General features: G+C 38.7%; 10 protein-coding genes and 1 long non-coding RNA gene across 11 annotated transcripts; 4 read left to right on the top strand and 7 right to left on the bottom strand.

The window, feature by feature from the left end:
- Nucleotides 1-673: 673 nt before the first annotated feature.
- ngdn (neuroguidin, EIF4E binding protein) lies at nucleotides 674-5674 on the bottom strand. The gene is made up of 10 exons (XM_084710391.1): nucleotides 5654-5674; nucleotides 5284-5343; nucleotides 4973-5044; nucleotides 3938-4075; nucleotides 3760-3844; nucleotides 3555-3607; nucleotides 3250-3361; nucleotides 2847-3021; nucleotides 2568-2721; nucleotides 674-849 (listed from the first exon to the last, which is right to left on the bottom strand). The coding sequence occupies exons 1-10, from the start codon at nucleotides 5672-5674 to the stop codon at nucleotides 739-741; spliced, it is 981 nt and encodes a 326-aa protein (XP_084566517.1). The 3' UTR covers nucleotides 674-738.
- A 434-nt stretch (nucleotides 5675-6108) lies between these two features.
- On the top strand, nucleotides 6109-9014 carry cebp1 (CCAAT/enhancer binding protein (C/EBP) 1). The gene is made up of 3 exons (XM_084747272.1): nucleotides 6109-6221; nucleotides 8009-8302; nucleotides 8406-9014. The coding sequence occupies exons 1-3, from the start codon at nucleotides 6219-6221 to the stop codon at nucleotides 8709-8711; spliced, it is 603 nt and encodes a 200-aa protein (XP_084603398.1). The 5' UTR covers nucleotides 6109-6218; the 3' UTR covers nucleotides 8712-9014.
- An 8910-nt stretch (nucleotides 9015-17924) lies between these two features.
- Nucleotides 17925-40727, top strand: slc22a17 (solute carrier family 22 member 17). Its single transcript, XM_084747600.1, has 10 exons — nucleotides 17925-18441; nucleotides 22035-22593; nucleotides 29206-29309; nucleotides 30818-30972; nucleotides 31607-31772; nucleotides 32462-32586; nucleotides 34990-35095; nucleotides 35294-35517; nucleotides 36209-36320; nucleotides 37785-40727. Exons 2-10 carry the CDS (start codon nucleotides 22117-22119, stop codon nucleotides 38059-38061), a joined length of 1746 nt encoding a protein of 581 aa, XP_084603726.1. The 5' UTR covers nucleotides 17925-18441; nucleotides 22035-22116; the 3' UTR covers nucleotides 38062-40727.
- Nucleotides 40728-45868: 5141 nt separating this feature from the next.
- LOC146307359 (myosin-7-like) lies at nucleotides 45869-57136 on the top strand. The gene is made up of 37 exons (XM_084747428.1): nucleotides 45869-46080; nucleotides 46204-46347; nucleotides 46437-46593; nucleotides 46699-46726; nucleotides 47373-47478; nucleotides 47579-47671; nucleotides 47751-47814; nucleotides 48238-48336; nucleotides 48418-48521; nucleotides 48629-48767; nucleotides 48861-48979; nucleotides 49075-49224; nucleotides 49304-49474; nucleotides 49562-49871; nucleotides 49984-50063; nucleotides 50177-50382; nucleotides 50481-50604; nucleotides 50685-50821; nucleotides 51606-51861; nucleotides 51946-52188; nucleotides 52267-52443; nucleotides 52538-52683; nucleotides 53179-53269; nucleotides 53370-53759; nucleotides 53890-54016; nucleotides 54095-54213; nucleotides 54303-54499; nucleotides 54585-54768; nucleotides 54849-55014; nucleotides 55132-55256; nucleotides 55343-55651; nucleotides 55740-55943; nucleotides 56030-56326; nucleotides 56400-56504; nucleotides 56605-56700; nucleotides 56792-56926; nucleotides 57022-57136. Exons 1-37 carry the CDS (start codon nucleotides 45877-45879, stop codon nucleotides 57043-57045), a joined length of 5826 nt encoding a protein of 1941 aa, XP_084603554.1. The 5' UTR covers nucleotides 45869-45876; the 3' UTR covers nucleotides 57046-57136.
- A 1904-nt stretch (nucleotides 57137-59040) lies between these two features.
- On the bottom strand, nucleotides 59041-61558 carry LOC146307358 (myelin-associated glycoprotein-like). Its single transcript, XM_084710390.1, has 7 exons — nucleotides 61486-61558; nucleotides 60853-61236; nucleotides 60246-60557; nucleotides 59862-60131; nucleotides 59597-59684; nucleotides 59431-59470; nucleotides 59041-59289 (listed from the first exon to the last, which is right to left on the bottom strand). Exons 1-7 carry the CDS (start codon nucleotides 61556-61558, stop codon nucleotides 59041-59043), a joined length of 1416 nt encoding a protein of 471 aa, XP_084566516.1.
- A 4104-nt stretch (nucleotides 61559-65662) lies between these two features.
- LOC146307357 (B-cell receptor CD22-like) lies at nucleotides 65663-69208 on the bottom strand. The gene is made up of 7 exons (XM_084710389.1): nucleotides 68793-69208; nucleotides 68177-68560; nucleotides 67752-68063; nucleotides 67368-67637; nucleotides 66449-66536; nucleotides 66294-66330; nucleotides 65663-65716 (listed from the first exon to the last, which is right to left on the bottom strand). The coding sequence occupies exons 1-7, from the start codon at nucleotides 68866-68868 to the stop codon at nucleotides 65663-65665; spliced, it is 1221 nt and encodes a 406-aa protein (XP_084566515.1). The 5' UTR covers nucleotides 68869-69208.
- Nucleotides 69209-71565: 2357 nt separating this feature from the next.
- LOC146307356 (uncharacterized) lies at nucleotides 71566-72490 on the bottom strand. The gene is made up of 3 exons (XR_014772704.1): nucleotides 72298-72490; nucleotides 72076-72115; nucleotides 71566-71780 (listed from the first exon to the last, which is right to left on the bottom strand). It is a non-coding gene; the product is annotated as an uncharacterized LOC146307356 (long non-coding RNA).
- A 1-nt stretch (nucleotide 72491) lies between these two features.
- On the bottom strand, nucleotides 72492-74648 carry LOC146307355 (sialic acid-binding Ig-like lectin 10; the record flags this gene model as incomplete). The annotated part of the gene is made up of 4 exons (XM_084710388.1): nucleotides 74258-74648; nucleotides 73648-74031; nucleotides 73001-73312; nucleotides 72492-72886 (listed from the first exon to the last, which is right to left on the bottom strand). Coding segments are annotated over exons 1-4 (1167 nt in total), but the record flags the coding sequence as incomplete, so codon positions are not given.
- A 6497-nt stretch (nucleotides 74649-81145) lies between these two features.
- On the bottom strand, nucleotides 81146-85672 carry LOC146307354 (sialic acid-binding Ig-like lectin 14). The gene is made up of 8 exons (XM_084710387.1): nucleotides 85413-85672; nucleotides 84470-84545; nucleotides 83863-84243; nucleotides 83231-83542; nucleotides 82847-83116; nucleotides 82527-82602; nucleotides 81830-81869; nucleotides 81146-81388 (listed from the first exon to the last, which is right to left on the bottom strand). Exons 1-8 carry the CDS (start codon nucleotides 85488-85490, stop codon nucleotides 81146-81148), a joined length of 1476 nt encoding a protein of 491 aa, XP_084566513.1. The 5' UTR covers nucleotides 85491-85672.
- A 2546-nt stretch (nucleotides 85673-88218) lies between these two features.
- LOC146307353 (sialic acid-binding Ig-like lectin 12) lies at nucleotides 88219-91134 on the bottom strand. The gene is made up of 7 exons (XM_084710386.1): nucleotides 91059-91134; nucleotides 90426-90806; nucleotides 89797-90108; nucleotides 89422-89682; nucleotides 89133-89208; nucleotides 88841-88880; nucleotides 88219-88404 (listed from the first exon to the last, which is right to left on the bottom strand). The coding sequence occupies exons 1-7, from the start codon at nucleotides 91132-91134 to the stop codon at nucleotides 88219-88221; spliced, it is 1332 nt and encodes a 443-aa protein (XP_084566512.1).
- An 8283-nt stretch (nucleotides 91135-99417) lies between these two features.
- LOC146307352 (myosin-7-like) lies at nucleotides 99418-112309 on the top strand. The gene is made up of 38 exons (XM_084747429.1): nucleotides 99418-99567; nucleotides 100379-100590; nucleotides 100714-100857; nucleotides 100949-101105; nucleotides 101221-101248; nucleotides 101348-101453; nucleotides 101541-101633; nucleotides 101717-101780; nucleotides 101874-101972; nucleotides 102067-102170; nucleotides 102243-102381; nucleotides 102475-102593; nucleotides 102693-102842; nucleotides 102922-103092; nucleotides 103185-103494; nucleotides 103581-103660; nucleotides 103740-103945; nucleotides 104351-104474; nucleotides 104572-104708; nucleotides 104799-105054; nucleotides 105145-105387; nucleotides 105713-105889; nucleotides 105975-106120; nucleotides 106210-106300; nucleotides 106402-106791; nucleotides 107533-107659; nucleotides 107849-107967; nucleotides 108057-108253; nucleotides 108339-108522; nucleotides 108796-108961; nucleotides 109060-109184; nucleotides 109300-109608; nucleotides 109700-109903; nucleotides 109990-110286; nucleotides 111552-111656; nucleotides 111748-111843; nucleotides 111961-112095; nucleotides 112192-112309. The coding sequence occupies exons 2-38, from the start codon at nucleotides 100387-100389 to the stop codon at nucleotides 112204-112206; spliced, it is 5817 nt and encodes a 1938-aa protein (XP_084603555.1). The 5' UTR covers nucleotides 99418-99567; nucleotides 100379-100386; the 3' UTR covers nucleotides 112207-112309.
- Nucleotides 112310-113744: the final 1435 nt, after the last annotated feature.

The raw sequence follows: 113744 nt of genomic DNA, 5'->3' as shown, positions 1-113744 counted from the left end.
TAAATGGGTCCTCCATTACTCATAAATAACCACATCCTAAAATGTCTGCATCTGCATTATCATGGCTAGCAGCAGTTTAATTAGATGGTACAAGAAAAAGGGAAAGCAATCTTGAAATTCACTCAAAATTCCAGTTTTTTTCCTAATTGACAGTCAGGAGGAGGCAGTGTGACTGCCCTCTCATGGTGAATAATCAAACACTACATACAAATACAGTCAACAGTAAATGTTTATTCTAGAAAATGAATGAAAAAGTCATACACCATGCAGAGGTGGTGGTGAAATTATCAAATTATTACTGCAGTACAACCTACATATCGGTAATAAAATCCCCTAAACTAAACAATTAATTAAGTATAGACTAAAATGATGATGGCTGTTGATAAGAAATCCTCTTCATCCTCATCATTTGGTCTTCTGGACATCACATTTCAGGTCTATCTGTGCTTCTTAAAAGCTGCAGAGAAGGACATGAAACAGTATTAAAGTGCAGATAAAAGTACTAACCCTTGATTTGTGCTTTTCCATTTCCCAGTAGTTGTGGAGAGGTGGTCAACTGGATAGAAATTTAAGGCAATATGCGACAAAATCACACTGAACACAAGAATATTTATATACACTGGATTTCAAAATAAGTTTTCTTTTACAAAAGTACATCAGTTTAAGTCCAGGTGATATGCACAGAAAGACTCAATTTGAATTGCATAGAGTTAAAAATATAAGACTTAAAGTTATTTGTTATTTGTAAATGGCAATTAAACTGTGGTGTATCTGAATGTCCTCACCTCTTCTTTTGGTTTTCTTCTTCATGAGTTTCTTCTTTTTCTTAGGCCGGTTGTTATCGCCATCCTGCATCAATAAACACAAAGTGTTAGAACCACATTAGCGGCTACATTAAGGATGTGATCTAAATATAAAAAGGACACAATGCTCCTATTCAGACTCGACGGAGATGAGCCTGTTAGCAACATCCTTTTGTGGCTTGTGCAGAATCTAAACATAGCACAAGGGGTTTCCAAGTCCTCTTAAACACATTCAGCTGAATGAGTTTTCCACATCTGCAGGCAGTGGAACACACAATCAGCATGAGGCTGGCCAGTCATTATTCTCGCTCATTAGTACTTTTTTTATGACAGCAGACGGTGGACTGAGACAGGAAACTGTACAGAGGGGCCGCATGCCAAACCTGTGTAGGCACAAAATGGAGCCGCTGCCAACGGCTCTGCCAGCACAGCACCAGACAACTGAGTCACCAAACAAATGTACGACTTCTTCAAAACACACAACAGACGGGTCCAGCCCAACATTAATTATATGCTACTGGCAGCCCAAGTTGCATTATAGCCAAAATAAATAATCCGTCATGTCCAGACTCAAATCAAACTGTCTACTGCTGATCAGAGCCTCAAATTCTGCTCTACCTGAAACTAATTTACAGTAAATCCCTCTCCACACTCTCGCTGACAGGAGATTTCAGTGGATATTTTGGTACCATTTAACTTTAAGACTACCCTTGATTTATACATGGTTTATAATTAAGTCAATAATTAGGTTGGAAAAACTAAAAAGCACATCAGATAAAAGAGACCTGTGGCTTTCCAAACAGTGAGCTCACATTTCAAGACTCAGCAATGAGGATTACCCACTTGCCCCAGGGCAACTAGAATGCCATGTCAGGCTGGTAAATCTGGCAACTCCCTTGGCAAACCAGGCAAGCGGTAAAAAATATTTTAAATGCAAAAATGTCAGGAAATGCTGTTTTCAGCCTCTCAAATTTGGATATTTTCCATTTTTCTCAGTTTATTGTGATATGAATCTGAATATCTTTAGGTTTAAGTCAAAGACAAAATTAGACATTTAAAGAGATCACCTTGGACTTGGAAAACTGTGATGGACATTTTTCACTATTTTATGACATTTTATGGATGTTACAGCCTTTAATTCAACATGACAATCAACTTCAGTCCTTTGATAACTGCTAATAAATAAAACAACTGTACTGGGAAAGTAAAAAAATGTCTTTGGGAAAGTAGACAACTGACATGACAACTTGCCTGACCAAGCAAATGAAAAAATATAATGATCATAACAAAATTACCAGATTCATACACTAAGGCTTTGACACCATTTTACCTTGATATTTTCAGCATGCCATCGGCAGCCCTCCTCTTTATTATCATCACAGGTGTTGATGTAACATAAAATAATAAAAAAGGTATTTTTTTTTATTTCCACTTTACAGTAAGGCCCCTTTCATCTGTTATAAATGCTACTAACTTAATTAGGCAGTAACGGGATCTTGCCAAATAGTGAAACCACATCTATGTATGAAAACTGTCATAAGTTGTTTATTATTGCTTATTAATGCAATAATTTATAAAGTCTTTACATCCTAATTAATAACCCTATTATAAAGCATTTAAAAATCATTTATAAGTGCAGTCTTATAGTAAAGTGGAACTATTTTTATATGCCTCACTCAAATATTCTGATTTTTACTAACAGTGAGTTCATGAGTGAAATATGATCATGGTCCTGACAGGTTGGTGATGTCACTACAAACTCACCTGCCCGCCCTCGGCGCCTGTCAGTGCCGAGATATCACTGAAATGTGTGATGCCGCTCAGCTGGCTGGACATGGACATCATGCCTCTCTTCTTGGTGTTCTTCTGACGACTGGGCACGTTGAGACGCACCATCATCGACTCCTCATAATTTTTCCTGCGACAGAAAAGCAAAAGAGATATTGTAATACCCACTGTCTTGCACTGCACCTGATCCCGGCTTTCTTTACTGCTTCATGCTTCGTATGTCTTCCTGCTGAAATAAAATAAACAAGTAAACACCTGTGCAGCTCGTCACGGCTCTCCCGCTCGCTCTGGAAGTCTCGTCTGTCCCTGATCTCCTCCGGAGCGTCACTGTACTGCTGCCTCAGCTCCTGGATCACTGAGCTTCTGAGGGCTGCCCGCCGCTGACGCTCCACCTGAGCCTTCTTCCTGTCTGCTTCTGTCATGTCACCGTCTGGGGGAAACAGGTTGAGATGAGAATTTGTTTGCCTTGCTATTTTCCCTTGGTACTCATGTGGCATCAAATACAAGATTAATATTTTCTAAATTTACTTTACCAAAAGAAGCATAGCAGTTGCTAAGTGTCAACTTTCACACAAATCTAACTTCTTTAATCAAACAACTAAAGGCAGAATTTAAAAGAAATAAACAAAAACCTGTTCATAAGGACAAGTGACATTACCATAATGCACTGCAGCAATCCTTGGCGGTACATATTTCCTGCCACTAGAGTGAGCTGCTTTCTTATCCGTCTTAGTCTCAGCTTCACCTTCAGACTCCTCAGATTCACTCAACTGGTCGAGGAAGAAAATATGGACGTTAGAGAGTTAGAATACTGTATCCTCAGAATTTAAAATGTTTTTGATCCTTGATTAAATACATTGATAATATACAAGAAACAATTTGTTTTTCAATAGATATATTCAATTAATAAATTCATTTATGATATATTGTACCACCTAAATGACTACAACATTTGTCACTTACTTTGCTCATGAGATTCTCAGGATTTGGACGCAGCTGCAGCGGGTCATTTTCAGCTGAAATCAACAAAAGCATAACATTGTTGTGTACCGAAACATGGAAGGTCAGAAATATTGCAGCTCCTCAACTCTATTTCATGTTAAAGTAAGGTTAAAAATCAGATCACTGGTGGCTGCATTCATGACAACAAACATAAAATCAGTCGTACCCAAACTGCCAGTGACAGCTGTGCGCACCAGTTTATCAATCTGGTACTTGAGTTTGTGGTCTAGTGGTCTCATCTTCTCCAGAACCTTAAAAAAATGGATGGAAAAACAATGAGATGCTGTGTCAGCTGGACAGATAAGAAGAAAATATTTTATTATTAGACTGTACGGTAATCTCACCGTCCTGATTGTAACCACTCTGTTCAAGGCTTCACTGTCTTTTATTTTGCCTCCTTCTGTTTTGATGCTGATCAGATGGGTGAGATCTTGAAGGTAGAAGAGCAACAGGTGATACCGAAGGTCCAAGAAAGACAAACCCTGCAGAGACAGAAGATGGACATAGAGTCAGAAGAGGCTGACTGTCTCAACCAGACCCAAGTCAGATGGTATTAGAAAACAATTACCTTGTTTATCTCAACACAGAGAAGAAGCTCCTTTCAGACACACATGGCTTCATGAAATTTATTTTCAAGTAGCCTGTTTTCCTGTAATAGTCAAACAACCCTAACCCCTGCACAAACCAAAACATAAAAGATCTTCCGATTTAGATACCTAGTCAGGGTCGAGCGGTGTTTTTTTAAAATCAGGGCTGATACAGATTGCTAGTGCTTAAGTAAACTGATAACCATCATTTGAACTGAATATACATCTGGAATAAAAATTTAAATATTGGGATCAAAATTTTGAATAACTCCAACACATAACTTTGCTTCTCTGTGTTCCTCTGTGCCTGACAGCCTGTCTGTGGCACAGCGGCCTCCAGTGTTGATGTCACTCCTGACATGTATCCAATCAGATAGCACTGTTGGCACTGGTGACTACAGACAGAGAGGCAACTACAACAGAGCCAAAGCACATTTTACATACATTTTAAGTTGATTTATCTTATCTGTAACCTGATTAAGAAATGTCAACAAGTGCTGAACATCACACCCTACAATCAGCCAGGTCAAAAAACTGGTCAACCCAGAATCTGGACAGATAGAGGCAAGAGCACAACTAGCAAACACACTGTAATGTAGCCTTATGTTATGACATAGATGGGCATTTTAGGGTTCAGCTTAACTTTAAGTTGATGTCAATGAATCATTAGCAGGTAAATTAAGTAATAGTGCAGACCTGTGGTGAACATGAGGCTTTAGGTCTGATAATCCAGTCTTGCTGCTCAGGGTTTTTAATAATAGTTCTGTTATTAAAAGTTCTGTCCCTGCTCACCTTTGATGTCTTAAATGCTCCATCCTGGACTTGTCTGAGCAGCTCGCGGACATGACCCGTAACTGAGGCCACCTGAAGAGAAAATTATTTCAGCTGTGAAGACTCGTATCTACACAAGTGACCGTGATCAAATCACCACGGTGAAAGGGACACACCATCACTTGATTATCAATCGACACAAATATATAACATCATAACAGGATTACATGAGGAGCGTTATTCTGTGGCTATCATGAGATCTAAGTCAAACGGACTCACCATATCTCTGTCAATAAACGTTATCATTACAAAACATTACACCTCGTTCTTACCTGTTCTGTGAGACTCTTCAGCAGCTGTACAGCTTTGGGCAAATCACTTTCAATCAAATCCTGTCAGAAAGTAAAATAACATGACAAAAACACCGTATCATGACAAAAACATACTATCACCATTTATCCACAATAAAATATGGGCAATTGAGTAGGAAGGCCATTAAGTAGTAAGTTAGCTAATGGCTACCAGGTTATCTTAAGTCTTTACAAATAAAACAACTATTATCCTTCAATTTTATCGTTCTCACGCATCAAAGACAGTCTCAAAATACGCGATAAATCGTTAGAATGGTCTAAAATGTTAACATGCACTAAAGAAAGATAAAATACAAGTTAGTTAAGAAGCCGCTAGCTAAATTCAACTCACGTTGTCAACAGGGGCAGCCATTTTGTTTTAAGGGTCTACGGAAGCCGCAGAGGGACTTTAATCATACAGCACTTGGTTTGTACTCTTAACTTTAGTGTTGCAGTGTTCAAATATTACAGTGAGAGCTTAACTTTATCTGTTCGTGTTACAATTAAACAACTGAGAGGCAACAAAGAGCGGAAAACAACGGAAAGCGCATAAATAAATAATTGAATTATTATGAATAATTACTGCTAAAAGCTACTGAATTTATTTATCCTAGAGCTAGTTTTAAATTAGAGGGAGAGATATATTTCTTATTTCTTCTTCTATTTATCTTCTTCTATTTGTCTGTACTTTTTGGTTGTTTTTAAAAACTATTTCACATTTACTTTGGCAATGAATGTGTCTGAACCCATGCCTATACATGTATTTGGGGGGAAAAAGACAGAAAGAGAGAGAGAGAGGAAGTGATGGTGAGATAATCACACCTGTCTGTGTGTCTGTCGCCTTATTTCAGACCATTTTCTGTCAGACTGTCAGAGGAACCCGAGGAGTTTTCAGAGAGGTTGTGGAGAACTAAGACATGGTAAGTCCCAGAATCACAATTTAAAGCTTGTGTGACATTTTGTAATGCAGCCAGTCACTAAGTTTTCATCTCAGTGTTTCAGTGTTCTGTGTCAAATGATACGGGGTGCATCTAACCATTATTTTCATACTATAAAGAAAGATTTCAGAATGGACATCACAGCCAAAGTTTATTTATCTAAATTGCTTATTTTGTTGAACCAACAGTCCCAACTAAGATACAAATTTCCAATCAGATAAGAGTAAGAAAATGAGAAATTATACACATTTGTGAAGCAGGAACCAGTGAATTTTTGCCAGTGAAATTACTTAAATTATGAACTGATTATCAGAATTGTTTATTTTTGTAGGGCTGCAACGAACTTGATTATTTTCTCAATTAGTCAATGAGTTATTTGGTCTATAAAATGTCAGAGAAATTATGAAAAATGTTAAATGTTTTTCAAAGCCCAAGGTGATGTTGTTTTGTTCACAATGCAAAGATATTCAGTTAACGATATAGGACTAAAGAAACCAGAAAACATTCACATTTAAGAAACTGGAAACAGAGAATTTTGATTTTTTTCTGTAAAATTACTAAAACCAATTAATTAATTCTAAAAATAGTTGGCACTTAATTTAATAGATATTGTTGCTCCTCTAATTTCTTGTCAATCAAATAAGCAGTTGATTGACTAACTGTCTCAGCTTTAATACTGTTAATACTCTTACTTGAGTTATTCTCCCCAGTGTTGCTCCTGTCATGTAATGTTTAATTTTGTAGTGTTTTTTTTTATTACACATAAAAAAAATCTAACACTAAAAAAATGTTAATATTAACGTTAATTTTTGGCCTGAAGCCAAAACTGCTCTGCCATATCCTGTGCATTAACTTACTTATTTAATTAAATCATATTCATTGATTTTCATCCTCATCCTCCAGCTAGACATCAGACTTAAATACTTTCATCTTAAAAAGATAAGATACTTATTCATGGACAGTCGTAGAGGAAGTATTAAGATCTGTTACTTAAGTTAAAGTAGATATCACACGGTAAAAGTACTCCATTATGAGTGAAAGTGCTGCATTCTTACCTGAGTAGAAATACAGAGGTATTAGCAGCAAAATGCTCTAAACATGTAAAAAGTTAAGGTATAAAATATACAGCAGAATGAAACCTTTGAAGGAAGTGAATTATAATATAGAATTTTTTAATCTTTCTTATCTAAAACTTGAAAAGACAACTTGATCTATTTAATTTCAGTCTTCAGTCGCACTGACAAACATTACAATCAAGTTTTATTTCCCTTTAAATTTTCTCATGATATCTAATATGCTGATTATGTTTGTTTTGAAAACTTAATTTAATGAGTTGATTGACCTCTGTACAGTATCATTCAACTCATCCTATCAAGTAAAAAAACTTAAAGTTAGAGGAACTAATTTTTATAACATCTGAAGTGCTCTACAAGGACATAATGAAAATGTTAAGTTTAATTAGATTGATTAAATAAAACCTGTACATTTAAGATTAGTTAATTCAGATAAATTCCTGTAGATTTTTTTTTACAGTGGGGACAATAACCTGTTTACTGTGGTTGATTGAACTGGAGCTAATTAAACTACATTATATGTTGTTATCTATTACAGTGCATTGTGTTTACATGTAAAATCTTAGTGTGCAATCTGAAAGTACTTTCAGAGTAGAATAAAAAGAGTAAAAAGTTTTCACATGTAGCGATGCAGAAAAGTCAAATTGAACTTTAGAAAATAAAAACCTAACCATTTTCTGCTTCTGGACCCTCCAGATGTCTGATTCCAGGGTGTCCTCTGTTATCCAGGAGTGGGCATATGCGGGTCAGGCCCACCCCCAGACCCTGAACCCCACCACTTCCAGCCATGCTGGATCGTCCAATCAGCTGCCTCAGATGGACATGATACCGTACAGCCAGTCTCAGGGACTCTTGAGGGGGGGCAGTGAGGACAGAGTGGCTGAGCAGATGATGGGACTGTCTTACCTGCCATACACCTCCTCTTGTCTGAGCAACACGTCAAGCGCAGGGAGCACCAACCACCACCAGAGCCACGCTAACAGTCAGCAGGTGTGTGAAATAGATTGTTGATCTGTCTGTAATGCATAAAAAGTCACTCTTACTCGTTTTCTGAGTGTGAAAACTCGAACATGTTTGTGTTTCTGACCTCCAGGACTTCTCCTCCTTCCTCCTGCCGACTCTGCGGGCCCCGGTAAACAAGAGGAGCATCAGCAAGGACAGTGCAGAGTACCGGCTGCGGCGCGAGAGGAACAACATTGCCGTGAGGAAGAGCCGGGACAAAGCCCGCAGGAGGATCCTGCTGACCCAGCAGAGGGCCCAGCAGCTGCAGGAGGAGAACCAGAAGCTGCAGATGAGGATAGGGCAGCTGACACAGGAGCTGGACACTCTCAAACACATCCTGTCGCAGAGACACCTGCACGGAGCTGAGGAGGGGGCGGCAGGGGAGTCTAATATCTAGAACACATTTATACCTGGTATTAATGTCTAACTGTAGGTATCAGATCTATTATTAGTGTCGTGGCAGGCTTCAGAGGCTCAAAGTCAAATGTTTCCTTGTTGAAGTTTCAGCCAAAGTCAACCATTTGTGAAAGAGTCACATATGGAAGAAGTAGATTTGAAGATGAAGCATTTTATGGGGAAATGAAGGTACAAAAAGGCTGATTATTGTTTGTAAAATAGTGAAGATAGAAAGCGGAACACACTGGCAGGACTATAGCTACCTTTGAGGATGCTGAGGACATGTCCACGGTCTTTTCTGGAAGTAGGAGAAGTCTTTCAATCAATCAGTCCAACTTCATCAGTGTAGCACTTTCCATAGAAACAAAATGTAACACAAAGCGCTTCACAAAGTTAAACAGCACCACCCCACACACACCCGTGTTAGCACTCCACCATTTTAGTGCTTTATCAATTATTTAAATTAATAAAGCAGTAAAATAAAAGCATCGATCTTTAAAACAGGAACTGGGGAAATGCTGTCGTAAGTGAGGAAACACCAGAGGCAGGATGGAAAATTACGGTAAATAAATTAACATAAATCAGTCAATAAATAAGAACTCCAAACAGTAGGTAAAACAGATAATGAAAGGTTAAGAGCACAAGATAAAATAATTCAGTAGTGGCAGATTCAACACTCAAAATGTGACGTAAGTCCTCTGACAACAGACCTTTTTTCACAGCAGCCATTTTGATATGAAATAGTCTGGTAAAATCAGGTGTTACCAGTGATACTAATGAAGTGTCTCTTCCACTCAAACAGTCAAACAGAGTCATTATGCTGCTGTTGTGCACGCCTCTGCTACACTAAATGGAACAGGACATTAATTAGTATCATTGATAAAACCTGTGTTCATCCTACTATTTCATATCAATATCGCTGCTGTGTTTATGATTTTGTAAAGGCTAATAAAAAAGACACCATCTTCTAAACTCTTAATATATGTATGTACTGTATCACTGTTGCCTCACACACCTCCAACATGTGGTGGGGCTTGACAGGTCGGCCATGTGTACTTATGGTTGCTAAACTATGATGAACAATTGCTGTTTGGCAAATAGTCTATTAAATTTCTGGCACTGTAGATTAGGCTTTGAAACAGCATTTTGTGGCGAGAAATCAAATATATAGACAATATACATGTATTAGCAGTTAACTGAAAAAATAAAATGTGTCAGAGTTTTCCAGGGGGCTACGTCAGTTTATCTGAAATTGTGGCTACGGCCCTGCACACTTTAGCTTTGAATAGATGAATTAATCAGCTGAACTTTTTGGAAAAGGGACCAAGAATTCTCAGTATAAAGTAGGAAGACGTGTGAATGTTTGAATGTAGATGCTCGTAAGTCTCGTAAGTATATTCTAAGCTATGAGTGAGGAGACTGCAGAGTGCACAGAAACCTTAAGTGAGTTTTTAAAGCAGCTACGTTAGATGGAGAAAAGGATTTTAAGGAGAAGTTGATGCACAGTACTGTATAAGTAAAAACCCCAAATTCTGCATGAACGGTTCCAGAAACAAAAAATCCGGAGGTCTAAACCTGCATGTAGGACGCTTACAGAACGTTTACCAAACTCCTAATGGAGTTCCTGACCCCAGCATCTTTACAAAAGAAGACCCCCGTATGCATCAGACAGATTTGTTATTTGATCTGATTTAACAGACATTGCCTAATCATTTACCTGGCACTTCTTGTCACTGTCAGAGATGATTGTAAATGTTGTTGCCCAACAAGGTTACACCACAGCCTGTGGTTTGTTGGCGATTGTAGGGGAAATCTAAGTGTCTCTCTCTGTATAATACTCTTATAATCTTTTGTCACTAAATGAGTGTGGGATTACTTGAAATCATGTTGATAAGATATCATCTTCAATGTTGTTGAATGTGTTTTATAGTTTTATAGGAATACATTGTTAAAGCAAAACTTTTTTGTTAATAAACAAATACTTGCTTGTGCTTGGATGAAACGGTTGTCTTTTTTATCTGCCAATTTAAGTTTTCTGTAAACTAATGCTAATTTAACTAATTTAAATACACACACATATGCATATATATATATATATATAAATATATATATGCACACACACACATATATATATACATATATATAAAATGAATGAAATGATATGATATAACCCCACCGTCATTATTCTCCTTCATTCTCCACTGCATCCTTCATTGGGGAACATGGTGTGCACCTGCCACATTATTTACCATAAGTTGTCTACCCACAGAAACGGACGTCATGCCGTGGACGGTTGTACACCAGCGGTTTCCCTTTGTGGGATGGGCAAGATTTCGACACAGCGGAGGACAGAGATGAGGAGCGCAGAGATACTATCAGTGTTTCGGGCTGCCAGGGCCTTCCTGTGGCTGTGATGGTAGTGAAGGGACACAGAGATAGGAGACAGACAGGAGGGGGGTGGGGGGCAAGAAGCCAGACATTTTTTTTTTTTAATCTTTGCCCAAAACAATAGTTACAACATTTGGTAACTATAAATATTTTCAGCACTATTAGATAACCAACAGTATGGGATTCATTGCATCTGGCTGCCGAGATCAAGGATCATATGATTTATCACTTATCAAACTCACTCGATACACTTTCATTCATTTACTTTCTTTGTTGACTATAATGTTGAAAATATTACATGAAAATACTTTTAAAAGTTTTTAAGGAGCTAATTTTAACTTTATTTCATTGCAGGTGGGGCAACAAAGACCAAAGACCTAAAATGTTTTTTCCCCCTGATAGCATGTCTCCATTCAGTCAGTTGATAATTAAAAATATCCGACAGTGTTTTTTTAGTTTAGCTTAGACCCCACCTTGGTAAGGTCTCACTTCTAAGAGTTTAATCTCAATGTGACTTCCTAGTTAAGTAAAGGTTATGTATAAATATCAATATTAACTTCTCTTTTATACAAATGTTGTAATGTTTTGCACAAGGAAAACATTTGTCATCATTATTATTGACCAAAACTCAGCACTTTCTGGTTTTATTAGAAACATAAAAACAAAATATTAGATTTTACAACTCACTAAAGTAAACTGATGATAATTGCAGCACTACTTTAATCAGCACCCACACTGTTCACTGTGCAGTTTGATTAACCCAATAGGAACTAAAACTAATCACATCTAGTCACTGGGTTTCATTAGTTTTTATTACAGAGTGCAGATCTGTACAGATGAGTATAGTATCAGTATCTGTAATATTACAAAACATAACATTTTACTTGTACAAAGAGACTGAAAGGTTTGGCTCAAATGCCATATTAGGGGACCCCAGATCTGCTGCATCAAACTGCATTTATACCAGTATTATGATGGGAAGACACATGATAGTGATGTTGGACAGTGTGGAGTGATTGAGGTACTATATAAAACTGCTGCCGTGCAAAGAACTGGTTAAGCCCCTATTTGATCCATTTAGGTTCTTTTAGGTTTCTTTTCTCCACTTTTTTGCCCCCAAGGCCCCGCTATGTCTAATTAAATATCCCACATGCCTGCTTGTCATCACTGCAGCTCCATACGACACACTCCAGTGCAATTAATCAATCTATATAGATTTCAAATTATAGATATTTAAAGGGCAAAAAATATTATTTACTTCTATAACTCTTTCATAGCAAACACATGAGAGTAGATGTGACATCTACAGAAAGTTCATGAGCACTGAATGACAGACGGGATCGAACTATATAGTTAATAATCAGATTATAGCAGAAAATAGATATTGTATAAATACATGTCCAGGATGTGGCAATGCCTTGACTTTGACTACTTCTACATTAACAACATAAATAACTGGAATACAAGAATAACTGAAAAACACAACACAGAATGTGAATTAATAATTTATGGCAGCGTTAACAAAACTTAGGGTCTAGACCCAAAATAGGTCACGGTCCTGTTTTTACCAGGTCGCCAATGAATATTGCATTTTCTAAAATATAGTGAAAGGCAGTGCAAAATAAGAGACAGAATGCTTCTCCTGGCGTTTTCATCTTGAGAGTGACATTCAGAACGTCACAAGAAATGTGACAGCCACCTCACTGATGGTTAAAACTATAAACCACCAGGTATAATCCAGGCCTTACTTAGTGCATTATGCTACAATACATATACAGTATAATATGATTTATACTGTACAAGATCAACACTTCCTGTATCTGTTTCAAATTTAAAGCTCTTTAGCATTAGTTTGTCGTGTGGTGGTGAAAACCTTAACATTACACAAAATTATTGCTATATGTACTTTTATAATGAAATAAAAGTATTTCATACACATTCTAAATTCGCTGTGTACCTTATAGGTAGTTTATAAACATTATGGCCGTTCATGATGCGTTTGTGTACGTTTAGGTCCCAGGGAGAGACCAAATGTCTCTTTTGATTCTTGAGCTCAAAAACCTGAGAAACCCTGATGTATGAATTAAACATATGAGCCGTACAAATGTCTTTTTCTTGTTTTTCTTCTCTGTAAGTCATTGAGATATGAATGATATGCATATATAAAGTGTGTGCATGTATAAGCTTTTTTTAATTTATTGTTCTTGTATAGAGCAAAAACAATAAAACAGTAGTCATAAATGATACAATTAAAGGTAAAAAAACCAACAACAACAAAATCTTAGGTTCCTGTATCCAGTTTTTGTGATTGAACACTGACTTCACCCTCCATATTTATTTAAACTCTGTGTCATTTTAGTGACAAACTCTTCATCTATAAAAGGAGAGTGAAAGTGCCTCACAGGCTACGTCCAGCCTGTCATGTATTGAGCAGCACATAATGACTTCTTGTGTGAGCGTGTCTGTCGAAATGTCCCGCAGCGTTGTGTGGGGCAATCTGTGGTCCCAGGACTGCAACATCTGTGCCGAGTGAAGAAAGACTGTATTTCACCTAATCGCTACCAAATTACTCAACAGCAGCGGAACATATGAACCCCACCACAACTTCACTTAAGCAGCTCCAATCTTATGACTCCTATCGATTAATTTTATTTTTTACAGCAATCGATATTGAGCAACTAGTCGACTCCAGAATATAACGATTGATTATTTCGAAATACAAACAGAGCAGGATTTAGTCCAAACTTTGGGAACATAAACTTTTTGCCTCTATTTCGGCACCTCCGCCCTTACAGCTTCCCATTGCCCTCAGCACTTAGAATGGGTCAAATGCAGAGAGCACATTTCAACATACAGGGTGTACTGTGTTTGACTGTGTGGGTGATAAATAAAGTTAATTGACCTGACCTGACGCACACTTTTAAAAATAAACCATTTATTTTAAAGTCAAAGTTAGTTTTTTAGGTTGCTTTAAAATTGAAAGTTGACTGAATTTGAGGTAATTTTGTAATGATTTGAAACAAATTAACTTTTCTAGTCTCAGGAGAGTTTTAACTCTCAAACAAAATGCATGCTGGGAAGTCTGCTAATATGCTTTTCATGTATCTTCGGAAACTTAATTTAATGGGTTGATTGAACTTGGTTGAAAGAACTTGTGTTTGTAAGTTCTGAAGCGTTCTGAAAATAAAGACTCAAAATTTTAAATTCAGCCAACTTCAATAAATACAACTTGTATGTTTAGATGAAGAGGAAAGATTTAGTTGATTCCACTAAATTTCTATATGATTTTTACAGAGTACCTCCAATTATGAGTTTGTGGTGAAATGCTTGGCTTTCTTTGCTTCAGGTTCCCATCACACCTTTGCAGCGAGGGCAGCAAGATAATCAATCAAGAGTCCTGGCATGATCGTAACAGAATTTTAAACATCACAGACCTGCAATGATTAGTCAGTTAATCAGCTGGCTGTTTGATAGAAGATTAGTTGTGAGCTCCTAAACGTGAGGATTTGCTGCTTTTCTTTGACATGATAGTAAATGGTGAGTCTTTGGGCTCTGAATTGTTGGTTGGACAAAATTAGGAATTTGAAGATGTCACTGAGGATCTGGGAATTGTGATGAGCATTTTTCAAAATTTGCAGACATTTTATGGACTGATCATGAAAATTGATTGATGAAAATGTGTCATTTTCATCCAGACAATACAATACTGGTATAAAAAATGATATGTAATACCTCAAATTTCATGCAGGACAATAAAGACTTAATGTAATGGAGAGTCTTAAATCAGCACATAATTTGTTTAAAATGCTGTGACACCTTTGATACTAGATTTAACAGATAATATATTGTTTTAAAAACATGATGTCAAAACAGTATTGATAATTTGATACTGATGACAACCTTAATAGAGAGTCTGCACAGTGTGATGTGCTTTTCATTGCAGTTTTGATTATTTGTGGGTGATTCATTGGCTTAAAAGTGTGCCGTTTCATTTTTTTTTTTTGCCAGGTGTAATTACAACAAACCAGCATTTTGATAGAAGCAGACAATTTACCACAAATGGTCAGTTTCTCTTACATATAGATGTTATCTTGGTATTTAGAGAAGTGGCAGCCATCATGGTCATGCTGTGTGGGTGAGACAAACGCACTGTCAGCATGACAGAAGAAAAATAACATGAAATACAAAATCTGAAAATCTGAACTGAATACCATTATCACCGCTGTCATCAGAATGAGAGAGAACAGTCATCCTGTATGACTGGACACCGAGTGTTAGATCGATGACTAACAACATTCATATTTTACACAGCAGTGTCTGTGTTGTCCAGCGGAGACAAAGCCTCACTACTGGCTGCTGCAACACCAGAGGAACAAACTGTGTTAGTGCCATCAAGTGTAGCTCGGCAGTTATTACCAGATGTTCAGCTGGAGCCGATGGTCTTTGTCCATGACACAACTGGGTGTATTTTTAATTTGATAACAGATTAAATACGAGCAATTTTAAAACCAGTGTCTTGTCTTTCTTTTCTGTTTTTTTTTTTTTTAATAATGAACAAAAAATACAGATCACAACTAAAAAAGATGGTGTATATTACTCCTTTAGGTTTGATTTCAACCCTTAAACAGGATGCGTTTACAGAACATTCAGGTCTGTGAAATCTTTCAATATTCTCCACCTAAAAACAAAATGGAAAATATTGCAGAATTAGCAGTGACGGGTATGGCTAGCCTTATGAATGCACAAACTCAGCCTCTTGTCCATGATGAATGGACTAAATGAAAAAGAAAGTGACATGGCATCTAAAGTGCTGCTTGATTTAGAGTGATAAGCCTGACTGGAGATAAATAAGGGACCAATGGCGGTTTGAAGCAGACAATCTGTAACACTAACAATGTAATAATAACAACATGTTGAGCAGTTCACATTCATGAGAAAGAACAGTCCACCTCAGTCTGGACCATGGTGACACAGTGCATTAAACCTGTGTCTGGTCTGGTGGTGCTGGTCTGTGATTTATGGCTCCACCATGCGGCAGAGAGATGCATGTAGGTCCTCTGCAGAGATAGTAGACAAAGAGCAGATATCTCACTCTGGTGCTGATTCTGTGTACTTCTTCTGCTGCCCAAATACCATCACTGTATTTGCTATATTATTGGATAAGTGCTATATTTCAGTCTGTAACTGTAAAATATGTAGGTGAACAAAACTATGGCTTCTAATAGTTCCTCTCTCTGAGCACATTTTACTTTCCTCAACACTGGTTCTGCATTTCAAGTGAATTATTCAGTTGTAAAACTGGCAATAGACCAAACGAGTTGTTCAGAAAAACATTTAAGTTTCCTTTAGTTGTGCAATAGCCATACTTCTTTCTAAAACTCTTCCCTGCCACAATGACTTTTGAATACAGGAACTGAAATGCTTATGGCCTCTGATTCTGATTCACGTGGTTTCTTAGGTCTGAAGAGGAAGAAGAAGAAGAAGAAAAAAAATGGTTTCAAAGACTTCCTGAAATATAACCTCCACCAACACAAAAAACGTGTCAGTTGTAATTCTAAAACGAATCACAAATTAACACACCAATAAGCCATGATCAGTAGCTCATAGTGTTACAATAAGAAACTTCCTGCACAAAATGAACCCGGTGCCGTCCTGCTCTTATTGACTAAATGTTATTTAAATAAATTAGATTTAATCATTTATAATAGGTTTGTGTTACTAATCAAATAATAATCTGTATATGAAACATTTCCTGAATTCACCAGTGGACAATAATACAATAATATGCATCAGGGCCAAAACTTGGAACATCTTCAATGATATATAAAATAATATTATAGTTTAAAAAAAAATCCTTGTATTAATGGAAATGGAAGGAGGAAGAATAGGTGAATGTGCACACTATTTTGGTCAAAAAAAGACTGTTACTACATAACTAAATCTACATGTCACAACTTTTACTTAAGTCACTTTTTTGTGTGTGTTTTTATAATTTAGGGAGCCTAAAAGTCACATTACCTTATATTAAAACTTTAACATTTAATCTTTAAGCATTTTACAGTCAATGTCAATCTCATAATAATCTGTTCTAAATGAACAGCTGAGCCAGACAACTCTTAAAGAAATATTCTATATCTGACAAAATAATTGTATGCGTAGGCATTCATTAAATAATTGACAGATAGCCTCAGTTTAATTATTGCAAAATACACTTTCCATCAGTGTCTTTTCTGAATTTTGTAGGTTTGCCTGATAAATAAAGTGGATAATCTTAAATGAAACTGGATTTGTTGGTAACATAATATTTCTTACTAAAATTCCAAACTGACTTTAATTTAATATTTTTCCTATTTGGAATTCCAAATTAGCTTGGCATTTCTTTTTTTGTCTTTATTTCAAAATGTCAACACAGACAAAGTGAAAAAACAGTTATATGCAGTAATTAGATTAATTAGAAAAAAGTCATTACCATCTTTTTCATGATAGTCAAGGAGCAAAATCTGTGAAAACGTTGTCAACTAAGTTACAAACATCTTTCAGTAAATTTACAAGACCAGAATAAATGAGTGCAGGATGTAAACCACATGATGAGCAACTTATATCTACGTCTCTGTTTAACTTTTGCAAGAAACGCTTCACTGGATAAAATCTATGGATAATTTTCAGAGACACTTCTTTGACGTTATCTGTTGGCACCCACTTTTGTGGTAAGGACCAAACGGCAGGAAATTCGACAATAACCCTGACTCTGATTCTTGAGCGATATATCTTCTCACCATAGACGATCTTTGACAGCGGTGAGACGAGGGGACGTCGCTTTGTCGATCTTTGCCGACTGTTGCCGAAGTGTGTCGCCGCCGGCGGAGCAGCTCGCCCCTATAAACAGGCTTCTCCCAATGCAGTTTTCCAGCCGCTCTTTGTCCGCCACCGGCTGACTGACGACGCGTTTCCCTTTAAGATGATGTCGGACACACACAAGCATTATTTAATTATTTTGTGTAATGTCGGCAGGCAGAAACTTGGACTAAACAATAACGTTGAGGAGCAGCGACGGTAGGACAGAGACAGAGAGGAGTGGAGCATCTCCCGGCGGGCATCATCTCAGCTCAGGAGGGCTGGACACCAGTCCGGTGTCCTTGCTGGTGTCAAAGGCAAGCGGCGGTGTTTATGAGAGGCTGTAACACTTGTCCGGGACAGACATGTCTTTTCATTTAAGAGACAAAGCAGACTGGCATCGAGGCGCAGAGGAGATACGGTGAATGCCCCTTCACAGCCCGCAATGTTTGGATGTTTGACAACGGACAAGGAGGATTTTGGCTCACGTTTAACAACATTTTAAAGGGGTAAGTGGCAGTTTTAAATGTGTTTTTGAAGCCAGGCAGCCGTGTGTGTGTGTGTGAGACCAGTCTGCCGGGGCAGGTGTGAGTGTTATCAGCCCGGCCCAGCTACATTTTCATTTTCCTCCCCTCACAGCGCCTGCTACTCTCTGTATTTATTTCAGTGTTAGCTCCTCCACTTACAGAGGCCAGCCAGCCCCTGTGTGTTACATTCCCTACACGTCCTTTCCACCCCCCTCCTGTACAGGCTCTTATGTAACCCTGTGGGATTCCTTTTTAGCAAGACTTCCTGGCCCTGTGCAAGGGAAAACACAGCAGCACTGGCTGCTAGAGGAGCACCATGTGCACCGACAGACACAGAGAGACAGAGGAGGCTGCTGAGGAGAGGAAAGCACAGGCTGTTCACATTCCTGCCCTCAACTGGGAACACAGCCTGTAACACAGAGAGGGAAGGAAGGGCTCCCTCTGCTCTGAAGACCTGCATTTTACTGCTTCATGCCAGGGTGTTTTTTTTTCCCTTCATCTCTTTGGGTTTGTAGCCTTAGGGTGCATAGTGGGCCTATTTAAAAACTTCAGCTGTTATTTTATACATTTTTTTTTTATCTCTCTGCATGTACCCATATAGGCTACTGACACCTATACACTACATAGAAATCCTCACTGAGGGGTGTAACAACCTGACAAAGCCTATAAAGCTTAGTTATTGGTTTATAATCATAAGAGTTATATAAAAAAAATAATAAAAAAAAAATAGAGCCTGGCTGATCCTGGACTTTTGAAGCTTATGCAGATATTTATACAGATACAATATATAAGATATAGAATATGTAGACCTATGTAAACATTTTCTGCAGCGATCCTTCAAAAGTGACACAGATATCTAACAGAGACAGGACTATGAACAAAGATAAACTTGATAGTCCTGAATGATATCAAGGCATTGAAACTATTAAAAGTAATAATTATAAATAACTCTAACCAAAGAAACTACTCAAGACAAATATATGTAGATGTTAAACCTGAATTAAGACAAAAGAAACAAACATATATAAGATGCTATGTATGACCGTAATGCATCATTTCATATTGGATAACATATATCCCAATACAATTATAGACATGGGGATTGGCCAATATTGTGCAGATAATATTGGTCAGCTGACATATTGGTCAGGCTTCAATAAAAAACTAAATCATTGAGTCTGAATTAGGGCTACAACTAACAGTAATCTTTATCTTTTTTTTTGTCTGTAAAATGTCAGAAAATAGTGGAAAATGCCAGTCACAGTTTCCTGAAGCCAGAGGTGATGTCATCCTGTTTGGTTCAACCGAACAGCAGACCAAAACTCAAGGATGTTCAGTTCATCCTCATGTAAGGCGGAGAAAGGCACTATATCCTCTCATTTCAGAGGCTGAAACCAGGGACTGTGTGGTGTTTTTGCTTTAAAAAAACCCCCCCAAACATCTGTCAGTTGACTACCTGTTACATGACTGTATCATTTCAGCTCTCTCTCTTTTCTCTGGTCTGAGTTCAAACACATTTTCCAGTGGATTTATACTGAATTGCACAGGTCACATAATCCTTGAAGTAAATTTACTGTCAGAGTTGCTGTACTACAACAGAACTCTTCTGTTCCAGTTTGGTGTGGTTAGACAGAATTAGATTATGTAAATAAGCTGTTCCCATATGGGACAGCATTCTTTAGTTCGGGTGGGATTTTTGCACAGATTTTTTTGGCTCAGCGTTTAAAATAGTGTAGTCTCACTGTGAAGTGACCCAGTGTGTCCCATCGTCTACTCTGGAACTGTGAGACACATACAACATTACTGTGAACTTTCACATTAGAGCCACTCTTCAAACTACGTGCAACATGTGGTCCAGCAGGCAATAACCACATGGCTGCACAATTAATCCCAATATTATCAAAATCCAGTATGGCCAAGTGCAATATCCAAATTGTAGAAGCTGGAAATTTTTTGTTAAAGGATAAATGTGTGACCAAACAGCATTATAATGAAGCACTGTAGTGCTGCAGGGATTCCCTGACACATATTTTCGTTTGTTTGGTAAAGAACCCAACAAATGTCACATCATAATGATTTTAATTGTTTTTGTAAGTGAAGATGAAAATTCTGATGCAAACATGATCATTCCCACTTTTATTTTATCATATTTTCTAAGGGTACATGTGGTAAACAGGCATGACCACATACAGCTCCAAAGATTTGATGTAAAAAAAAAAAAACTTAAGTTATGTCATAATGTAGTGAGAAATTATATTCGCAGGCTTACAGATAAAGAAAAAGCAAACTACAGCATTTTTTTAAATGAGACACAATAATAAAAATACTGAAGACCATAATAACAAGTACCCACATATAACTACTGTAAATTAGAGATGTTTTGATGCCATTTTTTCCTTCTCAATACCTTTTCCCATATCTGAACCTACTGGCCGATATCTAGTACTGATCCCATAGAGCTCTTAAAAAATATATCTTATTATTTTGAACAGGTGTATACTACTAACCTTTTTACTGTACGATTGATCGTTTCATGACGTGGCACCTGTTAAACCTTTTGTAAAACGTGAACAAATACATACAGAGAATTAATGCCATAGAACATGACTTTGCCATCCTGGGGAAAAAAATGTCTAAGCTTCCATTTCAGCATCAATAAATTATGTGGTATTGGGTCAGTGCATAGATGCATGTACTCGCAGATGCCAGCATTTTAGGTAGTATCAGAGTACACCGACACTGGTATTGGTATCGGAACAACCCTAATCTAAATAGTCAGTGAAAACATTTGATGTACAGATCAATACTAGTAGTATCAGTACAAACAGTATATACAGTGAGTGAGATAATAAAATGAAATACAAATGAAAAATTATCAAGAAAGTACCTCATTAATGATCATATATTCAGGTATTATGTAGTAAATAAAGTAAATGAATAAATAAATTACAAAAATAATACTGTGCCATTAGGTATTTATTTAATTAGTCTTTTTAAAAACAGTTTTGTCTGATGGCAAACATTCCTCTGTACATAACAGTAAATGTACTTGGCATTAATGCTTGATTCATGCCTGATATTAAAATTATGACCATAACTACCATATGAAAATTGATGCTACAGGACATTTGGGATTTTAGACAATAAAATAATTCTTATAAAACAGAGCAAAGAAATAAGCGTCCTGTCCTTCACCAACGACCAACCTGAGGTTATGTTCCTTCTGATGATGTCAGCTCCTGTGTTACAGTTCAGAGCGAGTCGTGCGGCTCTGTTTTGGGCTAACTGTAGTTTTTCCAAGTCTTTTTTTTGACGCACTTGACCACACTACAGGACAGTAATCCCGATGAGTTAGAACTGATGTTTGAATAATATGCAGTCATCAGTTGTAGTATACTTTGCACTGAAGCAGGTAAATGGAATTCAGCCATCATCCATTGTATTTTTTGTATGTGTATTTTCCTGTGATGTGTCAAAATGTCTTCAGTGTAAAATTTTATTCATGGACCATTCGTCAGTCCTGTTTTGAGTGTTTAAACTATAAAATAACACTGTGTAATTCTTCTCCTCCACAGAGCTGTCCCTCGTCTCGTCCCCTCCACCTGGGGACCAATCATCACGACAACCTCGCCACATTTACACCTTTAACCCGCCTCAATGATGACATCCCCAGACTCTCCCCCGCTGGTCTCCCCTTCCCCGTGCCCTGCTCCCCCTCCATCCCTCCCCTCCTCGCCGGTGCCCTCGTCCCCGGCTCCTTCCTCCTCCTCGCTCCCCGCCCCGCCTTCGCTGCCTCCCACGGGGGAGGTGATGGTGCTGGCTCTGGGCAGGAAGAAACAGAGGGTGCTGATCGCTCTCTCCATCCTGCCCAACCTCTTCCTCGCCTTCCTGCTCTCCTCGGACCCCCTCATCACGCTCTCCCCGCCCCACCACTGCCACCTGCCTGGGCCCCTGCCGTCGCCCGAGGTGCTGAACGCCTCCCTGCCCTGGGAGAAGGGGGAGCGGCCCGGGGACAGCGGGGGCCTATCCCAGTGTAAGCAGTATGTCAACGGCAGCCAGTCAGCTGTGGTGGACTGCGAGGCTGGCTGGGACTACAACGTGACGGAGGGGCTGAGGAACAACATCGTTACGGAGGTAAAACTCTAATTATGGTCCCCGCCTTGTTCATTGTTTTGGTTTTCTGTGGGAAGGAACCTTTTTTGTTTATGTGTGGATTTAAGGTCTTAAAATGCTGAAAAGTTTGTTTCTTTTTTTATCCTGTATTCATCCACAGGAGGGTCCTGCTGACCAGGCAGCCTTCATTTTTGCAATGCATGCTAAACTTTAATACAGCTGCTGCACATATTTGTACCTATGAGTTGGACAAAAAGTCATCTCCTGCTGGCTTGTAGAGCCCCAGATCTTCCTGCTTTGCAATCCATCATAACATTTAATTAACTTTATTTTTAAAGGAGTAATATGTGATATTTGACTGTACAAAATTGTAAAATGACCATGATGTGTCATCGGAAAACAACACTTCAGCCAACATGTTCTCCTTTAAAATTTCCATTCCTGTCCATAATTTCTGTTTTGATTTTCCCTTTTCACTTTTATTAGAGTTTAGATTAGTGCCAAATGTTTGTTGAATGAGTAAATGTATGGTTATGAGTCATAAGAAATCATTAATCATCTTTTAGAAGGAGTGGATGTTTTTAATAGTGAAATTGAGCAATAACAGAGTTTGTCAGGTTGAAGGGGAGGCAGTCACTAAACTCCAACTCCAGAGTGTGTATTTCTGGAGTAGTGGGCTTTTTTTGGGGTAACAGGCTTAGATTTACATCAACAAACAATTAACAGTTATAAATAGCTGATTAACTTATAGTTTAGGACTTGTTGCTAATTGTCATTGTCAGTATATTATGTCGCTTGTCTTGCGTTCCTGTTCAGAGTCTGTGAAACCTGCAGGCAAACTGCTTGAGCTTTGAGTCTGGTGAGGAGGAGGCAGAGGGAGATAACTTGCTTCAACTGTAGATTGTATATTAAATAGGAATTCAACCTGTTTAATATACAGTCTGTGGCTCCAACTCGTTACTCATTTTTGAATGCTAGGGTCATACATAGTGCTCCAACAAGTTAAGTTTTGTTGTGGGGACAGGAGGTGTTGTGAAAACTCTTCACTGTTGGTGCTATCAAGAGAACTCCAACGTCAGAGATTTCAGAGATCCCTGTTACCATTTTCCTACACAAACCTCCTGTTAGATGTAGATAATGACTGAATGAATGCGGAGAGCACCTACGTTTGAGGTACTCATGTGAGACTTATGTCAGAGGTTAATCCCAGTACAGTCTGATGCTGTTGCTCCATACACACCACAGGACTACTTAGAATTACACATGATTATATGATAAACACAAACAGAGGTCTGTTTAATTTACGTGCGGCGTCTCTCATGCGCTTTCCCTCTCACTCTGTGTGTCTCAATTTTTCTCTGTGTGTGTTTTAATGTGTCTCTCGAAAGATCGAAGTCTGAAAGGCCAGTCTAAAATGCGCAGTTTTGTCTTGAAAAGGGACATTTACTAAGCTTTGAGCTTTGGCTATTTGACTTAGAGCTACAGCTACCAATTTCTTTCCTAGAGGGCAAAGTCATGAACCGCCTTACTCTGCCTCTGACTGGCTAGTACCCACTGCCTTCTTTGGTTGTGTGTTTAGGCATGAGGATTCATCTGTTAGGGTTAGAATATCAAGGTAAGCCAGGGACAGAAATGAGTTCACCAGACCACTGTAGCCCAGTCCTCATCTTTGCTTGAGTCTAGAAGTTATATGTCCCGTTGCATTGTGGATAATGTAGGACGAACATGATATCTCTGGGTCTGCTGCATGAATTGCACTCAGTGACTCAGTCAGAAATATGTGTTTTACCAATGTCACTGTGTCGCACTGAGCAGGCAGAGAGATTTCGTAGATATCTGAGACATGTCTGAAATGTCAGAGTTTCCTCAAATACGTCACAAAGGAAGAACAATCCCTGCTAACAACCAGACTCCTAATGAGATACAAATAGAGATAGTCTGCTGAAATCAGACACCAAGGTATAAAATATGTTCATGTTAAAATGATTTGAAATATGAGTGGCGGCCATATGGACACATAGGAACATTCCTTTTTAAATGCTTTGCTCATGGGCATCTCATTAACTTTCTCATGCTCTGAGGATTTGAATCTGCTGCCCACAACTTTGCATCTCTAACCATTTAACTGTAACATACTTCTCACCTCTGTCGCTGTACTTAAAGAGCAGACAGGCAGGTTGAGGATTAGCTACAGCGGAAGAAAGAATATTTTTGTGGAAAGGAATATCGACAGGTTTGAAAAATAATCCTGGGTCAAAAAAATCTGAGGTAGTTTATTTTCCTCTAATGCTCATAACTACACAATCAATGTTCTTAGAGGATTACACCGAGAGAGAAATAATCATGCTGCCAGCAGAGCTCCTGTTTCTCAGTGAAGTTACAGATTTAGGTTTGGTTCTCACATTTCAAGCTGTAAGAAAAAGCTGCTCCTTGCTCTGTCATAGTCATATTTATGAAAGAGTATTAGGGCTCTTATTTATTTACAACATGGTATTTAAACTTTATACTTTACATTTTGACTTATTCTCATAATGCAAAATAAAGAACACTAATACACCAACATCCAACACTAATAAGACACTGTTCTCAACATTTCAACCTTATTCTTGAAATGGAAAAAAAATCCTTAATGTGGCTTTAATACTCTGTAGTTTCATATTTATAAATGCAAACAACATCAGTGTTTCCCAGCTGGGTTTGGATCGTGATAACAGGCAGCCAGTGTGATAAACACAGTAGATAAAAGCTGTGTCGGTGCATTAATATGTCATTTTGCACCCTGCTTGTGCTTGACATTTTGGCGTCCATGTTGAAGATCATGGAAAAACATGCATTTCCTTTCAGGGCAGGATTTCATAGTAAAAGCATTGACTTGATCTTGTTAATGTCTTTAACAGCTGCTCACAGTTTTCCACTCAGACCAGCTGCTCTCTGGCCTGTGTGTCTGTTTGCATTTCTGTGCCTACTGATGTGGGAACCACACCCAGCCCTCAGGCCGTGGTATTAGGGCAGTTCGCCGGTAATCCACCCACACCACTGCAGCGAGATAGGGAGACGTTAAACGCTGCCACAGGAGCAGGCTTGCAAGTGCATTCTTATAAAGCAAGTAGCACACCTCCATCCCTCATTTGTCATACTAAGAGTGACATAGACAGACAGGAGACTGACACGTTTGGGCTCTTAAGTCAGATTTAGCTCTGAAAGTATTTTTTTTGCTGTCGTGATGATGTCACTCCACTGCTGCACTGCTTTGCTGAGCTGGCAGTCTGCTGAACAGGAAGCAGGAGGGCTTCTGATCAGCTTCTCCCCTGACTCTGATCAATAAACACCATGTCACTTGATTAGAGGCAAACTCAACTTAACATCTCTATCCAGAGGTCTATGGCTTGATACTTTTTCTTGCTTTCATCATTAGGGTGGGGCAGTATGGTAATATAAAATCAGTTAGACACCAAAAATGTTGTCATAATATGTAAACAGTTGTATCCATACCAGATATATGTGGGAGTATTAAGCCCTTGTAGTTTACTGGAAATTTCTTGGACCCATTAATGATGTTTTTTTTATGAACTGTCATGACTGAAATATCTATATTTTGGCAATTTGTCATCAGATACAATGAAGAAGACATTTAAAAATCGGCACAGACTTCCTGGAGTAAATTAATTTTAATGTATAAGAACTGCATAGTGTATATAAACTGTAAGAAAACATTTCTAGCCCCTGTCATGCCCTTATTAGCATGTTAATCATTAATTACAACTCCATATTTAATAGAAAAAAGTAGAGATACACTGATCCACTTTTTTCCAGTTTTGATCCAGTTGCAATACCTGAATTTGGATATCTGAAGATACACAAACTATACTGACATTTTTATTACTATTGTTATTATTGTTTACTATTTTTAGGGCTGCACAATCAATCAAAATATTATGGAAATTGCAATATGACCGACTGCAACAGAGGCTGCATTTTTAAAAAAAAAGTATTTTTATATTTTTTTCAGTGAAAATAAAAATTGTGAAAAAACCTGTTATAATAATCATCCACTTACAGTGATAAATTTGATCCTGACAGATGTGATCACCATGAGGTGTTTCCACTCTACCTTGAAACATCATCATCAATAAACAATGTCTTGGTTGAGTCAGAGATGTAAAAGAGGGAAAAGGTTGCAGGTTTCAGTTCCTCCCTAAGGCACATACCTGACTGGTGCCTCATTCGCAAAACCAGTTTGAGGAGTTTACAAACTGGTTTGTGTACATTTTACCCCCTCCTGTTGTCCAAAGCATTCCAGCCATACAAGCACCATGGGTTGCTACACTGCCCTTTACCCGTCTAGTGTGCACTGTTATGGCTCTGTGCCTCAGCAACAGGACAGCTGATATTATGTGACAGGCTTTTATGTTTCTGCGCACGGGCTCCAATTATGCGAGGGCTTTTTATCACTGGCCCTGTGCTCGCACTCTTCCTCTCTAGATCATTAAAATCATTTTGCTTTCAGTCGGCCAGCAGACAGCAAGCGACATTAGCAGAGCTCAGCTGTTAATGCAAATCAGTGGGTCGGCTTAATGTGATTAAAACTCAGATCTGAGAGCAGATATCTGTTGTTGTTTTTTTGTTTTGTTTTTTTTTTTCAACAGATGTGCTGACTTTTCATGTGGATACACTCTTATGTACAACCACACAGCCATTTGTTTTGGAAGTAAGTGCGTATGACGAGACAGTCCTTTCGGTGTAAATCTACTATTACTGCTGCTGCTGCCAGTACTATTAATAATAACAGAAATCCGCCCACTTTCCTCTGACGATCACAACCACAGACACAGTAATATTGTGAGGGAGCATCTTGCGTTTGTATTATGAGTCTAATGGAGCCTGAGGGCTTTATACTGCGTCATTCTCTCGGCCTCTGATCTCCTTTTGTAATCCAGGTCCGGTTACACCTGGGAAATATAATTATTTATCAATGAGTAGACATCATACATGAGAGGCCACAAAACAGTCGAAGCACAAGTGTTAGGCCTATTACATCCCAAACCATCTATTATAATAAAATATACAGTACTGTAACTTTTTTTTTTATTTGTATCCAGTATGTATTATAAAAACATCCACTGAAAAAAACTGTGCTTCCCTTAGAATCAAAGTAAGCAATTAATTTAGAAAGTAATTTCATTTTCCCAAAGCATATTTCTTTATGAGTAAGTCAAGCTAACAATCAATGTGAGCTGAATTATACATTTTGGCTCAGGGCCTCAAAACACTCAGAGAGGAAGGCAACACATTTCAAACACAGTCAGTGTGAAGCTCTCTTTCTTAGCAACCACTCGTCTGTCTGTTGACTTCAAAACTAGACACACACAGCTGAAATAAGTCTTTGCAGCCAGGTGTAAATTAGGTGTGAGTTTTCTACTTTCCTCTTTGTAGGGCAGTGTCCTTAATGAGTTTACTGACAGTCAACCATAAATTGTCCCGTTGGGACTCAACTTTGGAAGAAATATGAATGGTAGTCAGTGGCAAGAGGTAAATCATTTTTGAGTAATTACACATTTGTATTACACATGTATTGTTTGTTAATTTAAAACACACTTTTACAGGTTAAGAAAGTATCTGTTTGTCATATGTTTGTCATAGTTATGTTTTGTGTGAAGCTGCTCAGTGAACTACGTCTCTCGTCTCGCACAATATATATCACCGACAACAATCTCGCTGCTCCTTGTAACGTTATCTTACCAGAAGCGTTCATATCCAGGGACTCCTGGTCCTTTTATCAGCTGGAAAGAGAAAGCTCCTCTGCCATGTCGAATCACCATGTTTGTACATTAGCCTAGAGTGGACAAACCAAACACTGGCTCTAGATACAGCCTTTTAGGATAGAATTTTTCATAAAGTTTTGCCACCATCATGAGTTCTCCTACATGCTTGGAAGGGGAAGGGGAGGATGAGGCAAGCGGCATTCAGTTGGTTGCAATCTGCAATTTCACCACTACACCAAATGCTACTAAATCCTACATACTGATTCTTTTATTGACAAATCGATTAATGAAAAAACAATGGTTAGACTAAATGGTAATAAAATAATTGTTAGTTGCAGCCCTACCAGGTAATTTTGGGTAGGCAATGGGATGGAAAAGTTACTGTAATAATAGAGCTGTGTATTGGCAGACTCTCATGGTACGATATGTATCATAATTCAGGGGTTACAATTCAATATATTGTGATGTATTGTGATATGCAAGGTGAAATATTACTCTTTTTTAAATCTAAATTTAGGAAAACTGTCATAGTATAAAGAACACACCATAATATGCATAAAATCAGATTCTAAAAGGAATGAAGATAGATAATAACACTGCTCCCAAGCAGTCGGAAATCACAATACAGTGTTTTTGATAATCACAAAATATTATATCGCGATACTCTACACCATATCGATATTTTCGTACACCCCTCCTGTATAAGTTTTCGTTGGTTGGAATACAAATGAAACATAACAAATAAGTCCTGATGTGTGTTGATGTCTACCCAATGACTACCTGTCCTCTACCATGTCTGTTGTTGTACTGAATTGAGTAGATAATAACTGACACGTTTGTCTCTCTCTCTCTCTTGTGTCTGTGCTGTCAGTGGGATCTGGTGTGTGGACAGTACTGGCTGGTCCCAGTGGAGGAGGTGTGTTTCATCCTGGGCGTCCTGGTTGGCTGTCTCGGCCTGGGCTATGCCGCTGACAGGTAATACATGCTCACACACGCACACACACACCAGTGCCTCTTGAATGTATTGGCAGGCAACTGAAGACGTAAAGACAGTCGACTGTAGAAAAGAAGTTGTGTTAATAGGTTACTGTGTCATTTTGTAGTCTGGGTTTTTTTTTTGTTATGGCACAAATAATGTACTCTATTTGTGACACAGGACAGACACAAATACACACACAGACACACACATACGTAAACATGTTCCAGTACAAATCAGTCCATCTGCCTGCAGACGTCTGTGCTGTTAAATCACAGTTTGTTCCTCATTCTTCAGTCTCCCGTCCTTACTTTGCAGTTTCACTACCCCACAGCCTTTCATACAACAGAGTCATGGCATGAATGTTAATGTTCACATGAAATTAGCTGTAGATTTACTACCCCTGCCAGTGGTTCCTCTGTCAGTCAGTAGATGGTGGCCTCCAGCTGAAAGGAAAGATTTAGTATCAAGCAGCTCAAATGCCATTTATAACAGTGCTTTTTATCACAGTAAGAAATGCCATTGTTGGCTGCAGATACACCAGAGAATATTCCACCAACCAAATGCGACACATAAACGTGGCATAAAGGTTAATGTTAGAGAAGGTAGGCCTTTTAAACATTTGCAATCTTTATTTAGCTAGATCGAAGCTCGGCAGTCTGCATTAGGCACACCCTGAGCACCTCAGATAATTGACATAATGGATCCAGCCTGTGTCTGCTGTGTTGTTGGATTGGAAATCACACAGGGGGAAAACTGCAGTTTTGGGGGGAATTGCGAGGGAGATGATGCAGATTTAATCAGCTAACAGCCTCCATTAATTTGCTGACCAATTGAGCATAGCATCTGTTTGTGAAGACTAGTGAATTAATGCTGCCTCCTGGGAGTGGGCAAAGAAGAAAAGAAAGGGAACCGTACTAATCTGCAGGTTGGAAACAAAACTGCTGCACATGCATGCAGCTGAAAATTGGCTAATCATCACATTTAGCAACCAGTTGGTGAGTTAGACTTGAGCTGCTTAGGTTAGCTGCTTGGTTTAGGGAATATCTTGTTTAAACTGGATGTCTGCAGGTCCCTAGAATTAACCTTGTTAATTCAACTTTACAAAGACCAGGCCCTAAAATTATGTTAATATTTTTGTTAATTAACATTTATTCTTATTTAATTTGTCATTTAGTCTGAATTATTTGTAAATTACATGAAACCAGGAATGTGTTAGCAACATATGCTTCATAATGCTGTAAAAGTGTAGATTTCATACTGTGATTCTCCTTTGTATCCCATGAGAAGTAGTGTTTTTGCAATAGCACTTACATTATAAGTTATTGCTGTTGAATTTAAACTTCTACATGATAATTTCATGTCTTTAATGCTAAAAATGAATCCAGCTTCATGTATCTATGATCTGACTAAAAAGACTGAATAATAGATGGAACTGAAGATCAGGATCATCTAAATTTTATTGTAGTAGTTGTGATTTTCAGTACATATCTCTGTTTCCCTGCAGGCTGGGCAGGTCCAAGACCCTGCTGACCTCTTTGACCTTGTCAGTGGTGTTCGGGGTGCTGGTGTGTGTCTCCCCGTACCCCTCCATCTTCATTGTCATGCGTTTCTGCTTGGCGGCAGCTAGTGCGGGAGTCTACCTCACCCTGTACATCACTCGTGAGTATTTCAGCATCTGGAGGACATGCCGTGTTTGTTGTTGTCGTTTCTAGAAGAAAGATCTAGCAAACAGGACTGATTTTCATGTTTAGTTTCATGTGTTAGCAAACACCTTTTTCCCAATTTAATGTCAATCCATCAAATAGTGCTTGACACCGCCGCGATCAGTCCGACTGAACCAGTCTTGTCCAATATAAATGAGGCATTTTTGTTCTGTTTGGACTATTATTCTGATTACTTGTTGAATATTAGGGTCCATACAGTTGAGCTTGTAGGCTTCATCATCTGTCTTGACAAAATTTCCTGGCAATCCATCTGATAGTTATTGAGATATTTCAATCTGGGACAAAGCGAGGTGGACCAACTGACAGACTACCATTGCCATATATAGAGCTGATTGTGCTGCAAGCCCACCAAAAATACCTGCTAAATCAAACATACACATGCTCCATAAACCCCAGAAATTAATCTGATGGTTGATGGTTTTTTTCCTTTTTAAGGATGAAGATGGATTGTGAGGATGTTTTGGTTCTTACATGAAGATCTTTTTCCCTCCTTAGTTTGTGGTTTGCTTCTTTATGGAGTCATTTGAGATGGTTACACTGGGTTTGCTGATGGTGTGTTTGTCTGTCAGGTCTGGAGTTATGTGAACCTTCTCTGAGGCTGGTGGGGACCATGCTGGCTGGGCTGATGACTGTAGCCGGAGAGCTGCTGCTGCTGGCCGTCGCCCTGGGCTGCCAGTCCTGGAGAGGCCTGCTGGGAGCTGGTGCCGCCCCGCTAACACTCTTCCTCAGTTATGGGTATAATTATTTATTTACTTTATGTGTGTTTGTTTGCAGGTCCAGATGTATGATTATTTGTTTCGAAGCTACCATTGTTTCTGTTTTTTTTTTTTTTTCATTTTGAGTTTCAGTTTTTCGATTCTCGTTTTTAGGACCTCATAATCAGCATTTCCTTTTCATATTTAGATATTTATTTACAGGTACAAGTATGCAGATGTGGTCGTTTTTTCTGAGAAAGTGCAGCAACAAGAGAATGAAAGAATCTGATGGTCTTTTGGTAAAATGTCTTGATGCCAACTGACTTGCTGAAAGCTTTGTTGGATCGTATTGATCTCAATCCCCTTGTCACACTGAGCCTTTTAGCTCATGTCAGAATGCATTAAAGCCACTTTGTTTAAGGTCCCCGGGCCCTCTAAGACCTCTGTTACAAGATAAGCCTTCATTGCAGTTTCAAAACCAAATTAACAGAGATTAACAGATTATTACTGGCAATGAATTGCAGGTTTTAATAAGAATGGGGAGAAAAAGCTGGATTAAGAAATAAAGAATTCAGCTACTTTGTGACCCACATTGATTATTTTCCGTGCTGAAGGAGCAAATCTGGGTTACAGCAACAAAATCTTAATGCGTCTGAGTAGTTTTTGTGCTGGATAAAAGTCAGAAAAGATCAAAGAGTGGACTTATGTTTTGTCTTTGCTCTCCTGCAGCATTCCTGGGGTATTTCCAGAGTCTCCTCGCTGGCTCCTTCTGTCAGAGAGATCTGCAGACATGAACTCCTTCAGTGAGAGGAGAAACTCCAACAGAGATGTGAGGGATGACGAGAGCTTCACAGGTGTGTGTGTAGAGATGCAGGCTTTTGATTCTTATTTTCTCCTGCGAAATAGAGCAGCTCATGCCGGCTTGAATGGATGCTCACTTTATGAATCCTGCATTATTTATGGGTCATTTATCGCGGTGCATTTTAAAACATGAGGAACTATGGTACATCACTTCCAAGAGCAGGTAATGATGCACAATTCTAATTTATTATTTATTAAAGACACGTGGTTCCCGCATAAAAATTGAAGTATAATAGAGCATAATGACCTGCAGCTACAAAATCGGAGCTGGATATTCACAGAGGTCTGCATCAGTTTGTATGTAAATTTGTTTCCCAGGAAGTGAGGAATTAGCTGTAGCTTAGTGACACTAACACTGGCTTCCATCCTTCACATAGATCCCACTGCTGTATGTGTAAAAATAATGATGATAATTGCAAAATTAACCATTTTTTCTTTTCTGACATTATTAAAATATATTTTAAAAATGTGTTGGAGTGGGACCCTTCCCTTTGCCACAAACTGGACTTACACATTTGATAAAGATGACAAAATACAGAAATGTCCAAATAAGGGAATATTTCATGCTTTATATGCTATATGGGTTATGCATCAACAAATATTGATTTTGTTTGCCAAAATGTCATGCACAGTCAAAGGAGTCAACATGACCTTATTCTATTGTAAATAGTGACTCCGATGAGGGAACATCAGATAGACTTATTTGATATTTTAGGGGTCAACAGCAATTATAGATATAGAGCAGAGCAACAGCCATTGTATTTAATTATGTTTTACAGAACTAATGTGGCATTTGATGTAGTGGACTTCTGAAACATCAGTTCTAAAGCATGAAAAGAAAATTCTTGTGAATTTAGGATGATAAGTCATGAAATATGAAGTGATAAAATGATGTTATGTTGATGTTGAGTTGTAAAAGAAGTCTCAGAACATTATGGTTAAGACAAGGGTCGTTAATTTAGCTTATTAATTTATTTGTAGAACAGAGAAACATTGACAGTTACTAATTAATGTGTTGATTTCCAGTGCCAGTCTCTTGATGGGCATCGATAGTTCAAGCAGTCATTAAAATTACATGTTACAAGAACAACCATCCTTGACAAACAAACAAAAAAACAAACAAATCAGCAATACAAACAACAATGCAAAACATTTATAGCCTGAATTTACATATGCAAATTATAACTAGTTTGGTGATAAACGAACTACACCAGAGTCACATGACTTCAACAGTACTTGTTAGCGACTGCCTTTTTAAAGATACATAAAAGCTTCAAAATTGAGACTTGGGTATTTACTGATGTGTTTTATGTTAAAGAATAAAACATGAAAATCTCTTAAACTGATCTAATCTGACCAAAAACCCATTGACTAAAAGGAAACCAGAAATGCTGATATGCTAACTCATTTCCAGGTTGTATGAATCATTCCTGCAGCATTCTGTTAGCCTTTTTATGAGACAACATAATAAATGATTGATAACACTGTCTCATGTATCTGTAATTATAATTAAATATGTATGTTTATTACACACAAACAAACACACAGTGTGTTTGAACCACTTAGTAACTTGTTGTACACAAAACAAATCATTCCTAGGATGGTTTAAAACTCGTGAAGAAATGTGGAGCTTGAGGGTCATTCTTGACCTTGAATATTAGATGGACAAAAAAATTTAGTTGTATGTTGTATAATATACTGTATATTCTGCTATATTGTCATTTATTACCTGTGAGGAGTACTTCACAGAAGGAGTAATAGCTGTTGTTGACAAATAGATTAACAAAGACATCAATAATCAGCAGTATTTTTGCTTACCAGTACATCATAGTGTTATTGTGTGTTATAAATCATATGTTGATTGTTTTTATTTCACAGCTTTGTTAAATACTCAATTCTAGTTGGTCGATTTCGGCATCCTAAGGTCTGTTATTTCTGTTGCTACAAGGAACACAGGGTTGCTATGGATGCAGTTCACAGGAGCAATAAAATAATATTTCATTTAATAAAGTAATTTTGAAATCAATATTTTGTGTCAATGGGCAGGTCATTAAATTAAAATAACCCCCTGCAACAGCGTGAGTTAAGACCCCTCAGCTTTGTGTCCTGCGTCACGCTGTTGGGGTTTATTTTGCAGTAATGACCTGCTCCCTGTACGTCATACCCTTATTTGTGCCGTTAAACTGGGAGATTTACATAAATTGTCGACATAGAACCTGTTTTTATTAATGCTGAGTGGCTGTTAAATAACCTCTGTTTGACCAATGGGAGCTGTAACAACATTGATTTAAGTGACAGTGAAATATTGATTAGAAGAAAAACCAGGTCAGGTCATGTGCTGCTGAACTGTGAAGTAAAAAGTGAAAGGGTGTTTTGTCCTTGTTTTATTGCTGCAGAGCTTGATTCAGAGCCGACCCCCTCTTCACGCCCCCACCTGTCCTTCCCTGAGCTTTTCCACAGCAGGAACATCTGGAAGAACATGTGTGTGCTCGGCTTCACCTCGTAAGTCACCCGACTCTCTTGACATCAGTTTAGCCACTCTGCAGCTTTGAGTCAGTCCTTTCTGTTTGTGTAGCACTTTATTTGCTGCTGTCTCATATTTCATCACGATTCTTCTAATGTCCTTCCACTTTTCTATTTAAAACCTGTTTAGAAACACTCCACTGCTTACTCTCTGTTTTTCTGTCCCTCCTCCCTCAGATTCATCTCTCACGGCATTAGTCACTGCTACAGCTCTTTCCGAGGTGACGTCAGGGGCACCGCCCCCAGCTTCTATTGGACGTACCTGCTGTCTGTGTGTGCAGGGGGCGGCGCCTGGCTGTTGCTCTGGGCGACTGTAGACAGGTGCGGTCGCCGTGGCATCCTGCTCCTCTCCATGACGATGACGGGGCTGGCCTCTTTGATCCTCCTGGGACTCATGGAGTGTAAGCGGGCTTTAGTTGGCAGCAGGATATTTGTTTTCTCAAGTAAATCTTAAGTCAGATAAAGAAAGCTATTAATAGAGTTTGCCCACAAGGAATCACCCCCTGTTGTTAGAGAACCATTATGTGAGGCTTGTGTTAGGATTAAAGGCCTTGATTTCTCAAATCCTGACTGGAATGAAGTTAGAAGTTAGTTTATTTGTTTTTAAGCTCAGATTTGTCGTCACATTAGATCATCTGCACATGCATTGTGAAAACAAGTGAGCTTTGTGCATGGAAAAGAACGTCCTAGGTGCTTTTTGTCTTCTCATAGCCTGGTGTGGAAACTCACTCACTGTTGCCTCAGTCTAAGTCTCCCCCTCGTGGCTGAAGATGAGTATGACACCCAGTTTATGTAGGACACTGCAGTGGCAGCAAAGTCAAAGCTGTGTCAGGTGCTGTGCTTTAATCATGCATCAAAGGCTGAAGGGGCAGAAGCACTGACCTCCTCTTAGATCCTCCTCACTGCTCTCTGTGTCTGTTGTTGTTAAAACAAGTCTGGTAAACCTGTAGGGGAAAGATGAGCTAGACTTATTCAGTGCTCAAATCAACAGGGCGTCATGATATATATCAACAGAAAATGAAAAGCAGGGAAGCTGCACTTCTTCAAGTTAATCCATAATTACTGATGCTTGTCCCTCCTCCTTCCCTGTAGATCTCAGTGAGACGGCCATCACCGTCTTCTCAGTGCTGGGTCTGTTCTCCTCCCAGGCCACCGCCTCCCTCTGCATCCTCTTCACTGCAGAGATCATGCCAACCATCATCAGGTAACACAGCAACGCTCCGCAGTCCGAAAAGTGACTTAACTTTAAAAGCAAAAACATTCTTTTCTTCGTCCTGTGAAAATGTACTGAGATGTTGAATGTGTTCATATTTTTTCTGTCAGAGGGAGCTGGCTCAGTCCATAAGTGCTGCCAAAATGAATCAGGCCATGAAAAATGTAGTTAAATCAAGAGGGCGGAGAGAGGAAATTTCCATCGATATCTATTAGTAATGAAGAGAAGTTTTCTAACATAAAAAATCCTCATTAACTGGGATCAGTCTTAAAATTACATGACAGCTCAGTTTATCTTCTTTTGGAAATGAAAAAATAAAATGCCTCAAGTCGTGGAGCATTCAGATCATTTATAGTGCTGTGTATGAACTGGTATTTCTCAAATAAATGTTAACTCATACTTACAGGACCAATGTGTAGGATTTATTGGCATCTAGCAGTGAGATTGCAGATTGCAAACACCTAGTCTCACCTTTCCATGTAGGAGAACATGTGGCCTCTGTAGTTATAAACAGCTCATTCAAAGATAACAAAAACATGATTATACACTAATAAAAACATACTCATTAATTCAATTTCTATGAAATTTTGCTAATAGATCTCTATAAATCTTATACATGGACCTTTAAATGATATTTTTGATACTTTTGGAAATGTATGTATTTTCGTTCTTGCAGAGAGTTTGATGAAAAGATCAATATCACTTCCATATAAGATAGTTAGCTTAGCATATAGTCTAGAAAAATGATGAAAACAGCTAGCCTGGCTCTCCTCCAAGCAGGGCTGCCCCCTGAGAGTTAAGGATTTGAATCATCAGTCGGAGATCCCTCAGTCATCTGAGATTCTTCAGGTTGAGCACTTGTTTTTTTTTGTCAGTCAGTGTGCATAACAACAACAGAATAAAACAGATAAAAGCTCACAAAGATGCACAGGGAGAACATTTCAGTAAGGACTTGTAAATAAGGGGAATCATAAATAATAGTTTATAGCACTTATTAAAAACATGCAGTGGTGGTTAACGGATGAGAGATGGTGAAATGAGTGATTGGTTAACAAGTTTCAGCTCTTGTTTTGTGGGTGCATCATAGCACACATAGCGATCCACAAAGCAAAGCAACAGCATGGCAGGCTACAAACTTGACAGACAGAATCTCAAAATCACCACGAAACAAACTGTGATGGAAGCTGAGAATCAATAACAATAGTATAGCAATTATCTGTTATTCATAGCAGCAGTTTGTTGTTCAGAGATAGCATAGTATAGAAAACTGTAGTTCAATGAAGTGTGTAATAAATGAATGTTATTTTACTTGTAATAATAATAAAAAAATGCAACAAATAGCATCTGTACAGAAAAAATGGGAATTTTGTCTTTAGGAGGGTGGCTGAATCTGAAAAAATCAATCCTAGCACATATGTGGTAAATATGAAATCTGAAGTTGTGCTGTGTTTACAGGGGCAGCGGTGTGGGCATAGTGCTCGCTCTGGGCTGCGTGGGCCGCCTCAGCTCGCCACTCATGGACCTGAGGAACCACTATGGTTACTTCCTGCACCACGTGGTGTACTCCTCTCTGGCCCTGCTGGCCGTGCTGTCCATCCTGCTGCTCCCCGAGAGCAAGAGGAAGCCGCTGCCCCAGACGCTGGCCGACGGGGAGCAGTACAGGCGCCCCCCGCTGGGCAGGAGGAGGAGGGACAATGTGCCACTGCTGGCCACGCCCAACCCAGAGACCTAAAAGACTGAAAGAGTGGACTGTGCTCAAATCACTTACTTTGCAGCCACAACATTTACATCTATCATGTCCATGCAGAGGAGACTGACAGAGCAATATAGAGACTTAAAGGTGATCGGACACTCAAAGCTTCCTAACATATCATCCTCGAGTCATTCCAAACGCAGGCGGTTGGGTTGAGTGGCCATTTTTTCTTCATCCTTCTCCATTTCCTGCCATTGAGATGTGTGTAGACCTGCCACACGCACACGCACACACACACACACACACACACACATAGGGAAGTGTTCATCTTTCATCTCTTCCCGACTCGACGGCGGGCGGTCCCACTCCATGTGACACACCAGCACACACTGCTGCACGTGGTCCTCCAGTGTGTCTGTCATAGAGATGTTAGCTGCTTACTACTGACACTCCAGACCAGACATGGTGTTGGAGAGTAGTCGCAAATTATTCCTAGCATTTGTCTTAACCTGCATAGAACGTTTTTCTGTCGTGTTTGCTGTGTATGAAAACACAATAAGTGCTCGGAGGTGTGCAAAATGAAAGGAAAGTCAGTTTTGTATACTTACCTGTGACACTTGTGGTGAAACTCTCCAAACAGGGATGGACCACAGTTCTCAGACATATGTAGGACTTGATGGAGGTGTGGGTGTGTTAAATGCCTTGTAAATACTCTAGATTTAGTTTCTTTAACTTTCTTGGGGCATCTGAGTTTTTTGTTAAAGCAGCAGACCCTGTGGCTGGAAACTGTACAGTATCGTACGCTATGCAGAGGAGAAGCGGTGCAGAGCACTTTGAAACATTGTTTTTAAAGATGATGGTTAATTTGACCAGAGTCTTCAAATTTAAGGGACAGTTTTATGAACGTAAATTATCAACATTTGGGATCATACAACAAAACAGAAAGAGGCCTTCAATCTGAAAGGTGTTCATGTTCAAACTGTGTAAATCCAGTTATTGAATCTGGCCTGGAGCCAGCTCTATTTATGTCTTATTTATGTTGTTATTAAGTATAATCAGTAATTATCCAGAGGCCTAGTATTTTTAAATATCAGCGGGATAGTTTGGATTACTTGAAGTAGGGTTCTATGAGCTACTTTCTGATAGTCAGTGTATTACCTACAATATATGCTGACCAGTTTGCTCCCAGTTTGGAGAAGCAGAGCAAGGCACCAGCATGGAAGTTAAACAATGTTCTAATGTGGACGGGGTCACCAACATAATGTATTTTAGCCACTTACCATCTCAGTTTCTGACAGAAAACTGATATTATACAAGCCACATATGACTCTCTCCAAACCAACCAAACTCTACAGGCAAAATCAGTCATTTTACCTCAGAGAACATGGGAGTTGCTGGTCTGCCGCTGCCTTGATCTTTTAGTTAGTTAATGTTACTGTTTTTTCAAAAGATAATTTGGACTTACCAAAGTCACGAACAAACAAACTAACAGCAGACCAAGGCAGTAGTAGACTAGCAACTCCTGTGTTCTTTGAGGTAAAACTACTGATTTTACTTAAGGAGTCTTGTTGATTTGGAGAGAGCAATATTTTGCTTCTATAATAATAGTTTCCCCTTTGGAAAAAGGCGGTCTTTTATTTAGGTGTAACTTTTTTAAGTGGCTAAAATGTGTTTTGCTGCTGACCCTGTCCACAGCAGTTTATCGCTTAGATTCTGTGCTGCCATCTTTGCTTCTCCATACTGAGGGCGTGTTGACTGGCATCTACTGTAGGTAATACACACCTCATATGCTACATCAAATAATCCAAATTATCCCTTTAAGCTAAATTTATTTAATTGGGTTGGCATGGAATAAACTTTCCATTTTCTGATGTCTGATCAAACAACAGTGAAGCTGTTAACTGTCACAACATTCCTGCATGTTTGGAAGCACTGAAGGGCTTGTTTTTCTGTATTTCCTCAGAAGCTTATAGTTACTCAATACCTCTCTAGATGACCAGGCTCAGCTGTAAGAGAATAGACGGGTACGATGAACAAACTACAGTAGAAGTTGTATAACCAGGCACATATATTTTTTCTTGTCAGGAATTAAATGTGGAGGTTTTGAAAGAGGTCATCTGTTATTTTGCCTGAATGTGTATTGATGCTGGAAAACGGGCCCGATGACTGTGCTCCATGAGGTTTGAATGGGAGCTGAAGAGGGCCCCGGAGCTCCAAATTAACCTCTGACTCCTCAAGCATGCACCAAGGATGTATTTTTTGTCATAGCTTTTTTTATTTTGAGTGTGTTGGCTGATGACATGTTGCGTATGGCACAAGTTAAATCATGATGAAGAATTACCAAAGCATGTCAGTTTCTGTGCTTGAAAACACTCTGGTGTATGTTAGTGTGCTCGGGTAATTCTTTTCCCTAAGTGTTTGTGGTGCGTGTGTTATAAAGAGGAGGCGGAAGTTGTTTAATTTGGACTCTGATGTTGAGGAGTATTTAAAGAAATCACCTTCGCTGATGGCTTCTTCCTCCATCAGCTTTTGGTAGTTTTTTCCTCTGTATGTTGCACTTATACACTGATGATTATTATCACTATGATTAACTTGACTCAAGTAGTATTATGTCTGACAACACTGATGATCTGTTCAATGATGAGTGTGATGCAGTTAACACTATAGCCTGATTTAATGTAAAATAAAACTGGTTAAGTAAACAAGACATGGGTGTTTCTGAAAAGAGTTGTTACAGAATGAATTGCATGATTTACTGCAACTGTCTTCAAATCCTGCAGGCATATCTCGGCGTAACTGATTCAAATGAGAAGAATTCAACTGAAAAAAATCACCAATTCAACTTTATTAGGTATAATTTAAGTTTTTTATTTCATTTAAGATAAATTTACTTTTAGAATTGGGTTGGGTAACTTGGGTTACTAATTACTTTGTGGATTGCGATTGATAATAAAAAATATAATTAACAAATAAGTTATGATTTAAAATAAAGATTTTATTCAGCCCTAGGTGAAAGTCATAGTTTCTGGGCAGAATATATAATACAAAATGAAGCTGCTTCACTAGCTGCAACATTAATGTTATGTACATTGATGCATCAATAATTATAATGTTTCAATACACATTATTGTGAAATGGGCTGTAGAACATTTACGTTTTGTAGTTGAAGTATATTTTGATGCATTTACTTTTGTGCTTTTACTCAAAGGTCTAGTGTGTAACATTTATTTGCAGAAAATGGCATAAATGGAATATAATATTCAGAACTATGTAAAATATCATGGTCAAAGCATTTTTTTTTGATACTTTAAGTACTAAAGACAAAGTGAGGTGCCATAAATCAGTTCAACATCAGATAAATTATTACAGATGATGTTTTGACTTTTGTGTTATTCTGACTATAAAAGACTTACTGTCAGAATATGGCACAAATGGAATACATTATTCATAAATATGTTTTCATTAGTGAAGAGCAAAGGAATTGTTGAGTATTCATTACCTTAGAATAAGCCATTCATATCTACAGAGGGAGAAGATCCTCTTCCACAGAGGCTGCCAAGTTCCACTGCCGTGTTTCTACTGAAGCCCAGAATGGACAGACAGAATTTCGTGGTCATCGTAGGTTTTCCTACACACTTGGAAGGGGAGGGTGAGATGAGGTGTTTATAATCTACAAGCTCATTGTTAGAGGCGGGTCAGGCCTAGTTTTGTTATCTTTGCACATAATGTTCACCGACTAGAAATAATACTGTCTCTACATATGTACCTAAAGTCATAACTTCCTGAGAGGGACTTGTGATACCTAAACACTATACACTTTCTAACAAATGTGTTCAAATACACAGGAAGGCACACAAGAACTGTAATAAAACGTTGCTGTAAATGAAGCACAGAGTGTCGCAGTGAAACAGAAGGCAAACTGATAGTGTTGTTTCAACAGACAGAAATATGCAGACAGAGACAGTGAACAAAACGAAGTGGATGAAGATGACTGAACAGCTGGGAATCAGAGAAGTCTTTTAGTTTATAATGGGCTACAACCACTGGCTTCTTTTTCAAACAGCAAAATGAATAAAACATCAAGAAGCTCAAACAGATACTCAAGTGTATCCCTTCATTATTGTAGTTATTAATCCCAAAGTTCACTTGCACAATTTACAGAAACAGTATAAATTATATTCAATATATACATATATATTATTATTTTGCAGCTACAAAGCTCTGAATAGAATGAGTGTATTTGACAGTGTATGCTATAAGTAAAATGCATAGCAGTGATGAGACATGCAGTATATGTGCAGACCATGTGTTGCAAATATATTGCTCAAGCTGTCAGCCTAAATCTCGCAAAGGTGCTTGGCGTGAATGTCATTGAGTTATCTTTGTCCTCAAGGACAGAAGGAAGAAGACAACGACCAGCAAAATTGACGGATCGGGTTACGCCTCACTGTCACAGTGAAGGACGGCGACAGCTACAGTCCACTGGACAGGATCAGCTCCTCTCCACTGCACATTACATTCAAGTTCACATTAATTTTTCATTCCAACTATGAACTACAAAAGTGCACTCAACTGTGCTGTACTGTATTTTAATTACATTGTCTTTAAGTAACTGTAACAGATTGCAATTACATTTATTTTGTAATTTAAAATCACATAACATGTAAGTTATCATTATTTAAACGTATATGATTCCAGTGAATAATTTCCAGTGAGAGACATACTGTCTTCACTTTTACAGATGAGTATAGAGAACTGACAGAGAGCTGAACATTATGATGTCACAGTGAAGTTGACCTTTGACCTTTTAGATATACATATATCACTTCATCATTTATCCTATTGGACATCTGTGTGAAATTATGTCATAATTAGCGTATGAATTAATCAGTTACAGCCAGAAATGTGTTTTGTGAGGTCACCAAAATCTAATCAGTTTATCTTTGAGTCCAGGCTGACAATTTTGAGGAAATTACCACAATGCATTCTTGAGATATTGCATTCACAAGAATAGGACAGACGATTGAATGGATGGATGGATGTACAAACAGATGGACATCATGCCTTTGCCTTTGTCATGGCTGTTGCCAGCGTGGATACAAGTACAACACATCATTGCTCAGTTTAGCTCACTCTAGGGTTTTGCTGCTACAGTCTTAAATGGTCTAGTATGACCAGTCTAGTAGTCATAATAATACAGTCTGGTATAATTATGGTGGCTGATGTCAGAATACCTTCAATAGAAATTCCTGTATAACTTGTATCACTAGGACAGTTTGACGACTTTCTGTCTCGTCTCTGTACTCTTGTATTCCTGGTGCACTAAATTTTAGCATTTGCCCTGTAATTGTGACTTTTGGCCACTCTGACTGGTGTTTAGCATAAGTTACCTAGACTTGCTTTTTAAACATGTAAAGTGTCAGGCACTGTCGTTAACTAGAATGGATAAGATAATATTTGCTTTCTTTAGAGATACTGAAGTCAAATACAATGTAATGATAAGGGTGATAATTGTATTTGCTGCAGGCATCAACTGCTTAGTTTAGCTTGGCTTACCACAGCTAGGCTAGCTAGGAAAATCCACCTACTAGCACTTGACATTGTTGATATTTATAATGTAAATCTCTTTAAGTGTGGACATTGTCTCAAACATTTGACTAGGGAGAGGTCAGCAGAATGGACTACGTCAACTACAGGCCACTCTCCAACAGACAGTAGAGTCCTGTCTTTGTCATGTGTTAAGACTGACTGCAGCGAGACAAGCAGACAGCTGAGACCTGGACCCTGGACACTGATGAAAGTTGACCTCCTGTCCAAGGAGCTAACAGCTAAACCCGAGGTGTAAATTTGTGACAAACGAAGAGGTTCTCAAGTAGCATGTTAAGGTCCTGCAAAGGAATGAAAACTCCTCTTACTATTAACCCTGTTGGCACCTTGTAATTTGTCACTTTCCTTGGACAGTAAAACCTGACAGATATCTTAACCCTGAAGGAAGGTGACACTGCAAAGGTTAAGAGGATCCAAACCTTTTGACTTGACAGTTTGTCAAACCTCTGGGCCTCTTTCAGTCACTCTCCCAGCCGTCTCTGTTCGATTGATCTGTTCCGGTCTTGTTTGTTTTACAGGATTATTAATTAATTAATCATATTTTTGTGTTTGTTTTCCTGATTGTCTTTATTATCAAATACTTTGACCTCTATTTGTCTATGAAGAATGTATTATGTCAATGAGCTTTCATGCCTGTGTGATGTGATAATACCATATTTCCTAATTGCTGTTGATTAATATGATCTAGAGTAAATCTTTTATGTATAACCATCTCTATACCACCTTTTTAAACTAAGAATAAGCAAACACTTGGTTGCCACAAGTGCATACACTATGTCTCCATAGGTTCAAGCTCCTCTGTATGGCCTTTAAGTGTTTATTTATGTCCACTGGGACCTACACACACATACAAAGCACCTGCCACAGAACAATGAGAGGGCAAGGCCTGGCAATCAAACCAGCCTCAGAAGTGTCAGGGAGAATCTCATAAGAATTTCACAGGTTTATCTTTGTTCTCAAGGATAAAGAGAAGGAACAGTTGACAAGACAGTCCAGAGGGAACCTATGACAATGAAGCATTGTGACCTGGCCTTCAGCAGGAGACAGGTGGATGTGCTCACGTCACATGGATGAATTGGGGGCTGTGTGCACATGTTTTTCAGGAATGTGGTCAACAGCAGGATGTTTGACATTGTTACTTAAGTTTTGGTGCAAACTAATGCAAAAGGATAATTCAGTGACTTTGTCAGTGCTCCTATAAGGCCATATAAACTAACAGGAAGGGGTGGACTAAAATAGAACAAAGGCTCTGAAATGTACAATTGTTGACCTGATGTCGTCGCACCAGCAGGTTCTCCTTATTGGGCGTGTGACAACAAATGGTTACATGCCTTATAAGTAAAAGCGGTAAACACCTCCAGCCGAAATATCGAGATCATCTGATGGAAGATCTGAATAATTAATTTTTCTGCCTTTTAGGGTTGGACGGCATCCTTTATAAAGAAGACTGGAGGCAAGAGGCGAGTTACCAGACAGCCTGAGGGTGAGTATGAAGGAAGAGATTTTAAACAAAGGATTATATTCTTTATGTCATCTCACTGATTTAACTGAATATTTAAAAAGTGTTGGGAGTTTTCTAAATCTTTTTTTTCTGTATAATTTCCAGATATATAAAAAAACATCTTGCTAAGGGGGTGAAAACACAGGTAAGGTGACACTAACAGTGAATCTAAATCTACAGAATCATTTCAAATGCAGCACTAACAGGAATTGAAGAATTTGTTTAAGTGCTTATTCAAAGAAATATTTAATCAATTTAATGACAAAATCTTGTTTTGTACATGTCAGGGCTTGACCTTAAGCCTTTTCAGCCACTTGCCCTCCAGTTAAGTAGCATGTTTTACTTGCCTGACAGCCAGACCTACTTGTACAAAGTGTAAAATGTAGGCCTATTAAAAAGTAAAAGGGATGTGGACATTTATATATTATACTTACAAGAGTGGTATTGTTGTAGTACTTTTGTTTAAGTAATGGATCCAAATACTTCTTCCACCTCTGCACACCCACAGCATAACTGCTCCTGTGTGCAACTAGCCTTCCCAGTTTTGGGAAGGTGGCCTTCTGGGTAGACTATGACAGAGTCAAGTGGGTAGCTAACTTACTTTAGTTACTTAAGTTACTTAAAGGCTGCTTGGTGTGTTTGTGTCCACAGAAAAGCAAGAAAGTACCTGTTAGTACACACGATAATGTCGAGCCCTGCATGTAAAGTCTAGGTCCAATCATCATTTGTACTTTACAGGTTCCAAGATGAGCAGCGACTCTGTGATGGCGGAGTTTGGAGACGCTGCTACCTTCCTGAGAAAGTCAGAGAAGGAGCGTCTGGAGGCCCAGACTCGCCCCTTTGACATAAAAAGGGAGTGTTTCGTGCCCGACCCTGAGGTGGAGTACGTTAAAGCCACAGTCACCAGCAGAGATGGCGACAAAGTCACAGTTGAAACTGAGTTTGGAAAGGTATGTCCAATATTTACACTTACTAATGGAAGTGGAAGTGGTTTTGACACAACAATTAAACTTTTACTGTATGACTTTTACAACAATTTAACTTGAGATATTCTCTGTGGTGAATCATTTCAGACTGTAACCCATAAGGACACTGATGTCCACCCTCAAAACCCGCCAAAGTTCGATAAAATTGAGGACATGGCGATGTTCACCTTCCTCCATGAACCCGCTGTGCTGTTTAACCTCAAAGAGCGTTACGCAGCATGGATGATCTACGTGAGTTAATGACCACAAATCTACTGATCTCCCGTGGAAGAAATCCTCAGTCCAGTAAAAACAGACTTGTTTCATGTTTATGTCTACAGACCTACTCAGGGCTGTTCTGTGTGACTGTCAACCCCTACAAGTGGCTGCCAGTGTACGATCAGGCGGTGGTCAAGGCCTACAGAGGGAAGAAGAGGACTGAAGCTCCTCCTCACATCTACTCCATCTCTGACAATGCCTACCAGTACATGTTGTCAGGTGTGTTCTGTTCTTATACATCAACTGGTAACGCCTTGTAATCTTTGATACCATCCAAACAGTTAAAGAAAAATGTTCTAATATGGACCTTTCTTAATCTTACAGACAGAGAAAACCAGTCTATTCTAATCACGTAAGTTAAAAAAAAAAAAAAAGTCTTATTTAAACCCAATTTCTAGAGCAAAGTAGGGATGCACAATATTGAACTTTTGTATATATCCAATATGTCAGTATTTTCCAACTCATTTTGGCAGTTTGCAGATACATATATTTTCATTAGCAATTCTCTTCTGGAATTGACATATCATTCTGCCAACTCTTGTTGTGATAACCCGCTGGCACAAGCAGATATAAAATACAATGCTCTTAAAAATAAAATTCTGTGCTTTTCAAAGTACGATTTAGTGCTTTTCAAATGCTTTTCAAAATAAAAGAAAATGTTCTTCAAAGTAAAATACAATGTTTTCCAAAGTAAAGTACAATGCTTTTCAAAATAAAATACAATGCTTTTCACACTACATTATAATGCTTTTCTAAATGTACATTCACTAGGCAAATAGCATCTTTTTTTCTCTTTTTTCACTAATTTGCCTCAATGATAGGGGTGATGGACAGTTAAATTTGTAGTGTGATTTGGCTCCTCCGAGCTGATATTGATATTTCACTGTAAAACCTATATCTGCCGATTCAGATGATGTACTGGCAATATTGTGCATCCCTACAGCGGAATTTATGTTTTGCTTCTGACGTGTTTAGTTCACGTTTGTTTTCATTCATAGTGGAGAATCTGGTGCAGGAAAGACTGTGAACACCAAGAGAGTCATCCAGTACTTTGCCAGCATCGCAGCTGTCTCTGGCAAGAAGGATGCTGCTCAGGAGAAAAAGGTTGGTTTCAAACTGGTTAATTATGAGTTTATTATGATATAAACAACAAATTAGATTTCAATATTCGTGGCCTAAATTTTGGCACCCATTAAACCCACAGGGCACCCTGGAGGATCAAATCATCCAGGCCAATCCTGCCCTGGAGGCCTTTGGAAATGCAAAGACCATCAGAAATGACAACTCCTCCAGATTTGTAAGTTGTGTCATTCCAAACATTACATCTGAAGATACGACTATGTGGATAATATTAAAACAACATATTCTTATTGCAGGGTAAATTCATTCGAATCCATTTTGGAGTCAGTGGAAAATTGTCTTCAGCTGATATTGAGACTTGTAAGTACACAGTACATATATAGTTGAAAGGTAGGAAAAGAGTTCTCATAGGTTAGAAATATACCTTAATACCAGAGGTGGGACCAAGTGACTATTTTTCAACTTGATTGGACGATATTGGACAGGTTCAAAACAAAGTGGATCTGTTTAAGGAATGATGTCAGATCTGCTGGACAAGTGAGATGAAGGGAAATGATTGATTGACACCTTCATCGTTGACTTGGTGTAAAGTATCGAGCAATTTCAAGTCAAAAGGCTTCATTCTAAGAGTGAAGTCTCGTGTCTTTGTCGTTCAAAGTCCCAGCTGAGTTGCAAGTCTTTTTTTGATTTTGTGAGGTCTAAAGTCATCAAATTTTCCCATGTCCAGGTCATATGTCATGAGAGCACATTGCCACTTAATACAAACATGTTACACGTTGTCAGATCTGCTGGAGAAGTCCCGTGTCACCTATCAGCTCAAGGCTGAGAGAGACTATCACATCTTCTACCAGATTCTGTCCCAAAGGAAACCAGAGCTGCTGGGTGAGAATCATCCATCCATTTGTTCCATTTCTTAATGATCCATGAGTCACATGTTATGACTAAATGTCTTTTCATTTTCAGAGATGCTGCTTATTACAAGCAACCCCTATGACTATTCATACATCTCCCAAGGAGAAATCACTGTTGCATCAATTGATGATGCTGAGGAGTTAATGGCAACTGATGTAAGGAATATACAGGACAGTGCTACATTCAGTAAACACTGAAGTAACTGACTGCATTGCCTTGAATTTAATTCATAAGTGTGATGTATAATTTTAATGTGTTAAAGGATGCTTTTGATGTCCTGGGCTTCACCCAAGAGGAGAAGAACGGCATTTACAAGTTGACTGGTGCCATTATGCACTATGGAAACATGAAGTTCAAACAGAAGCAGAGGGAAGAGCAAGCAGAGGCTGACGGCACTGAAGGTGAATACAGATACCAAAATACAGACCACTGCAAAGACTCTACAGTTTATGAAGTCTTTAGCTTATCTAAGTGATACAATTTCATTGTTTCAGATGTAGACAAAGTTGCATATCTGATGGGCTTGAACTCTGCTGACATGCTGAAGGGCCTGTGCCACCCAAGAGTCAAGGTCGGAAATGAGTGGGTCACTAAAGGTCAGAGTGTTCAGCAGGTGAGTGTGCTGGTAATGTAGAAAAGCATAACGCTAAAATATTAAAGTACACATTTTTAACAAGTTCAGTTCTTTGTTTTTATTCATAAATACAGGTGTATTACTCCATTGGTGCCCTGTCCAAGTCAGTGTACGAGAAAATGTTCTTGTGGATGGTGGTGAGAATCAACCAGTCTCTGGATACCAAGCAACCTCGCCAGTACTTCATTGGTGTGCTGGACATTGCTGGATTTGAGATCTTTGATGTGAGTATAAGAGGTTTTATGGACATGTGACCATTAAAATATAATTTTCCTAACTTCTCTCGTTGAATGTTCTTTCTAGTTCAACACCTTTGAGCAACTGTGCATCAACTATACCAATGAGAAGCTGCAGCAGTTCTTCAACCACCACATGTTTGTGCTGGAACAAGAAGAGTACAAGAAAGAGGGCATCGTGTGGGAGTTCATTGACTTTGGCATGGACTTGGCAGCCTGCATTGAACTCATTGAGAAGGTTGGTGCAGAGTAAAATGTGACTTAACAAACCTGGGCTATCTTTGTGCCAGTTTACTTCAAATAATTCTAATAAATCTTCCTTCAGCCCATGGGCATCATGTCCATCCTTGAAGAGGAGTGCATGTTCCCCAAAGCCAGTGATTCAACATTCAAAGCCAAACTGTATGACAACCATCTGGGTAAAAGTCCCAACTTCCAGAAGCCCAGGATTGTCAAGGGGAAACCAGAGGCTCATTTCTCCCTGGTTCACTATGCTGGTACTGTTGATTACAACATCACTAACTGGCTTGAGAAGAACAAGGACCCACTGAATGAAACTGTGGTGGGACTCTTTCAAAAGTCCACTCTCAAAGTGTTGGCAAATCTTTTCATTGGCTACGCTGGAGCAGATTCAGGTACATTTCTCTGTAACATTTTTGTAATGTTTTAACATTTAAAATACCTTAAAACCTCTTGACACATCAGGATATAAAAATACTGATGATGGATTTTGAACATTTTATACAGCCCAGGATTCAGGAGGCAAGGGAGGAAAGGGAGGAAAGAAGAAAGGTTCTTCCTTCCAGACTGTGTCTGCGCTGCACAGGGTGAATAAACTTAAAATTTTTACACAGCTGTTATTGGTTTACCTTTGGAAGAAAAAAAAAACTAACACTGTCACTACACATTCGCATATAATGGCTGTTTTTGACTATTACAGGAGAACTTGAACAAACTGATGACCAACCTCAGGTCAACTCACCCCCACTTTGTGCGCTGCATCATCCCCAATGAGACCAAGACTCCTGGGGCCATGGAGAATCCTCTGGTCATGCACCAGTTGCGCTGTAACGGTGTGCTGGAGGGCATCAGGATCTGTAGGAAGGGATTCCCCAACAGGATCCAGTATGGAGACTTCAAACAAAGGTACTGTACTTGCAAAAATAAGAAAAATCTTTCTACGTCTAAAATATGATCATGGTCAAAGTGTTCTTATGGTTTTCATATATTTGTCCTCATTTAAGATACCGTATCCTGAATCCTAATGCTATCCCTGAGGGACAGTTCATTGACAACAAGAAAGCAGCAGAAAAACTGCTGGGCTCCCTGGATATCGACCATGAGCAGTATAAACTGGGACACACAAAGGTAAAGAATTGATTTGAGTTTTTTAAAAAATTGAATTACTTATTTGAGGGTAATCAAATTAATGTTTCCTGTTTTACTAGGTCTTCTTCAAAGCTGGCCTGCTGGGTGTTCTTGAGGAGATGAGAGACGATCGTCTCGCTCTCATCATCACTGGAATTCAAGCAAGAGCCAGAGGACTACTCGCCAGGGTTGAATTCCAGAAAATTGTTGAGCGCAGGTTGGTGCATTACCTTGCAATAATGTGGTGTCTGAATAATCTGAAAAATTAGGTTTCTGACTGAGTAAATTCACACCCCGTCAAGCTGCAACAACAACTAGTCACAAGTTTCTGTCTCTTGATGTCATACAGTATACTCAGCAACATGGCAGACCAGAGTAAACTATTTTAACTGGTAGTTACTGTCCACATAGAGTGACCTTGATTTGTTAGAAAAGTTTTTTTTAGTAGCATGAATCCTGATAACAAGTCAGGTAAAACAGTACTTTAGTGGTTTTATGGAATGTACTGCTGCAGCAAGAAGTCTGGGGAAAAATCAGTTTAGAATATAAAGCTACAAACTGTTTCAGTGTACCTGAATAACAACATTGGGGTACTAGTCTCTGCCAAACCATCACCCAGACACTACAACGTGCCCAACAACCCTACTCCACCCTTGCCTTTGTAGCTTTCATGTTGTTTCCATAATACAGCTTAAAAGCTCAACACACCAAAGTTGGAAGAATGACTTCCCAACTCAGGAAATGGGACCATCCAAAAAATTTACTTTACATAACATTTACTATAAAAAAAGTCTACAAGCCTACAGCCATGGTAGCAGCTCAGTCAGGCTGTACTTAGGCACACCAGTGCTTTGGCTAATGTCAGTATGTTAACATGTTGTCTTCTGGTAACCATGAATGTCCATGAATTCCCATCCCTAGAGCAATTCTAGCATTGCTAAAAAAAAAGGTACTGAAAAGGTGCAGGAAAATGGATTCACGTTTACTGATGTTGTCTCTAGGGATTCCTTACTGGTTATCCAGTGGAACGTGCGCGCCTTCATGGGTGTCAAGAATTGGCCCTGGATGAAGATGTACTTCAAGATCAAACCTCTGCTGAAATCAGCTGAGACTGAGAAGGAGATGGCAAACATGAAGGAGGAGTTCACAAAACTGAAAGAAGCTTATGCTAAATCTGAGGCACGCAAGAAAGAGCTGGAGGAAAAGATGGTCACTCTTCTCCAAGAGAAGAATGACCTGCAGCTCCAAGTCCAATCTGTAAGATCAGTCATTCATTGTACCTAAAATTTGCACAGACTTATAATACACAGGTGTCATTAATTAAAATACTGGTTTGTGCAGGAACAAGACAATCTTACAGATGCTGAGGAGCGCTGTGAGGGTCTGATCAAGAGTAAGATCCAGCTTGAGGCCAAAAACAAAGAGCTGACAGAGAGGCTGGAGGATGAAGAGGAGATGAATGCAGAGCTGACTGCCAAGAAGAGGAAGCTGGAGGATGAGTGTTCAGAGCTCAAGAAGGACATTGATGATCTGGAGCTGACTCTGGCTAAAGTGGAAAAGGAAAAGCATGCCACAGAGAACAAGGTGAGAAAGCATTTTGACTGGTGTTGATAGGACATATTTTCAACCAAATAAGGTGTTCTAACTAAGATATGAATTTAGGTTAAAAACCTGACTGAAGAGATGGCAGCTTTGGATGAAATCATTGCTAAGCTGACCAAAGAGAAAAAAGCTCTTCAGGAGGCTCATCAGCAAACACTGGACGACCTGCAGAGTGAGGAGGACAAAGTCAACACTCTGACCAAGGCCAAAGCCAAGCTGGAACAGCAAGTCGATGACGTGAGTATAACTTTATACATGTTCATTGACTTAATATGGATATAATCACTATTGGATATTATTTAATAAATCTGTTTTTCATGTTTTAAAATAGCTTGAAGGTTCTCTAGAACAAGAGAAGAAGGTCAGGATGGATCTTGAGAGAGCAAAAAGAAAGTTGGAAGGAGATCTCAAGTTGAGCCAGGAGAGCCTGATGGACCTGGAGAACGACAAGCAGCAACTTGAAGAGAAGCTGAAGAAGTAAGTTTTCCTCTACCACATTCAGTTCAGTATTCCAACAACCATGACAATATTGGATGATTCCACACCTCACAATTTCAATCCAATGGCAACTTTCAGGTAGCATTGTGCAGGAAGTATTGTGCCCTGTGTAGGAAGACAGATAGTAAGGTTGGGTTGGTGGATGAATGTGTCGCATATCTGACTTTCATGAAGGCCAGAATCCATACCCCGTCACAGACCAGACCTGCCTCTGTTTAACCAAAGTTTCAGATGTCTAACCTTAACCGTAGTTTACGTATTTACGTTACATACCACAATCTTTACTTCATCTTAACCATTAAATCATTGCTATGTGCATATACAGTAGCAAGCAAGAATTTTAAAAACATGTCACTAAACATAGTCTGCAGTTTTCTAGATTTTTCCAATCCTGACCTTCTTGTCTGGTGATAGAGTTGCCTAATTGAAGGTAAGAAGGAACAACTTCTGAAAGATTTACTTTTCTCTCAATAGAAAGGACTTCGAGATCAGCCAACTTCTCAGCAAGATTGAGGATGAACAAGCACTGGGAGGCCAACTTCAGAAGAAACTTAAGGAGTTACAGGTCATCTGACATGAAAACAGTCTTCATTTTATTCATTTAAATGACTGAAGATATTGTTCTACATTTACTTGGCATTCTTAATGGGAATTGTACATCTTAGGCCCGAATTGAAGAGCTGGAGGAAGAGCTGGAAGCAGAGAGGGCTGCCCGAGCCAAGGTGGAGAAGCAGAGAGCTGACTTGGCCAGAGAGCTGGAGGAGATCAGCGAGAGGCTGGAGGAGGCCGGAGGAGCCACTGCTGCCCAGATCGAGATGAACAAGAAGAGGGAGGCCGAGTTTCAGAAGATGCGCAGAGACCTTGAAGAGGCCACTCTGCAGCATGAAGCCACGGCCGCTACACTGAGAAAGAAGAACGCAGACAGCGTGGCCGACCTGGGAGAGCAGATTGATAACCTGCAAAGAGTCAAACAGAAGCTGGAGAAAGAGAAGAGCGAGCTCAGACTGGAGCTGGATGATGTGGTCTCCAACATGGAGCAAATTGTCAAATCCAAAGTGAGTACAACTAACAGATTACTACAGGAGACTGAAAAGCATGTTATACTGGTGCCACTTTAATGCCATGTTTAACTATGTCTGAATGAAAGAATTTCTTAACATGGAAACAAATTGTGTTTATTTTCAGTCGAACTTGGAGAAAATGTGCCGAACTCTTGAAGATCAAATGAGTGAACTGAGGACTAAAACTGATGAAAGCCAGCGTATCATCAATGATTTCACCATGCAGAAAGCAAAGCTTCAAACTGAGAATGGTAAGAAAAATCTATAACTATTTGAAATTGACTACATAATATTTGGGACAAGAGGACATATTTTTTCCTTATCAAAAGGTGAGCTTACCAGGCAGCTGGAGGAGAAGGACTCCTTGGTGTCCCAGCTGACCAGAGGGAAGCAGTCCTACACTCAGCAAATTGAAGACCTCAAGAGACAACTAGAAGAGGAAGTCAAGGTATTTAAAATTAGTGTAATACAGTTTCCAGATCGACTTTACATTAATTTAATGGGATGTTTATTACAGCTGATACTATCACCTTACAGGCCAAGAATGCACTTGCACATGCAGTGCAGTCTGCACGCCATGACTGTGACTTGCTGAGGGAGCAGTTTGAGGAGGAGCAGGAGGCCAAAGCCGAGCTCCAACGCAGTATGTCCAAGGCCAACTCTGAGGTGGCTCAGTGGAGAACCAAGTACGAAACTGATGCCATCCAAAGGACAGAGGAGCTGGAAGAAGCAAAGTAAGAAGTGTTTTCTCTTCCTCAATAGCACAGATGTGATTTTAAGAAGCACTGAGAGTTGTTGTAATATTTCCTTGTGAAATAGGAAGAAACTGGCCCAGCGCCTGCAGGATGCAGAGGAAGCTGTTGAAGCTGCTAATGCTAAATGTTCCTCCCTGGAGAAAACCAAACACAGGCTTCAGGGTGAGATTGAAGATCTCATGGTGGATGTGGAGAGATCGAATGCTGCTGCTGCAGCTCTGGACAAGAAACAAAGAAACTTTGACAAGGTAATGGAAACAAGATGCACCAGTACTTCAAGAAAAATGTGAATGGATAAGTAATTTAATATTGAATATTATTAAACCAGGTCCTTGCTGAGTGGAAGCAGAAGTATGAAGAGTCCCAGACTGAGCTGGAAAGTGCTCAGAAAGAGGCTCGTACTCTCAGCACTGAGCTCTTCAAACTGAAGAACTCTTATGAAGAATCTCTGGATCATCTGGAGACCATGAAACGAGAAAACAAGAATCTCCAAGGTCTGGGGAGGGGGGACATGCTTCTTGTGGATTTATTGATGTTATATCCATTATGGGGCCAAACTATATCAATCATACAGTAGGCCTATAATGTATATACTGTTCGTTTGATGACAGAGGAAATTTCTGACCTGACTGAGCAACTTGGTGAGGGAGGAAAGAGCATCCATGAGCTGGAGAAGATCCGTAAACAGCTGGAGCAGGAGAAGGCTGAGATACAAGCTGCTCTGGAGGAAGCTGAGGTGAGAGTTCATAAGTATCTCTTGTCATGGATTTTTTTCTTATCTTTAAAGCATATGGGAATTAATAAAAGAGACTTTTCTTACAGGGCTCTCTGGAACATGAAGAGGGTAAGATCCTTCGGTCTCAGCTTGAGTTAAACCAAGTGAAGGCTGAAATTGAGCGGAAGCTTGCAGAGAAGGACGAGGAGGTAGAGCAGGCCAAGCGTAACCATCAGAGAGTGGTGGACACTCTGCAGAGCTCCCTGGAGGCTGAGACTCGCAGCAGAAACGAGGCTCTCAGGGTGAAAAAGAAGATGGAGGGAGATCTCAATGAGATGGAGATCCAGCTGAGCCAGGCCAACAGGCAGGCAGCAGAGGCCCAGAAGCAGCTGAAGGGAGTTCATGCTCATTTGAAGGTACTATAAAGGCTCATCAACAAAGATATGTTTTCTGTCTTCTTTTAATTATTGAATTAAAAGATTTCCCAAAAATCTGTCTGAACAGGACTCACAGCTGCAGCTGGATGACACTCTCCGTGCCAATGATGATCTGAAGGAGAACATTGCCATCGTGGAGAGACGTAACAACCTGCTGCAGGCTGAACTTGATGAGCTGAGGTCTATGGTGGAGCAGACTGAGAGAGGTCGTAAACTGGCAGAGCAGGAACTGCTGGATGTCAGTGAGAGAGTTCAGCTGCTGCACTCTCAGGTATGTCCAAATCATATTGTGGTATCTCAGGATCTGGAAGTTGCAGTCTACATTTTACTAAACATGTTCGCTGTAAAACTGTGCAGAACACCAGCTTGCTGAACCAGAAGAAGAAGCTGGAGGGAGACACATCTCAGCTTCAGAATGAAGTGGAGGAGGCGGTGCAGGAGTGCAGAAATGCTGAGGAGAAGGCCAAGAAGGCTGTTACTGATGCTGCCATGATGGCAGAGGAGCTGAAGAAGGAGCAGGACACCAGCGCTCACCTGGAGCGCATGAAGAAAAACATGGAACAAACCATCAAAGACCTGCAGCACCGCCTGGATGAAGCTGAGCAAATAGCCATGAAAGGTGGTAAGAAGCAGATCCAGAAGCTGGAGGCCAGGGTAAGTGACACTGATTTGTTCAGATTTGGACTTGGCACTTGGCTTCTGTGACACTTTGCCTTCGTTTTCATAGGTGAGGGAACTGGAAGCTGAGGTGGAAGCTGAGCAGAAGAAGGGCAGTGACTCTATTAAAGGAGTCCGTAAATATGAGAGACGCGTCAAGGAGCTTACCTACCAGGCATGTTGTTATTATTTACTGTAATCTACTTCAATTCATTCACAGGAGTTCCCTGTGTCAGTTGTAAAATGCATGACTTTGCTCATTCAAATTGGTGTAGACTGAAGAGGACCGGAAGAATCTGTCCCGTCTTCAGGACCTAGTGGACAAACTTCAGCTGAAGGTCAAATCTTACAAGAGGGCTGCAGAGGAGGCCGTAAGTACAGGTGTATTCTGATTTCACAGCTGGCTATCTTGTGTCCTTAATTAACTAATTTCGATATTTTACCCAAACCAACTATATGCAGGAGGAACAAGCTAACAGCAATCTGACCAAGCTCCGTAAACTGCAACATGAACTGGATGAGGCGGAGGAAAGGGCTGACATTGCTGAGTCGCAGGTCAACAAGATGAGAGCCAAGAGCCGTGATACTGGATCCAAGGTCAGTGACGCAAACAGCTTTACTCATGCAGTATCTATTGCATTATGCTTGCAGTAAAATTATTTAAAATTATATAAAATTTTTTGTCTCACAAGCAGAAGGGACAAGATGGAGAGTGAAGCTCTCAGCGGGAACCTTTGAAGACTCTGCATTCAAGTGCCTTAAAACTATAACAAAGCAAAATAAAGAATGAAGCATATCAAAAAGCTACATCCTTGTGCTGTGTTTATCTTTTTCCACAAACTTTACAGTTTTGTTAAGGTCACTGTTTGGAGAGTTTTGGTCACTGTCTTTATGTTCTTCCTCCATGTTGTTAAATCTCTTAACTGCCCATATATGAAAATGTGATGTATGGATCAAAGTACAAAACAAACAAGTCATCTATCACTTAGCCCTCTACCATCCCCCTCAGAATTGCCATGAGTGAAAGAGTTTTGTTTCATTTTTACAAGTAGGAGAGAAAATAAACAGAAGCTGTTGTTGCTGGTCATGGCACCAACATTACATCTCCATGTCCTGTTTATGAGTTTCTTATTAAACCTGCCCAGTTAGGCGAACCCAAGATGCCTGGTTACATTGGAAGCAGTGGTGGTTCTTTTCTGCGTTTCTTTCAATCACTCCAGTGTTATTTGTGCTATGTTGGACACTTGGATGTGAGAGACAATATGCTTCAGCTGAGTGAGACAGTTGGAGGTTGCCGTCAGATAATGACAATGATGTGATCGCCCACTGCTGCTGTTTCATTGTGGACATCATCATATACCAATTTCATGAATATCACCCAACTCTAAAACAAACAATTACAAAATCTGGGGAATACACATTTGAAGACTCCGAGTAACTGATCAATAATGTTCGGACAAAAATGGTCTTGTTGCAGTGGCAAAGACCCAGTTGATCCAATCCAGTAACACATTGACCCAAAACACATAATTTCCATTGATAAATACCCACGAATGACCGAGCAGAAACTGTAATCATCCACTTCATTCTGTCTGTCCTGTTCACAGAGTTGAAAACAAGCACCTGCCTCTCTTCTCTCATGTAAAGACAGAGCCAATTGGAGCAAGTTTTGCAGATGTCTGGTCCTTTGCAAATGACATTATGCAGTTTTTATATATAATATGAAGCAAGAGCAGGGGAACAATGCAAATTTAAATAGTTTGCTATGAGTTGCTTTTTATATGAACTTTTTTTCCACCACGCCACTTGGACAAAGTATAGTTTCAGTGTTGTGTGTACTTCAGTTGCAGTGTACATCTTGTTTCTGCTGCCTCCAAGTGGCCAAATATCTGTTAGTGCAGGTTTAAGACAGAAAAAGCGGAAAATATATGTTTCAGAACAGTTAGGTTAAACCTTTTTTATTTCAAAGTAAAGGAAAAAGATTTTGTTGAGAGAAGTAAAATGCTTTTTGATACTGTATGTTGGCAGAGTCTGAAAATTTGAGTATATTTTTAAACTTTCTGATATAAAAGAATAATGTGAGAATAACATAAATAAATAAATGAATAAAATATACATAAAAATAAAAACTAAAAACACAAATAATAATAAAGAAAACAAATTTAAGGAGGGATGGGATTTTATTGTCATCCATACATTAAATAACATGAAGCTTTATGACCAAGATATGTCTAAAAATGAGTAATTTTGACAATGAAAATGCAGCTGGTGAAATTTCCATTTTCAGCAGTGTCACAGACAAAGACTGTACCTGTTAGAGCCACAAGATGGAGACATTACAACAGAGCACAAACAGTGAGCTTCACTATTGAATTACAGTAACATGAAACGACAGAAGGTTGTAAAGACTGTGTCAGGTTAAAGATGCAATATACAACATTCACCAGATCTTAGCAAACAATTATCTTCTATATAAAGATATTGTGAACTAATGGTGTCCTGAGCAGAGAATGAAGTCACTTTGTTTGTTCAGGCTGGCAGTGAGTGCATGTGAGTCTCCTCTCCATGGCACTCTAAAATACGTTTCTGATAACATTTAAGTAAAAAAAAAATAAAAAAAAATACAATACAAATATTGTATACATGATAAAACATTAGAGCACATTAAACATGAATTCTACACAAATGCAATTTTTTTTTAATAACAACTATTATTTTTTCCTCACTTGAGCGTACAGATCCTCTGGGCTGTCAGCAGTCTGTCTTAAGCTGCTTCCTGTCTTGGACACTTTGACCTGTGCATACAGAACATCCTGCTGCTGTCCACTGTCCTGCACTGACTCAAAGGACAGTTCCGGTCCCTGCTTGGAGAAGTGGATCTCTCCATAATGGATGTTGCTGCTCTCTTCTTCTGTTTTTCTCGCTCCCTCTTCAAGAGTCAGTTCCTCACCTGTTTGACTCTACAAAAACATGAACAAAACAAGAAATGAGAGCTGGCTGAAACCTTCCATATTAAAAAAACATAACAGATTTAGAGACTTTTGGATACATCATATATCTCAGCTCTGCTGTACAGCTTAAGCTTTGCAGCATTTTCACACCTGAGTCTGTTGTGGAGTTGAAAGTGTTGACTTTAAATGCCTGGAAGACATGACAGGTTGTTAGATTCGTTAAACTGTATTTTAGGATAAATTTACAGCATATCACTGGTGTGTCAAGACTGATGGGAAACTGAGTCAAGTATGTGCTTTGATTTGTGATGCTTACCAAACACAGACAACCAGGCAGACAAGTGCAATGGTCCCACTGATTCCTCCTACAACTGCTTCCCATTGCAGAGAGCTAACAGGACGTTCTAATAGAGAAACAAGACCAATGTAAAGCACTAAGTGATGAGATAAAGACATGGTTTAATGTGCTGAAGTTTTTCATGTTAGGTTTATGGTTTGTGTGGCATATTTTCACACAGGCCACCACAACAAAGAGCAGATAAGATTTACATTAGTGGATTTAATAAAAAAAGTAACGTTACCGTTAACAGTTAGATGAATCACTGCTGATGTCTGATTACCAAGATTATTTGTGGCCACACAGTAATAATCTCCTCCATCTGTCACTTTGGTCACATTAAAGCTGTAAGTCTGTCCTTCAGCTACAGTCATGGGTCCATCTTTGCTGTTCTTGAACCAGGTGAAGCGGCTGACTGGAGGCTTGGCTCTGCTGGAGCAGGTCAGGTTCACCCAGCTACCTGCTGACACCAAACCTGATGGACTGATGGACACTGAGGTGTCTTTAGGAGCATCTGAGGAAAATGTGACAGAGATGTGAGATATGAGAGGAACATCAGAGGCTGAATAAGATCCTTTATTTTTATCATGTGCTGACAGGATCCAATAAGAAACTCTGGTTGTCTCACATGAAACACAGAGAGTCTTTGTCTCCTCTGCTGTCTTGACATCTTGTCCTTCATTCACAGGATATCTGGCAGAACAGGTGATGTTGTATCCATCATGTTGGTCTGACAGAGTGATGGTCTCCTGGATTTTAGTTGTAAAGGTTCCATCTGTGTTTTCCTCTATTTTGTTGTGAGAGTCTTGTTGTAGATTCCAGGTGAGTTTAGGAGGGGAGTGTGGACAGGGAGTGAAAGCTGAGCAGGTTATAGTGACAGACTCCTTCTCCTTCAGATCAGCTTCACCTGAGATCTCAATACTGGGGCTCCAAGCAGAATCTGTGGTTTCACATCAAACAAAAATCAAAAGTCCTTTGTGTTTTTAGAAGCCAAAGCTGACACACAATCTGACACTTTTGCATTCTGTATACATGACATAAAATACTTTGACTGTCAAACTGTAACACTAAATAGATTAGAGTCTGTGTTTAATCAAATTTTAATTTCATGGCAAAGTGAAAAAAAAGAGTGTGCTGTTTAACCCAAAACAGCAACTGATTTTCTTGTTTCATTCTAAACATTAATATGAAAGACACAAACAAGAAAGAAAAGACAAGAAGCAACAGTCTCTTACCTTTAATTGTTATTTGAAGAGGATGACAAGAAGCTGTTGCTATGAATGGTCTGTTCTCAATTCTGAAGTAGTATTTGTCTGTATAACTTGTGATTAAACTGGAAAATAAAGTGCTGCAGTTTTTCTCTCTCAGGTTTCCAGTAATATTCATTGGATAAATGTTAACTGTTTCACTGCTGTTGAAAATCACATTGTCTGGATTTTTGCCAAATCTGGAATCATTTTTAATCCACACTCCAAAGGTTTCTCTTCTGTTGTCAAACTCTTGTTCTGATTTAGGTCTAAAGTTACATGGGATTTGTAAACAAGATCCACTCAGTGCTTCAATCTTCTTTGGTGCAGTAATGAAGAGGGATGAATTGTGAGGACAATCAGCCAAAACACCTGAAAACCAGATTAATGATTAACATCATGTGGAGTAAAATCTATGTGAAGAAAAAATTAATGATATACCAAACTTCAAGTCAGGTGCAGCACATTAGGTACTTTTCCTTCAACGTCAGTATAAAATATTTGACTTTTCAGTCAGAACATGAACATTTGGAAACAGTAACTCTATCTGCTCTGTTCTTTCTGTTTAGTTTCCAAACTGTAAATGATTAATGTCTCCAAATAAAAGTGAGTGAAGCTCACCTGAAACAAAGAAGACACTCAGTAACATGTTGACTGTCACCATCTTCACACACAGGACTGCAACCACACTCATCATCTGGATTTAAAAAAAAAAAGAATCAAATAATCTTTTAAACACATCATTCGTGTTCTTTTAAATCAACCTCATAGTCACACATTCAAATCAAGAATTTACCATGTACAACCTGATGTTACTATTTTATAATGATGAATAATCTGCAGAGTTGCACTGAAAACAGTATAAATATTAAATCAAAATGATCCAGCTTGAGTTTATGACGTTGTAATTAAAATAAAATGTTGCAAAAGCAGAAATATTTAACCTTACCAAGCGAGACTGCAGCAAAACGGAGAAACATTCAGATTTAAAATAAAAAATTTGTGAATTTCCGCAGCAATGCAACAGAACCAGTAACAGATTTTCCTGCTCAGCTGCTGTGACATGAAGGCAGACAGACTTGCTACTTCAAGCCACATATCACACGATTAAAATACTGCAGAAATACGAGAAGTCTTCCTCCTTCCTGTTAATGCTCTGTGTGTGAGGCGTGAGGCAGCTTGAGCTCCTCAGAATGCAAATGATTTCTTCTTATCATATGTTTAGCAGATCACTCACTGTAAACCTAAAGGCCTATCTCATTTTGCAGTACATATTTTATTATATATTTTAGTATTTTAGTTCTTGTGTAACCCTTTTGTCACTAAAAAGAGGAGGATTTGAGACCATTAGTAGATAGAGAAATATTAATCAAGTTGTCAGTCACCACCTTTATACAGATCTGCTTTTCTTACAGCTGAAATCTTACCAGATTATTAGGTCAAATATTGATGTTATCCAGGTATTTTAAACTATATCAGAACAAGAATGCTTCCTGCTCTTTGTAGATAACGTGGTTTTGATGGCACCAGCAGACTGTGACCTCCAGTGTGAAGTGGTGGTTCTCAGTTTGCATTCATGTATCTGAGGGTTTTGCTCACCAGTGAGGGTAGAAGGGAGCGTGTGACTGTAAGGTGGATTGGTGTGGTGTCAGCAGTGTTGCAGGTGTTGAACAGACTTTTTTGGTGAAAAGGGAGCTGAGCCGGAAGGCAAAGCTTTTGATTTACCAGTCTGTCATGGGTTGGGGTTTTAATTTAGTTATTTCATAGTTAATGTTGAAAGTCTTGAGTCTTTCCTCATTTGTTTGCTTTACTTCCATTTTGTGTGTTTCTTGCCTTTTTGACACCTGCTCCTGTCAGAGTCAGCGGGCCCACAGACATCCATTTTTTGTTATTTGTCAGCAGCCCAGCCAAGCAGATTGCCAGTCCAGCCCTCCAGGATGCCTCGGGGTCCATCAGGAGGAGCTGGAAAAAACTGTTGGGTGATCGGGACTACATTTCTCAGCCAGGTGGCACTGTGACCTGATGGATGGCAACAGTCAGAACTGGCAAAGAAGATTTTTCTGCATCATTGAAGGAATTTGTTTTATCAAGTGTCCACCAGAAATGAGTATTATTTTAATTAAAAGCATTTGAGGAAGGCATGAGTTGTGTGGGAGATTATTTACACATCTCATTAATGTTGGCAAATGAACAGAAGGAAAGCTTTCCACATCAGACTAAGTTATCCATACATAGATAAGAAATGATCAAGACATTTTGGTGCAGAGAGCTGTGTGATTGCAGAAACACTTACTGACAGAATCAGCAAACCAGCTTCCCCTATTGATTTAGAATTCTCACCTCTTATTAGTGCTATGATATCAGCCGACACCCCTTTCACTTCTCTTTGGGCTCCTCACTCTGGTTTATCAGCCACACACCAGTACAGTTATGTGCTGGCACATGGGGGTGGGGTTGTGGTCACGCATGTGAGCATCATAGTTTTCACTGTCACTGTTACTTTTGAATAAATTATAATACCCGAAATCTCATTGCAGAGTTGCAATTAAAAGAGGACAGATGCTGCTGTGTGCAGCGCATCTCTGATGCCTGGAGTGAAATCCAGACCATAACTTTTTTCACTGATGTAACTATGGTATCACCAAAGAAACAGATCATAAAACTGTGATGTTCATTGAAACTTTGGTGATATCAGCTGTCTTAACTTCTACACAGCTCCTCTCTGCTCACTGGTGCAGCTCTGTCTCACCCCGTCTGTGACACAGTGTGTCTGCTGATTGATCGTGACTTCTAACCAATCAGATGTGCTGCTGTAGGCGGGACATTGAGCCAGACTACAGAGCGTAGTTGTGTATTATACTGTACAGTCTGTATGATCTAATATATGTGTAGTATATACATAGTACAGCACTGTATAAGTTTGAAGTTTTTAATAATATTACCATTATCATTACTATTATCATTATTATTACATTACATAAACTATGGTGATAATTACAGACAAAGATCAAAGACAAGTACATTTTTAAAATAATTTAACCCTAATCCCACCACTTTTTTCTTTTTTGCTGATCTGAAAAAATATCCGATCCGTGACTCAAAACCGTGATACGATCCGTGAGCATCCTGTGTGTGTGTGTGTGTGTGTGTCTCACTCTGCACACACCTCTCATAAGTTATAGCCGCTAGTTAACCACACACAGCTGCTGAGGGGAAAAAGTATGTCAGGCCTCTTTTTGTGTCTATATGTTTTTTTGTCGTGGGCAAAGTGCATTAGAGAGATGTATCATTTTACTGTCAAGTGAGTTGCAGTGTTTTTCCTATGTTTCTAGAGGCAATGAGGCATAGGCTGTTATTTCACTAAAACAATGTAATGTACATCCATATTCACATAATTTTGGACTATCACAGTGTAAATACAACAACAATAACAATAATAATTAGACGATTTTTGAATTGTGATTTTCTCAACCTCTCATTTAAACATATCAGTATTATAACATTTGTATATATACACACAAATTCAATATAATATGCATAAATATAAAATATATAACTTTTATAACTCTGCTGTCTTGCACAAAGTGGATAGTCAAACTGAATAAAAGCACAAATACATTTAAATACATGATTTCTATATCATTTAATTATTTTTTACTTTATTATTAGCACTATGAATAATAAAGGCAGATTATGAATCAGCACCATGGAGAAAATTCATGGCCCTCTTTTAACTTTGAGCACCTGCCCCTCCAAAGGTCTCTGCACGGCCCTGGTTCTGTGTCACATTCAGTGATGGACAACTTACACAGGAAGTGTAATAAGTTACTTTTTAACTTATTGCTCCATTAAAAAGTAACAATTTTACTTTAATAATTACTTAGTATTAAGTATGATAAGTTACATTACTCGTTATATTAGTTTGTTGGCAGCAAGGTTCTCGGGGGAGATCTGTTTTCCGATGTGCACGTCCTCTAAAACATACCACATATGGAAATACGCATCAGCTCGGCCATTACGCATGGCTCTGAAAAGTTTTTTTTTTTTTTTTTGCTGCGTGCGTCACTCTCTCACACGCTCTCTCTTAACTTTCCTGTTTCAATTCTGTCTGTCGATTGTTATAATCGAGACAAAATGGAATTCAAACAAGTTCAATTTGCAACAACGAAAAGCAAACAGGAACCGAAGTAAGTAACAGATTCTGTGTCAGAACCACGGACAGCGCACTCAACAGCGCACACAGCCTGGTGTTAATTTGTTGAAGATAAATGCGAAGAAACTCACAACATTGTCACATTTTCACTATTATTATTTATTTCAGGACCATCATGTTTTGGAGCTCCCCTCAAATGTCTCAGATGAGGCTTTCAGGGGAGCTCATGTTCTTGTCAGGTGAGTCGAGCTCCTCTTCTCTCCCCTGTGACAAAGTTGCCAGACGAAGCCAAAATAATGACAATACTTCCACCTGTGAAAGACCCGCCCTGCCGCCCTGCCGCGCGCACAGAGGAAACACTTTCATCCTTATTTCTCTTTTTGAAATATTTTTACATTAAAAAAAAACAACAACAACATCGAGCCAAAGAAAAAGAATTAACATAAAAAGTTCAGCTCAGTCTTACACAAACTAATGATGAGGCTGCAGTATTTACATTTGTGTTACCTTTCATAAAAATAAACATCTGCCCTGTTCGCACTCCATCCCTTTTCATCTCACCAAATTCTGCAAAGGAATTTAATTTTTAATAAGAAATAGGGAAAAATTCCATTCATGTTGAACATGACGTTTTCCTCTTCTCCTTCATGATGCTTGAATCTCAATCACTCTGCTGCCACCGTCTGGTTCATCTGAGTCCTGTGGACATGAAACAACACACAGACAGAGAGAGAAATGTCAGCCTAAATATAAAATGAGATCATCTCTCTTAAGTGTGTGAACTTGTCAAGTTAGCATCTGCAGTCAAAGACACTGGCTGTGTTGTTTTAACTGTTTCATAGAGTTGAAAAACTATCAATAACAATATCAATTTTGTGTGTGTGCAATTTGTGGTTTTGTTTTATGTATAAATGTTTATGTCTTAGTGTTTATTGGTTCTAAATTTATGTGGATAACTACATTTCATTATTTTTTTAATCACACTCTGTATGCAAAACACTAAAGAAACTACTCAATTAATTGTATAATAATTAAGTGTTAATTAAATCTTTAAGAAGTTGGAAGATGAGTTATGTATCAATATATCTTGGGAGATACAGAGTGTAAACTGGAACCTAAAAATCATATTTTGAAAAGAAAACATCACGAAATTGTGTTACTTTAGCTTAGATACATGAGCAAATAGTACCTATTTTTCTGAAATATTTATATTTTATTGCCCATTAAAGGATTAGTGAAATTAAGTGATTTTGTAAATATTGACAGAATAATGTACCTTCACTGGTTTGTTGCAGCATCTTGATCTAAACCACCTGAAAAAAGGACACGGAATGAAAAAACATGAATGAAGGTTAAACATGAACTTTAAACATTTCAAAGGGACCAATAAGTCTTTAACTGTAAATGATCATATAGAAAAGTTTGTCTCACCACTCAAAGATGATGATTGTACTGTAGAGCATTATGATTCCCAGGATCTTCACTGTAACGAAGACAACAACCCCAAACTGTGGATCATCTGTAACAAGACAACACGGTCACCTCCTACGCAATGGTTCACTTCTTACCTACTGACAACATCGGCTTCAGAAAAACAATGCATTTTAGTCAGGCACACATACACCCCAGATACACCTGAAGTAATCTGTATCCAGATAAGGAAAAACAAATGTTAATGCAGGGTGTAAACACTCTGACAGACTACATTTACAGGTAGTCTGGTTAGACTACTTATCTGGATACATCTTACATTTTAACCCCCAGCGTAAATGAGGTGATTTTTCTGGAGCTGATCATGTAAGTAGCTACAAGTAACACATCCCACTTTCTTCTCATCTCTGCTGTGAAATGCACACATACAGTACTGACTGGCTCTTTCCCAGGCCATGCTAGTGTCATCAGCATCTAGCTGAGTCTGGCTGGGCTGCAGAGCCTGGTCAGACCAGCAGTTTGGCAACAGGGATACAGTACCATGGTGGTTTTTATTGATTTGACTCCCAGCACTACAGGACTGAGTTGACTAGTAAGGCAGATAGATCCATGTCTAACCAAGCTAACTAGCAGGTAAACTAGGTAACTGCTGTCTCTCCATCAGGTTACTCTGTAAGCTAAAGCACCTTGGTACTGTACTGTGTCAAACAGGCCTGATAACATTTCATGACATCTTTATGATGAGTCCGGGAATTCATTCATGACACACTGACACACATAATCATCTCAACTCAGCCAGCCAACCAATCAATAAACAAACCAAGGTTTAGTTCCACAGAAGCAGAAAAGAAGACAAACAGAAAAAAGATTAGAGGAGATTAGATTAAAATGAGCAGATTCAGTGCAGTTCTACATTTACCTGCAATATTCAAATGGTTCCATGATGATGTCTGATTACCAAGATCATTTGAGGCCACACAGTAATAATCTCCTCCATCTGTCACTTTGGTCACATTAAAGCTGTAAGTCTGTCCTTCAGCTACAGTCATGAGTCCATCTTTGCTGTTCTTGAACCAGGTGAAGTGGCTGACTGGAGGCTTGGCTCTGCTGGAGCAGGTCAGCTTCACCCAGCTACCTGCTGACACCAAACCTGATGGACTGATGGACACTGAGGTGTCTTTAGGAGCATCTGAGGAAAATGTGACAGAGATGTGAGATATGAGAGGAACATCAGAGGCTGAATAAGATCCTTTATTTTTATCATGTGCTGACAGGATCCAATAAGAAACTCTGGTTGTCTCACATGAAACACTGAGAGTCTTTGTCTCCTCTGCTGTCTTGACATCTTGTCCTTCATTCACAGGATATCTGGCAGAACAGGTGATGTTGTATCCATCATGTTGGTCTGACAGAGTGATGGTCTCCTGGATTTTAGTTGTAAAGGTTCCATCTGTGTTTTCCTCTATTTTGTTGTGAGAGTCTTGTTGTAGATTCCAGGTGAGTTTAGGAGGGGAGTGTGGACAGGGAGTGAAAGCTGAGCAGGTTATAGTGACAGACTCCTTCTCCTTCAGATCAGCTTCACCTAAGATCTCAATACTGGGGCTCCAAGGAGAATCTGTGGTTTATAAGCAGACTTACAATCAGCTTTATTGTCCAAAATTGTGTCTGATTCTCGTTTTTAATCTACTGCATCATTACAGAATGTAAGAAACCAAAAAAGTCTCTTACCTTTAACTGATATTTGAAGAGGATCACAAATAGCTGTTGCCATGAATGGTCTGTTCTCAATTCTGAAGTAGTATTTGTCTGTATAATTTGTGATTAAACTGTAAAATAAAGTAAAACAGTTTTTCTCTCTCAGGTTTCCAGTAATATTCACTGGATAGATGTTAACTGTTTTACTACTGTTGAAAATCACATTGTTTGGATTGTGGCCAAATTTGGGATCATTTTTAATCCACACTCCAAAAGTTTCTCTACTGCTGTCAAACTCTTGTTCTGATTTAGCTCTAAAGTTACATGGGATTTGTAAACAAGATCCACTCAGTGCTTCAGTCTTCTTTGGTGCAGTAATGAAGAGGGCTATTTGATGATCACAGTTGGCCAAAGCACCTGTCAAATCAGTTTCACAATTAACAAAATGTGGGAAAAATGAGTTCATGATACACAAAATGGTATGTCGCATGCTGGTCTATTCCCCTGTCCTGTAGACAACATTTCACTTTTTAGTGATGAAGACTTGTTCTGCTGTGTTTCATAATGAAGTCCAAACTCTACATAATTAATAATTATAATAATACTAATGATAAAAAGAAAAATAAAAGTGACTGAACAAACACCTCACCGGAAACAAAGAAGACACTCAGTAACATGTTGACTGTCACCATCTTCACACACAGGACTGCAACCACACTCATCATCTGGGTACAAACAAACAAACAAACAAACAAAAAAAAACAACCAAAAAAACTTTACAATGTTTTAATCAAAACATCTTCTAAACAATTAATTCATGTTATTTTAAATTAATCGTAAATTCACACATTCAAACTAGGAACTTTGCTACCACCAGATGTTAATGTGTAGTAATGAATAGTACCTGCAGAGTTGCACTGAAAAGAGCTTAAATAATAAAATCAAAATGATCCGGTGTTATTTTCTGACATTACAGTCAAAATGAAATGCTGCAGAAGACACTTCTTGTTTATATAAGGCTAATTTCTGCTAAACCAAAACCCATCAAGTAAAATATATCATGTCTCTCTCAGTGGAGTTCAGAACAGCAGCAAAATACAAAACTGCCTGGGTTAAAAAAAAATTCAAACATAAAAAGCAGAAACATTTGAGCTTACCAAACAAGGCTGTAGTTCAAAAGGAGAAGCACTTTGTTTTAAAATCAGGCAATTTGTCAATTTCAGAAGACCTGCAACAGACTCAGTGATGGACTTCTCTGCTCAGCCGCTGTGATATAAAAACAAACTCACTTTTTGTTACCAGCTACATATTGCACAGCTAAAATACGCAGAATTAAGTATGCATCTTTCCTCTCCACGCCCCGAGAGTAAGGAAATCAGTGTTGCATCTTATCAGATCAGCTATCAGCTTATCAGGGTGCAAATGACTTGTTCCTACTAAGGAGGATGACGTGAGAACATCAGTAGAGATAACCAGTGTTTTATAACACAAATAAGCAAGAAACGTCCCCTGAATCACATAACTAAAGCCTCATTTATCATACAACAACCAGCTAATCATCTATCCCTTCTGAATTTTTTATATTCAAACATGCAATTGTACAGTGCGTCCACAACAGGTCCGGGTGAAGCGTCTGGATTCTTTTTTTTTTTTTTTTTGGAAGGAATTTGTTTTATCAAGTGTCCATCAGAAATGATGTAACAGAAGGCATGTGTTCTATATACGAGAATTAACAGTCAGCACATGACAGAGGAACAAAATTCTAGACCACACAATGGAGACATTTTCTTGCAGAGAAATGTCTGGTTGCAGTCGCTAAGATGACCCACATGTTGGCGAGACATCAAGATCCTGTTTACGTCTGCATACTCTATCACGGCATCATCAGCTCACATCCCACCACTTCTCTTTTACTCACTCACTGCTTTTTTAGCCAGTATAACGTCTATTTTTTTTTACTATACTTTACTAACCTATAATCATAAATACAGTATTTTATTTACAATGCACTAATAAAACAGCCTGGGCAACAAAAATGAATGAATGAATGAATAAATGAATGAATGAATGAATGAATACATACATACATACATATCCAGAGAGCCTCTATTTCCCAAAACTCCCCTCTATTTACATGAAATGGTTTGGGCAGGCACACATGGTGTTTGCTAGCAGTAAACAGGAGTAAGGAACATGGTTTGGTTTGGTTTGAAGTGCTATTGGAGCAGATTCATGACTCATATCACAAATTAATCAGGTTTCCAAAAGTGGAAACAAAGGAAAAAAAAAAAAGAGAGGAGAAAGAGAAGAGAGGGCGACAGTATGTCAACCAGTTCTTCAAACCGGTTTAGTTTAGGTGGGTCTAGTCTATGACTGGTGGAAAGTAATCAGTTTTGGCCACAGTGAAATAGGAGACTGTTGTTACCTTAACATTATTTATTTAATATTCCTGGTTAAATTTCACTCCTCTTTCAGCCAACATTCAATCAATCAATACAAGTAAGCATTATGTTGAATGACATGTCAGATGGCATAATTGTAGGAGGTCCATGGCAATTTATATTATTATTATGAAAAAGACAAAATATCAAATCCCTTTCAGTGACAAAAATGCAAACAATTAAATTATTTTTCCACATAATATATTTTTTGAAACAAAAACAGCATATACTCTGTATTGGATGCTGGGCAGTTTGCAAACACTTTTGCACATTTCTTATCAGACCAGTTTTGTATTCAGAATGTTTCGTGCATCATGTCCACATGGTCCATGAACCACAAGAGAGTTACAGCGTTAATAAAAGTTGAGTTATGTAAAGCTTTGAATTGGTCAGTTAGGTTCTGGAGGTCTGGTTACAGGGTTGTTGTGACTTGTGGTTGTGGGGCTCAGTGTGATATCTTGTCATGGGGCCCAAAATCCCTGGTGGCACCTCTGGCCTTCAGGCTTCATTTATGCCATATTGTGCCAATAAATCCCAGTAAATCTTACACACTGGACCTTTAAATGCCTTGTGAAAAAAAACTATACTTTAAAATATCACAAAGTTAAATGGCACAAAGATTTTAAAATGAAATATGATTTTAGTGCTTCACTGGTAATGTGTTTGAGTCTATTTACAGCTTTGTGACTTGTACTTACACATATAGACATACAGGTTGTTAATTACACAACAACAGCCGCATGACGTCAGTACACAGATATGAACTATGATAATATGGCAACTGACAAAACCAACTAAAATGCAGGGTGCGGGGGAGGTTTTGAGCTTCCCTTAATTCAACAGTAGGCAGTGATGATGACATTTTCCTGTCTGGGCAGCAGTGTTTTTTACCTTAACTGACACTAAACGTCTTGAATGAGTAAGAAATAAAGCCATATTATGAAACCACTTCAAATGTGATCACAACACATCACTCAGTTTTTTCTTCACTTGAGTGAGGCAGTCTTTGTTCAGCTGTTTGCCGGCTTGGACACTTTGACCTGTGCGTACAGTGTATCCTGCTGCTGTCCGCTGTTGTGCTTTGCATCAGAGGATGGTTCAAGTCTCTGCCCGAAGAAGTCGATCTCTCCGTAATGGATGTTTTCTTCTGTGTTGCTGGCTGGCATTTGAACAGCCGCCCCGTCACCGCTGTGACTCTGTGAAGAATGAATCATGAAATGATATGAGCTGGATCCTTCTCATGGATAGTCTCATGGTCTCATAGACACTGTATCAGTGCACAGAACAAGTAAACAATTTGATGCGAACGACAGCATGGAGACTGAAGACAAGAGTAAAGAATGGGTTGCACCATTTGTTTCGCACTCAATAACCTCTCAAAGATCTACTTACTGTTAAGACTGATGCTTTCACATGTCTTAGACACACTGAAGACACAGATAATACTCAAAACAGTTCAGTACTTTGTAAGGAAGTTCACTATTTTCCCACCTGAGTCTGTTGTGAAGCCTGATGTTTTGACTTAAACCACCTGGAAAATATTAGAAAGTATAATGGTACTGTGTTTCAGGTTGAATAGACAATAGGAATGAGGACTGATGGGAAGCAGACATTATTGGATGTACATCAGTGCAAAAAAAAAAAAAATAATAAAATAGACAGATCACATCCTCATCCATGTCCTCATCATGAACAAAAGTTTGTGATTCTCACCAAACACAGACTGCAGAGCAGATGACAATGATGACAATGATCACTCCAAGAGCTGAACCCCACAGTAGAGAGCTATCTGTTCAAAAGACAAAAACAACACAACTAAACCCAGTGACTAAAAGAAGACAAAGGTTGAATGTGAACATGAAACAATACTGATGTAGCCATTATTTGTATATAATCATTACATACAAGTGGGATAAAAAAAGTGGTTTCCTGGGTAATAACACAAACAAGTAAACAAAAAAACAAACAAAAGCAGAAAAGATGAGAGCAGATTTGATTAAATTAAGCAGATTCAGTACAGTTCTACATTTACCTGCACTGTTCAAATGAATCCGTGTCGATGTCTGATTACCAAGATCATTTGAGGCCACACAGTAATAATCTCCTCCATCTGTCACTTTGGTCACATTAAAGCTGTAAGTCTGTCCTTCAGCTACAGTCATGGGTCCATCTTTGCTGTTCTTGAACCAGGTGAAGCGGCTGACTGGAGGCTTGGCTCTGCTGGAGCAGGTCAGCTTCACCCAGCTACCTGCTGACACCAAACCTGATGGACTGATGGACAGTGAGGTGTCTTTAGGAGCATCTGAGGAAAATGTGACAGAGATGTGAGATATGAGAGGAACATCAGAGGCTGAATAAGATCCTTTATTTTTATCATGTGCTGACAGGATCCAATAAGAAACTCTGGTTGTCTCACATGAAACACTGAGAGTCTTTGTCTCCTCTGCTGTCTTGACATCTTGTCCTTCATTCACAGGATATCTGGCAGAACAGGTGATGTTGTATCCATCATGTTGGTCTGACAGAGTGATGGTCTCCTGGATTTTAGTTGTAAAGGTTCCATCTGTGTTTTCCTCTATTTTGTTGTGAGAGTCTTGTTGTAGATTCCAGGTGAGTTTAGGAGGGGAGTGTGGACAGGGAGTGAAAGCTGAGCAGGTTATAGTGACAGACTCCTTCTCCTTCAGATCAGCTTCACCTGAGATCTCAATACTGGGACTCCAAGGAGAATCTGTGGTTTCAAATCAAGCACATTTTAAACAAAAAAATAAATTGTAACGATTAAAAATGTGTTTTTAAAAGGTAAAGGTTGCACAGAGGCTGAAACCTTTATATTGAAACTGCAGAGTATAAATAAAAGTTTGTTCTGCTTTTCAGTGTCACAAAATTGAAACCATTTTGATGGCAAACTGTAACAATAGAAATGTTTAATCCAAATTTATTAATGAAAAAAATAAAAAATCTCCAAAATGAAAGAGTCTGTTTAGGTCAAAACTGGAACTGATTTCACTTTTCACTCTAATCAATAACATTAAAGACTGACTGAAAGAAACAAAAGTATCTTACCTTTAACTGTTATTTGAAGAGGATCGCAAATGGCTATTGCCATGAATGGTCCATTCTGTTCAATTCTGAAGTAGTATGTGTTTGTATAACTTGTGATTAAACTGGAAAATAAAGTGCTGCAGTTTTTCTCTCTCAGGTTTCCAGTAATATTCATTGGATAGATGTTAACTGTTTTACTACTGTTGAAAATCACATTGTTTGTAATGGCAATTCTAGGCAGATTTTTAATCCACACTCCAAAGGTTTCTCTTCTGTTGTCAAAATCTTGTTCTGGTTCAGCACTAAAGTTACATGGGATTTGTAAACAAGATCCACTCAGTGCTTCAATCTTCTTTGGTGCAGTAATGAAGAGGTTTGCTCTCTGAGGACAATCAGCCAAAACACCTGAAAAACATGCGCAAAGAGAAAGTTCCTAGAAAACAAGCTACAGTTCAGCAGCAAGTTAAATAATTTTTCCCTTTAACAACGTCAGTATAAAATATTTCACTTTCACAGTCAGGACATAAATAGTTAGAAAAACTATATCTGCTCTGTTCTTTCTGTTTTGTTTCTAAGTGAAATCCAAACTGTAAATGATTAATGTCTCCAAATAAAAGTGAGTGAAGCTCACCTGAAACAAAGAAGACACTCAGTAACATGTTGACTGTCACCATCTTCACACTCAGGACTGCAACCACACTCATCATCTGGATTTGAAAAAAAAAAGTTATTTTTCAATATTTCAATCAAGTATTTTTTAAACAAATCATCGAACAGTTGAAGCATAAAAAGCAGAAACGTTTGAGCTTACCAAATGAGCCTGCAGTCAAAACGGAGAAACAGTTTGTTTTAAACACAGGCAATTTGTGAATTTCAGCAAAGCTGTAACAGAACCAGTAACAGACTACCTACTAACTGTTGTAGCATAAAAACACACAGACAGTTGCTACATATCACGTGACCAAAATACTGAAGAAATAAAAAAAAAAGTCTTCATCCTTCCTGTTTGCACCCTGTGAATGAAAAAAATCACTTTGTGTTGCATCTTAAGCTCAGCAGAATGCAAACGACTTGTTATTACATGATATTACATTACATGAGACCATCATATATCCAATATTTTATTAGACAAATAAGCAGGAAGAATCCCCTCAGTAAGATGGTAATCTGTAGCAGCAGCTGTAGCAGTTCATCAAGTTGTCACAGTCACCACCTTTATGTAGAGCTACTTCTCTTACGGCTGAATTTTTAAAAGTTGTGATTTTTGGGTTTTTATTGAAGTGATCCAGGTATTTTAAGGGGCACTGAGTCACAGGAGATTAACATTTGCATGTAAAGATTTACAGATTAATGAAGGAATTTGTTTATCACATGTCCATCAGAAATAATATCAGAGTTCCACATCAAGAATAAATAGTCAATAATGGACAATAAATACAAATCTGGATCACGTGATGAAGACGTGTTGTTGCAGAGCCGTGTGGCTGCAGTCAATATAGCAATCCCGCAAATGAAGTTCCTGTTTACTCTCAGCCTTTTTTCATTACTTAGATTACATCATGCCACTTCTCTTTTGCTGTCATTGCCTAGTCTCAGTCAAACACAAATAAAGGTCTATTTCATCACATTTAAAGTGTCGATACAACATCAAATACCATCAAATCCCGCAAAAAAATTACAACAGAACACAAAGTCTAAGCTTTACTACAGAAACATGAGTAACTCCATGTTGCATAATAGAGTATGAAACCTATGAAAAAGTCAGACTTTCAGGGCTGTTTTACAAATAACTAAATCTAAAAGATTATATTAAATCACACTTTTTCTTTAATAATAATCTGAGACTGACCTTTCTGCTGGTTATGTTGATAGCTGCAACCTTTTTTAAGCTATGTGATGATTATAACACAAACTACAAATTAAAAAAGCACTAACACAATGGTGAAAATGTATTTATTCTATGTATACTGACCAAAGACTAAACTATCAACATAAAACATAAAAAAATCAGTATCAATAATAACAAAGTAAAACCAGGAGACAGCCTCATTGCTTACCTCAGTATGATCAGAGACTCTGTAGGTTTAAAAAATGGGCACCAAGGAGTGTCAGTGTTCACGTGACATATTGTAAGACTTCCTTCCTTCCATTTGTGGTGACCAGTGAACAGGAGCTGTTCAATGTGTCTGCCGGTGTACAAATCACTCATGATTTAAAGTACAAAAAGACATTGAGCTGTAAACTCACTGCTAATCAGAGCTCACACAGAGACTCAGAGACAGAAGTTCATATTTTATTAAAGTCATTCCTGCAGAACAGAGAAACTTCTTGAGTTAAAAATAACACTTCCTCATTTACATGTAGAATCTTCCAACTATTGCAAAACAAATCTTCAAATAGAGACAAGTATTTTCTCTTTTTTTATATATATAATTCCATACTTGGATATTTACAGTATTAGTAACAAATGTATCATCTCATTTTCATAAATACACATCAGATCATGATGAGATGTATTAGTTTTTTTAAAGATTGAGCTAAATGCACAAAGTAACTGAAGCAAAAATGTCTCATCTGAAAAGTATCTATCAACTACAGCTGTCACATGAATTAAGTGGAGTAAAAGAAGCTGTTTGTGTCATTGTGAGTGGTGTCAAAACCTCATGAAAAATTTCAGCTCATCAAAAGCACAGTTAAATTTACAAACTTTTGAGGATCTGTAAAAAGTCATAATGTGTAAGTGTCGGTTATAGGAGGTAAGCTGCACCTCAGGGAACTCCAGCCAAAACATTTTGACTGAAAAACACTGAGGACACCACCTCTGTATCCTCTGTGGCAGCTGCAGCCCTGGCTAGAGTTACTAGTTACTCTACATAGAGGTTTTCCATCACCAAACTTCTGCAAAGTCAGTTAAATATTTAAGAAAAAATAGAGAAATATTATCTTTATGTTGAACATGAGGTCATGAGGTTCGTCTGAGTCCTGTGGACATGAAACAACACAGAGAGACACATCATTGTCTCAAAAGGATTTCTTCCTTATGATTGTTGAACATCAATTTTCAAACAGTTTCTGCCTGCAGAAACTTTTGGTCTTTCATAAGAAGACTTTTTCCCTTTTATGTTGAAAGACAGTTTATTGACAGAATAATGTCCCTGTCCTCTCCTCCAGTTCAGATTGTTTCAGAGCATCTTTTAATGACACAAAGCTGATTTTCACAAACAGAACACACTTTGCATAAGGGATAATGTATAGTGATTAGGGATGTCCCGATACAACTTTTTCACTTCCGATACGATACCGATATTGGAGCCTTGAGTACTGGCCGATACCGATACCGATCCGATACGATATCAGCACGAATCATACATACTTTTATTACTTATTTTGTAGTGTGAAATGTTAGAAAAGGCTTGATCAAGTGATGTTACTCAAACAGAGAACAATAGTCAGCAACCAGAGTCACCTATGGATAGAAGTGCTGGAGCGGAAAATGGACTGCTTATCGGAGCGCTTATATTGGAGATTTTAGATGCAGTCCGATAAAATCCGATACTCGTTTTTTGGCTGATTCCCCACTGTGGAATCAATAAAGTTTATCTTAACTTAACTTATCTTATTGTATCTTAGCTTAGTTTATCTTAGCTTAGTGTAGTATAACATTCACTGCAGTCAGTTTTCTCTTAACTGGTTTAAGAAAGAAAAATGATTCAAGTGATTGTTCATTTCACAGTGTCAACAACTGCAGATGACTTATACTTAATACACAGACCTGAACACTCAGTACATTAAATTCAGTAATTTAATTAAAGCATTTTTTAAAAACAAATCATTCATGCTTTTCAATCAACCTCAAATTCACACATTCAGATCAGGAACTTGCCATGTACAACCTGATGATGCACAGAAAACAGTTTAAATATAAAATAAAATGATCCAGTGTGAGTTGATGATATTTAAGTTCAAATAAAATAAAATTTCCATTAAACCAAAACCCAACAAATAAAATATATCATGTATTTTTCAGAAGAGTTCTTGAAAAGCAGCAAAAAACAAAACTCTAATTAGTTAAAAAAAAAAAAGAAAAAAGAAAAATGAAATGAAAAATTTGACCTTACCAAACAAGCCTGCAGCTCAGAAGAAAGCAGTTTTAAAATTAGGCAATTAGTGAATTTCAGCAGCAATGCAACAGAACCAGAATCAGACTTCTCTGCTAAGCTGTCGTGATATAAAAGCAAACAGTTTGTTGGTTCAAGCTACATGTCACACTAAAATACTGCAGACATTAAGATAACTCTGCATCCTTCCTGTTTGCACCATGTGAGTGGCTGTCACCTTTTGTTGCATGATATGAGAAGAATGCCACTGACTTGTTACTAAAAGAAGAATGGTGTGAGACTCTTGGTACATATATTCAGCATTTTTTTTAGACACATATGCAAGAAACATCCACTAAGTGGGACTAATTTATCACACAACAAACAACACTCTACTCTCTCACTCAGCACAGAGGAGTGAAGGTGCGATTATCTTCCTTCATACATCTCCCCCTCTACTTTCCTCTATTTTAAGGTAAGTACAGTACAACAAGCACACTGAGCGTATGAACACGTTTGTAGAGTTTTTGCTGTGTTACGGTGGTTTTATATGGAGGATAAATAGCGTTTCTTTTACTGTTTTTGAACTGTTGTTGAAAGGGTTTTTGCCTGGCTCGGTCATGAGCGTAAACTAGCAGCAGGGGACACAGGAGACGTTAAAAAGGTTAAAAATGTATTTCACAGTTTAATATCATGTGATAGGTTTGTTAAAATGGTGATATAAATAACTTGGTGAAAAACACAATTAAAATAACTTTGTTAAAAAGATAAGTTAAACAATTTACAAGGTGTTAAAAAAGATATATCATGGTTTGTGTGGTCCTAAGTGTGTTTGTGCTTGGGAAAGAATAGTGAATATTCTGTTTGCATTGTATGTTACTTAATACAGATGAAAGCAAATAGAAAGAAGAAAAGTGTTCCACGTCAGAGAGAAAATAGTCAGTACATGAACAACTCTGAGCCACATGATCAAGACATTTTGTTGCATTGAGCTGTGTGGCTGCAGCGCTATGATGATCCTGCAGAAGCAGCAAACCAACTTCCCTTATTTATTTCTAGTTGTAAACTTTTTTAATCAGCACTCTATCAGACATGATTTTGTCAGTTTACACACCACCACTTCTCTTATGCTTATTCACTGTGGTTTATCAGCCAAGTTCTAAAACTCACTATAGAAAAAAGAAAAGAAAAAAAAAGCTTTTCAAGCCACAGACTCACAGATATGTTACATTATTTTAGTCTGACTGAACTGTCAGGGGTCTCAGTCTCCTTATAGCACTAAAAATGATATCTAATGTTATTTATTTCTTTATCTTGTACTGGCCTCTTTATGCAGCCCCTCAGGTCAGCCTCTCTCTGAAAGGCCCCTCTCTGTAAATGCCAACTTTCCTCTGACTGGCCACCTTCCTGGAAGCCTGTTGAAGGGCAGGAACTTAGACTTATAATAGAACCAGACAGAGCATTGCTGCTCAGCCTTGCTTTTTCACTGTGCCTACTTGCAATATTGCAGCAAAAAATTCCCCACCAGCCCCAAAGGCATTTTCCTCCATAGGCCACCATTATAAAAGAGACATCTGTAAAACTGTTGACAGGACACCTCGAATGCAAACAAGGTCAATTATGACTCTTTCATTATGAACTTTTTGATCCATGGAGTTTTAAAATTTGTAAAACTTTTCTTGAGCCAAAAAAAGTAATTGAAAAATCTGATGTCATCACGAAGTAACGACTATGGGCCAAGTGTGAGAAAAAAACCAAACTACTGCATATTCAGTGGGCTGTACAGTATAACCTGGAAGTAAACCAGAAGACAGAAAACTGATGTGGGTTATGTGCCAGGTGAGCAATTCTCATTGGACTGAATGGGCGTCATCTTTGCATTCACTACTTAGTTCTGAATCTGATGGATTTACTGTTTATCAGACCACAAATGAGAGAAGAAAAATGATAGAGGCAGCCTTAACAGTGTGTCTGAGGACTGATTACTATACACAAACACACAACTTTATAACTACAATCGTAGTTATTTTCTCTCTGATGTCCTCTGGCTTGTCTGTCTCATTGACAAAGTTTTACTCGTTCGTAATGGTTAACTACTTTACCTGCAAACTGCTAGTTAGCACAGGTAGCCTACATGCAGCTGACTTTGCAGACTGGGAGCTCAAACATCGGTGGAGTGCATTGCTAACCAGCAGTAGCAGTTAGCTTTACCTGTCCTTCAGAAACTCTGTAAATCACTGAGAGGCGAGCTTCACCAGGACATCAGAGGGAAAACAAAAATGATGAAACCTCCTTCAGAATACAAAAAAGTACTTTTTTTGATCCAAGTTGACATGAATAATCCTGAGCAGAGCAATCAAATGAAGACAGTCTGAATGGGTGGCCGTGCTGTGCCTGAAGTGAATGACAATATAAAGAAATCCACACATGCCAATGTCAGACACTGACAAAGGTAGAAAAGAAATGTTGAAAATGGCATATATTTCTATGTGCATGAAAACACAGTGACACTCCTTCCACACTAATGCTGCAACACTGAGAGGAGGAAGTAGGGAGGAGGTTTGACTCACAACATGGCAGTTAGATTTCTGACAAATATGTCATGTAGAGACGCTAACGCCACGACCTCCATTCACTCCCAGCAGTGCCTGAGACATCTAACAGCACAGCGTCTTGGCTGCTAATGCTTACAAGCTAAAGTCCAAAGAAAAGATACAATCTTAATGTTTTTACTTGTGAAAAGCTCTAAAAAGTGAATTTTAGCACCGACTCTTTTACTACACTATTTACTGAGTCTCATGAAATTCTCTTTATTTTAAATTGAAATTGAAATTAGACAATATATATATCAGCAGATTTTCAGTGAGCCTGAGGATTATTATGCATAATTCATCTTGCCACTTTGTTGTAATGTCTGTAATTAAAATGTATGATTTCAGGTGATGTTTACACACAATTCGTGAAATGTTAGCCCATTAATTGAGACTGTAATTATTAGGCATTTTTAATAGGTTTTATTACAGTGAAATTAAGAAATATCTTCAAATGCAGAATCTACTGTTTGTGTCATGTTCATTTTTGAAGTCATTCAAATACCAATGAATATATTGGATACGAAATGTGTAAGAAAATGGAATATATAAAAGTAAGTTTGATTAAAAATGACAGGTTAAAAACTGTAAAATATCACAAAATTGAATTACAGAAACATTTCAGTACACATATTTGATATACATATTACTAATCACACAACAACAGCTGTGTGAGGTCAGTACACAAATATGAACTATGACAAAACCACCTGAGATGAAGGGTGTGGTGGTCGTTTCCTGTTATTGAACTCTAGGCAGTGAAATTGACATTTTCCCATCAGTGTCTCACATTAACTGACACAAAACATTGTGTACAAGTAACACATAAAGCTATCTGTTTTTCTTCACTTGAGCGTAAAGACCCTCCAGGCCGTCATCAGTCTGTGTTAAGCTGTTTGCTGGCTTGGACACATGGACTTGTGCATACAGAGTGTCCTGCTGCTGTCCACTGTCCTGCACTGACTCAGAGGACGGTTCAGGTCTCTGCTTGGAGAAGTCGATCTCTCCATAATGGATGTTTTCTTCTGTTTTGTTGGCTAGCATCTGAAGAGCCAGCTCATCGTCAATTTGACTCTGTGAAAAATTAATCAAACAAGAAATGTTGGTAGTAGTTAGTTAAATGTTTCTATTAAATGAGTAAAGATGTGGCAAAAGTTCAGAAATGGTCTTTAAATCTAGTTTCAGACTACTGTTAAACTGACACTAATCTGAAAACTGATTCAAGTAAAAAGAATTAGCTTTTCATGCTGCTGGATTATGGTGCAGTCTTTAACACTGTTGAGTGTAAAGACTACTATGGCTATGGTCCCATAGACTCACCATGTCAGTGCGTAGAGCAAGTAAATAGATTAATGCAGCTTTTTTCCTTCAGTTTAAAACAGAAATTGAATTCTGTTACAAGTAGCAAAGACTCAAATTTATATCTCAGGTTGATCCAAGAATTACAGCATAATGACTAAGAGCAAGAGCAGGGAGCCACACAAACAGTTCACTACAATACAATGAAGTTCTTACCTGAGTCTCTTGTGGAGTTTGATGTTTGAACATAAACCACCTGTAAAACATTAGAGAGCTGTCAAAATAATTATCCTGTGTTTAAGACGATGAGTAAGAGGAGTAAGAACTGATGAGAAACAGACATTATTAACATGCAGTAGGTTGTGTGTGTGTGTGATCAAAGGGACTGAAGCTTATCTGAAGGCTGCACCTTTTTTTGGTGCACATTTACAACCGTACACTGAAGAACATCTTGTGGTTGCAGTGCTTTATAATTTTTGAAAAACCCATATATAAACCTGTAACAACTGCTGAGTTCTCAGTCTTCTTAGTGATTGGTAGGGGCTTCCCTATTAGCAATATTGAGGACTAACTAGCTATGTATGATTAAATTATAAAATAAATGTAACTGTAATCTGTTAAAGTTACTGAGAAAATGTTAAATTACAATTATTATTCACAAAGGTATTTAATCCAGTTATTCTTTTCGAGATCTGCACTCTACTGAGTGACCTGCTCTGGATGAATGTGCATCAGTGAAAAATAAAATCTGCATAAATCAGTTAAAAACAATAAATCAATTAAATAGAGATTGGTGAGTTTTAGAGTGAGACATTTTGATTGGTGCAAAAATGTTAATGTGAGGAATCTGTTGGTGCAGAAATGAACTAAACAGACAGATCACACACACTGACCGTAAGTTTGTGACACTCACCAAACACAGACTGCAGAGCAGATGAGGATGATGACGATGATCTCTCCAAGAGCTGAACCCCACAGTAGAGAGTGATCTGTTCAGACAAAAACAGTACAACAAAACCCAGAAAACTAAGGTGAAATGTCAAAATGTAACACCAATCAATTATGTAGGCAATATTTGTATAGACTCATTTCACTCAAGAGCAATAAAAGTGCATTTCAGGGAACTAAAACAAACAAACAAACAAACAAGCCAGAATCAGAGAAAAATGAAAACATAAAAAAGGAGAGCAGATCAGATTAAAATTAACAGATTCAGTACAGTTTTACATTTACCTGCAACATTCAGATGAATTGGTGATGATGTCTGATTACCAAGTTCATTTGTGGCCACACAGTAATAATCTCCTCCATCTGTCACTTTGGTCACATTAAAGCTGTAAGTCTGTCCTTCAGCTACAGTCATGGGTCCATCTTTGCTGTTCTTGAACCAGGTGAAGTGGCTGACTGGAGGCTTGGCTCTGCTGGAGCAGGTCAGGTTCACCCAGCTACCTGCTGACACCAAACCTGATGGACTGATGGACACTGAGGTGTCTTTAGGAGCATCTGAGGAAAATGTGACAGAGATGTGAGATATGAGAGGAACATCAGAGGCTGAATAAGATCCTTTATTTTTATCATGTGCTGACAGGATCCAATAAGAAACTCTGGTTGTCTCACGTGAAACACTGAGAGTCTTTGTCTCCTCTGCTGTCTTGACATCTTGTCCTTTATTCACAGGATATGTGGCAGAACAGGTGATGTTGTATCCATCATGTTGGTCTGACAGAGTGATGGTCTCCTGGATTTTAGTTGTAAAGGTTCCATCTGTGTTTTCCTCTATTTTGTTGTGAGAGTCTTGTTGTAGATTCCAGGTGAGTTTAGGAGGGGAGTGTGGACAGGGAGTGAAAGCTGAGCAGGTTATAGTGACAGACTCCTTCTCCTTCAGATCAGCTTCACCTGAGATCTCAATACTGGGGCTCCAAGCAGAATCTGTGGATTCACATCAAGAACATTTTAAAGACGAAATAAATTAGAAATTACTTAAAACTTTCATCTAAAAGTCAAAACTTACACAGACTGACACTTTTGTATTGAAACTGCATAAAGTATAAATAAATAAGTTTGTTCTGCTTTCTGGGGTCAGAAAATTTTGACCATTTTAATGTCAATCTATAACAACGGCCTCTTCAATTTAAATTCATGACAAAGTGAAAAGCCTGCAAAATAAAAAAAGTCTGGAAACTGAAGCTGATTTCACTTTTTATTCTAATCAATACTATTATAGACTGAAAGAAACAAAAGTCTCTTACCTTTAACTGTTATTTGAAGAGGATCACAAACTGCTGTTGCCTTGAATGGTCTGTTCTCAATTCTGAAGTAGTATGTGTCTGTATAATTTGTGATTAAACTGGAAAATAAAGTGCTGCAGTTTTTCTCTCTCAGGTTTCCAGTAATATTCATTAGATAGATGTTAACTGTTTTACTACTGTTGAAAATCACATTTTCTTTAATAGTAAATTTAGGGACATTTTTAATCCACACTCCAAAGATTTCTCTTCTGTTGTTAAACTCTTGTTCTGATTCAGCACTAAAGTTACATGGGATTTGTAAACAAGATCCACTCAGTGCTTCAATCTTCTTTGGTGCAGTAATGAAGAGGGCTGAATACTGAGGACAATCAGCCAAAACACCTGAAAACCAGATTAATGATTAACATATTGAGTCTACAAGAAGAAAAAGTTTCAAACTTCAATTCAGCACCTGCATATTTGATCCTTTTTTCTTTTAACAACGTCAGTATAAAACATTTCACTTTCCAGTCAGTTAGAAACAGTAACTCTATCTGCTCTGTTCTTTCTGTTTAGTTTCCAAACTGTAAATGATTAATGTCTCCAAATAAAAGTGAGTGAAGCTCACCTGAAACAAAGAAGACACTCAGTAACATGTTGACTGTCACCATCTTCACACACAGGACTGCAACCACACTCATCATCTGGATTTGAAAAAAACAACAACAACAAAACTTAATAATTTAAATAAATCATGCTTTAAACAAAATGTTCATGTTCTTTTCGATCAACTTCAAATTCACACATTCAAACCAGGAACTTACAACCAGATGTTACAAAATTAAAAAGTCTGTTATAAAGTAGAGATGAATAATATAGACCTGCAATGAAAACATTTTAAATATAAAATCACAATATTCCACCCTGAGTTTATGATACTATGAAACTAGAAATGTTGCTGAACCAACGTCTTGTCTCTGTTAGACTCATTTCCGCTAAACCAAAACCCGCATATAAAACATATCCTGCCTTTTTCAATGGAGTTCATGAAAAGCAGCAAAATAAAAAAAATAAAAAAACCTCTGGGTTAAAAAATTCAAACATTAAAAGCAAAGACATTCAACTTTACCAAATGAGCCTGCAGCAAAACGAAGACACTATTAAGATAAGGCAATTTGTGAATTTCAGCAGAAATGCAGAATGCAGAATCACACTTCCCTGCCCAGTCACTGAGATATAAAAGCACATAGACTTCTTGTTTCAAGCTACATGCCACACAACCAAAATACTGAGGAAATAAGAGAAGTCTTTATTCATCCTGTTTGCACCCTCTGAGTGAGGAAGTCATGTATTGCATACATGTAAATATGATTTAGGTAAATTGTTGATCTGATATAAGCAAACATGCAATTTGAGGGTGTTTTATCATGAGTAATTTAGTTCTTGTGTAGCCTTCTGTTATTAAAAGCAGGGTGATTTGAGAGAACTGTCAGAAATCTGTCATAACAAGAGATGAGCTTCATTAAGAGGACTAGGTCTTATAACCCTTGAAGATTCAACACTACACTTACCTGAGTAGGGTTGTTCTTGGAGGTGATATATGAAGCTAACCAGTACGACACGTCATAAGCTGCAGACCTCAGTGTCATTGGGTGTTTCGGCCTTTACAAGGTACCCTCCATCAAGGCAGGCCCAACCCTGGTTGCTCAGACCTGGGTGTGTGTCTCATGGCTGACTTCTAGATGTTCACTGAGGAGCCCAGATGGGATATGTTCTTTTCAGCCACAGCCACGTCATATGTGGCTCTGATGGTGGCGCTCAGCATAGGATATTGAAATGAAACAAATAAGAAATAATGAAACAAAGCTTTTCTATTTGTAACCTTAAGGAACAAAGTGCAACTGCTACGGTACTGGTTACAATTTAACAACCACCTCATAAATCAAAATGATATAAAGTGCATTAACCTCACATACAAGGGCAATAAAACAATTTGCAAACAGTGACTGCTCCTTTCTGCGGAGTTGGTGAGGGCAGGAACACTTTCCCTGCCAGCAATTTTTTAGAAAGAAGTTGACAGCCAGCGCCAGGGAAAATTCACAGATTTTTCAACACCCACAGAATATTCAGTTCAATAAATATGTTAACATGGAAAATATCAAAAGAAATGACAGATCTGATTGTTTTGTTGTAGCTTCATTCATACTTAAAAAAAAAAAAAAAAAAATCACTTGAATGTTGATTGGTTGCATGAAAAAAAATCCACTTTTCAGAAAAAAACTGCATTTTTATGAAAGAGACATTTTTAAGCAGAATATTGACTATTTTTATTTTAATTAATTTTTAATCACACTTAATTACATAACATGACACAGGTGAGGGAAATCAGGAGGGAAAAAGAACAAAGGCGGACAGTCAAGACAACAGAAACACACAAAGGAAGACATGCCAAAAATAAAACAGAAGTGACTATGAAAACCCCAAACCATGACAGGAACTGGTAACAAAGCCTCTGCACCCACCTCCACTGGCCGCACCTCAACCTTCCAGCCTTGGTATTCAGCTTTGGCTGGTTGGATGCTGCAATTATGGATGGGAGAATGAGGTGACAGACTGCGCATCAAGTTGTCAAAGTTACAACCTTTATACAGAGCTGCTTCTCTTAAAGCTGAAATCTTACCAATTGCGGTAATTAGGTAAGTATTGGAGCAACCACAACTGCCAGATGCAACCAGCGAGGATTTGCAAAGTTCTGCCAACATGACTCCCACATATGTTGTCCTGAGCTGAAACAAGATTTCAAGATGCAGGCCCGTTGTACACATGAGCCCGTTGATTGCGTGCGTGCACACTCACACACGTGCACACATGCACACAAAAGCAATCGCATGATCCCCTGGCAAAGATTAAATAATTAACTCAATTGTGGACCACGTGATTAAGACATTTTGTTGCAGAGAGCTGTGCTGCTGCAGTCATGATGTGGCGATCCTGCAGAAGCACTTGTTGACAGAAACAACAAACCAACATGTCCTGTTTACTTCTCGTTCTCTAGTTTCTTATCACTCTGTTCACGACTTCATCCGTTCAGATCTGACCATTTCTCTTTTGCTCACTCACTGTGGTTTATCAGCCAGACAAAGTTATTTAAGCCATTAAAGTTATCTTGTTCTTGTGCTACCAAACAAAGACAAGACAAAGACAGATGCCCTCCTGACAGATCACAGTGGCAAAGAAACACCCCACTCTTGTTTGGTTTGGTTTGAAATGCCGATAACACGACAGTGGCTAGTATGAGACAAGGCTAGTAGTTGCTGCTCAAAGAAGCTTCACAGCAGCAAGAGTTTGATATCTGTCTGCTGATAGACATTTCATATGGTGAGAATTCAGAGGTAGACGTGTGTTTGCTCAGTCATTGGTTGAATAAAAAGCAACGCCTCAAAAAGACCAGTAGACAGGCCAGAAGTAGAAGGGGACCAATTACAGTTATTTCCATTTCATTCATTATTTACTCAGTATTTTCAGTGTGGGACTTTAGTAGAGTAGCTTTGCATGTTTCATAGTTCAGTTTATCTGAACACTGGCCCTCAGTTCAGCCTCTGTCTGAAACAAGCCGTTCTAACCCCTGTCTCTTTAAGGCCCTCCTCCTTAAATGCCCACTTTGTGCCCACTGATTGGTCTGAGCACCATCTTGGCATCTTGTAATACACAATTTTTTTTTGTGAAATTCCCTTTATTTTTAAATTGAGCTTGATACTGAACAATGCATATATTAAAAGTCCATTAGCTACTCAAAACATAGCAGATTTACAGTGAGCCTGAGGATTACCATACATAATTAATCTTGCCACTTATTACAGTGCTACGAATAAATATCTTAATATCAAATGCAGAAACTATGTCTCATGTTTGTTTTTAAAGTCATTCAAATACAAATGAAAATGTGGGATACAAATTATATACAATAGAGGTAAATTAAATTTAAAAGGCCTTGATAAAAATGGTAAAATATCATAACATTATATGTCATATTTCCAAATGATCTATAATCTTGTACTACACTGGTAATGTGTTTGTTGTGTTGTCTGACATTGCTAATCACACAGCAACAGTCACATGAAGTCAGTACAGTACAATATGAACTCTGATAATGTCATAACTGTCAAAACCATTTGAGCTACAGGGTGTGGAGAACGTTTTGAGTTTCCCTGCCTTTAACTGTTGACAGTAAAGATGACATTTTTTTTGTCGGTGTCCTTTTCTACTTTAACTGACTATAGCTATATTATATATGAGTCCAACTCAAATGTGATCACAAAGCAACCCTTTTTTTCTTCACTTGAGCGTAGAGATCCTCTCAGCCGTCATCAGTCTGTCTTAAGCTGTTTGCGGCTTGGACGCATTGACCTGAGCATACAGTGTATCCTGCTGCTGTCCACGGTTCTGCGCTGCCTCACAGGACGGTTTGGGTCTCCGCTTGAAGAAGTCGATCCCTCCATAATGGATGTTTTCCTCTGTTTCACTGGTTTGCATCTGAAGAGCCAGCTCATCACCGCCTTGACTCTGTGAAAAATGAATCGAACAAATGTTGTTAGCTGGATCCTTCAATATTAAATGATTACAGATGCAATAAAAGTTCACTGAAAAAATAAGATTGTTGAGTGTAAAGTAGGTAGAATTCTGTGGAAGAATCTTCACCAAATTGTTTGGTTTGTTTAGCAGATGACACTCAGTTTCAAATAACTATAGTCTCATAGACTCACTGCATCTGTGCATAAAGCAAGAAAATAAATTGATTCAAGGACTAGAGTGTGACGGTGAGAGCAAGGAATACATTACACCATTTGATGTGTTTCCCACTCAATAACTTCTCAAAGATTGTGTTTGTACTGTTAAGACTGATGCTTTAACATGTCTCAGAGGACACAGTCACTGAGAACAGATGTGAATAGTTAACTAATTGTTCATTACTTTACAATGAAGTTTTGTATTTTCCTACCTGAGTCTGTTGTGGAGTTTCATGTTTCAATTTAAACCACCTGGAAGAGATTAGAGAGCTGTCAGAATAAGTATACTGTGTTTCAGATGGTGAGTGGACATTATTAGATGTACTTCATTAAAAATCCACAGGAAAACATGTTGAATAGACACTGGTGATGAAATTAAACATGAATGAGCTTTTGCGTGAGAGAATTTATTCAACAGAAAAATGTTAATATGAGGAATGTGTTTGTGCAGAAAATGAACTAAACAGACAGATCACACCCTGACTGTAGGTTTGTGACACTCACCAAACACAGACTGCAGAGCAGATGAGGATGATGAAGATGATCCCTCCAAGAGCTGAACCCCACAGTAGAGAGTGATCTGTTCAATCAAAGGCAAAAACAGTACAATTAAATCCAGTGATTAAAAGAAGAAAATGGTTGAATGTGGACTATAACAACACTGATGTAGCCATCATTTCATTTCAGACAAATGCAGTAAAAAGTGCAAACATCAGCAGAAAAGAAGAAAAAACAGAAAAGATGAGAGCAGATTGGATTAAAATGAACAGATTCAGTACAGTTTTACATTTACCTGCAACATTCAGATGAATTGGTGATGATGTCTGATTACCAAGTTCATTTGTGGCCACACAGTAATAATCTCCTCCATCTGTGAGATTAAAGCTGTAAGTCTGTCCTTCAGCTACAGTCATGGGTCCATCTTTGCTGTTCTTGAACCAGGTGAAGTGGCTGACTGGAGGCTTGGCTCTGCTGGAGCAGGTCAGCTTCACCCAGCTACCTGCTGACACCAAACCTGATGGACTGATGGACACTGAGGTGTCTTTAGGAGCATCTGAGGAAAATGTGACAGAGATGTGAGATATGAGAGGAACATCAGAGGCTGAATAAGATCCTTTATTTTTATCATGTGCTGACAGGATCCAATAAGAAACTCTGGTTGTCTCACATGAAACACTGAGAGTCTTTGTCTCCTCTGCTGTCTTGACATCTTGTCCTTCATTCACAGGATATGTGGCAGAACAGGTGATGTTGTATCCATCATGTTGGTCTGACAGAGTGATGGTCTCCTGGATTTTAGTTGTAAAGGTTCCATCTGTGTTTTCCTCTATTTTGTTGTGAGAGTCTTGTTGTAGATTCCAGGTGAGTTTAGGAGGGGAGTGTGGACAGGGAGTGAAAGCTGAGCAGGTTATAGTGACAGACTCCTTCTCCTTCAGATCAGCTTCACCTGAGATCTCAATACTGGGGCTCCGAGGAGAATCTGTGGTTTCAAATCAAGCACATTTTAAACAAAAAATAAATAAACTATAATGACTAAAAATTTGTTTTTAAAAGGCAAAGCAGAGGCTGGAACTTTTATAGTGAAACTGCATAAAGTATAAATAAATAAGTTTGTTCTGCTTTTCAGTGTCACAACATTTGACTATTTTAATGTCAAACTGTAACAACAGACTTAGTGTTTAATCAGAATTTACATTCATGACAAAAACCTGAACTGGAGGCCAAAAATTCCTGATTTAACTTTTATTCCTCACTAAAAACATTAGAGACTGACTGACTGACACAAAAGTCTCTTACCTTTAACTGATATTTGAAGAGGATCACAAATAGCTGTTGCCATGAATGGTCTGTTCTCAATTCTGAAGTAGTATGTGTCTGTATAATTTGTGATTAAACTGGAAAATAAAGTGCTGCAGTTTTTCTCTCTCAAGTTTCCAGTAATATTCATTAGATAGATGTTAACTGTTTTACTACTGTTGAAAATCACATTGTTTGTAATGGCAATTCTAGGCAGATTTTTAATCCACACTCCAAAGATTTCTCTACTGCTGTTAAACTCTTGTTCTGATTCAGCACTAAAGTTACATGGGATTTGTAAACAAGATCCACTCAGTGCTTCAATCTTCTTTGGTGCAGTAATGAAGAGGGCTGAATACTGAGGACAATCAGCCAAAACACCTGAAAACCAGATTAATGATTAATATAACATGGGCAAAATATGTGTGAAAAGACATTTCATGATACAAAAACTAAAATGCAGCAGCGGCATGTCTGGTCATTTTTCCTTTTAACAACGTCATTATAAAATATTTGACTTTTCAGTCAGAACATGAACATTTGGAAACAGTAACTCTATCTGCTCTGTTCTTTCTGTTTAGTTTCCAAACTGTAAATGATTAATGTCTCCAAATAAAAGTGAGTGAAGCTCACCTGAAACAAAAAAGACACTCAGTAACATGTTGACTGTCACCATCTTCACACACAGGACTGCAACCACACTCATCATCTGGATTTGAAAAGAAAAAAAAAACAAAACAAAAAAAAACACGCAAATAATTTTAATTTTAAATCAACCTCACACTGACACATTCAAACCAGGAACTTGCCATGTACAACCTGATGTTTTTGTATCTTACGTAGGCCTAGTGAAGATCTGTGTCTGCAGAGTTGCAATTAAAACCGTCTAAATATAAAATCACAATTGCGATGTTACTGCTTTTCATTTCTTTCATTTAGGCTGATTTCTGCTAAACCAAAACTTGAGTATCTGAGTAAATAAGTTAACCACAGCTAAAACCATAAAAAGCAGAAACATTTGAGCTTACCAAACGATAGACTTCCCTGCTCAACCTTTGTGATATTGGCATGCACACACTTCTTGTTTTAAGCTACATGCCACATAACTAAAATATGCCACAAATAACCTCTTTGACCTCATCCTTCCTGTTTCCATCCTGTAACTGAGAAATTCAGCTTCTTTTGCATCTTAAAGTCTGTGTAAAGCAAGAATAAATATGTTGTTGTTGTTGTCACACCACAGAAACATGTTATTAACCACCAAGCCGTGAATGATAAAAGTCTGTGTAAAGGAAAAAAGGAGTTTTTCTTACAAACACATCATACATGTTAGAACATAGTTGTTGAAAACATGTAGGAACACAGAGTTGTGTAGCAGTGAATTCTGGAGTTAACACTGAGACAGAGGGGTGGACACATCCCAGCAATTCAGAGCAGAGAAAAATGCTAATATTTTCATGATTTTGAAACCTATGCTATACTTTTTTTAATCATTCAAATTAGGTGGGTGGTTAATAACATGTTTCTGTGGCAAACTCAGAACACCTATTTACAGTATCTTTAAAAAATTTTAAATAAATAGAATGGAAAAAATAATCCTGTAGTGCCAGAAAAAAAAAAAAACATTTGAAAATTTTAAAACCAGTGTCTTTTTCCAAATATGATGACCTGGTTGGTCAAGATAATCCACAGACCTTGTTGTGGGCAGTTTTGTATAGGACCTACATTTAAATACATTTTTTAAAATTGTTTGGCATTTTGAGCACCACAGGACTTGTGCGATTTAGTCCCATTATATCAGACAGAAGGCCGACATCGCTACGGCTGATATCCAAAACTCTACAACTCACACCCAAAAAAATCTTGATGGGTAAACAGCTCTGCAGTCCAGTCTAAAAATATGTACTTTTGATTTTTTCATCCATACATCGGTTAACAACCATGAAGTTGCATGACAAGATATGGTGATAATGCAGCCAATGAGATTTCCATTCTCAACAGTGTAGTCACGTCTAAGCATGGTACAGATGAGGACGTGTTGTGACCACAAGATGGAGACATTACAACAGCACAAATGATCAAACGATAAATGATGGACAAATTTGGGATATATGGGAATATGGGAATGCTGCAAATATTGAAGGGTTTGTTTGTTTTTTCAATTAGCTTTTTGGTCCTTTTATGCCTTTATTGTATAGGACAGCTGAGGATATGTCAGGAAAAGGGGAGGGAGTTGTGGGGTTGATGCACAGCAATGGGTCCCAGGCTGGATTCAAACCTACACCTGCTATAGAGGACTGATAACCTCAGTACATGGGGTGCATACTTTACAAACCTAACCACCAGGACACCCCAGAAGAGCAATTCTGACAATGCTATGAGACTAGGCATTAAATATTTAATTTGTACCCTGTATGAACAAAATATACACTGCAATTTGTGGGCTGCAAACTGCACAAACACCCTTTACAAAAGTGCATAAAGTGTGACAGAAAATGACACCTCATAATTTACATTTAATCTTCCATTTTCAGATTCCATATGACTCCATATAGCAGCAGTCTGACAGAGGTTGCTGTTCGTGTCAGCTGGCCTGTCTGTAGACAAAAGGAGCACAGCAGGAGAGACATTGTGACAAGTGTAAGACAGCTGAGGGTGGGAATCTCACCACAGATTGGTATGTTCCACCCTACTGGTAGAAAAACAATGCCCTCAAGGTTAGAGCGGCACTCTAAACACGACGTGTGGCGCTGTGGGAGTTGAGTTATGGGGAATGTATAGGTCGTCATACTTTCTCTAGTCATATGGGACCATGTTTTCACCTTGTAAAGAGACTGCACATTTCCCCTGATTCACAGTATGGATGACAGCTTTCTTAACCTCTTGTATAAGTAATACATTCACGACCTGCAGTGTACATCTCAACAGATTGTTATGATTCAGAAACCGACTTCATGAGCAAGTGAAATAGCACTGTAGAAAATATACCATGACATAGCTGTTTTTTTCCTGCTATATTACTGGCATGGCTAGTGTCAGTCCATCCACCACTGTGGTCCAGACTTAAAATATCATCAACTTTTGGTCGGACTGACATAAAATTTTGTGCAGGTAGTCATAGTTTGCAGACAGTGAGTCCTATTGCGTTTGCTGAGCCTCGTGAAAAGTGTGAAAATGTCCCCACAACTGTAGTGTGGATTGCTATGAAATTTGGTATATTGTACTGATGACGTAAGAACTTTTAATCCAACAATATTATCTGATCTAATTTTTAATTTGTACTACTTTAAGTGTGTTCACTCACTAAACTAAGAGGTGAACATGGTAAACACTCTAGCTGCTAAACATATGTGCATTGTCATTGTGAAAATGTTAGCATGCTAACATTAGCATTTGGTCGTGGGTGGATGTTTACGGACAAGGTACAGAAACTGTAACTTCATAGATTGTTTAAATCTGACAGGATTTTATGTTAATTAATGTTCTGTGTTCCACTACTGATCTAAAAGGTCTCTCACACAAAGTTCATTCAGTGAAACTGTTTAAAGCAAAGCAGCACATAAATCTTGACTTAATTGTCTAAAAAATGTTCTGTTTCCTCTGTAGAGTCTCTTATGTCAAGTTTATAATATAGTTTTGCTGCTTAAATATTTGGGCAGTGACATTACTGTGCACATGGAAATATTTAAAATGACTAAATTATCTTTTAAATGATGTCATGCAGTGCCAACTTTGTGTTGATTGTTTATTGTATTGATGTATGAATGTGTTCTTTTACGATTAACTTTAATGATTAGAGGTTGCTTTCAGTGATTATCATAGTAACGTATCACAGCAGTCATGCTGAATGTACAGAAGGAGTTGCTCTTATTTCACCCACATGCAACCCAGTGGTTATTAATCAGACTGATCACTTTTATGATCCAACCTACCAGACATGTAGGTTAACTGAGGCTCAGTGCACCATATCCATTTGCCTTTTCCAACCTGCCAAAACCCATCATTTAAAATTCAGTGTGCCTGAGGCAGGTGCACCTGACTTTTTAAAAAAGGGGGAAAGAATATAAGACTAAATACAATCCCTTTGCATGTTGTTGGACACGTCATAAGACCCGTGTACTATTGATCATCTAAATACGGTCCTTAATTAATCAGACACTGTGTTGTCTCTTATGCTAAAGAGGATGTCTGAAAACAGTTTGCTAACATGTTAATATGGAAAGACATGTCGGATGGATGACTTGATATGAACAAGACAATGACGGGGGCCAACTCTTCACACAACAGCTGAGAATTATAGAATGGGACTGCAGACAGGGGAAGCTATATGTGAAGGCTAATAATTACTTGACTACCCAAGATTCAGACCCGAGATGTGGCGCATCAAGTGTTGAAAGGGTCTTATTATGCAGTGCAGAGGTCTTGGAGGAGGAGATGTCATCTCCATCTTTGTCTGAGACAAATTATCACCTTGTAGGCGGCTTTATACTTCACATGCTGCAGAAATAGCTGGTGTGAAGGTGGTGATGACTGTGGCTACTTGTGAATTCAGAGAAATTCCTGACTTAAAATTGAGCTCATGTGTCATGCTGTAAAAGTCCCCTTATTGCCTAATTGCCTAACATTAAATCAGCCTAAAAATATTGCATGTGTTCTGGGGTCACATGGTGTTAGGTTCCATTGTCAGAAGAGGACAGTAGTGGAACTTAAGATGAGTATCTTAACCCAAATTAAAACCAGCAGTAACTGAAGACAGCTGACACAAATAGCACAAATTCTAGTTAACATTGTTTTTTTTATTTTAAACATATAAAAAAAAAAAATCAACTCCAGACTGGAAACAGCACTTTCCAGAAATTAATAGCAAGCACACACAATCTCAATGGTAAAGTCAGTGCTGACAGGGACACCTGACAGCACTTTCACCTAAGGTCAGAAGAAGGAATCCCACAACAATTTCACAGGGTTATCTTTGTCCTCAAGGGTAAATAGAAGGAAACAATGTCAGGCCAACAAGAAGGAGTGTGGAGTTACAGTATGAAGTAGCAGTTAGTGCCAATATATAAGGTGGTGACCCGGCCTTTGCTGAACAACAGCTGCAACTGTGATGATGTTCACACTTCACTTTCATTGTTACATCTTCTCAATGGCACAGCAACAGAAACAAAAAACATGTTAAAATATTGAAAAAGAGCTCACCTGTTTAATAAAGCAAAGTCTTCAAAACAGTTTTTATCAAAATAATCAAAATAAGAGAGTCAGATGTTCTCAAAATGTAATTTCATTGATTATTATTCTTTATTTTATTTTATTTTTTCTTTTTACAAATCCAGTCATAGCTTTGCATTGGTAAGGCACTGCAGCTTTGAATTTTTCTATATATTGAAGCAGTGTGGGGCTTTAAAAAGAGTGATACAAGTTGGGAGGGTGGCGTCTTTTTTGTAGTCTTTCAAAAGCCTAAAACACAAAAGCACATGTGAGGATGGATGGAGTGGAACAAAATGGATTAAACACTGGCATGTCTGGCTAACTAGCATTATCCTCAAATCCTTTTCTCTTGTAAAAGTGAATCGTACTGTTTGAAAATATTAACAATAAAGCATAGCCCAAATCTATGACTTAGTGTTTTTAAAATGATTGCCAGTTTTGATGTTAAATCTGCCAGTGTTACCACTGTAAGACATTTTTAGTAGCTGATGACCAACCACCTCTTCTCTTTTGGTCAGAAGTGCCCACCACCAAAGGTCCCTGTGTAGGACGTATCTAGTGAAGATGCAGCATTGTTTTATAATAGCAGCTTCATATTTGGTATGCTCGGGGGTGTGAGTGTGAGACAGAGCCAGTAAGTGTGAGGATGTGAGTCTAAGTTGGATATAGTGTGTCACTGTGCCTTTGGAATCTGCCTCAGTCAGTGTGCCAAAGACATTTGTGGTGGCTCTATGAGTGTCATGTGGTTATCTCTGAGCTCAAGGACAAAAGGAAGCAAACAATGTGTCGTAAACACCTCTCTGTCCACTGAGGTCTGTTTTTAAGACATTAAGCTGGAAACCTTTAGACTGGCTTTTCATGGGACCTGGGACTTCTGTAAATAGAACAACAATAAATGTAGAACAGTAACTGCATGTAATATGTTGTTGTAGTTGGCAGATAAAATTATTAAAATATAACAGGTTGCAATTTCTTTACAACAGTATTAGATATATATTTAAACTCGAATGCACTGGAAATAAATATTTTTGACAAAAACCTGGGAGATTGGAAGTTACCACTATACATGTCTGATTCCAGTGGCTCATTTCCAGGGAGAAACATGCTGTTTTCACTTAGAGACTATTTGTACAGAGGAATACAGAGGACTGATAGAGAACTGAACATTATGATGTCAGAGTGACACTGACCTTTGACCTTTTGAATATAAAATATCATCACCTCATCCTTTTAACCTATTAGATATTTGTGTGTAAATTTGTCATGAAATGTGTGTAGACCTTGACCTTTGATTACCAAAATCCAACCAATTCATAGTGGAGGTTTGTACCAAGTTTGAAGAAATTCCCTCCACATGTTTCTGAGATATCACCTTCCCAAGAACAGGATAGACATGAGGTCACAGTGACCCTGGCCTTTGAACTTTGACCACCAAACTTTCATTCATCCTTGAGTCCAAGTGGTCAGTTGTGCAAAGCGCAAAACACAGCTGTTGACAGTGTGGAGCAATATATATATATATATATGTATATATATATGTATATATATATATATATATATATATATATATATATATATATATATATATATATATATATATATATATATATATATATACATATTAAAAAATGCTGTTAATGGTTTTTAAAAATTGTGAATCACAGAGGTCCTTCAGCATACAGTCATGTAAAAAATTAGGCTGACCGGTTCAGTTGTATGCGAGATTAACTCTGGACAGGATGCAAGTCTGTTGATCACTCATGCACAAACTGAAGCGATTGGCTGAATCCTTGGCAGGGACAATAAAGGTAATGGTCAAATCTATGTGGCAGAGGCTGAGACATCCTCACTTGTTGTCCTAAGTGTGAGTCATGTGTTCATGTGTAAAACTAGCAGTGTTGGGCAAGTTACTCAAGTTACTTCTTACTTATTACTCTTTAAAATGTAATAATATTACTTTACTTATTGGTATCAAAAGTAAATAGCTACATTACTGTTTATATTACTACATCACTTCTGTACCTCGTTAGTGGCCCTATTGCATCCCAGAGTTGAACTGTGGATCCAGTGAACTGTTAACACCCAGAAATCTTTTGTTGTTAGCTGTCCAGATGTCAGCTGTGGTGGATTCCATCACCACATTATTCTCTCTCGAGGAGCCAAACAAACTCAAAATAATGACAATACTTCCATCTATGGAAAGTTTGCTTCTCTCCCTCTCCCTCATCCTCCATCCTTGGTTTAGCTTTCTGGCTAACAGCTGAAGTGACCTGCCGTGTGGTCAAGTCAGTCAAGTCAGAAAAGTAATGATAACCAAATTGTAAAAGCTTGGGTAGGCAGTTTATTTTTGGCGTCATTAAGCAAACAATCCAGAAAATTCTTTAAGCATCATGTAATTCAAGTGATTTGAGAGAAAACTAGACTTCTGCTCCTCCTCTGTTGTCTTGCTTTAGAAAATCTGGCCCATGATGGGAGACTGGTTAGTCACAGGTTGGTAAGATAGTTGATTGTTGAGTCTTCATTCACAGAACGTCAGTATTTCACAACCTAGAAATAAGACTCAACAAACAACCATCTTCAAACCACCAATCCAAAGTGTTGGTAATTTGTTAAGGCGATTGATTTCCAATTTCATAGTCCTTTTTTAAACCCTACAAAGATGATTAACAACACAACATCTAAACAATAATGACTGTTAACACCTGTCATATCTGTACCAAGTACCAACTTGAAAAACAGACAGGGCGCCTGCTTCATATAGGAAGTCTCATGACGCTCCATCATAAGTGTTGACTGCAGAAGGACACAAGACAGCTGGGAATGACAGCCTCAGCGTTGCCCTTGATGTGCTAAGGAAGGAATGGTACGCTGGGTGCAGACAACCAACTGTCAAGACCTGCAGGGTCACGGTGAAACCCGAAGTGTGAAGTTGTTAAAGTCAAAAGGGCTCGTATGCTTCTTGAGAAGGTCTTCAGGTGGTCCACTCAATAAGCACATGATTTAAGGATCTTGCTTGTTAATGTGACAGTTATTGCAAGCACTGACCTGTCGTTATTAATAATGTGCACGTAGGGGGGGTGGTAAGTGTTCTGTATGACCCAAATGTATTTATTTACAGTATGGGTGCTGAAACCTTTGAAAGCGGGCAGCTGTCATACTCAATCTTTTATTATACTTTAGATAGAGGAGGGTCATCTAGTCTACTGGGAGTCAGACAAGGACCAGGAGAAGGAATCCAACTCAAAAATTCACAAGTTTAACTTTGTCCTCCAGGATACTAGAACAGACAATACTATAGCCTGTAGACATCCAGACAGTGGTTACTGTAGCAATAACAGACCAATAGGTCAACTGACCTTTAGATGAAATTAATAAAGGAAAATGTTTAATCAAGTTATAATAATAATAATATTATCACAAAAAACACATTTTCCATTGAAGAATAGACCAGAATAGAATATGGTTTTATGTAAAAAAAAAAAAAAAAAAACATCTTCATATAACAGCTAAAATATTAATTAGAACTTTTATAATTCACTGGTCACTTGAAGGACAAAACAAAAATAGATGCTCATCCAAGACCAGCCAGTGCATTTCAATTCATTGGCCAATGGTTACATGAGAGTTATTGTTGTCCACTCCTTTATCTCCAAATACAGATGTTCCTTATTTGATTAGTGTCCTTTGTTTTCTTGCTCTTTCCTTATAGGGCGACTGGGTGTCAAAGCTCTGCCTCCTGGATTCATGTATATAAAGAGGTGTTCAGAAAGAGGAATACAGACAGAAACACAGCACCTGCAGGTAAGTATACATACATTTTACACATGACTTAACAACCATGTCTCATATTGATGATACAATGCTACTTTTGTGTTATTTCTTTCTAGGGACCCACCTCACCAAATCTATCAAGGGGGGGAGGAAGAGGAAACAAGTAAGTAGCTCCATGCTCTTTGTTTTTCAAAATAAAGTTCATAAATACAAATAAATAGACTCAAAACAGCATTACTTTGTCTGCTGGTAGCTTATGAACCCACTTGGATTTAGTCATTAAGCTTACTTTTTCAAAAAAATAAAAAATAAATAAATAAAGACTGCTGATATACTTGAATTATAAAATCTAGCTTGTCAAGTTGCTTAAAGCTGATATAAGCAGTTCTGGAACATATAACAAACAATAGGGTATGAAGCATGAAAAAGTGAAAGGGAAAAAAACAGACAGTCATATACATCCATACACATATCAGCCAATAGGGCACATTTGAAGATGAGTTGGGCATATGGTCATGTGGCTTCAGGCCAAGCCTGATGAAGACCAGAGCTGAAACTCATCGCTCTGAGAATAAAGTTGCTCTGCATACTACAAATGTTGCTGGAGTTTCACCTCTTTGAGACCCCTACCTGTTCCAACAAGCAGCTCTGAGGACAGACTCTTGGTTAGTTGACTGTTGGGACTCAGTTCCAGGTCAGCAGTTACAGAGGCTTTTGATTGTTGGGCTCAACCTGAGTCACCAACCCAAAGCCTTGGTATCTGACAACCTTGGAATGACACTCAATAGTCAACTATTTTTCTCCAGAATTCCTCATACCAGCTTTCACTCCGATACTTCTTGCAATGTTCTTTACATTTTTCTATGTATACAAATACATGAAATTATAAACATACAACAAATTACTTTATAATTTCAACAACTGCTACTCCAGGGACATTGTATCAGAATGCTAACCATGTTCTTCATTCACAGCTTTCAACATGTCGAGCGACTCCATTATGGCGGAGTTTGGGACTGCCGCTCCCTTCCTGAGAAAGTCAGACAAGGAGCGTCTGGAGGCCCAGACTCGCCCCTTTGACATAAAAAGGGAGTGTTTCGTGCCCGACCCTGAGGTGGAGTACGTTAAAGCCACAGTCACCAGCAGAGACGGCGACAAAGTCACCGTTGAAACTGAGTTTGGAAAGGTATGTCCAATATTTACACTTACTAATGGAAGTGGAAGTGGTTTTGACACAACAATTAAACTTTTACTGTATGACTTTTACAACAATTTAACTTGAGATATTCTCTGTGGTGAATCATTTCAGACTGTAACCCATAAGGACACTGATGTCCACCCTCAAAACCCGCCAAAGTTCGATAAAATTGAGGACATGGCGATGTTCACCTTCCTCCATGAACCCGCTGTGCTGTTTAACCTCAAAGAGCGTTACGCAGCATGGATGATCTACGTGAGTTAATGACCACAAATCTACTGATCTCCCGTGGAAGAAATCCTCAGTCCAATAAAAACAGACTTGTTACATGTATCTTTGTCTACAGACCTACTCAGGGCTGTTCTGTGTGACTGTCAACCCCTACAAGTGGCTGCCAGTGTACGATCAGGCGGTGGTCAAGGCCTACAGAGGGAAGAAGAGGAGTGAAGCTCCTCCTCACATCTACTCCATCTCTGACAATGCCTACCAGTACATGTTGTCAGGTGTGTTCTGTTCTTTGTTTATCTCAGTTCTAATGCAGATCTTTACAATCTCTGACACCATCTAAACACGTAAAGAAAAAAGTCTAAACACTGAACTTTGTGTCAAATCTTACAGATAGAGAAAACCAGTCTATTCTCATCACGTAAGTAAAAAAAAAAGCCCTATCATAATCCAATTTGAAGAGCAGAGTTAATTTTTTGTCTTCACGACGTGTTCAATTCACGTTTGTTTTCATCCATAGTGGAGAATCTGGTGCAGGAAAGACTGTGAACACCAAGAGAGTCATCCAGTACTTTGCCAGCATCGCAGCTGTCGCTGGCAAGAAGGATGCTGCTCAGGAGAAAAAGGTTGGTTTATTATGAGTAGTGTGCTATATTACACATAATAAATTACGCTATTTGTGATGTAAATTTTGGCACCCATTAAACCCACAGGGCACCCTGGAGGATCAAATCATCCAGGCCAATCCTGCTCTGGAGGCCTTTGGAAATGCAAAGACCATCAGAAATGACAACTCCTCCAGATTTGTAAGTTTGGTCAATTTTAAAGAGTGCATGTACAAATATGACTGTTACATTGACAGTATCTAAACAACATCTTCTCATTGCAGGGTAAATTCATTCGAATCCATTTTGGAGTCAGCGGGAAATTGTCCTCAGCTGATATCGAAACTTGTAAGTTCACAGTACATAAATAATTTTAAGATGGGAAAGGAGTTTTTATAGGTCAGCAATATAACTTAATACCAATATGTTATATGTTGTCAGATCTGCTGGAGAAATCTCGTGTGACCTATCAGCTCAAGGCTGAGAGAGACTACCACATTTTCTACCAGATTCTGTCCCAAAGGAAACCAGAACTGCTGGGTGAGTGCTAAGTGAAACAGGAAACAACATAACAAACATGTCTGACCCTGAAGAACTGTCACATTCACAAAGACTGATATTTTTTCTTTGACAGAAATGCTGCTCATCACCAACAATCCCTATGACTATGCCTACATCTCCCAAGGAGAGACAACTGTAGCCTCCATCGATGATGCAGAAGAGTTGATGGCTACTGATGTAAGTCAAACAGACTGTTATAAAATCCACATGTACTTAACAACTTACTAAAATGTTATTTTGATGTTGAAGGATGCTTTTGATGTCCTGGGCTTCACCCAAGAGGAGAAGAACGGCATTTACAAATTGACTGGTGCCATTATGCACTATGGAAACATGAAGTTCAAACAGAAGCAGAGGGAAGAGCAAGCAGAGCCTGATGGCACTGAAGGTGAATACAGATACCAAAATACAGACCACTGCAAAGACTCTACAGTTTATGAAGTCTTTAGCTTATCTAAGTGATACAATTTCATTGTTTCAGATGTAGACAAAGTTGCATATCTGATGGGCTTGAACTCTGCTGACCTTATCAAAGGCCTGTGTCACCCTAGAGTCAAAGTAGGCAATGAGTGGGTCACCAAAGGTCAGAATGTGCAGCAAGTAAGTTGGAAATAGAGGCACTGCACTGAAAACCATTGATGGTTTGAAGAATAAAGTGAGTTTATATTTAAATGTCATTGATTTAATGCATTTATCTAGGTGTACTACTCCATCGGTGCCCTGTCCAAGTCAGTGTATGAGAAAATGTTCTTGTGGATGGTGGTGAGAATCAACCAGTCTCTGGATACCAAGCAACCTCGCCAGTACTTCATTGGTGTGCTGGACATTGCTGGATTTGAGATCTTTGATGTGAGTATAAGAGGTTTTATGGACATGTGACCATTAAAATATAATTTTCCTAACTTCTCTCGTTGAATGTTCTTTCTAGTTCAACACCTTTGAGCAACTGTGCATCAACTATACTAATGAGAAGCTGCAGCAGTTCTTCAACCACCACATGTTTGTGCTGGAACAAGAAGAGTACAAGAAAGAGGGCATCGTGTGGGAGTTCATTGACTTTGGCATGGACTTGGCAGCCTGCATTGAACTCATTGAGAAGGTTAGTGCAGAGTTAAATTTTATTTCAGAATTTATTGTATATCTTTGTGACAAATTTCCATTCAATTAATTCAAACCAATTCCTTCCTTCAGCCCATGGGCATCATGTCCATCCTTGAAGAGGAGTGCATGTTCCCCAAAGCCAGTGATTCAACATTCAAAGCCAAACTGTATGACAACCATCTGGGTAAAAGTCCCAACTTCCAGAAGCCCAGGATTGTCAAGGGGAAACCAGAGGCTCATTTCTCCCTGGTTCACTATGCTGGTATTGTTGATTACAACATCACTAACTGGCTTGTGAAGAACAAGGACCCACTGAATGAGACAGTGGTGGGACTCTTTCAAAAGTCCACCCTGAAGTTGCTGTCTATGCTGTTTGCTGGGTATGCTGGTGCAGATTCAGGTAAGGAATGTATTCATCCTTAAATTTTCCAGGATAACAGCGAGGAAGAAAATAATTATACTTATATATTTACAACTTCCACGCAGCCCAGGAATCAGGAGGCAAGGGAGGAAAGGGAGCAAAGAAGAAAGGCTCTTCCTTCCAGACTGTGTCTGCGCTGCACAGGGTAAAATATGTCCAAAGTTTGGTATATTTCCTCAGTTTGATTTATGGAATTCCATAATATTTATCATCTCCGTTCACAGGAGAACTTGAACAAACTGATGACCAACCTCAGGTCAACTCACCCCCACTTTGTGCGCTGCATCATCCCCAATGAGACCAAGACTCCTGGGGCCATGGAGAATCCTCTGGTCATGCACCAGTTGCGCTGTAACGGTGTGCTGGAGGGCATCAGGATCTGTAGGAAGGGATTCCCCAACAGGATCCAGTATGGAGACTTCAAACAAAGGCAAGAAAAGCAATATTTATTTGTTGCTGTTTCACAAATCTTGTTAGGCATGTGTACATAGTGATCAGTGATGTATTGAGGGTTGTTCACATTGTTTCGGGCCTTTCACCATCAAGCCCCAGTCCAAGACCAAGCCCAAAGACAGTTCAAGCCCAAGCCCAAAGACAGTCTCCTTCTTTGTTGGGTGGAGTTGTTTGCTGGTGACAATGCCTGTGCAAGTGGCACCTGCTATTGCCCTGGCACCACTGATAGCACCCCTCCCCAGGGACTTTGGACAACAACTCAGGATATCCGCCAGAGAACCCCTTCCTTGGGAATGCTGGTGTGTCTGACAGACCTCAGCAGGAAATACTGGATGGGCTGGAATGGAGCAGGAATAATGATGTTATTGTTGTATCATTTTAGATATCGCATCCTGAATCCTAATGCTATCCCAGAGGGACAGTTCATTGACAACAAGAAAGCAGCAGAAAAACTTCTGGGCTCTTTGGATATTGACCATGAGCAGTATAAACTCGGACACACAAAGGTTGGTTCTGTCTCTACAATAATTCCAAAGAGCAGGGATCAATTTCAGAATAAATAATTGTGCTGGCAAGAGGTTATGAAAAACTGTCAATTTCAAGGTCTTCTTCAAAGCTGGCCTGCTGGGTGTTCTTGAGGAGATGAGAGATGATCGTCTTGCTCTCATCATCACTGGAATTCAAGCGAGATCCAGAGGATTACTCGCTAGGATTGAGTTCCAGAAAATTGTTGAGCGCAGGTTGGTGCATTACTTTTGAAATTTACTATAAAAAAAAAAAAAAGACAAGGCACAGAAAAATGGATTCAAGTTTACTGATGTTGTCTCCAGGGATGCCTTACTGGTTATCCAGTGGAACGTGCGCGCCTTCATGGGTGTCAAGAATTGGCCCTGGATGAAGATGTACTTCAAGATCAAACCTCTGCTGAAATCAGCGGAGACTGAGAAGGAGATGGCAAACATGAAGGAGGAGTTCACAAAACTGAAAGAAGCTTATGCTAAATCTGAGGCACGCAAGAAAGAGCTGGAGGAAAAGATGGTCACCCTTCTCCAAGAGAAGAATGACCTGCAGCTCCAAGTCCAATCTGTAAGATCAGTCATTCATTGTACCTAAAATTTGCAATATACTTGCAAAAATGTAATGAATACCACATTTTGTTAAATTTGCTGTTTGCAGGAACAAGACAATCTTACAGATGCTGAGGAGCGCTGTGAGGGTCTGATCAAGAGTAAGATCCAGCTTGAGGCCAAAGCCAAAGAGCTGACAGAGAGGCTGGAAGATGAAGAGGAGATGAATGCAGAGCTGACTGCCAAGAAGAGGAAGCTGGAGGACGAGTGTTCAGAGCTCAAGAAGGACATTGATGATCTGGAGCTGACTCTGGCTAAAGTGGAAAAGGAAAAGCATGCCACAGAGAACAAGGTATATAATAATCCATATCCATATCTATTATGTAGATGTATGTGTGTAGTGGGACAACTCTGTCAAGCAATGTTAACTGTTAAACCTGAGAGTGAATATTAGATTCAAACATTCAACAGGTTGCCAGAAATACATGTCTAAATTAATGTTCATGCTGCTTTGCTCTAATGTCTGCAAATGTAGGCAAGTTCACCATTTAAACTGGATTGGGTTCACAGCAACCCACAAGCCAAGAAATCAATTATTGTGGGTTTAAAGACCAGTTATATATATTAATGAAAATGTTTTTTAAACACCTGACACCAACTGTGATCTGTTTCTTTAGGTTAAAAACCTGACTGAAGAGATGGCAGCTTTGGATGAAATCATTGCTAAGCTGACCAAAGAGAAAAAAGCTCTTCAGGAGGCTCATCAGCAAACACTGGACGACCTGCAGAGTGAGGAGGACAAAGTCAACACTCTGACCAAGGCCAAAGCCAAGCTGGAACAGCAAGTCGATGATGTGAGTGCAGTGGTATTTGTGACTAAATCTCATGTTGCAGAGACACAGCTAATGAAGTAAATATTTGGACTGTTTTGTCTGTTAGCTTGAAGGATCATTGGAGCAAGAGAAGAAAATTAGGATGGATCTGGAAAGAGCCAAAAGAAAATTGGAAGGGGACTTAAAGTTAACCCAAGAAAATGTGATGGACCTGGAGAATGACAAACAGCAGCTGGAGGAAAAACTCAAAAAGTAAAACCAGTCTTTTACAATCACTAGCACAATGCTCATTATGCTGCAACAGGGGATTACAAACATGAACCGTTTTGTCATTAATATAGGAAAGACTTTGAAATCAGCCAGCAGCTAAGTAAGATAGAGGACGAACAGGCCCTGGGTGCTCAACTCCAGAAGAAACTTAAGGAGTTACAGGTAACTGGTAACCACTAACAGGTTTTATAAATTGGATTATTATCTCTCAATTATGTAAATTCTTATTAAAAATTAATAATCATCTCATGAACTTCATCAAGGCTCGTATTGAAGAGCTGGAGGAAGAGCTGGAAGCGGAGCGAGCTGCCAGAGCCAAGGTGGAGAAACAGAGAGCTGACTTGGCCAGAGAGCTGGAGGAGATCAGCGAGAGGCTGGAGGAGGCTGGAGGAGCCACTGCTGCCCAGATCGAGATGAACAAGAAGAGGGAGGCCGAGTTTCAGAAGATGCGCAGAGACCTTGAAGAGGCCACTCTGCAGCATGAAGCCACGGCCGCTACACTGAGAAAGAAGAACGCAGACAGCGTGGCCGACCTGGGAGAGCAGATTGACAACCTGCAAAGAGTCAAACAGAAGCTGGAGAAAGAGAAGAGCGAGCTCAGACTGGAGCTGGATGATGTGGTCTCCAACATGGAGCAAATTGTCAAATCCAAAGTAAGAAAAACAAAATCAGTCTTTATTGAGTGCATCTTAAAATTTGTGAAATGTCTATGCATTCCTTTTCCTTTCCTTTTTTGCTCAGGGTTTGTGTGGTTTAAAGCTACTATCAGCAGCTGATTAATTAAAAAAAAAAAATACTTGAGCAGATAGGCCTATTCATATTTTGTTACAGTCGGGCAGAGCCAGACTAGCTGTTTCCCCCTGTGTCCAGTGTTTGTCCTGAACCAAGCTAAGCTAACTGGCACTAGTTGCTGGCACTAGCTACCATACCATAGAAACTTAAGGGAAGGAACAGACATTTTTGGAAATACCTTATATTTGCTTTCTTTCAGACAGTTAGGTGAGAAGATCATTACCACACTCATGTCTGTGTGGTAAGTATGGATCTAGCAATTTTATGGAGATGACAAGAATACAGGAAGTCACGGTCCCACTACATTTTGCAAAGAAATAGTTACAGTGAATAACTCTATGTAAAAACACAAACTGTTATTCTTACATATCTGTGTAGAGATTTAACAAGCAAGATATTGTGTTATTTAGTGGCCTCTAGGGGTGCTAGTAGAGAGAGTTTAACTTTGAACACAACTCAGCTAACCATTTCTAGATAGCTTTTTGTTTTTCTGTTTCTGTTTTAAGTGTATTTCCTGAAATGTCATACTATGTTTTGACAATAATGCCTGGGTCGTATGAATTCCGTGACTTGCATATTAATATGAAAATCACTCAACTCAGTCCAACCTGGAGAAAATGTGCCGCACGCTGGAAGATCAAATGAGTGAATACAAGACGAAAGCAGAGGAAAGCCAGCGATCCATCAATGACTTCACGATGCATAAAGCAAAGCTTCAAACAGAAAATGGTAATCAGTTTAACATACACATATTTACTTGGAGTTTTTATTGTTACTGAAACTGTGTCTGTTTTGTTTAGATTGTAATTGGTAGAGGCATATTTGCTTTACATTTCTAATACTAGAAGCTGCAAAGTGAAATGTAACTGAACACCAACTGCAGCTTGATATGGGGGCTTACAAACCTCTATTTTACAGGTGAGCTTACCAGGCAGCTGGAGGAGAAGGACTCCTTGATCTCCCAGCTGACCAGAGGGAAGCAGTCCTACACTCAGCAAATTGAAGACCTCAAGAGACAACTAGAAGAGGAAGTCAAGGTATTTAAAATTAGTGTAATACAGTTTCCAGGTCGACTTTACATTAATTCTATGGGATGTTTATTACAGCTGATACTATCACCTTACAGGCCAAGAATGCACTTGCACATGCAGTGCAGTCTGCACGCCATGACTGTGACTTGCTGAGGGAGCAGTTTGAGGAGGAGCAGGAGGCCAAAGCCGAGCTCCAACGCAGTATGTCCAAGGCCAACTCTGAGGTGGCTCAGTGGAGAACCAAGTACGAAACTGATGCCATCCAAAGGACAGAGGAGCTGGAAGAAGCAAAGTAAGAAGTGTTTTCTCTTCCTCAATAGCACAGATGTGATTTTAAGAAGCACTGAGAGTTGTTGTAATATTTCCTTGTGAAATAGGAAGAAACTGGCCCAGCGCCTGCAGGATGCAGAGGAAGCTGTTGAAGCTGCTAATGCTAAATGTTCCTCCCTGGAGAAAACCAAACACAGGCTTCAGGGTGAGATTGAAGATCTCATGGTGGATGTGGAGAGATCGAATGCTGCTGCTGCAGCTCTGGACAAGAAACAAAGAAACTTTGACAAGGTAATGGAAACAAGATGCACCAGTACTTCAAGAAAAATGTGAACATATGAATTATTCTTGCAATACCAGACAACTGATGCTTTCATCACCTACCAATGATCTTGGGATTTCTAAATGCAGAGTAGTTCTTTCTGCACAGTTTTAACAAAGAAGGTTGGGAGATTTCCTCAGTCTCTATTGAGTGAAGAGTTTAGAGACTTAATTGCAAGTCTAGTATGAATTAACACTAAGTAATCTAATATTATACACTACTATCTAATATTATTAAACCAGGTCCTTGCTGAGTGGAAGCAGAAGTATGAAGAGTCCCAGACTGAGCTGGAAAGTGCTCAGAAAGAGGCTCGTACTCTCAGCACTGAGCTCTTCAAACTGAAGAACTCTTATGAAGAATCTCTGGATCATCTGGAGACCATGAAACGAGAAAACAAGAATCTCCAAGGTAGGAAGGCGTAACAAAAATATTTTTGCTTTTTATATACACTGAAATCAGTCATGGTGTTGGGTAAACAGTAAAGAATATGAATATGCACAAAACAGACGAAATTTCTGACCTGACTGAGCAACTTGGTGAGGGAGGAAAGAGCATCCACGAGCTGGAGAAGATCCGTAAACAGCTGGAGCAGGAGAAGGTTGAGATACAAACTGCTCTGGAGGAAGCTGAGGTGAACATAGATGAAATATTGTCTCATGTATATGCCATTGTTTCATTGATCATTATGCTGTAATTGCCTTTCTAATGCTTTGAAAGATATTCATTGAGGTGATTTTTTTTAACAGGGTTCCCTTGAGCATGAAGAGGGTAAGATCCTTCGGTCTCAGCTTGAGTTAAACCAAGTGAAGGCTGAAATTGAGCGGAAGCTTGCAGAGAAGGACGAGGAGGTAGAGCAGGCCAAGCGTAACCATCAGAGAGTGGTGGACACTCTGCAGAGCTCCCTGGAGGCTGAGACTCGCAGCAGAAACGAGGCTCTCAGGGTGAAAAAGAAGATGGAGGGAGATCTCAATGAGATGGAGATCCAGCTGAGCCAGGCCAACAGGCAGGCAGCAGAGGCCCAGAAGCAGCTGAAGGGAGTTCATGCTCATTTGAAGGTACTATAGAGGCTCATCATTAATAAAGGTACGTTTTCTGTCTTCTTTTAATTATTGAATTAAAAGATTTCCCAAAAATCTGTCTGAACAGGACTCACAGCTGCAGCTGGATGACACTCTCCGTGCCAATGATGATCTGAAGGAGAACATTGCCATCGTGGAGAGACGTAACAACCTGCTGCAGGCTGAACTTGATGAGCTGAGGTCTATGGTGGAGCAGACTGAGAGAGGTCGTAAACTGGCAGAGCAGGAACTGCTGGATGTCAGTGAGAGAGTTCAGCTGCTGCACTCTCAGGTATGTCCAAATCATATTGTGGTATCTCAGGATCTGGAAGTTGCAGTCTACATTTTACTAAACATGTTCGCTGTAAAACTGTGCAGAACACCAGCTTGCTGAACCAGAAGAAGAAGCTGGAGGGAGACACATCTCAGCTTCAGAATGAAGTGGAGGAGGCGGTGCAGGAGTGCAGAAATGCTGAGGAGAAGGCCAAGAAGGCTGTTACTGATGCTGCCATGATGGCAGAGGAGCTGAAGAAGGAGCAGGACACCAGCGCTCACCTGGAGCGTATGAAGAAAAACATGGAACAAACCATCAAGGACCTGCAGCACCGCCTGGATGAAGCTGAGCAAATAGCCATGAAAGGTGGTAAGAAGCAGATCCAGAAGCTGGAGGCCAGGGTGAGTATTTCTAGTTTGAGAGTGAATAACCACTGTGTTCCCTTTCAATAATAATACCAACATGCTGTTGGTGATAATAGATCTTCCACAGAATCTCTGTTTTATGTATATATGAGTACTTCAGGGTTCAGTCCTTGGCCCCCTGCTTCTCTTCATTTACATGCTACCACAAGGACACTTGTCACACACTATCTACAAACATAATATTAGTTTTTATTTTTATGCAGATGGCACACAGCATAACTTCCCTTTTGACCACAACAGTAACAATGAATTAACCACGCCCAGCACATGCCTAAATTAAGTTTAAGACTGGCTGTCAAATAACTTCCTCCAACTGAATAGAGGCAAATCTTACATCATTATCATAGGCTAAGACTCTACATGTAATCACATCGCATTACAACATGGTTCTTCCACCAGTGTCACCTCTAGCTGCAAAAATCTTGGTATCATTTTTGACAGTAATCTAAATTTCAGTCAGCATGTCGATGTTATCAAGTCTTGTTTCAGCGAGTTACACAGAATCTCCATGACTTGGTCATTTTTGTCTCCCACAAATCTGGAAATTGTCATTCATGCTTTCATCACATCCCATTTCGATTACTCTAAGTCACTCAACTCATGGTTAAGTAAACAAAATCTGCAGATTTCAGTTAATTTAAACTTCACCTGCTAGACTTCTCATAAATCCACACAAAACAGTATGCTTAGCCCACAATTTTAGCTTCATTTCATTGGCTGCCTGTGCATTTTAGAATTGATTTTAAAATTTTAATTATCACTTTTAAGGGACTGGCCAAAGTCATATCAGTGACTGCTTCACACGTTGTGAGCCCAAGTGTAGGCTAAGGTCCTTCAGTTGGTCCCTTTTACAGATCCCAACATCCAGTTTAAAAATCAAGAGTGACGGGGCCTTTGCTATTAGGGCCCTCTCGCTCTGGAAAGACCTGCCGGATGGGATCAGAAGAAATATCTTTGTCCTCTTTTACCTTGCTTCTAAAAATACACACAAACTTAATTCCTTGCTATGTATATCTATGAATCTATTTTATCTTTTCATTCATTTTATATCTTACTGTATGCTTTATTCTCACTTGTATTTTCTTTTATAATACTTTTGTATGGTATTAATTAGATTCCATTTTTACTCTGCTCTTGTAAAGCACTTTGAAACTGTTTGAAAGATGTTGCACAAATTATTACACAGGATCGTCTGGCTTTAAATAACTAAAAACTGCATCCATAACCTTTTCTTTTTGTAGGTGAGAGAGTTGGAAAATGAGGTGGATATGGAGCAAAAGAGAAGCAGTGACTCAGTGAAAGGAATACGCAAATATGAGAGGCGCATCAAAGAGCTCACCTACCAGGTACACGCTACAGACACAATGACTCTATGATAAGCATTCATCAGAGAATAAAAAGTTATGCTTCAACAAGCAATATGTGCTAATTTAACAGACGGAGGAGGATAGAAAGAATCTGAGCCGTCTGCAGGACCTGGTGGACAAGCTGCAGCTGAAAGTTAAATCCTACAAACGAGCTGCAGAGGAGGCTGTAAGCAAAAATACCGCACCTTCGTTAACTAAAATATTGCATTTGCCTTTGTATGAGTAAGCTCTGCGTCATAGCCATACTTTAACAGTTTCCATCCTCTAATGATGTTTATTTTAGGAGGAACAGTCCAATACAAATCTGGGCAAGTTGCGCAAATTACAGCATGAGCTTGAGGAAGCAGAGGAGAGGGCCGACATTGCAGAGTCTCAGGTCAACAAGCTGAGAGCTAAGAGCCGTGACTCTGGTGCTAAGGTCAGTAATCATCAGAATAATGCAATTTTTGTCATCAGTGAGTAACTTTAATGTTTTGCCAAGAATAAAACACTGATGAACTTTTTGTTTGTACAGAAAGCAGAGGAGTGAAGCCTTTAACTGGATCTTCAAGGACACAATTGTAGTATTTTAGTTTCTTTATTCTCCATGCAACATGAGTGGAATAAAGAATAAATGTGTTTTGAATGCACAACTTTGTTCATGCGTCTTGTATTTGAAAAGGAAATCTAGAGAAAGAAATGACTAAAAAGTGATTCACCACATTACAAAGAAATGGAAAGCAGAGGCCTGCAATGTGAGGGAGTAGCTAATAAAAAACTCATGCAGCTCCTCCCAACAACAGTGTCCAAACCGCAAAATGAAAACTGAGCTGTTTTTCATGTTTTGACATGACAAGAGTGGAAGAGTTCAAACCTCTGGTCCTTCTTCCTGTAAGACAATACCATGCGCTGCTGTGCTGGTAGCTTATGCTGCTGACTGCACAGCTGAGAATAAGCATTAACAAAACACATGGAAGCCCAATACAGCTGTTTTTAGCTAAAATTGTTTCTCATAGAACAAACCTAGTATTAAATAAGATTTACCCCTATACTGTACATGATAATTCTAACAAAGTATAGTCAAAATGTAAATCAGGTGACTGGCCAGGCAATATAGTCAAATGTATAATGAAGCAGTTAAGGTGAATTACACTCAGCCACCACTAGGTGGTCAAAGAGCTCCACTCACAGGAATTTTAATTCTCCATCATAATAGAAAACAAGGGAAAATGAAAAGAAGGAATATTAAAAAAAATAATAATATAATGAAAAAATCCAGTTTCAGTTTCCCTTGCTAAATTTGTTATTGGGTTCATGGTAGCTTAAATGATACCTTTACTTATAGCAGTACTTGTTGAGATATTCAAAAATTCTTGAATGCATTTTATTTTGAAGGAGTTGTACTTCTCTCCATTGGCCTATAGTTAATCAACAAGACAAAACATCATTCGGAGGAACAAAATCACTTCAGGAAATATAATCCAATATAATTATTACTTATCATTCTTTAAAATGTATTTATTTTTATTGTGTTGTATTGATTTTAATTCAGTACTTGAAGGATTTGGTTCAGGGTTCACACCACACATTACAGTGTAATTATACAGGAATAGAGTGGAATGAGGCCGGGGATAAGATAATAAATGATTCTATTAAAATTATAATACTGCTGTGTTTGAGTACAAAATTCAGTGCAAAATGTGACTAGTTTTTTTGTTTTTCACCATAAAGGAAATGAATAATTGTGCTTTAAATCACGGTTTAAAGCAGTTCCTCTTGTTTGGTAACCTCTTTTGTTTGCCTTTAAACAACTGCACCTGCACAACCTGTGCATGCATGTTCACACACACACATGACAATCACCTCCCCTGACTGTTTGATGCCGCCATGACCATGCCAAGTGCTGCAAAACTCTATGAGAACAAAAAGGGCTGTTTATTGTTGGATGAAAGCTGATACTGCTGTCATTGCGCTTTGTAGCTTTCTTACTGCAGCGCCTGCAGTGTAACAGCTTTATATAATGAGATGCACAGTGACAGACCCTTGAGTCTTATCTATTCCAATAAAAAACAGCATTTGTTTTGTTTG

This window comes from Lutjanus erythropterus, chromosome 21, assembly GCF_056507025.1.
Source record: "Lutjanus erythropterus isolate fLutEry1 chromosome 21, fLutEry1.hap2, whole genome shotgun sequence".
Taxonomy (NCBI): domain Eukaryota; kingdom Metazoa; phylum Chordata; class Actinopteri; order Lutjaniformes; family Lutjanidae; genus Lutjanus; species Lutjanus erythropterus.
This window is presented reverse-complemented; position numbering and strand designations above follow the sequence as displayed.

Excerpts from the sequence above, each read along its gene's own strand:
- ngdn (XM_084710391.1), bottom strand. The coding sequence starts at position 5,674 with ATGGCTGCCCCTGTTGACAAC. Across the intron at positions 5,344-5,653 it reads TGGCTGCCCCTGTTGACAAC|GATTTGATTGAAAGTGATTT; the intron begins GTGAGTTGAATT and ends ACTTTCTGACAG. Across the intron at positions 3,608-3,759 it reads AGCTGTCACTGGCAGTTTGG|CTGAAAATGACCCGCTGCAG; the intron begins GTACGACTGATT and ends TGTTGATTTCAG.
- cebp1 (XM_084747272.1), top strand. Across the intron at positions 8,303-8,405 it reads GCCACGCTAACAGTCAGCAG|GACTTCTCCTCCTTCCTCCT; the intron begins GTGTGTGAAATA and ends TCTGACCTCCAG.
- slc22a17 (XM_084747600.1), top strand. The coding sequence starts at position 22,117 with ATGATGACATCCCCAGACTCTCCCCCGCTGGTCTCCCCTTCCCCGTGC. Across the intron at positions 22,594-29,205 it reads GGAACAACATCGTTACGGAG|TGGGATCTGGTGTGTGGACA; the intron begins GTAAAACTCTAA and ends CTGTGCTGTCAG. Across the intron at positions 30,973-31,606 it reads CCTCACCCTGTACATCACTC|GTCTGGAGTTATGTGAACCT; the intron begins GTGAGTATTTCA and ends TTTGTCTGTCAG.
- LOC146307359 (XM_084747428.1), top strand. The coding sequence starts at position 45,877 with ATGAGCAGCGACTCTGTGATGGCGGAGTTTGGAGACGCTGCTACCTTC. Across the intron at positions 50,822-51,605 it reads CAGAAAATTGTTGAGCGCAG|GGATTCCTTACTGGTTATCC; the intron begins GTTGGTGCATTA and ends TGTTGTCTCTAG. Across the intron at positions 56,327-56,399 it reads TCCAGAAGCTGGAGGCCAGG|GTGAGGGAACTGGAAGCTGA; the intron begins GTAAGTGACACT and ends TCGTTTTCATAG.
- LOC146307358 (XM_084710390.1), bottom strand. The coding sequence starts at position 61,558 with ATGAGTGTGGTTGCAGTCCTGTGTGTGAAGATGGTGACAGTCAACATG. Across the intron at positions 60,558-60,852 it reads TCTTCAAATAACAATTAAAG|ATTCTGCTTGGAGCCCCAGT; the intron begins GTAAGAGACTGT and ends GTGAAACCACAG. Across the intron at positions 60,132-60,245 it reads AAAGACTCTCTGTGTTTCAT|ATGCTCCTAAAGACACCTCA; the intron begins GTGAGACAACCA and ends CATTTTCCTCAG.
- LOC146307357 (XM_084710389.1), bottom strand. The coding sequence starts at position 68,868 with ATGATGAGTGTGGTTGCAGTCCTGTGTGTGAAGATGGTGACAGTCAAC. Across the intron at positions 68,561-68,792 it reads GAGTGTCTTCTTTGTTTCCG|GTGCTTTGGCCAACTGTGAT; the intron begins GTGAGGTGTTTG and ends CTGATTTGACAG. Across the intron at positions 68,064-68,176 it reads TCTTCAAATATCAGTTAAAG|ATTCTCCTTGGAGCCCCAGT; the intron begins GTAAGAGACTTT and ends TATAAACCACAG.
- LOC146307354 (XM_084710387.1), bottom strand. The coding sequence starts at position 85,490 with ATGACACTGAGGTCTGCAGCTTATGACGTGTCGTACTGGTTAGCTTCA. Across the intron at positions 84,546-85,412 it reads CCAAGAACAACCCTACTCAG|ATGATGAGTGTGGTTGCAGT; the intron begins GTAAGTGTAGTG and ends TTTCAAATCCAG. Across the intron at positions 81,389-81,829 it reads AAACTCCACAAGAGACTCAG|AGTCAAATTGACGATGAGCT; the intron begins GTAAGAACTTCA and ends AATTTTTCACAG.
- LOC146307353 (XM_084710386.1), bottom strand. The coding sequence starts at position 91,134 with ATGATGAGTGTGGTTGCAGTCCTGTGTGTGAAGATGGTGACAGTCAAC. Across the intron at positions 90,109-90,425 it reads TCTTCAAATATCAGTTAAAG|ATTCTCCTCGGAGCCCCAGT; the intron begins GTAAGAGACTTT and ends TTGAAACCACAG. Across the intron at positions 89,209-89,421 it reads AATTCATCTGAATGTTGCAG|ATCACTCTCTACTGTGGGGT; the intron begins GTAAATGTAAAA and ends TTGATTGAACAG.
- LOC146307352 (XM_084747429.1), top strand. The coding sequence starts at position 100,387 with ATGTCGAGCGACTCCATTATGGCGGAGTTTGGGACTGCCGCTCCCTTC. Across the intron at positions 105,890-105,974 it reads TGGAACAGCAAGTCGATGAT|CTTGAAGGATCATTGGAGCA; the intron begins GTGAGTGCAGTG and ends TTTGTCTGTTAG. Across the intron at positions 106,792-107,532 it reads AGCAAATTGTCAAATCCAAA|TCCAACCTGGAGAAAATGTG; the intron begins GTAAGAAAAACA and ends CACTCAACTCAG.